At 35.4% G+C, this 144,179-nt stretch overlaps 1 long non-coding RNA gene across 1 annotated transcript; it reads left to right on the top strand.

Annotated features, from left to right (window-relative positions):
* The first annotated feature begins 21,515 nt into the window (after positions 1-21,515).
* On the top strand, positions 21,516-69,266 carry LOC146763431 (uncharacterized). Its single transcript, XR_014952150.1, has 3 exons — positions 21,516-34,321; positions 38,047-38,230; positions 40,381-69,266. It is a non-coding gene; the product is annotated as an uncharacterized LOC146763431 (long non-coding RNA).
* Positions 69,267-144,179: the final 74,913 nt, after the last annotated feature.

The raw sequence follows: 144,179 nt of genomic DNA on the forward strand, positions 1-144,179 counted from the left end.
AGTGGTAACACTGTCTTTTATTAAGATTCCCATTATAAGTTGTGGCACTCTGCAACCTATAATTTTGTTGTGTTTTAAATTATTGAGCTGACATTTCAAAAGCTGATTGTCTTTCTTAGGCCAAATTACATTATTTTTGTATATATTTTAATTTAAGTCAGAATGATTTGGATATTTCTGAAAATGAAGCTTGAGAAAAAATTGGTTTTGTTCATATTAAATAAGATAAATGTTTCCTTTGAAATTAAGTAAAAGTCATTTGAAGGAAAAGGAAAAGGTCTTTCTAGCAGGGATGTTCTTTTTGCCACCCACAGGAAAGGCTGCACAGATTTGTCTAGATTTTAAATCTGTCTGGATTTAACAGGTCAAATGGAAAAACTCAGAAAAGCCATAAATAGTTGATTTTATCTGTCCTTGGACCTGTTTGTTTAGCATTTGACAGTTTGGTCTTCGTGTCACTGTAATCTCAGGAACCTTGGTGCTGGCAGATCCTCTGTCCAGGAGCTCCAGCACAATTTCTATTCAGAGAATGACCCCAGACTAAGCCCAGAGTACACGGAAGAGCTCTTACAAACTTGCACTCTGACAGACTGGTGCTAACTCTTGTATGCTCTTGCCATTTATTGGCACAACACCACTAAGCATTTCTTAGACCTGAAAACTTTTTTACCACTTTTTTTTTATAGAGGTCAAGATGCTTACATATTACATTGTACTTGCATCCTCATCTGGATTTCTACATTGGAAGAGCCAATGATTCATAAATTTGCTGTCTTTTTCTCCCTTTTTTTATAACTCATTTTTTTTTTTAACCTTTTTTTTACAAGACTGTTCTCCTTGTACAAGACTCTTCACCATGTAAGTACATTTATGTGTGGACAGTACTCTTTCCTCTTGCATCTATACTCCGTAGGGCCTTCTTTGACTTTTTATCCAGAATACCTGTGTATGATCATACCTACATGAATGTCTTAGCAGGAATACTGAGCCTACCACCACAACCACAGACAGAGAACCTGCCCATCCTGTGTAGTCTGATTTATCTGCCCCTGGCTCTCTCTCAGGCTCTTCTCCAAGGAGTATAAAGGAAAATGCCAGGCAGAAGAGGGAGGGAGGAATAAGATTGCATAAATGAATAAGTACAAGCAACAATAGCATTGGGAAGGAGAATTGGGTTCAACAGCCAGAAAACAGAAAATTGGACTAATCAAGCATGAGACTGAATGCCTGAGGGAAACCAAACTACATGAGGTTTGCAGTGAAGAATGAGACTGGAGTCTGGTGAGTGGATGATTGCATCCAAAAGCTGGTGAAGAGACAACATATAGAATGGTCTGACAAGAAAAATAGCATGAATCAAGGAAGCAGTGGAGAAAATGGTATCTGGTTTGCTGAAAAAGAATGACAAGGAAAGAATGATTAGACAGCTTTCTGAGGCAAAGAATAAAACTGCTGCATGATACAGCAGGCTGGAAATAGGATTGCTTAGAAAACTTTGGTAGAATGCAAGGGATCAAGTATTGTGGGAACTGACTGTAAAACCAGTCTGTGAAAAGGAGGTTGTAGGGTCAGTAATACAAAAGAGATTTTGTTGTTGCTTTTGTTTTAGTAGTTTCAAAAGGTTCAAGGAAACAGCAAATGAGCCATGTTGGGTCTAAGGGCAAAGAGGAAAACAGCAAGGAACAAGAAACCAGGATGCTTGGCAATATGATGCTTGGAGGGGGCCAAAAATATGACTCATGGCTGGAGTGAACAGAAGCTCCTGCTAGAGTCCAGGATGGACCGTTGATTTGAATTCCAAATTTCTCCTATTAGGAAATTTCTTCTTCTATCTACTAGTAGAAGCACTTGTGTGGGTGACATTTACACTTATTTCTTGTGTACAGAGCCTAAAAACCTGCAACTGCTATGTTTTAGTTACTCCTTTAGCTCCAGACCACAATCTATGCTTAGGACACATGGGGAGGCACTGTGATGTCCGGAGAGGGAGTGTCTCTGTTTTCAGGTTGCAGCTGAAAGGAAGTCACAAAGTCACATATACACACACAAAGCATATACATGGATACATATCTACATAAAAGAAAGAAATCAAACCCAAAACTTATGATATTCAGAAGTTACAAAATTCCAAGATAAAATTGCTAGGGTAATATTAATTCAGCCTACTTAAACGTAAGCACTATGAAACAGTCTTTAGTGATGTGATCATTTCCCCAAGAATCCTCATGCATTTAGTCCATAAGAGGTATATTCAGAGAGTGAATCAAGTCTTATTAGTAAGAGTTTGCTTGTAACTAAAATGAAACATCAAACAGGATAGTGAGGATTTCCGGATTCAGATCTTTGAATATGGTTCTGAGGAATTTGATTTCTTCTCTCATTCTTCCCAATCTATGTGATGCTAAGCAAGTCATGCGACTCAAAACTTTTATGGGTTCATCACTAATTGTATGTTCTTGTGTTCTACATATTCAGCATGAGACATATGGATCTATGAGAAATTCTCTACAGTCAGAACTACAACCAAACTTATGGGAACCTGAACTTGAAAAACATGAAGATCAGCTTCTTGGGAAAATTGAATAAGTGTTACAAGCTGGCACCTTAAATTACTGTGGATGTTCTGCCTTTGAACCCTTTTCCTCTATCCTGTCTTGCATTTGCAAATTGGAGGTTAAAATGGTCTTGGTTAATAGGGGTATTGTAGAAGCAATTTTAGGAATGTTTGTGAAATGATCAAGTACTAATCTCTAGTATTGAGCAGCATAAGAAATATTCACTTTAAAATTATTATTCTGCCTACATGTACGATAAGTGTTCTTCAAAGTCGATAAAACCTGAACCATTGGTCTTTTGCACTCCTAACTACACTTGGTTAACCCAGATCACAGTTTTAGACATTTTCCCAAATGAGTAACCATCTTCTTTCATTTGCATTAAGCAATAAAATGCCCTTAAAAATAAGAGCACATAATAATGTAATTACAATTAATGTCTTAATGTAAATATACAAAAACATTGAATTAGAGTTGAGTAGGTAATCTTAAAGGTGTTTATTCTAAACTCGGAGCAATAAATGCTTCAGTCTTAATAAAAGTCTAACAGCATTTCATGTACATTTAGGCATAGAAGAAGTATTTATAAGAGATGAGTGTTTGTGTCTCATATAACCATAATACCTGTTTTTTTCACTAGTCTTTTTGTCATGCTTCCTCACTGCTTCTCTTTCCATCATTTTGCCAATGAATTAGGGGAATTCAGTAATGATTTAGCTGAGCTTTGAAAATTTAATCCAATTTTATCTTAAAATAAAATAGAGTGTCTGAACCAGTAGGTCTGAGTACATGTGAAATGAGGTAAAGCAAGCTTATGAATCCACAACTGAAGTACAGTTTTCAAACATGTTTTCAGTATGTGGGACTTAGTGTAGTACACTTCTGAATTGTTTGTTTTTCCAGCCTCTAGTCCTTAAAGAGGGTACATTATATGTGGCAGTAACCACAGAGGAAGGTCTGCTGCCAAGAAAACATATTACTACAGTTCAGTAATGTAGCCTAATTGTTTTCCCTCTGGTCAAGTTACCCAGAAATACTTGCTTTTCTATAGCTCTGCAGCAGCAGTTAGTTAGATTAAATGACCTGCCTGCAAGAGAATTAGAGACATTTTCCAAGGTTCTATTACTGAAAAAGGCTTCCTTCTTTCACAAATTATGCATCTTTCCTGAGCAGGTTATTTTTACAAATGGACATTTCTACAGTGAACAATCATTTTATGGTGAAAAATGTTCCTTCCTTGTGGATGCATTACATACCATACATACTGTGAAATCATTTGCAAGTTACTAAGGGAATAAAACTACAATGAGCAAAAAGCAAAAATTAACTACATCAATGAGCAAAAAGCAAAAATTAACTACAATGTGTAGGACTAGCATCTTCTAATTTCTTACCCAGATTTACAGGAGGAGGAATGAATGGACAAAGATTGGCCAGTGTTCCTGGGTATAGTAATCAGCTTCCTTCCTTACCAGGAGACTGGATCTAAAGCCATGATAGGTCGAAGATTAGAGGAACTAAATCCTTTCCCCTTTTACAGTATGTTTGCTGTGCTGCCTTAAGGCTCAGTGCTGGGGTTTCACTCAGCATGGGACTTTGCTTTTATGGCACAATCCAGAGCCTTAGAAAGTGTGTGAAGATATTCTCAGCACTCTCAGAGCTAAGTGAGACAAATTAGCTTATCAGTCTCTGGGGGAAAGCTGAAGATTGTTTCTTTACTTATCTCTAAATAACCTACTATTAAGCTAAATTTGATAGAGGAAAATTCTGTCATCTGAGAAAAAAATTATAAAGCCCATGAATCAAATAAAATTTTCTGTAATTGGTCTATGAGCTGAAAAGGGCTGTTCTTCAGTAGTGTAATTTAGACCCTGCTTTGCTCATTCTATATATAGAAACTGATCTATTGATCTGATCTGTTACAGTAATTGAAAAAGCTAGCAAAATAGACTGAAGAGAAAGTATTCTGTGAGGTAGAGATAATAGAAATAATTTAAATATTTTATATTGATTTAAAAGGACTGCAATTAAGTCTTTCTGGTAATTAGTAATTTCTTTTTTCTACCAGGATAAATACATTGTGCCTCAGCATAGTTACTTACACAGCAGAGTACAATGGAAAATTGGCTAACAGTCTACTGTTGGCCTTTCCTAAGTTGTAAAATGAAATATAACTTAAAAGCAATTTGGGGTTACACAGAGATTCTTTTGGGAGGAGTGTGCAACTTGACTGGTCCTATGAGCTGCACAGGAAATTCTTCATGGGTCTCAGTCACAAGAGGTGGATCCACAACCAAGAGGAATGGAACCTCCAGAAATAGTTCACGTAAGAGATTAGAGCAGCTCTGCAAGGCCCTGGTTGCTTTATTTCCAGGCGTTACAGAGTCGTCTCTCCTGCCTCTTTCCAGACTCTCACAGCTTCCTGCACCACTTCTGTTATATTATGGGGTGTAAGAGAAGCACTTTGTCTTAGAGCTATAGACTGTCTTGGGAATCACTACTTATCTAAAGGATATGAATAAGCTACCAGAAGAGAACTACGATACAATGGAGTTATACTGAACTTGCACTTATAAAATGTGCACTTCATGGCTCATCTTCAAGCCTTTGTAGTTTCTCTTTATTCAGTAATTTTCCTTTCAAGGAACCTTGTGAAAACCCCTGAGAAAACTAAAATAGTAATGTATTTTCAGGGAAAAAAAATTATTTACAACAGGAAAATTATTATTTACTCCCTTTTTGAGTATATACACATACAACTTTTTCAGCAGCTTTTGTAACTTGGTTATGCCCATTTTCAATACACTGCATAAAAAGCCCCATGGTATCATCTTGATTTTCCTAATTATATATGTAGACTGGATCAGTCAAAACAAAGCTTCTAGAAACACTACAGTCCAGAGTTTTTCTGATGTAATAGAAAAACAGCAAAAGCTGGAATTCACCAGGAATTTGGGACATCATGCAGTTGGGCTCTTTTTGCTATTGACAAACAGCAGCCATTGGAAAGTTTTGAAGAAGATTTTTAATTATCTTTTCACTACAATGAAAGTTGTATTTTATTTTAGATGTAGCCAGAAATAATTTTACGAGTAGGTTTTTTCTGAACATAAGGGCTTTGGGATGTTGTTAGCTTCTGATAGTAATCAATGTGTTTCTGCTGGTAAATTTATTTGCTGTTATCAAGTTTTCTAAAAATTTTAAAATCTCCATTGTGGGGTTCTTGGAATACCAGGTCAGCTGAGACCCTTTATTTAGGAAAAGAAATTGCTAATAGACTACTGTTAAGAAGAAGTCAGCATGAAATTTGTCTTTTAGGTGGCCTGATTGTCATAGTCCTAATTTGCAACTTGATGCTTGAGACATAAGAAAAATTCTAGGCAAATATTTTGAGGGTTGAATGTATTACATTTTACTTTTGCAATGGAGTACAGAATAAAAGGTAGAAATGTTGCGAAAGAGTGTTGCAGCTTCAGAATTAACTATCTGAAATGTAAGAGCAATCCTGGAAGGTAAGCAATTTGAACAAAATTAGCTCTAACCCTGTCTAGAAGGCTGTCATGTCTTCCCTGTCAATCTCTTTATCAAATAATTTAAGATTTTAAACAAACAATGTAATATGAACCACAAATGACAAAGAATATTCAGGGTCTATATAAGAAAACCTCTAAAGCAATGTTGAAGAAAAAAAAAATTCTATTATTTCTGATAATTGCTGTTAGTATTTCTGATAATTGCTGTTTATTCATTAGAAGACACACTGGACAGGATTCTCCATCAACATCTGTTCCCTTTTGTCAAAGGCTTCTCATTTACCCTTATCCTAAATTCAAAATCATTGTTCTCCACTCTGCATATAGTGCCTAGATTCCTTATTGTCTTGCAGTGTTATTGCTTATACAATTTTATATAATTTCAAGGTGTATGTGAAAAGCAGAATGTTTCTATTTCTAGCACATGTATTCAAAGAAGTAAATTAAGTGCATATGTGTGCATTGTTTATTCTTATTAATAATCCAAGGATCATGGTTATCCTTGTGTAAAACCAGATAATTTTTCACTATTGTAAAGAATTCTTTTCATTTATTTTCTTCTATTTAGGAAATCTATTAAACCTACTATCACAGTAATTAGAAATGAAATTATTTCATATACTATGAAAATGCCTTTATTTTGCAGGGGCTATTCCCAATTTTCTAATAACTTACATAGTTAATACTTTTGCATGAAAAAGAACATAATTGTCCCAATCTACAGAGTGTTATCCTGCACATTTCATAAGCCAAGGCCAGAAGACATTGAGCTATAACAGGCTTTACTGCTTTTAAGGTCTTTACTGCTTTGTATATATGTACATGCTTGTGCTACTGATGTACTTGCAAGAAAATAAAGTGGATAAAACATTAGAAAAGGGCCCAAATGTCCAGTCTTCTCTACAAATTGAACAATTATTAAAACAAAAAACAACAAACCCCTTCCCTCCCCACCAGAAACAAGTCTTCTGGACAAAAAAAAAAAAAAAAACAAAAAAAAAAAAAAAAAAAAAAAACAAAAAAAAAAAACAAAACTTCTTGAACTTTTTAATAGAAACTGCTCCTAGTGCAACAACCTTCCTTCCAGCATTCAGGTGTTAACATTGAAATGAAATATTTTGTGCTTCACAGTCCTTTACCAGTGCCTGATGGCTTAAATCTTACCCGTGTTTTAATTATGGCAGCGTAATACAGTTTTTTTGCTCCAAGAGTGCAAGTCCATACTGGCATTTCTTCAAGCTGTTTTAAGTGTTAATTCCCCTGCATTGTATAGTATAATTACTTAAATGGAATTATTTAAAAGTTTTTCAAGGATTCTTCAGCTTTGATTCTCCTTTGTATGAAACAGAACCCACTCTAGGACACTATAAACTGTCATTTGAGTAATAGTTATTTTCTACTTCCTAGAGCCAAATATAATATTCTGTTCTGTATTTATTAGCTGTAAATATTATAAGAGGTTAATTTCATCATTAACTTCTCTTGGAAATTTCCTTTTGAGTGTGATCCAATTGTTCCACGTCCTTTTTTTTTGTATGTATTTTGTTCTCATTCTTCATAAAATATTATATGTTTGTCTTTCCTTTTAATCCATGCTGTAGAGAGGTGCTTTCCCATTATTATGCAGCAGATGATGCATCCACAACAATAGCAGGGAGACCGGCGTTCTGTCCCACAGGGAATGACCTGGAGGTATAAAATGCTAATTCAAAGGTCATGAAAATGGGGATCAATGAGAAGGAGCGTGACACCAGGCCTGCCCTGTGACTGTGATGACTGTCACCAGACAGAGGATTGCTGGTGCACAGGTTGTCAGCTGGGGAAGGTTCTCACCAAAGACTCTGAGCCAAGCATAGGTGAATGCTTCAGGCAGTAGATGGAACAGATTGAGTAGATGGAGCAGATGGATAGGAATTCCATTAGTAGCTGGGTTGGGTATTTCCAAGCCATGGATTTGGTCCTTCTCCCTAAGTGAGAGGATGTGGCAGCTTTCTGCCCTTACAAAACTTTATCTGTGACATTTATTCTTCGGGGCTCTCTCTATTAAGTCTGGGCCAGCACAGAAACCTCTGTGAAGGACACACACTATTACTGCAGCATGAACTTTGTTTAATTACTTGAATAGTTCAGGAAAGAAAGGGAGACAAAGACCAGTTTCTTTCAAACTTCCTCCCTTTTTGCTAGAACTAAGTTTCCTACATTCTTGTAGTCTATATTTAGCTCTGGGAGTGCTTGGAACTCCTTCTATGAACTGTTGCAGAACCAAACCAGAGAGGTGTTGCTGCTACAAGGAAGTTTTTGAATAACTGAAGTGTGCACCATTTGTGAAGTGTGATTTTCAGAAACTCCTTCTAGCAGTAAGACAGTGAAGTAGCAAGTTCTTCAAGTTGCACATACTACAACTGTAAAAGAATGCCCTAATTTTAGGTTATTAATTCTTTTTAAGACTAAACCAGAATCAATCAGCTCCCTTAATCTCTATAAGTACTTTTCCTTATAAATTATTTCAATTTTTCAAGGCTTCAGTTCACAAAGGAATAGGAATTAGCTCTGCAGACATAAGAAATTAGTCATATTGATCCTGCCAAAGGTGCTAAATTATTAATAATCAGCCCTCCCTACACAGCCAGTTTTAAACTCACAAAAAGCCCTCATGGAAATTCTGGTGTAACCATCTGGGCACATCTGGGCACTTTTTTATTCTTTCTGAAATCGGTTTCATGGTTTAATCTTCATTACTAATTCATGTCACTTGCCATACACATGAAGGAACACATAAAAATACATTTTACCTGTTTTGCTTTCATATTTTTGGGAGGCAACTAGCATTGTTAAATGCACTAAAGTTCCACCAAAGAGAAACAGATAAAAAAGAAGAGAGAGAGTCAATATTCTTTAATGACATTCCAGCTGTCTTAGTTCTCAGAGCCTTGTTTGCAAACAGCCATGTCAGCACTCCAAGTGAAATAAACTTTATTGGCCTGAAGTGCCAATAGTGAATGACTGTATTACAATTGCTGATATGCATGCTCTGGTGCCAGAGACTGCTTAGACAGAATGAATATTGTTGTTATAAATTACTCCTCAGAGTAGAGGAAAAAAAACTAAACACTTCTGCTTCGTTCTCAGACAAGTGGCTGCACTGACGGATATGTCTGTTAGATTTGCATTCTGAATGAGCTGTTCTCTCTGTAGAGATACTGCAGCACTATTTAGAGAAGGTCTTTTGACATAAGAGTGTAGCATTTCTCCCACATGTGCATTCCCTCCCCTGTCATCATCACTCTACCCTGTGATCACAAGATCACAAGAAGGATGAAAGAGGTTATTCCTATAATGAGAGTCATATTCTATTATCTTAATTCAAAGTGAGTTGTCTTTTTCCTCTGGAAGTGTCTCATCATTTTAAAAAAGGGTATGCCAGAAGGGCAAATCTTTGATATCTTTGTACTGGACAACAATATATATATAGACAATGAACACAAGATGAAAGTGTTGCTGTGAAACATCCTGGTAGTTTCACTATCATATGGTATAAAACCATTAAAGATTAGAATAGCCCTAGTGACTCCAGCACCTATTAATATAATAAGATACTGTTAAGGAGATAAAAACCCATCTGAACAAGTTCTGAACCTTAACCTGTTATTTATGCATACTATATATTCATAACCATTTCATGAGTCCGTCTAACATGTGTATCTGAAGTAAAATTCTACAACTTTCAATTTCATGCTTTTTTTAAGCCATTTCCTATTAAATGTCCAGAAACCTCTTAACAGTTGTGTTTTACCCATTGCCAGAAGTGTACATATATGGAAGATGCATCTGCTCATGTGTTAACAGTGAGCAAGGTGGGTGTACATTATGGATCAGTCAGATTTTAGTTACTTAGTAGAACTGGAGAATATTTCAGTTGGAAGGGACCTACATTGACCAACTAGTCCAACTGCCATTACTTTTATGCTCACCAGGAATTTAGCAGGGCACTTAAAAATATTTACTATCTTTAATTATGCATTTCTTCCCCCTCTCACACAACAGCCTTACCTGCTAAATAGTGCATGGAGTTCTCTTAGGGCATAGCTACTGGCCAGCCCTTCTGAGCTGTCAAAGTCAATGTCTGATTGCTTAGATACCTTCCAGCTTCAAAACAAAGGATTGGTCCTGACCCACTGAACACTTTTTTCACAGGGTTTCATGTCATAGAGAACCATGAAAATTTAAGTTTCTAATCATCCCTGGAGTCCAGATCAAAGTGAACTCAAAATAATATCACAGGCAAATCTGATACTCAAATGTTCAGCCTTTTCATACAGATACAATGCAAGAGTCACCAAAACCTATCCATCAGTAGTGAATAGACAGATTACCCTGAACATCACATTGTTATAGACCAAGGTACCTCCTGACTAATCACCAGTGCAATTTCCTAGTGAAGTTTTAAACTAATAGACAGATCTTCAAATAAACCACCATTCTTCCACTGAAATTAGGACCACAACTTGTTGTTTATTAATAATGGTATATGGTTAAGCTTTTTTTTTTTTTCCCTACTGGAAATATAACAGGAAAAAATCTGTTAAGCTTATCCTTAGAGCTTACTGGACTTATGCTTACTTTCCCTAGTGCTATTTACAGATGCAAACTTATGCAATGGTTCTAAAATACCATAAAATTGATAGCTTCAGAACTCAGATGTGGAAATGTCAACACAGTTTGGGTTTAGCTCAAATCTAAAAGATCATTAAAGTTTATATGTGTTTAGGTTTTGTTCCTAACTTCTGGCCAAGACCTCGACTACAATGATAAAAATAGCTTGGCAGCATCATGTAAACCCAAGCCATCTGCACCAAAATTAAGCAAATTTTCTGCTTTTGCTGATTAGTATTTTTGGACCATTGCCACTCTGTATGGTTAAACTAGTCTAGTCTTGCCAGTGGGATATTTCAAACAGTGCAACAAGTGTCTGCATCATTTAAAAAGTACATTTTGAGTTCTTTTTGAGTCACATAACCTACACTTATTTTTGTTGCAGCTGAAGTACTAAACTCAAGGCCTGGATTTTCTCTCTGAAGTATCATCTGGGAACTTAAAGGAAGAGCTAGAGTAATGAAACAACGAATTGTATCCAACCTCATATGATTAATATAAAAACATAATGTTCTCTTTTTATTTAATTACGGGATTAACAAATTAAATTGGTAAATAGTTTGGGGGCTTTTTTTCTAATTAAAAACATTCCATTAAACAGCCTTAGGTCTACAAGAAGGAAGCTAAGAATGCTGCAGGTGATGTGGATTCTCCACTGATGACTTTTTTGATTATACTGATTATAGTTCTAGTGTAAAAATGTTTATAAGGCTCAGTCAAAATCATAAGACATTTTGCTAGAATCCGCAGATTAAAATATTGTGAAGGTGTTCCAAGACCCATATCCTCACAATTCTTCCAAATCCATATTTTTTATCAACTTATTTGCTTGCTTTTTTTTTGTGAGGAACATAGAGAAGTCTGCCTGCTACCATTGGGCAGGTAATTTCATGTTTCATTGCTGAAAACTACCTATAGGATTACCTCAAAGTTTATATATGTCTTTACAATATATGTAGCAGAAATTAAGTGAACTCTACCCCGTTTACCTCCTCATATTATTTCCAAGGATACACTATTTGTTATGGGCTCTAAAGAACCTGAAGTGCAATAAATTAATTAATTACAGTTGCAAATCTGCAGAAAAATTGAACAACATAGTGCATTTCATTTCCAAGCTGACTTGTTGCCAAAAAAATTTTAAAATGAAAATACAGGGCACACTTTTAAAAAGGACAGTTCAATTACAACTACAACTGCACAAAAGTGCTAAAGGGAGATCGTCAAAGTAAGTCTGTGTCTTGACCTACTTTTCTCTTTATTCTTCCAGGAATAATTCTTTGTCCCTGTTATGAAATAAATTTGAAGCTTGGGAAAAGAATTAGCATGAGAGCAATAGAGACTGAGAACTTAGGTGAGTTATAGGCTTAGTCAGAGAAGTTAGAGAGTTCTCTATGTTCTGTGCAGACCAGCTGAGCTGTAACAGAGAGGCTGTCACATATCTGGGACTGAGAGGCAGAGCTCCATCTTCAGAAGCTTTATGGCTTGGCCATTTCACTGAGGTATCTGAAATAGGGACCAAAATTAATACTAGATTTTTTCATACTGACAATTGCCAAACTCCAGCAAGTTCAGATTCCAGATCAGGCAAGTGAACAGATACAAAGTCAGGATGAAAATCCACTGAAAGAGCACCCATATCTTAGTCACTTTCTGAGTATAGCTATATAAAGGTATTGTATAATCTGCCAGTAAAATACAGAGGTGCAGCATACAGGTGAGGGAGATGTCCTGGGCATGGGGCTGGGCTTGGAGTGTGCAGTGCTGTTTCTCTGCCCATTGTTAAATTCAAAGCATTTGCTAATAGTCACCTTTATTTACAAACTCTGTCTGTATAGCATGTAACAGCAACAGTTCTCAGCAAAATGCTTAGATATACTGAAGTTAATGAAAGTATACTAAAATTTTGCAATGTAAAGAAACAGTGATTTCCCAGTTGACTGCACGGATCACTTTTTGGGATACGTATACCTTCTCCTTCTCCACATCCTGCCCTTTTGCCTCTGTTGTGTTCCTCCCATTTTGTCTCAGGCATAAGCAGATACCATAATAATAGCCTCATATTTATTCCCAGAAAGGAAAAAATAAAACAAGAGACATGAATGAAGGTTTGTCACTCACATATCCACTTTCCACTCTGGAAATGCCAGCTCCCTGGTGCTACACGCTATAGTAAGGTGCATTTAGCAAGTGGAATTCAGATGTTAAGTAACAACTATTTCCTGTCCTTTTAGAACAAGAAAAAGGCCACACAGGTTACATCCAGCCCAGTATTTTGTCACGGAAATGAAGGCAGTGTCAGATGATTACAAGAATAGATATGACACTTTTTATTCCACCAGTTACTAAGTGGGGCTTAGTAAGCCACACTAAGCCCGATGTAGTTCCTCTATATTTATTAATCTTTTGCATTTTTCTCTTATAAGGACCTAAAATATTGAGACTCATTCATGGTAGAGCTTAATCTATTTATTTGCTTGATATATTTATGAAATGAAAGTCAAAAGTTAGGAAAAAGATATGCACTTCAAAGCATAAGCACACAGGAGAAAGGCAAGAAGAGTTATTAATTTTTGTTGCTGCTGTAGCAAGGAGGATGGCTCATAGTTATTACTAACATGAACTATAATAAAGACATTTTAAAACCTGCAGAATGTATCGCCACTGCATGCTGTAACAGGCATAACAAACCTGTCCAAATTTGGCTTCATATTGCTGTGGGTGAGGTGTTAATGACCTATTGGAATTGAAGCTGATTACAGGTCTCATTAAACAAATGGGTGGAGTAAGCATTCAAATACCCTGAGTAGTAAAAACAGCTGTGTGTGCAGGAGCCAAAACACACTTCCACCTGACAAGACCATGTTGTCTAATGAAAAGCATGAAACTGAAAAATGGGTGTTGCTGTTGTGTAAATGGTGGCGTGGGCAGCAGCCCTTGCAGAGGAGCACACACGGGACAGCCGCTCAGCCACCCTGAGAGGCCCAGGGCTGTTCAAAAGTAGTGCCATGGTAATCATGTACATGGGGATGTTCCCTCAAAAAATTATCAAAGGGAAAAAAACAGCAACCGTAATTTTCTTTCATGGCAAAGGAAATAACTTTTGAAAGTCTCAGATTTTAAATGTGCGTCAATGAAATCGTGAGCAGTATCTCTTGTGCGGCTGGATTGTTTTGTGTTTTTTTTTTTTTCATCTGCTTACACTTCCACAGGATATTTTAAGTTATATTATTTGCTTATCCTCCTACATTTAGTCCTGAAAAAATATTTCAGTTCATATGTAAAATGGAGATGACAGAAAATTTGGCAAAATTCTGGAAAAATATCAGAATAACTATTGATGAAAAGTGCTTTATAAGTATGAGCTATTAATTATCACCAGTCCACCCACTTTGATAACAACCATTGTATGACAGGAAAAAAAAAATCCAACACCTTTCTGGATTAAACAAACAAGTTAAACAATAAATTGAACAACAGCAAAAAAATTTCTTAAGGTTAGCTGAAATAAATAATCAAGAATCATAAAGGATAACTTTAAAAAGCATTTATTTCTTGCATATGAATTTATTGCAGGAATGGGAATTGAAATAGTCTTATTTTCAGTGAAAGTGTAGTGACACAAAATAATGGAATTCTACATTTCATATGTTTTTCCAGCTTTGGCAGATGAAGTTGATAATGCTTTTTGAACACAACAGCATCTTCTGATAGAATTTATGCAGCTGCTATCTCCATGGGGTTTCTGAACACTGCATCATCCAGAGTACAGTAGTGCACATTTACTACAATTGGTTTGCTGGCAAGTGGATGTACATGCTCGGTAATGGTGCCATGTCAATGTAAGTAGATTATAGCACAAAAAATGCATTTAAAATTATGCCCAGTTCTTTTACAATGTTAATTCTTGAGTGCACTGTGATATCAGAAATGATCCATTTCTAGCAATAGTTCTGTGAGGAATACAGAAGCCTTTACCTGTATTCCTGTCTTACAGAGAAGTGAAAGTGGGACAAGATGTCTAAAATGAGTGTGAATTGGTATCACAGCCTCCATAATGGTCTCTCTGCATGGTTCCAGTTAACTCACCATGCTGCCCCTGCAGTTTTAATTCCTCCTAGGAATGCACTCTGTCTTGTGACACTTTCACATCAAAGTCTGCCTGAGCGACATCTGGCCTGCAGCTGGTGATTTGTGCTCTCTGTGCATTTCACACCCTGGTGAGGTAAAGCCAAGACAAAGGTGACCCACAGAGGCAGGTAGGGAATCTCTCCCCCTCCATGCAGCAGGTTTATCCACTTCTATTCAGATCCTGCAATGTGATTACAGAACCTGCTTAGAGGGTTTTGCTGCTGACTCCATCCTAATGACTAAGCTTGCCATTATTGAGACTATGCTCAGGCTTGCTATCCTTCAGCCAGAGTTCTAGAAAGAATGCAGGTAGGAGTCTTCCTCAGTCCCTCCTGAAAAAAATTTAGAAAATAAATAGCATATTCAAGAGGCCATATTTTGCATTAGTCACAGTATTTTTAGAGACCAGGTGGTGTCCTCTGCATCAGGATGCCAAAGGAGAGTTTGTCTCTGTTGCAACTAATAAGTTGAGCATCCTTCCAGGGTATAATTTTCCAATCCACAAATAAGATTCTACTTCTACAGTTGTTACCAAACCAATAGCTCACAGGGATCCTGTGAGGAATGGCAGCCGTGAAGTGTGGTTTCCTACAAAACTCTGACTTTTAGACCACCAACTTTAACAGCTGGGACAGACACCTCAGTTAGGACATTTATGAAGATTTTGCTGTATTTAATTCTAGTCTTGCACCTGAGCCTTTCCCTCAAACATGCCTATTGGCAGTTCTGATCCATTCAGCCTCCTCTAGCCATTTATCTTCATAGTGGAAAGAAAATAATTTGCCTTCAGACCTTTACCCTTCAAACTGTATCACTAACTTTACCTTCTGCCTAGGTAGGGAGAGACACACCCTGAGCATGATTGCATACACTATGTTTGTCTAGATAAAAAGGAAAATGTACTAATAAATATCTTTTTCTCTAGTCTGACTAGAGAAGGATCATTACTTGCTGAGCCTTCCCAAGAAGTTTTCAGTTGTTGTTCTGAGAAAGGAAAAGTAACGTGGAAGGGTTACACTGGTGAGAAAGGTGTGTACTTCCCTTTGGAGAAGTGCCACTGAATGGTCAATGCACACTTTCATAAAGGCAAAAAGTTCAGCTCACACACAGCCAAATTTGATTATACAGTTTAAAGCAAACATGCAAAAGCAGTGAATCAAATCCAACAAGTCAAAATAAATTAGAGTACATGTTGTCTATTGATAACAAACAACATGAATGAGTCTTTTTCCTGTGATAATCTCTTATGGGAACTTTTTTCTCTGACTGCATGCACGTCAAAGCTGTGAGAATTCTACTAAAATGCAGTGACCTGCTATGCAAACACTACACTGACTTTGCAGAGATCATTTGTTTAGCAGTTTTTTCATGAGGTGCTTTAGGACATATTAGACTTTTGCGTAGATAGGAACCATTTAAAAATCTTTTCCTGTTTCTCAATATATTGACTCAGTAATATACCTGGCAGGGATACTTGTGAGAGTATAGACATACAGACCATAACACTTGGGAAAAGCACTTTACAGAGCAGGTTTCTGTAGGAACTTAATGGATTTATGAACAACCAGTAATGTTGTGACTCTGCCTTTCTAATAATGAATCAAATGTCACCTCTTTTGGCCATAATTTAGACAGTAAAAACCACTTGGCCACATTATACATAACGACTTTCTAAAATTTACCAAGGACAAAATTAAAGGCATGAGTGCAGACATGCTAAAAATTTATCTATTATACCGTGATTAGCTTTTTTTCCTAACATTTTGTGCTTTTCATGCACTGCTGGGGACTAAGAATCCAGAGTGGTGTGATGCAATTTGATGAGAGCTGTGTTTGTAGCAGTGAATATCCAGCCACATCTGCAGCATTTCTGACTAACAGCTCTTCAGGATCTCTGACGCTATAAAAGACCTTCAGATAATTTGGCATAATTCTACTAAACAAAATCCAAACAGACAGAGGAGTTCAGAGAAGATCCAACTCAATTTTTTCCAGAAGGAAATAGAAGTGACACTCTCTTTGGTCATATATATTTTTTTTTCTCAAGAGCTTCTCATATTTTTTGACTTTGCTATTAGTTCTTAAAAGGTCATTACTAATGTACTTGTTGGAGGTTGAGGATGAGAATTTTTGTTCTTCAGATCATTGATTAAAACCTGAAAAATCAAATCTTTGCAGATTTATTTTGAAATAGGATCTCAAGTAGCTTTCCTGTTTTTTCTGTCACTCTTGACTGCTCTATTTGTCTTCTCAGTCTCATTCAGTATCCAGAGAGACTGGCCCATTCCTTAGTTAAATTCAGTGGGGCAAATTTGGGCTTTTAAATATACACACATTTCTTGAAATGCCCAGAGCTGTTTTGAGCTATTTTGCTGCATGACATCCATCAAGCCTGTAGACTTTCCATGATGTAGACCTACATTCCTCAGCTGGCTTTGCAAATATTGGTTACTGTCTATAAAGGATTCCTGCATGTGTTTGCAGTACCAAAACTTCAGCACTATAAACTGAAGTTTAATAATGGATTACATGTTTCATGCACCTCCATTGAAAACTGAGCCTGGACAATCACTGCTCTAAAATGATTTCAATTTCAGCTTTCTTAAAACAGCTTTCCTTTTTTCTTTTAAGGAATGTCTAAGTTTCTATAAAAAACCAAAACTTCACACAACAGCAATTGTACATTTTAAAATTTTCATTTAAAATAGAAAATATTAAGCATTACTAAAATGAAATATTTTTAGAGTTTGAAAACAACTGTTGAAATTCAGAAGTCTAGCACAAGATAAAATTTTCAGTCTTCACTACTCTTGTTAAAAACCTTTTGATTACTATTACAGCATCTTGTGCACACCACATGGCCCAGAGGGGACGGCTCTCAAAGGGCTGTGTGTCCCATCTCAGTGCAGCAGGTCAGCACAGAAGGTGGGGTGTTGCTTTTGGTCCTGATACTGGATAGAAAAATATCCTGGGCATAACTATGGTCCTTAGTCCAGTCCAGCAATATGAAATGAACATCTTTGAACAAGTACTTTTTAAACTATTGAGTATGAAGACTCATAAAAGATAATATTAAGTTGTTAATATGAAGTTGTATCCTTGGGTGTACATGATGCTTCAGTTTTCAAATGTCACTGAAGTAAAGTGTCTTTGTTAAGCAAAACATCAATCTTGCATGATTCATGTAGGATAGAAATTTAAAAACCCTTTTGGCAAGGGAATGAAGAGGAATTGATTTCCTACATACTACACTATGTTCTGCTAAACTGAAGAGAATTTGCCAGCAGCAGCCCTACCACCTTCCCCACAGCTTAGTCTGGGAAATTTGTCCCATGGATACCCCTAACATGGACTTTTGTAGGTAGGACTGGCAAAAAAGTTCCTGCATTTGTATCCTGAAACACCTCAACTCTTGACAGCTCACACAGAATTAGCAATTAGTGTCAGTTTTGCAACTTTTTAATAGTACTTTTTATATTCTAATAAATATAATAATCATCATCACATAATAGATATAATAATACATAATAAATATTCTCTGCTTTAGAAGAACAGTTTGAAGATCATTGAGTCACTTGTTTTGTACCCATTTTCCGCATTATCATTATGTACCTCATGCCATTCTTTATGTGTAATTAAATAATAAATGCTGTCCTAAGGAACGTGATGGGAATTTGAAAGGTTTACATCAAATATAGAGCAAACTGCAGTTAATTTTCTTGTTGCTTTCATTTACTTATGGTGAAGTTAAATTAGGATTTTTAAATTCCTCAGTAGAATCCACATAAATTTAAAGTAGATGAGAAATGGTTAAGCAATTAGAAAGGATGCCATTCTATAAGCTGTTTTTGAATTTGATTTTTTAATATTCTTTCCAATGCATATCTAATTTTTTCTTTATGTGTAATATTTTTTCTTACTTCTCTCTTCCCTGATTTTTTTTTCCTTGCAATTCAGGAAAACAGTCTCAGCAGAGGAATCAACTGGTTAAGTTGGTTATATGCTCTGTTGGATACAAATCAGCAAAAATAAGGAGCAGTCAGACATCTCAGTGGGGTGTAAGGGATGATGTGTGTTCCCTCGTTGAAATGCTGCCTTGGCTTCTGTGATGAAGTTTTTACTGGTTTTACAGTAGCCTCTGTTTTTACTGAACTGACTAAAGAGATAAAGCAAAACAAAATAGAACAAAACAAAAACAACAAAAACAAACAAACAACAACAGCAAAAAAAAACAAACCCAAAAAGATCAAATCAGAGCAGGATATTTGAGTTATTTAATGTGATTATGTGATTTCCAGTGAACAGACAAACATATTTTTTGATAGTGTGTTCAGTCTAGAGAGTGCTGGACTCTAGACTGTCTCCAAATAGATACACACATCTTGTCTGATGTAGGTCCTAGTCCAACTAGTGAAAGAACAAGTCTTTAAAAATCAGCACAACCCTAATGCACCTTTTCTAGCTTTTTAGATGGATCCATAAGCTCTCTGCACACCTGGGAGCACCAGTGCACATGGAGAAACAGGAGCAAAACTGTTAGCTATGCCATTATGACTTGATAAAAGCTTTGAAATTAGCCATTGCAAAAGATGCTTTCTAGCTTGTCTGCAATTAAAGAATTAAAAATAGTTAAAACCTGTAAAATTAGCACCTTTTTTTCCTTTCTATTTCTTTATTCTAGAATAATTATTGAAGCAATTAGCAGTGGAGACATTAAAATCTCTGTAGCAAAGCTCCAAAGTTAATTCTATGAGTAAAGTTCCCCATAACTTCCATTTTAGTCTTCTTGCAGACTCAGGAAGGCAGTGGTCTGATGAAATCTGTTTCATTCAGTCATGATTTTACTTTTTAAAAAATAATATTTTTACTCACATTTTTACTATTTTTCTTTTTTTTTAAATCTTCAGTTATGTTCCCAAATATAAGAAACATATGCAAACGGAGTGATAGGTGATGAAATACTTTCCTATAGACTAGAAATCAAAGGACATATTCATTTTTCAAAAAGAAGAAAAAAGAGAAGTGAGAGTAAAAATAGATAAGTGGAATATTTTCTGTTCTGGTTTGGGAGATAGAGGGTTTATCTGTTATACAGTCTGACAAGCAACATTGAACAGATTGTCTTATAAATTCACAGGATTGTCTTGTGAAGTTTAACATATTTTTATTTATCAAGAAAGTGATATGCTCTGGGTAGGAGGATAAGTTTTATTGTGTTGCTATAAACTGTTGAAGATCTGTTTGGTATGTTTTACCCATAGCTCTACTCCATTTTTGCTGGTGAATGGAAGTATAAGTTAAATATTTGCTTTTTATTCATTACTATTTAAAGTTAATTACATAGTAAGTTTAACAGCAATCAGATGCATAAATACATGTGAAAGCAAACCCCTCATTAGTCTTAAAAACATCAGTGTTTTAAATTTTTAGCTTACAGTTAAAATAGTCCACTGCAAGATAAAAAGTTTGCTTTCCTGTTGAATTAATCCTCCAGCAAAATAAGTCATTATAAGTGTCTCATTGCTCATTCATCTCTCCAGAGCCAGATGAACAGACATCTGTCTGAACATGATACTTTAGAAAGTAGATCATACAGTGGAAAGATTTTCCTTTTTGCAGAACAACTTCTAAAATTTAAATCAAAACTTTAAAATTCTTGCTATATATTAAAATCACAGAATGGAATCACAAAATGGCCTGAATTGGAAATTATCTTAAAGGTTATCTACTTCCCACCCCATTGCCATGAGCACAGTCATAAAATGTGGAACACTTCATGAATTTGTGTGTCATGTTAGATCAGTTTAAAATTCCATTTGAATTTTTGAATCAAAAGTCCATTCTTGCTTCATGACGCAAATTATAGTGCTGGTCTATATTCCCAGAAATCATCAATGATAGAGGAAACCAAGGCAGAGGGATAATTTTGGAAAGCAGATGAACAACATTTTCTGAAATTAAAAAAATTCACTCAGCTTATTCAAAGATGAACCAATAAAGCAAGCTGTTTATTTATCAGCAGTCACATTAGATGTTGAGACTTTGACATCCCAGCAGATAAAATTCTATTTTACAAATGCTTTATCTGAAGTAGTAAATTGTATGCTAGATGCCTGCATGTGTGTGCATGTGTACTTGAAAAACAAATTGAATTATACAGCTTCTTTAGCTCATAAATATCAGTGAAAAAGTTTTGGCTCTATAGCTAACAGGATTTGTTACTAACTTCATTGCTTCTGTTTTAACATTCAAATGCCAGGCTGATGTCTCAGTGTAATTCCTCAGAGATATCTGGTGGTATATAGAAAGAACTGTACATCATGGTATAGTATTTGATCTCTCAGAGCACAGTAATTTAGGAAAGAGGGGGTTTTGTATAGGAAACATAACAGCATGTTCTTAAAAGGTCAGATAAAGAAAATATCATTAATATAAATCTTGGGTTTACAAAGGGAAACACTGAATTAAGATTGAAATCAATCTCTGATTTCACTTCATAAAATCAGAATACATGTGATTCAAACTTGGCAGTGGTAAGAGCCCAATATCTAGCTTACAAAACCTGAAAAACCTTTTCTTCTCTGCCTCTGATCCCTTTGATTTTTTTTTTTTTTTTTTTTTTTTTTTTTTTTTTTTTTTGCAAAATGCCTTGACAGAAGGATTCCACAACATGGATGATGCTGCCCACTGAGAAGTCTCTTTTGAGCTCAGGAACAAATGATAAAACTGTAGAAAGAAAGGGCCATATTCAACTAAGCTGCTGATTTGAAGAGCAAAGCAATATAGTGAATATACAAGGAATGTGCTGTAACTTATTATATTGCTAAAGAAAATGAGAAAATGAATGCAAATCTGATCTCATGGTACATGATACTTGCAGAAGTAATGGAAGTGACATCAGGTGTTCATCTCCTGTTGAAGCTTTGTAGCTGGAGATATTCCCTTGAGAGGGCAAGGTGGTGAGAAATGCTTTGAACGGGAGCGGCATGAAAGTGCATTGAGCAAAATACACAGAAAATACACAGAAAAGGCAAACCAAAGGATAACACTTCTATCTCAGAATACTGTCAGATTTCTCTTGCACATACAATTCCCCTGCACTCTGGTATGGAAGATCTTAATATTGTCCTCGTCTGTCAAGCATGTGCCAGATGTGGTGACTTTGCATATTATATTTTACTGTGTATAGGCAAGACAGAGATGCAGATATGTGTATACAACCTGGTTTTGGTTTGGAAGACTAGTATAAGTGAAAGATTTATGGTTAGGTGTTTTTCAATATCACCAAAGTGGACAGAAAACAGTTCATAAATGAGGTTGTGGGAGTAATGAAGCAAATGGGAAAAGCAAAATAAAAATCAAATTAAAAAATGAATAAAAAAAATCTATATTCTCTTTTTGTTCTTGAGTTGGTACTTTCTTCAAAGCAGTGGTGTGTTGGGCACTGTTAATGTTTCAGAAGGTATACTAGAAATGAATAATACTGCGTGGAACCACAATGCCCAGCAGATACATGAACAGTACTGTGAAAACTGTCAAGTCCTCCACAACCTTTGCTTGTCTGCATAATGGTTAGAGGCAATGATTTTGATCTGACTTTGCAAAACACACATATATGCAATGAGCATCAGCAGAGATAGTGAATAGCTCCTAAAACAATCCTTTGCATTCTCCTGGGATAGCTGCATTCTTCAATAATAGTGATAACAGTGTCTAGCATTTGCTGTGAGAACCCGTGCCAGTAAGATCAGAGGAGTCTTCTAATTGACTTCAAATAGAATAATCTGAGCAAGAGCTTTCTGTAAACACCACAGCAGTATTTTTTAGCTCTACACTAATAGCATATCTCTAACCTCACATGTGATTTTCAGAGGGGCCAAGTTGATTCATTATTTGCCAAAAATGACAGAGATCAGAGCAATCCAGTAGTGCTGCCAAAATGGCACCACCTTGTTATTTTGTCATTAGTGCAAAGGGAAATATGAGGGGTTTGTTAGTTTTCTATTTGAATGTTATAAAGATTAAAAGGCCATGATTGCAGTAGAAAAGTTATTGTGACTGGCTCCAAATATTAGGGACAGTTAACTTTATTACAGCAAAACTATGCTGCATGCCTGGGTTTTGAGACAATATGTACTTCTGTCACCACTTATACATAGCTGCAGTGAATTTCATTTTCCCAGAGTTTAGTATGGCTAGGAATATGAAATTATGTATCTTCACTGTGGAAGTTTGTTGTTGAGAATTTTTGCCCTCATTTGCCTCTCCTACAAAAATACAGACATGTAAATAGCAAGTATTCATGCCCTAAGGAGAGAATGAAAGCATTTCAGAGATCAAGGTAAGACTGAACGTGGGAAAGAATTAGATATGGAACCTTTTACTAAGCTCCTTTGATTCCAGTTCTAGTATCAAATTAGTCATGATCATGTATTGCACAAAGAAAGTCAAACAATCTTTCCTTCTCTTTTCTTCATTTTCTACAAAGCACTAAGAAGTCATAGATCAGTACAAGGAATACACAATGTAAACAATTTTAACAGCTTGTCTTTTGCAGAGTTCATCAACTTAGAAATGTACATAGCAAAGCCCATGCTGTGCCAAAAGAAGTCTGTGTGTTTGTACCTGGCTTCAGTAAACAGTTTTTACCCAAGGTATAACATTATTAATCTGCTGTCTAATGGTACTCAACAAGCTGTGGTGTTCTCTCCTGGCTTCAAACATCTTGAAGAAACCAAGTACATTATGATCAACCTCTTGCAATGACTTCAGCATGGACAGAGAAAGTTCAGTAGAAACACACAGTTCTCTGACAGAGTCCAATTAATGCAACTGAACATAGTTACACATATGAAAAGTTTTTTAAATTTTAGAATTATTAGTTGCTTCTTATATGTTTTTACGTGTATAATGGCTTAAAAGGTGTGATTGTTGGGATGGTCGTGTGCAGGGTCAGGAGCTGAATTTTGATGATGCCTCTGGGTCCCTTCCAACTCTGGGTATTCTATGATTCTATGACCCACTTTATCAGTACTGGAAAAACATGTGCTTATTTGAATTTTAGGTGAGGAATACAAACCCTTTTTGACACCATGGTCTAGCACAACCAAAAAACAATTTTGTCCTCAGAAGGATTTTTAAATTTCAGCTGTAAATTCTAGCATCCCAAAGTGCTTCTCTGAATTTGACTCTTTTGAAATGGAAGAGAATAGATGCTTCCTTAACACAGTCATTTTTGAGTGGATTCATTGTACAGAGTATGACAAAATAAGAATTTTAGTCTACTGAAGCCAAGTTCTGTGAGTCTCATAGAACCTGTGGAGAAAGACAGATCCTTCCAGAAACAGTTGCCAAAATCCCACTCTGAGTAACTTCAATGGAGGAGGTTCTTACCTTCTGAAGACTGTAGAAGAAACACATGGAGATTAGGTTCACTGAGCTCACATTTTCTTTTAGAAACATCCCACTGATTTTCCTTCTCCTCCAGATGCCTTTCTTTTTCTGTTCTCTTAATAGAAGAATAGAATCTTATCTTTGCCATATAGTCATGGATTTGTTAGTGAGCTTTTTAAGGAAGTAAGTATATCCACCCTTGTGTGAGGAGCCAGTGAAAGAGAGGACCCTGACATCCTAGCAGCAGAGGAGCTGAAGCTGTGCTGAGATTTCCTCTGTCTTCAGCAGCTGAAAATGGATGGCACTGGAGAAATTTTGAATGTGGTCCTCCGTTGTTATTCTGGATAGCACCTCTGTTCAGGCAAGTAACCAAAAAATAGGACATATATTTCGTTGCTTCCTTTTTTTTGTACAAAATCCACTTTTTTAAAGGCATATTTTTCACAGACAAATTAAAATACATTTCCTTACCATCACAGTTTTAAATGGGAAAAATGGTCTTCAGACAGGAAACACAAGACAGTACACACTTGTACTAATTTTTACTTGAAAAGCCCATCACTATTGTATCTTCCTTCTTGTTGCTATTTTAGAAAATCATCTGTGACCTCTGCTGTGATGAAGTGGCTGTCATATTAGACACTACTTACAAAACCAGACATATTGTTTAACATTCATTCTCTTTTATTCACGTAATAGTTTGCCAGTCTAAAATTGTTTGGATACTATGGTTTATCTGCTATTTTTTTTTTAGTTTTTCTTCTAAACATCTGTTTTACTGTCTGTCCAGTCAGGATATTCAGATTCCTTGAGATGCACATTCTTTAAGTAATCTCCAGAATTGTAAATCAATAATCAGATTAGCAGCTACTAACAGAAAGCAAGGGATTTGCTCTTCCTGACTGACAGCAGTCATGCTGCTCATAATTAGGATTAGTCCTTTCAGGAGACTGAAGATTACAATGATACATGCACTACAGCATTTTTTTTCCTCCTTCAGTCTCTTTTCCAGCTCTCTAGTCCAGCTTGGACAGTACTATATGACTTATGTCTCTGCTCCCAGGATCACCCAACAAACCAAAGAGAGCATGATGTTTGCTTTTTAAATGGATAGAATTTGGCATTATGAAAGAAACTCCCAGCAGGATGGCCTCCCCTGCTGAAATATGTCAGTAGCCATCTCTCCTCATTATCCAAATGGCCTTTTTGATGAATGGCAGCAGCAGTCTTTCCTTGTTATAGCTAGTTAGCCGAATGCTCATCGCTATTGTTTTAGTATAATTATCTTCAGGGTTAGGTGGAGGCCAGACTGTTCCCCATTAATGTTACAATATTGGAGTTGATTTTTGTTCACAATTGTTAGCACCAAGGCATGAAAATAGATTGTGAATGCTGAAAAAAACAATCCATCATTTAGTCATGCAGAATGTGTAAGAACATTTTTTATTAATTCCTTTTTTTGAAGGTATTATTTTAAAAATTCTTTGAAGTGTGTAAACTTATAGCCATGTCAAATCAAATGCTACTAATCTGTTGAGCAGGAAGGAATGAATATATTTTCAGGAATGTTTGTATCTCCCTGACTTGTTTGAACTAAGCATAATCTCCTGATGTCATTGCGTTTCTGAGAAGGGGAAGAGAAAAGGAAGGAGAGGGGTACAGTTCATTAGTTAAGAAATATGAAGTGATTGTGTTACTTGAAGTTGTAACAATGGAAAGGTTTTGATAGTTTGAGACCTTATTGCAAATAAAGAGTGGGGGAAGGGGAGGGAGGAAATTTCTGTGCTAATCTCTTGATAACATATTACATGTCCCCTTACTGTAAAACCTCAGTGCACCACTTCAGAATGATGCCTGTTATATAAGCTGTTATTTGAATTATGAAACTAAGATCTGATTGCAAGTCACTCATGGGGAAATAAGCCTCATAGGGTCTATTCAAATTTTCAGAGAAGGCACGTGTTTGTGGTGCTCTTATATCCTCCTGCATTTGCTATGTAATCCTGCCAGAGCAGCCACAGAGGGGAGAGGTCCCAGGCACTGTATCCCCATGGGGAGCAAGAGGAAATGGGAGGAAAAGGGGGCATCCAAGGGGTTAGACCTGGTCATGTACGATATGTAGGGAGGTCTTTTTTTTTGTTCAGTCAGGGTTTTTTGTACAGCACAAGAATTTGAGATTTCTTTTCTAGATTCATGATTTGGGATTTCTCTAAGCTGTCCTAACAAGTGATGCAGTTTCCTCCACATGAGCAAGAGCTGTCCTCTCAGAACCCAGAGATTTAACCTGAACAGATGAAGTATTTGTATCTTTTTTTCCTCTTCTCCTTTCCACAGCCTGGCCTGCCTAAGGTTTTGGAATTACTACATCCAAGTGAGTTGTGTTGTTCTGTACTTTTTTTTATTTGGTTCAGTGGAGGAGACAGGCACACAGAATGCACACGAGTTTAAGTAGTGTTGTGAAGTACTATCTTGCTTGTGTAGAAGTGAACTGGAGAACTGGAGTTCAATTCAAAACAGAACCTGCCTGATCAGAGCAGGTGTTTCCATTGTGGGAACACTCTAGGAAGTAGGGGTATGGGAAGGCTGAGATGTCTGTATGGTGCTAGACATGAAAAGTATCGGCCAAAGAGCTGGGAATATATAAGAAATTAGTTCCAGCAACTTGCAGCACAGCCTCCACCCCCTTATTTTTTTTTTTGTGTGTGTTTTATGATTTAAATAAATATTTTTAGTTTCAGTAGGAAGCTATGCATTATTCAAATGACAGTTCTGGTACAATTTATTCAGATGCAGAAAGCACTTTAAATTGATTTTGAAACTAATAGCAGAAGAGAGGAAAAAGGTGGGTGGGAGCACAAACTATCTTACCCAATACATACACAAATAATTGTATATTTCATATCTTGATAGAATTACATTTTCTGGTCTACAAAGTGCTAAAGAACATTAGTTATTCTTGACGTTGACTTTAATTAAGCATATTTTTAGTCATAAACATGAGTAACAAGTAGTGTATTGGAGAAAGTTTTCTTATCACCATTTAAAAAAAGTGGGAAGGGAAGGGAAGGGAAGGGAAGGGAAGGGAAGGGAAGGGAAGGGAAGGGAAGGGAAGGATATGCTGCTTAATAAGTATTTAAAGTTGAATTGGAATATGGTGGGGGTATTGCCCACCTTATAGTAATGATAAATTTGTGTTGCAGTTATTGTTACCAAGGAAGAACTTTATTTAGTTCTGTCATACTTTATGCATTTTTCCCAGCCACTTATATGAGGAACAGCTTTTATATGTCAAATAAGTGAACCTGGCTCTAATCTGCAACTGATTTACTGCTCTTGCCTTCAGGGACATCATCTTAGTGGAACTAGAGGACATATAAGCTTTCACATACTTTACAGGAAGTTTTTTTGAAAATATCAGGCTTGCCAAACCCTAAGGTTGTCAGTCAAACAGAGTCACTGACTGAATAAAAACTGAGTAGTCCTTGAGGTCTGGGCCACTGTTTAACATCAGATTACAAGCTTCTCTTATTTAATAAAAATTTAAAGGGTGGCCTCAAGCTCAGAAAGCTATTGTGCACATGCCTGTCTTTAAGCATGTGTGAAGTCCTGCTGATTTGAATATGAGCACTTCCTGCAGCAGAAGGCCATGGGAAGTTGGAGAAAATATGTGCAAGATCAAATGTCATATTCTTCAGTCTTGATCTCCTCGTGAGGTCCGAGTACAGTAGCATCTTTTTTTTTTTTCCCTAAGATCTTCAGATAATTTTCCTACCACATAAAAATATACTTAACAGAAAGCAGAGTCCTGATTCAAAGGCTAGTGTTGCTTGTCACAGTTATTTGGACAGACAGATATTTTGCTGGATGGACTCCTGATGTGCATTTGTGTATAAGTGCTGTGAGCTCTCCCCAGGAGCTTCAGGCTCTGTGTGTAACAACTCAGACACTGAGTTTAGATCATTTGAAAAGCTGATGTTTTGCTAGCACAAAACATGTGTGTAAGAGATTTAAAATTAGCAATATAAGAAAAAAAAGAGACACTGGATAAAAAAAAAGTAAAATAGCTATTTAAGAAAAAAAAAATGGAGGTAAAAATAATTTTAATGTTTTTTTGAATGGATATGCAATAAAAATTCCCACTAGTGTTCTATGCCTCTTATGTCTTGCTCTGCTTTTAATGACATAAATTTCCCACACAGAACACAAATAGGAAACTGAAGGAGAAAATAAACAATGATCTACTTACTTTGAGGTTTGTGTTATTACTGTCACTATGGGGTCAGAAATCCTCCTATGTAAAACAGACTTGTTTTGTAACCACACATTTTCTAGGTACTTCATAACTACCGAAAGGTAATTCGAAAATTTGAGAATTTACATTAAGGCTGGAGGCTTAGAATATGTTTTTATTTAGAAATATAGGAAAGTAATGTTCATATTTCTAAGGGATTAAAATGGACTGTTGCAAAAGTTTGTTAATTCTTTTTCCTCTAGTTTTTCCATCTTCTAGGGTATGGGAGAAGAACTGTTTTTGTCATGACATCATAAAGGTCATGTTACAGTCATCATATTCTGGGTGCATTATTACAGCCACTTAAATATATTAAAATAACTGAATATTAAATAACTACTTTTAAAAAATCTATTTTCCTGGTATATAAGCTATTTCTAATGTTTTCTAGTATAATGAATATCTGTACTCTCCTCAAATTTTTTTTAAAATAAAATTCATATTTTCTTCTAATGTGGCCATGATTTTACTCTCAAACTGCTCATTTCAACACCCTGCATATCTGTGTAGGCAGTTGCAGTTGTATGCTTTGCCTTTGAAAGGAAAGGAAGATGAGATCAAGTTTGTGTTGTGCAACATTTGGCTGTGTATCTTTATATAAAATGACATTGTACAACTTTTAATGCAGTATCTCAGACACTAAGTGGTTTGGTCTCCTTATTTTCTCTCTAGAACAGAATTTGATGCCTGGCTTTCTCCCAAAACTAAGAGCATTATAATGTGGGAACTCAACCTGCTAAACTTGAGAGGGAATGCATAATTGTTGTAGGTGTTCACATACCAGAGCATTTATATTTACTCCTGTTTGTTTCTAGCAACCCTTGCCTCAGCAAATTTGGCAAATCTCTCCATTCAGCCCACATCTCTATTGTTTACAGACTAATTGTGGAATTCAGCATTTGCACATAGAGCACTACTGTGGTGTCTTAGGAATGTCTCCTTCAGTGAGAACAGAGATTGTTATTCTTTGCCTGGAATATAATTTACTGAGAAAATCCCGTTTGACTTCATCTGGAATCACTACAGAGCTGTGAAGAAAGTGTAATAACACACAGAAAGTAAAACTGCTGTCAGTGCCAGTCTGTGAAGAAGTGCTTCCTGAAAAATTATTCTATCTTAAGGTCAGTAGCACTTAAAAGTATCAGGAAGTTCCATGACTTTGAAAAAGAAATAATTTTTGCCTGGAGTTCTTGGTTGGTGTGAATCAAGCTTAATTGTGCACATGATGTTACTGATAAAGAGATCTTACAGTTAAATAAAATAACTCTTACAGTAGAGTTTTTGATCAGTGTTTTATTGTACGTAATTGGCATTTGGGAATATTTTCATCAAGCTGTCAGTGATAATTTCCCAGTAATTCTTTATAGAAGGCCTCATATATTAAATGCATGCTTAAACTACATCTTTGGAGCCTGCACCTAGAAATAAAATTCAGCCTATACTTTTAGCAATTCAGTACTTTTTAAAGGCTTTCTTTATTTGTTTCTTTATTTGTTTGTTCTATTTTCCTGAAATCTTCCTCCAATGTAGTGCAAATGGAACCCTAGAAAAAGCACAAAACATGACCCCAGTATCCTGTGCAGACCCCTTATACAACCAAATGTACACCAGTTGTACTCACACTTAAATCCACAGAAGAGAAAGATCCACACTCATGAACTTTTTTGCATGACCATGGACCAAATTTCAATGTATTTGGCTTATTCAAATCACATTAACAGGAAATGCAGACCAAAAAATGCAAAGAATGAAGGCAGTTGCAGCCTTATCTAAAATCTCTTACACATAGGTAGTCTATTCACTGTCTGAAACTCCTGGGAATCAGAACAAAAGTTAAAGGAAGTAGCATTAAAATAGGGCTGCAAAGTTGGAAATTATAAATAGCTTTGGGCCCTCTTAAAGCTTCCAGTATGTGAAGAATATGTGCACCTTAACACCACCTTTGTATAGCCTATTTTCAGTAAAAGGTAGAAGAATGTCTCCAGGTAAATTTCCTTATATAACATATGGATTTTAAATAATTTTTTACTGAGTTTCTCTTTGCAGGATGAGGTTATGAGTATTTGCTTAGGAGCTGTGTATGAAAACTGGTTCTCAAATGTCTATAGTTGGAAAGAATGTTGCATAACATAAAAAAAAATTATCCAGTACTCTGTAGTTTTGGTGGGGTAAGACTACTATATTCACATTTAAAAGAGAAACTCCTACACAATATTTCTACTTAAGGCTTGTCATCTTGTACATGTGATATCATGTAATTTCTTTTGAAGCCTGTTACTAATTTAATAACATCATGAGAGAGTGAAATTTCACCATAAAATAACTCTCAATATTCATCAAATTTCAACACTTGTGTCCAAGTCTCTAAGAAACTTTATATACAGTATAGGTTTACATAAAGGTTTAAACATACCCGTGTTAAAGAGTCTTAGCCAATTTGAACTATCTGAAATCTTGTTATAAGCAGTTAGTACAAGGAACTGCTCAAAGGAGGGAGTGGACATAATAGAAACAACAAAAAAAAAAGAATAAGTGATACTGTTTGCTTTCCCTAAAAATAACATGAACATACCATGGTAAACAAATACAAAACCCCAGAAGACTAAATTAGGCAAAAAATCTTGCAGAAAATATAAGATGGTTTTTGAAGCTTCAGTCATAACAAATATGTTCATATAATCAACTAAAATTCTTGTTGATCTTAGTTTTGTTGCCCCCCCAGTTCCACAAATTATTTTCCAGCATACTTCCAGGTCTTTGCTCTGTACCCCCTCCTCACTCTGTTAGCTAGGTGACTTGCTGGAGGAGGATATCAAACTCCTACAGATGCTATAAAACATAATATCCTTAATCCCTGGGGTTTCCAGTCCCCTCTGCTCCTGACCTTTTCTTTTTTGTTTTGTCTCTGACTTAATCTTCTGCCTGTGACCCCATTTCCCTTCTGATATCTTCTTCTGAAACTTCCACATCTTTTTCTTGTTCTGTTCCCATCACTCAACTTTCTGCACAAATGATTTTACTGCATTACCCTTTCTCCATCAGCCTTCAGTACCCTACCTGTATCTGAATAGCCTTCCTTTTCTTTTGATCATATCTAGTCTTTCTTAATTTGAGTCTAACACTTTTTACTGTGATTCTCTAGATAAGGAGGGCAAAACACCAAAAGGAGAGAGGAAATTAAATCTCAGAAGAAGCACCAACAGGTTGGCTCTACAGATTGGTTGCTGTCAGTCCTCACCATATTCATTTTAGTCCTTCATGCACGTAGACTGTTGTGAGAGTTAGTAGAAAGAAGATGCTGATGTTGTATGAGGTGAGACTTTCAAGAGATGCAAACTTCAGTGCTTTTTACTCTCTCTTGGAGATGTCAAAAGTATAAAGTGACTGTCTCCCACATGTGAGATCATTGCTTCTTTCTCTGCAAATAAAGAGGTATTGATGGGTTTTTAGCAATCATTCAATATGGTAGCAACAAAAAATGATTTTACATTGTCTTCCTTTTGCATGAATTCCACAGCTGGCTCTCCCAAACTAAGCCTCATTTCTTTATTGCCTAGAAGAAACTGGTAACACTTTCTTGAATGATGTGAGAAATCACTGGAAAGTTTTGGTAAAATTTCCCATCATTGAAATGTTTGGCATAAACCAGTTAAATCTGGGCAAGGTTATAAACAACTGAAAATGTGTCTTCATAAAAGGAAGGCTCAAGCTCATACTTAATACAATATGACAATCCAACACATGGTATTGTTCTATAGTGAGACTTATAAGCCAAATTTTAAGAGCTATAGTTTGAATGAGAAGATGGAGGAGAATATGAAGGAAGTCCCCCTCATAAACCTGCACAGACTGTAGGCAGAATATCAATGTTCTTACCTTGAGAACCTCAGGTGTAGGAACCTGTGTGGCCTTAGGAGAGAGGGCTTAAAAGCCTACCTGCTCAATTCTTTAGTGCCAATATATCAGCAAACTATTTCTATCCATATCCAACTATTTCAATTCATACCCATATCGAATAAAAAGATTTTGAAAATTAGAGGATTTCTGATGAAATAAGAACGAGATGCATTAGTACCACTGGTTTCTTTTTCACTTGTCTGAAGTCTTATCTGGACACTAATCTAATTCTCTTTTTTTGAATGGTTAGTTACACATTTGCATATTTTTAAGAATTTTAAAATTATTTTCTTATTTCCTTTATTTAAACCACTTGCTTCAAAATTGTCTTTTTAAGATTTTGTTTTCTCTTTGTGGTCATTAGTGGCATGTACATAAATTTGGCTGTGAGAGTGTTGTCAGTATATACAGGACACAGAGGGCTTGAGGCTGTTCCTTTAATAGTCTCAGCAAAAATCCATAGTGTCAAGTGATTCATAAGATTTGTGTGATCAATAATTTGTCATCACAAAACCAATAGCCATTTTCTCCATTGCAGTATTTCCCAGAAAACACAGCAGAGACATCTGCACTTAATGCAATTTTATATGAGGAATGTATATAGAAGGCTCATTGAGGCCTAAATTTTTAAAAATGTAAATAATTTTTGTAGCACCAAAAATGAAGGTAAGATGAAGAAGAATTTTTTTGATTTTGCTGTTATTTAATTACTTTTCATACAAATCCATAGCTGAATTCTAGAGCATCTTGAAGCCTGTTCTTGAAGCTGTACATAAACTACTAGGGAAGTGTCCTTGATTTTCAATGCTTTATGAAGTTTAAGAGCACTGCATTTCTATTACAAAGTTCTTAATGGAATTTTGATGATATTGTAAGCCTTCTGAGTGGTCTCTAATATTTGAAGTCACATCACTAGGGTTAATATTAGACACAGCTTTATCATTTTCCGTAAAATATTCACTATTTATTATGAAAACAGCATTCTGTATTCTTGTGCATCTAAACCATGCCTACACACTTTACAGATTTATCAATAATCTATACAATTTTACCATTAAAATGGTCAGGCTCAGTTTAAGTTACAATTAAAAATATTATTAATTCTAGTGGAAAATTAGAGTTTTGAAGGTTTGTCCTTCTTGAACCTTCATCATGGCAATTAAGTGACATCTAAGTAACATAGCCTCATTAATCTGCAATAAAAGTAATGTACTCTTTTGATATATCTTTAAAAATAGAATGGCTTGGGTTGAAAGAGACTTTAAAGTTCATCTAGTCCAACCCTCCTGCCATGGGCATTGATATCTTCACAAAGACCAGGTGGCTCAAAGTTGCATCTGATGTGGCCTTGAACATCCAAATTTGCCAAGATCAGGTATGAAAGTTCTTCAGAGTGGCATTATTTCTTTTAACCAATGGAATACAGCCCTTAGCGTAACTAAGAGGCACAGAGAGTTTATCTTCATGGCATATGAAGTCCAGAGTGCAGTGGGGAGTGGGGAAAGACACGTATGGGAGGAGTCTCTTTGTGAGACTGAAAGCCAGAGATGTTTGTGAAAGTAGTTCCAAGGGTTTTGGCAACAGGGAGAAATTCCACTGGCTTGGACTGGCTTACTTAGCAGAGTGAAGAAATATTTTGGGAGGACCCATATGATAAACTATCTAATTTACCTTTGATCTTGAAAGCTACATTTGTCTGTTTTTTCATTTCTCCATCTATTGTTTTCAGCTCCCACTGGTTTTGACAGGTCTACGATTACACATGTAAGCTCCTAAGGGCCTGGAACATGCTTGCCTGTGTGTTTCTCAGAAGCCATTCTGAGCACTACACATAAATAATGCATTTGTGCAGTCTGCACACTGAGAAAGTAAGTTCTCTCTTTTTCAGAAGAGAATCATTAAAGACATATGCACATGCATACTAAATTGTCTTCTTTAAGAAATATGAGAAGACCCCTTTTATGTGGGGTGGACTCCGAGTCACCTCAGCTGTCAGTAAATAGAATTCTGGCTGAAGCACCAAGCAGCCAGTGCTCAGCCCATGTGCTTCTGCTTTGAAATTAGGCCTTTGCAACACTGGGCAGCTGCTGCTTGTCAAAAGTATGAACAAAACATAGTCAATTAGGAACAGAAACTATACAAACAATTTTAAAAATTAGCATGAAAACCAAGCATGCACTATGACTCACATGCTTTAACCTATCCAAGCTGGATGCAGAAGCTCATAAGAGACAGTAAAAGACGTAATAATAATAATAATAATAATAATAATAATAATAATAATAACAACAATAACAGGAAAAACATTCAGAAAGCAGATTTCTTTGCCTTCATTGTCTTAAAACATTTTGCTGCAACATGTTATTGGCTAGAATAGGAATGCTAGAAACTACTCCAGGTGTCCAAAACATTGCAAAGGAAGAAATGAATTATACCTTTAATTTCTGTTTCTCCTGATGACCAGAAAACCAGACAATTCCTCTTTCTTTGCCCCATAAAGCAACCTTTGAACACAGAATACTCTTGTATATTTTACAAGGTTTTAATATAGATTGTAAAACAGAAGGAGGCTTACTTTCCATATGCACTGAGAGAACATCTTTGGACCCCCTGTATGTAAAGGTATTCCAAAAAACTGTGTGAAATAGCAAAAGTGTATTTGATCCTTTCATAGCCTATTTATATTATTTTGCAATTTATTAAAGACAGGAGTAAAGAGTCAAAACACTTATACCCCACAGATGCTCAGTGTGCTGTGGTAGATGTTTTAGAGACACGACAGTATGTATGTCTTCTCCCAGACATCATGGTTGAAGAGCTACTTCTACTTACCCTGGCCTTTGAACCACCTCCCACAGGAATTTCATTGAGTGGAAAAGCACAACATTAGACCTATTCTTTTCAGGTTCCTCAAGTGCCAGAAGGCAGCTTTGTCTGCAGATACATTGAAGATGACCTCAAAGGCATTTCATGTCGTGATCCAGGGTTGGATTGCTCTGGCAGGGTAAATTCCATATACCTTGTAGGTCAGTTGACATGAACATACATCTCCTTTCTTTATATCATTCTAGTGAACAATATATACTAAAAAAAGGGCTTATTTAATTAAAGTAAATACGTTTATACTGTCAAATTGTACAATCTAGTTTAGATCAATTAAAATTCCATGTCCAAATAGGAAGTGTTCAGAGATTTAAAAAGACAGCAATTTGATTCATAAAGCGGTTTCAACTTCAAAATGTCAAGGGGAATTAGTGAAGCTGTAAAGGAACAGCAGTTGTAAACTTGATTCTTTACATTGTTCATTTACCCAAGTAAACAAAATAAATATAATGTACAAATGCATAGTACACAGACTATGTGTTTGAAAAACAAAAATAAGTTACTAGAAGAAAATACTTAAAAAATATGTCAGAACAGTAGTAATCCTTGATTTGATTTTATTTTAAGCAGGGCAGTTCTATATGTAGCTGTTAAAGAACCATTTTCTCATAGTGAGTATAAAGTGTAAAAGTCATCATCTTTGTTGGGTGAAAGGAGACATATAAAAATGCACACTGCATTGTCTAACTTCAAGTAAGGCAATGAGATTAAAATGAGAATGCTAATTACAAAGTCATTCTAAGTAGCAGCTAAAACTTAGGCTGCTTACGATTAGCAAATCAGTTGTTCAGTGTTCATGCATATCCCTGACAAAAAAAAAAAAACCACAATTTTACCAAAATTTAAAGAAACAAAGACAAAGATTGTTGCAGTTTATTGGCACTCTAACAGATGATGCCAAAAAGAAGAAATTGTAAATTGGGGCAGTATTTAAAAAGTAATGAATGAAGAAGAAACAAGTTAAATGCAAACTCTCAGGAAGTCAGGCTGAAATTATTTTGACAAGCAATTTGTTTAACTAAAAATAACAACCCCTTTTTGAAATGAGATGTTGAGAAGCTTTCCTATGAATGGAAGTCAAACTGGAGCTTTCCTGCTCATTAAAAACATGTCCGAGACTATAAAATGAAAGAATGATTAGGAAACAAGTATTCACCATTTCCCATTCAGTATTAAGTGCATCAGAAATACCGTGATGCTGAAAATTTAATACAATTAAAATAATTCTTTCCATCCAATTCATAATGAAATGACGAATTTTCTTGCCTCAGGATAAGGTAAAAATAAGGTGATAAGGTGAAATATATAGGAGGATTCAGAAAAAAAAAATAAACAAATTCATGGTAAGAGGTCCACTGGTGTCAGCTAAAGATGACGGTCTGCAGGAAATCACCAACTTAAGAAGCTCTTAAACCATTGCTGTCTGGAGTATAGAAGGAATAGACTCATTCTGTGTACTTGTGCTATTCTGGATGTTTTTCTTCAGTATCCATTATTAGACTTATAGATACAAGACCCTATACTAAACAGCCCTTCAGGTTTGAGTTTGCACTACTTTTCTTGAGGTCTTAAGTTGAAAAGATACAACATGGAGTAAAATACAAATATCTTTCTGAATTGCTGTGATAAAATTTGTTCTTTTTGTGAAACAAAAAGACCAAAACTGCAAGATGCAGATTATATTTATATAGCTGAAAAAGAGCACTGCAAATTGTTACTTCCACAGAATATAGACACATTATAATGAGAGATGAAATTTAATCTAAAACATTAATGTGGTTTTCTAACTTTCCTAGCATTTTGCATGTGGTGAGACATTGGTCTCCTAGTTGATAATTAACTGTTTTGAAAACTGAGTAAAGAGAATTTGTTTTGTAAATTTAATTCCTAGGAAGGCTCTTAGATGCTGAAATGTATGCAGAGGTTTTCATTAAAATCCTTCTCATTTGTTTTTATAGGCATTATTCTTACTGCTTATATTGGTCTCATGTATTTTAGAACTTGTTTAGGACTGAGAATGTCTTTGGCATTTTGTGAACCAGAAATGTCAGTTCTCAGAAAGGAAATTAAAGGTGACATCACTGGCATGGTAGGAGGATTGGTCTAAGTATGAAGCATTTGAATATACTTTACCTAAATCTTGGAGTACTGTGTTGAAATAACTTCTTGTTTTGCACAAGCTTATATTACATCAAACCATCCAGCTAAGACAGCAGAGTGGTAGGTACATACAACACATGCTTTTTCTTAAGTACTTACTAAAGCCCAGCATTTAAAGTAAGAACAGCTGTTGAAGACAACCCAGCGGAAACCTTGCTAGTGTTTAGCTACATTGCATGTTCAACTAGTACAATATTAGTTGTTAGTAGGGCCAGGAAATTTGTCTTCCTGGGTGTCCCCTATCAAACAGATCAATAAGGCAGGATTATAACTTGATAAAAAATAATAGTGATAGGTGGTTCTATCTATTGTATATCACAGAGGCCAAGATATTGCAGAGAATCCTCGTCATCATCATCCTCATCATCACAATCATCTAGAAAGAGTTAATTATCTGTATTTTGCAAGAAATCTCACAGTTATGGCTCTCATAAATAAGTATATGCTCTTATTTTCCACAAACTCTCAGGACTTCCAGTGTTTTTGAAGAAAGTACTTCACATCACACACAGATAATATTTAAATTATGTCTTTTTAATTTGTCATTTAGAATGAAGAAGATTGATGGAATCAAAACCGAACAGAGATGCCCTCCCAGTAATGTAGAATCTTGCTGCTTTTGGGCAAATAACACCACTATAATGTCTTCAGTAGCAGTCAGAATAGATAAGAGTAGTTCTATACTTTTTTGTATAATGGTTATACAGAACTGCATCATCTTATCTGAGGTCCAGGTAAGTGCAAAAAATGCAGAAGATATTATATCTAGGTGGCATTAGAAGGGCCATGGACAATTTAATTTTTTGTTCTACTCTGGTACAGGACCTACCTTTATAAAAAAACTTTATTAGCAAACACTGTGCTGATTTACAACATCCTGTATCTTCTAGTTTAAAGGACATAAACTGTCTGAAATAAAAATTGTCTTTCAGCCTAAGACTTTCACTTTGGGTTATAATAATAATAATTTTTTATTATTATTATAGGCATAACAAATGTAACTGTTGAGCTGTTTAAGGTTTATAAAAACAAGTTAATGTGTTCATGTCTTTGAGTACTTATAGTAATATAATGGCTATTACAATATGTGTAAAAGGAAAAGAGGAAGAACATGTTAATGCAATGTTTTTTTTAAGTTTTATTTTTAACAGAAACTACTGGTTATTACATTACTTTTATACATTATATTAGTACAATTTGCTGAAATGAAAAATACATAAAATCAAGCACTTACTGAAAAACAGATATTCAAAGCAAATTTATTTTCCTCATAAGGTTGTGGATCTTAATAAAGAGAATATTTGCAGTGCAATCCAAATATATAATTCTTCAGGACATTTACTCATGTCAAAATTTGTGGTTAAAGGGAAGGAAAACACTCATTTACAAAAATTTGTGCTTTAAGCATGAGAATGAATTTGCTGCACCAGTTTTCTATTCTGATGCACAAGGATTCTTAAGAAAATGGGTTTAACCATCATACTGTGCTCTTATCTGCCAGAGAAGTTTCCTTCAATATGACATTTAAAAGGCAAACATTAAAGTGTGTGATTTTTAACTTCAGACAGCATTTGCTAAACTATATTTTTTCTCTAAATATTAGTAAATCCAAGCTGTAAATAGGCTTAAACCTTTTGATACTTAAAGGTGAACTGGAATTTACTTTAGATGACTGGGTTTGATGAATGGATAGCTTACACATGCACTATTATATTTTTTTTCTGTTCAAATAAATTAGAACACTTTTAGAGATAACTTTAAAGGTCACCTGCTAATTATCTATGCTGAACATCCTCAAATGATGTGACATATTGCAGAGTGAAGCACAACCAAGAATGGTGCTGGAATCAGTGAACTTTATAATCAAAGGGATGGCAAATGGTAAATGTTTACCTGGAAAAAATGAGCAATATTGGCTACTGAGGTCAAAAATTATCTTCTGCTCTGCAAAGAGGAGTGCTTTTTATGCACCATATTATTGTTTAACCTTATTCATTCATTATTTTTTTCCTTTTTAAATTTTTTTTTTCTGGATAGATATATGACTAGCATGAACAGCATCACTCACAGTTCTGAGCCAAATGAATGTGTGTAGGGACAGTCACTCAGCAATGTCAGTATACTATAGATTTGACATGCCTATAAACCTATTTTTCTTCCTCTGGGACTCTGAATTCAAAACTCTCAGCTTCTCTTTGTTTCTTGATGTTTTTTTCTGAGATTGCTTAGAAGACAAACCAAACTTTTATTTTTACTTCTACTTTGAACTCCTGGACAAGATTTAAATTAAGTGATTTGCAGAAATATGTGTAGAAATCTAGAAATCCCATAGTGACATCCTGCAGCCAAAATATATGAGTAATGTGGGAAGTTTGGCTACCTGTGAAGTCCTGGGGTTTAGGGACAATTTGGAGTATTACAGAACTAAAGAAATATTGTAAATATTCTTTTGCATACAGTTTTGAAAAAATAAACATTTTCCAGAGCTCAATTTAAGATTTGGTAGCTGAGCACCAAAAAGAAAGCACTCACAATTTCTAAAAATCTAGGCTTATGAACCTTAGCTTATCCAGTTAAATATGGATTTAATTTCAAGGCCTATTTTACACTTTCTTTCTCTCAGCATAATTTCAAACTTTCTCATTCAATAGCTGTACTCCTTTTATGTCATATCACTTTACCATTTTCCTCTCATGTCCTGACTGAAGTAAAATGACATTTATTTCCTGATAAAAGTAAGCTCTTTATTCAGTCATCTGCATAATTGTGTAGAAACTTATGGTCTTTTGAGGGTGAATCATAGGAAATAAATCTGTATGCATAACTTCCTGTGAAAAAAAAGGTAGATGTAAATTGCACTAATGAGACTTAACCTTATTTTCAGGGACAGTTCAGAGCTTAATTTTTAGGAGCAAGGATCTGAGGCAAGAGGCAGACCATGGGCACCACAGTGTCTCACTGGATGGGGGCTATGCCTCTGCAGAGTGGTGACCACTCTGCACTAGAGCACGAAGCTCCACATCTGCACCCAGACTTGCAGGACCAACCCCTGGATTCAGAATGGTAGATGTGTTGCATCCCTGTCTTGCTCTCATGCTGTGCACAACGGGAGGCTAAAATTTGTACACGCACCAGTTCTATATATACAAAGGACAAAGAGAAGTACTCAAATTTTCCTATAGAAACAATCTGAAGAACTTGCTCATAATAGAGGCTATAAGGTTTCAAGAATTAGCTGCATGATCTGGTTCTTCAAAGACTTAGAGGAGTATAAATTGGAAGTGCAGTGTGAAGCTGTAAGGCATCTCAAGTGAGCCATGATGTATATGGATTAGCTCTATGTGTCTTAGTCTGGAATGTGAACCACATCTTAAATTTAGACAGTTCTCATGTCACAAAATATATTTTGTTCTATGGCTAAAATCTGTAGGTCCTATATTACTTTCTTGGTACAATTTATGGGAATGTCATTTGTTTACCAGAATGTTAGCAAAAGGGAGAGATAAAAGCTGTCCAATATGATTTTAACTTAAAATATGGAGATATGTTTGGAAGGGTCAAGTCTTTCTTTTCATGCTGATGATATTTTTATGTAATTAATCTTGTTGTGTTGACATTTCTTCCTAAAGCCATATTTCCAGTTTTGCTTTTGTTCATGTTGTAGAAATTCCATTCATTATCTGAGAGACTCCAAGATAAAGTACAAAGAAACTCATATTATTGGACATTTTTCTTAGCATTTTAAGGCAAATCTGGCATAGTTCTCTTTGATTCTCTTTTGTCACTGAGGATTTCAAAATCTAAAGTTTATCTACATGAAATTTTTATATAAACCAGAAATGTGCTACTTTGTGGAAAAATAATCACATTAAAATCTATTACTACCATGTGCATGTGTCATCTTTCTAAACTTGTGCTGTTTGATGAGTGGTATTTATATTGCATTCGTACAGGGTAATGCAAGAAGCTCCCTAAATCCCTTGGATTATGAGTGTGGTATCAAAACTATCTACCTAAATCTATCTGCTTATTCAGATTGAGAAACATAATTCTGAAATCTAGTGACAAAATCATTAATATCTTCCTAGCAGCTAATAGACACTAAGCTCCTCTTACACACTCATTTGTTCCCCAATTTTCAGAAACAATAGCAGAAGTAAAATCTGAAAGAATATGCTCTTTTTGGCATTATTGTACATTTAAATTCCTGACAGAATAATTTAAAATATCTTTGTATATTAAAGAAAAAATTGATTAATATCTTTAGGACCAAAGGTTACACTACAATATCAGAGGTCACTAAGATATCAGACTTGGCAGAATTAAATATCATAATTTCTTAAAATAGGAAAATAATCAAAATAACTAAGCTCTCTTGAATAAAAAAAAAATGGCATTATTACTCCTGTCTAATTAGGGTGCATTTCACAGCTATTTTTTTCTTATTTTGCAGCCTCAATAGTGTGATTGCAAATTAAAGTTCTGTCCTAAATTTGTTTCTGTTGTTCCTGTTCTGTCAGTTTTTATAGCCTAGTTCTCTATTGAAAACATGCATAGATGCATGAAGGCAGCTTTAAGTCCTCCCTTTTTTTTTATGTTAAATTAGTCTGAAGGAATTTCAATGCAACCACTAGCCACCTCCATACAACACATGGTATAATTGAAGAACATTGTCTACTCCATTATGCAGCTACTTCAATGGAGTTAGAGACCACCTCCTGGCCCAAATAATAAACCACCTCCATCTATATAATAAACTGTGCTCACCCAGACACAGCAGAACTATGAGTATTTAGCTGTCCAAATAAAATTTAGGCAGCTGATGCCGCTTTCTTCAGAGCAGTGGATATGTGGAAGGTGTTTTCCCACAGGAACCCAGAATCACCAATATGGCTTGTGCTCGTATTTTAACCCAATGTTTATCTTAGTGTCCATATACACACATGAAGCATTGAGTTTCAGATGATGCTCAAGACTGTGAGGGGTCCACTGCATCCCCTCCAACTAAGGCCACAAGGTAGTTTTCTGGATGACAGTCAGTAAAGAACTAATCTCCAAAGAGCCATGTGTCCTATATCCAATCTCCCTAGCAAAGATCTGGGTCAGCGATCAACCCATTGCTTTTCAAGATGATTTCTTTCCAGTAAGTTTTCTGAGGAGAGGCACAGAGTGCTTTCCCTTTGGGTAAGAGATCTTTTAATGGCCATTGGTATAGGTCCCATTAATGGGATTGTCCTAGCAACAGATCAAAGATATACTAGTATTTCCCTTTATCCCCACACCAGAAATAAATGAAATTTTATTTATGCTAATAATCAAATTAAAAGGAAAAGTCCTCAAAATCTATTTTACCTACAGTTCCTCTTTCCCTAATTTTTTGGCACACTTTTGCAGATCAGTTTGTAAGCAGTGTCATATTTAGAAAACCTGAACAAAACTTGCAACACACTTGTCTGGGACAGATTACTGAGTACAGACAGTCACTGGTGCAATAGAAGCTGAAAAAGCTTCTATGAGTGGGAGTTGTAGCACTGTACCTTATCTGCTTCTCATGAATAATACCTGCAGCCATTCACTTTTAAAGAAATTATATAACAAAAAATTCTAATAAAACCTGCTAAGTGCTTTTTGAGTCACTGGGATATTTTTAGTTTCATGTGATTGAGCATATGCTGAAATAATTTAGTGTGGCATCAAATGAGTTAATACTGTTATATTCCACTGGTAGGTGACTTTACAAATCTTGAAACTCACAGAAGTTATTCAATCAGTTCTGGGGTCTTTACTGAATATGCCGAGTACCAAATCAGGATGACCAGTAACAATCTGTTAATCTAATGGTTAGATTATTTTGTAGGTGAGAAAACAGGCTATTTTTATTGAAAAGATCAACTGAGTAGGGGAACATGATCTCAGATATAATATTTTTCTTTCTTCAAATGAGTTTACCAGTGCTACTACTCATGTGGAAACTGAAGGAGTTGAAATGTTCACTTTCCTTCTTATGCAGATTTTTACTCCTGAGTCAAATGGAAAACTTTATTTAAAATTATCATGAGGGAAAATCTCACAGACACTGGCCAAATCTTCTTAGGTTTCACATTGCTCCAAGTCCTTGCCAGCTGATTTGGAATTTAAATTCTGATTTCTGGCCTGATGGCACAATGAACTGCCACAGGACCTGCTGAATGGCTCCAAATAGAATCTTTGACTTTTTTTTTTTTTTACACTATTTAAAGACTGAAAATCTACAGCTCTTTGCAACTGTTTTATTCCCACTCCCAACAATCTCCAGGCATTTTGCTTGTCAAACAATCCAACACTGAATGTGCTGGTTTTGTTTGACCTATATTACAATGTAAAGCTACTTGGTTCTTTAATTCACTGCCAAATAAAGCTGTTATCTCTGGATAAAGGGAACTAGGCCAAATGGTGATAAAGTCTCAGGGATGAAATGAGATTAAACCAGTTCTATCTCACCTTGCTATTTGCTAATTATATATGTGCTGGTCAGCAGAGCTCACTGTCTGTCTAATCATATGTCCAAAGGTCAATTAAAAGGGGTTAATGCCCACAAATTAATAACCATTGGAAAGTATTAATTGGCATAGGGGTTATACCTGTCCTTTTCTTTCTATTAGTCTTTTCAAGACATTTTTGGGGCATGATACATAATATATAAAATTACAATGTCCTTTTAAAACACAAGAGGATTTATACATATTTTTTCTTTAAAATTCAAAATCACTTGGCAAACTCAATTTTAATGCAGAACTACAGTTGGGTCAAATAAGTATCTCTCATTTCTTTTGTAATTAACACTTGGCAATATTGTTAAGGAAAGTATGACTCAGAGAGCTGTAGTCATGTTAGCACCAGAAACCTCTCTAGGGCACCAAACAATGCTGAGAGGCTTTCATGGAAGCCCTTTTAGAACAGTGGCTCACTTTACATCTTTGCTGTCACTGCATGTGCAAGCACAGGTCCCTCTGTAAAATGGTTCACTTATAACTAATCCCAGTAGGCAAGTTTGTTTGGCTTGCTGAGGGGCAGAGAAGGGGACAGCAGGGGTTTATCAACTTCTGGCCTGCTCTGCTTGAAAATACAGATGACAGAAAAAGCTGCAGAAGGGGCAGCGGCGCAACCAGGAGAGACGCTGCTCCTTTCAAACCTCCTCAGTGTATCCAGTCAAACTCCAGGCGGCCCCTCCTGGATCCTTTTCCCTCTTGGGCCCAGCTGTTCATTCATAGCCATCAAGGCATCTGGCAAGATCAGGTCCTCTTGCTGTCCTGCCCAAGCAGCACCTCATGAGGCAGCATCTGGTGCTCAGCAGGTGAGATGAGGTTTTGCAGCCTCACAGATGCTCTGCTATGAAACACACACCTTGCCAGCCTCCCATCCTCCCATTTCAAAGGAGGGAGAAAAACAAAAAATGATGGGAAGAGGCCTATACACAGAGACCAGAAGTAAAGGAAAGAGAGGTGAGAAGTCAGGAAATAAACCAGGAATGAAGGAGGGCAAGAGAGAAAAGCAATGTAGACAGAAGGGAAGGGCTGACAGAGAGATACCTCTGTGTGCCATGTTCTATAGCTGAAACAAGTGCAAGAACAAAAATGCAGGGGAAAATAGTATCAAAGCATTAAAACTGACAAGTTAGAGCACATCTGTTCTTTTGAATTTCAAACAGTTCACAGGTTAAAGGCAAAGAGTGGGATATACAGGTTCAAAATAAAAGCATACACAATATCTGAAACATAGCTGAAGAAATGCCAGTTTCAGGAAGTGCAATTTCTTTGAGACAGGACACATTCAAAATAAGTTGTCATCAAAGCAACAAACATTAGCAGATGTCTAGACATCTTTATGAAAAGAGAGACTGATGGTACAGCATGACACAGTAGGGACACAAGATTGTATTTAGAAGTGGACTGTCTTTTTAATAAAGAATAGTTCCCTGCATCTTTTTAGGAGCAGCTTGACATTCTTCTGAAACTTTAGCTACTGAACATTCATAAATTGCTCTTTCGAATTACTCTTTCGAGATTGTTTAGTCAAAACTGCTGATCAGTAATTTGAGTTCTTCTAACAGACATTTCCACTTGTTCACAAATCTTCAGGATAAGGGAAGAGAGCATCTTGTTTCAATCAAAATGTATTATCTGTTTTACCTGTATTACCTTGCTTGCCTGAAGATCTGTTACTGAATATTCTTAGTAAATGGCATTGTATTGAATGGGAAGAAGCAAATAATAGTATGGAAAGGAATCAATTTTAAGTATCGCAGTAGTTAATATCTTTGTTAATGAACTGGAAAAAGGGATTAATGTCATGTTAATGAAACTCACAAATGAGTATCTTTTGATCTGTTTCAGATATATATATATTAAAATAATGGGGTGGATCTCATGGAAACGTAAACTAAAAAGAAAAAAAATGCCTGAATTTCCAGTTCAGGAAATTATGTTTCATCACAGAGGAAAAATGAGTTTGCATCTATACACATGTATAGATTGTGTGTATACATAAAATGAGAGAGCAACATGAAGGAATAATTCTGAAAACCCATAAAAGTGTGAAAAGTTAATTAAAAGTGGAAAGTTAATTAACTCTGCTTTGAAAGAGAGCAGCACATAAAACCATGGAGTTTTAGGCTTCCTACTATTTCTTGAAGGATCTTAATTAGCCCTCATCCCATAATACAGTGTTATCTCAAAATCTCAAGAACATTCAAACATATTTTATCTCTGCGAGGAAAATGCTTTTAAGATAGTTATTTGAATATACTATTATTTTTTCTCTTATAGACAGGCAACCTATGGATACAGAAATATTAGTAACTAGAGCCAATAGAGGACTTTCCTAGTAGTTACTGTGTTAAAAAACATACAGTTTGACTTGAAATATAATGAATTAATGCAAGGCACCATCTCTGCTCCCTACCCTGTCTCTCTTCTGGTCCCCACTAATTTAGTGGTGGGAACATTTTCACTGCCAAAGAAACTGAACTTCAATCACCCCTGTGTAGACACTACTTCTTAGCTGAGTGCTTTAACAAGTACTAAAAACAAATCTTTGCCATAACTGCAGGAGGGAGTTCAAACTTACTAGCCAAAAAAAAGAAAGGACAGAGGAAAAAGAGAACAAAGAAGGGTTTTGGGTTTGACTATAGGTAATACAATATGTAAAATGTATTTGATTCCAGAAAAAATGTGTCAATTACCTAAGTTTTGAAATAAAATATAGTTTGAAATTAATAGCAATATTTACAGCTGCTTAACCTCTTTAATCAAGAAGGTTTAGGAAAAGAACCATGTCCCAAAACTGCAAATGCAGCACTGACCTAAAACTGTGTAATTCTAATGGTTAAGGTTCCTGAGATCTTAATGACCTCCCTCTTTTTTTTGCACAAAGCACAGTAAAGGTCTGCCGTAAGGACCTAATTGGCATTTGGCCTTAAAGGATTTGCCTAAAATTACAGAGGATATATGTTTTTTTTTCAGAGAGAAAAATTCCAGATCTTTTGATGCCCAGACTACCATTTAAACCATTATGCCATCCTTTCCTGACAAAAATGATCACATCTAAATCAACGAGCTAATATTGCTTTGATATGCAACTGCTTGGAACATACACCCAAACCATTACAATTAGTTCTGCCTCTCTACTGGTGGGGGATATTGACAAATCTGAAGGAAATGGCAAAAAAGTCACACAATTGATAAAAAAGATAGAGGGAATGGTACATGGGTGAAAGACTGAAAAAGCTAGATAAAATGTTTAGCATGTTTAAATAATAATTAAGGTAAAACATGGAAAGAGTCTATTCATATTTAAATTATGTAAAACCCACGACAACATAGAGGTTATTTAACATAAAGAAACAATGAAAAATGGGCTTGAATTTACGTAAAAACTGCAAGCAAATTTCTGGAAGGTTACAGTATTGAGTTCAGTACATATCAGAACTCCTGTGCTGTAAATCACAGGTTTTAAGTCCCTGGTACCTATCAGAGTGTGAAACTGACTCTTGAGAGAGAGTTGGGGATTATATGTCTCTCTCTAACACTTAAATTTTGACCGGACATGTTACTGAAGTATTTAATGCACTGCACTGGTATAGATTTGGACTAGTCTTGTGCTATTTGCATGTCTGTTACCTGCAACTGAGCAAGAGCTTTCAAGGTTTCTGCCATCACTGACTAAAAAAAAATGTTGATGCTATAATAGAGCATAAGCAACATAGTTTCCTGAGATGGAGCCAGTAATGCTTTAATGAACTTTCTTTGTCCCATTAAATGCTTGTTCATCATGTGGAAAGAGTTTAATCCTTGTAAGTAACTAATAATCCTATAAATAAAACTGATAAATAAAAAAAAAAAATCCACATTACCTGTCAGAAAGAGTAGAAAACTAGATTAATCTCTTTCCTATTTTCATATTTTTGATGCTGTTTTCATCAGGCAAAATCTCTCTCAGCCTATTAGAAAGAAAATGTGCTCACTTTCCAGATCAAGACCTTGATATTTTATATTTCATCTGCTGTCTCAATCCTTCTCTTATGAGGGTGGCATATTTACAGTAAGATTTCCTTCCCTAGAGGAACCAGAAAATCTGTGTAGTCTTTCCCAAATCAACAGCATCCAAGAACACAAAATCTGCTGAGAAAAAGCAAATTAAAATTTGCTAAGGACCAATTCCTGAAGAGTGTGGACTCTCATTAGAATAACAGAATCATAGATTATCCTGATTTTGAAGTGACATAAGATCAAGTCCAAATCCTGATTCCACACAAAAAACATAGAGGTAAAAATATATATCAAAGAATATTGTACACGCATATACTGAACACCAAAATACTTTGGGCTGGGAACTCTTACTTGGGCAGATTGTCCCCAAGTGATCCACCTACTCAGGAAATTGCCTATTCCTAATATCCAGTGTGAATAAATGTATCTTCGTGATACAGCTTTTTAAGCCATTCCCTCACATGCCTCAATGAACACCAGAGAAGAAAAGATCAGCACTTCGTTCTCTACTCACCTTCATTCTAAAGTTTTGGACAGCAATGAGGTCACATCTCAGTTTCTTTTTTTCTAAGGTGAACAAACTAAATATCCTAAACCACCCCTCCTGAGTCTTATCCTCTAGTACTTTAATGATCTTTGTTGTTCTCCAGTGGACATATTCTAATATTTCTATATCCTTCTTACATTGTGGGTCTCAAAACAGCAACCAGGACACAAGGCTGCACCAATGCCATATTGGGGGAAAATCACTCCTTTCCACTGCTTAGCTACAATGTATTTCACGCACTCCAGGATATAATCGGACCTTTTGTCTGCCAGAGTATATTGTTGACTCATTTTGAGTTTTCCATCAACCAAAACCCCTGTATTCCTTTCTGCACTCCTGCCCTTGTCCCCCCATTCTACGCTTATATCCAGGATCACATTTTTCCAGGCGCAGAGTCTGGCATGCATAAACTTCATGTTGTTGGTGCCTGCCCAAGGCTCTAGTCTATCAAGATCTCTCCTGAACAGCTTATCCAAATTTTGAACTTTTGGCAAACTTAGTGCACACTCAACTACTTTGTTCAGGTCATTGATAAAATTATTGAAGAGAATAAAAGGGCCCCTAAAATTGAGTCATGTGGAATCCCACTAATATCTGTCTACTAGCCAGATATTACTCCATTTACTACAAACTCTTTTAGCCAGTTGTTCACTCATTGCAGTGCATATATGTCTACCTGTGTGCTGGATATTTTGTCTCGGAGGATACTGTGAGAGACAGCGTCAAAATCTTTGTTAAAATGAAAAAAACCCAACATTCAACAACACATCCACTATCTTGCCTCCATCCAGGTGGAAAGTAACTTTGTCATAATAGGATACTCAGTAAGGCATGACTTTCCCTCCATATATCCACGTCAACTCTGACAGATGACTGCATTGTCTTTTATGAGTTTTTCAATACCTCACAGAATAATTGTCTCTGTAATTATACCAGGCACCAAAGTAAGACTGGTAGGCCCATAATTGCTAGGATCTTCTATTGCCCTTTTTGAAGTACAAAAAACATTTACTAGCTTCCAGTTGACTGGGATATCTGCAGTTCTCCAATACCATTGATAAATAACTGAGAAAGGTCACACAGTATCCTCACCCAACTCTCTTACTACTCTGGGATTAATCTCATCAGACTCCATAGGCTGACCTTAAAATCTTATAATAGGGCTAGCTACATAAACAGATTTTCTGAATTATCTTATTTTTACCAGTCATTAAAACATTTCTTAAATAATTTTTTTGCTTTTAAAACTACTTTATGATGTGTAATTTTAAATCAAAATATATTCAAAGCCTGTATAATGCAGCTTTGGTTTTATTTCAAGGTTATACACTGGAGTCAAATGTGCCAACCCAAGCATATTAAAACATCAATTGATTATACAGACAAGTTTCTTACTGTGCTTCTGTTGTTATTGCCTTGGCAATGACATTGACAAAATTAAACTTCTTCTTCATCACCACATAAAAGAGGTAAATGACCTGGGAAAATAAGCTGTAGCTTATTACTCATCATTATTAATAATTGAAATGCTTCCTTAGATCCATTCAATGCATACAGTAAGAAAGTAAGAATGTTTGTGACAAGTTTTACTGTAGAATGAAGCAAAAGTATCATATGTAACTGGTCACATAAACTGGTTTCATATGAAGGTGCTAAATTGCGTTTTGTAGGTGTGGAATTCCCTAACTGTTTTCAGGAATCACAGATAAATGACTTGATTATTCTGGTGGTTGCTATTTGTTTCACAATTGTTTTTAGAATCCTTGCTCATGTCAGGTTGCTGTGGTCCTGGGTTATAATCAATATAATGTATGATTCTGTTTTGTTATGTTCCTCTTGCTATAATTTAACTCTTATTCTACCATCTTCAGTGAGCTCCTTAAACAAATATACTGTTTATTGACAAAAAAAATAAATAATTAATTTTATTTAGTGATCTCTTACATGCCTAAGACTACAGAGGTGACACGGAGATAGTGAAGCAGATATTTGGCCATCACCTTTACCTGTCTGTCTTGGGAACACTTCTGTACTTGAAGACATTCAGTTATTGGTCTTGACACAGCTTATACTTTGCAGCATTTTTTTTCTTTGTGGTTTTATATAGTATAAGAAATAATAAATCTATCTATCTATCTATCTATCTATCTATCTATCTATCTATCTATCTATCATCTATCCCCTTTGTCTCTCTCCCTTATCACCCATAAACACATCAAAGAGTGGTTAAAAGGAAAGTAAAACTGCAATAACTGACAGTAGGTTCTAGGACAAGCTGAAGTGACTGATGGTAAGAACCTTTACTAGATGGTATCTAACCCTGTATATCTTACACGTCATTGAGTTTCACAGGTAGGTTCTGGCTGGTCTATCTGCAAAACCTTTCCAGGTCAGTCTGCCAAGAAGGTCCACGAGATCTCCCTTTTTCTCTAGCCTTTCAAAGTTCTCTATCAACCTTATCATTTTAATCTACATTTTAATCTTTGTGGAAGGCTCCTGAGCAGTTAGTTTTAGAAAGTGAGAGCCCATGTTTCCATAGGAGACTAGTAATTTAATTCCCATATCTTTTAAACTAAGCACTTAATTTTCAGAATTTATTATATGATTATACCAAAGGGTTTCTTGGGGCAGGATTTGGTCTTGTAATTAAGATATATTAACTTAATAAAGAGAATATACAAGTAGGATTTAATTGTCAGATTCAGGTGAAATAAATTATTTTGTAGTAACATTTTAGTTTCCTGGTTTGCCATAAGATGCAAAAAAATTCCATTTTGTTCTATGTGAATAATTTCATAATCTATTTTTAACCTAACAGAAAACTATATTATTTTCACATTACTATGTCTGCCTTGCCTGCAGTGTTTAAAATTTTATAAATATCTGAAGGGAAATTCTACTGTAACAAGAGAAATTCTATCCCAGTATAAACAAAATCCATTTTATGTGCATTAATAAATGTAAGTAGACAACAAAATTGGTGAGTTTCCATTATTTTCAGTGGGGTAAAGTTAGAAAAGAACTTCAAGACAAATAAACATATTTAAGTCTTGTGTCTTAGAATTCAGTTATGCCAACCTGAGGCTCCATGAGATTATAGAGTGTTCTTGAACATGTCCATAAACCTAAGATTAGGGTTTCTAGACACTTAGAAAATTAAACACAGCCTTTTGAAAGTTCATGATAGTGCTTGGTTTGATTAAAAATTTTCAGGTACCTTTTGGGATACTGTCAGAGGATACTAAGCCCAGATTCCTGACCAGAATGTTTCTGTAAATATTTTTTCTGCTTTTTATCTTGAAGTACAAGCAAAATAATATAATTTTAAAAAGATGGAGATGAATTATCTGCTAAATTAAGATGACTCAATTTTTTATTTTTTTATTCTTTAGGTATTTCTTACCAAAGAGTAGAACTTTTAACAGTTATCAAAGGATTTAATTTGTGTTGTATTATCAAAATGTCTGCTACATTAAATTAGTACTGAATTTAACCCAAGGTTTATCAAATTTTTTGCTTGTTTCAGTTCTGATTAGTTTTCTGGGTGGCAATAAATTTCTGATTTTCCTTATTTCTAGTTTGAATGCCAGTCTGTAACAATTTTTTTCTATTGTTACAGGTCAATAATTTTTGAACAGCTCATCATGAGATATACTATCATGTCTACTTATGCTCATTTGCCTAGACTGATACATTTGAACTTATTATCATAATAATTAGGCATTTCAGATATGCCTTAATGTTTGGATGTGAATTGCTGACTACTCAATTTCTTGTATGTAGTGATGTCATGCTCATTATCTTAAAGCTATAATGAACTTTCAGAGCACAGGCACATTTTTTTAGAAAACAAAGCTATGTCCTAAGTACTAAAAAGATGCAGCTTATTCAAATATATCCTTAAGGAAATACCTGTCTCTATCCTCCTCACTACTAAAAAGCCTCCAAAATCCAAACAATACAAATCCTTTTAAATGGTAACTGACTTAAATAAATTTTACAAAGTAGTAGGAATCTTGAAGACAACATGATGCTTCCAAATATTTAAAAAAATAGACAGGTGAGAAAAGGAAAGACAGAGTCTGTGGATTTCTTCCTACAGAGGAAAAGGGTGAGTCCTCCATTTGTTACTTATGGCAGAATATGAGGGTGGAAGACAAACAGGAAAACATCTCCAGTCAGATCACTGCCAACTGGAAGACACAAATCAGTAGTAAACTAGGCTGTATTTTTATGTACTCCAGATGATTTATTCCTCTTATAGGTTTAGCTGGACAAATCTCATTTCTTTTTCTTTTCTTTCGAAGGGTTTATGGTTAGATGAGAACCTCTAGGCTGAAAGACATTAAATTCCCTGTTATTCAGCTCAGCTATGGCTTCAGAATTTTAAGTCTCTACTGCTTTTGGCACCTGTGCCAAAAGCCATGATGGGTTATCTGGAATTGCCTCAAATATCACTTCATGGTGTTACATGGTGTGATCATTCAGGGGGTGTCTCTTATCAGTATGTTTTACATAGAAACCTTCCATTTGGATAGTTACATGTTGAGGCAAGACAAACCCTTAACATAGACCTTCACAGAGTCTGGATGGAAAGGGTTAACCAAGAGGACAAAACATTCATATTGTCCACCAATTTTATCCTGAAATGGCTGCACTGCAAGCAGAGAAAAGCTTATCTTTTTCTCTCTGGCCTAGTAGTAGGTATTTGAGAATTCAATGCCGAATTTGAAATAAGTTCTTGTCATGCTGAAAGCATGAATTAGCAAATCAAATATAGTTCATCAATGATATTTAAGCCAGTATTGTGCCAATTAAAACAAACTTATTTTTCTTTTATTATTTTCATACTGATGCTCTGCAGTTATGCATTTGGAAGGATAAATTTATCTTGAGATGCCAATTTTTTGGCATCACTCTGTTAATGAACAGAGCTGTATTGGAGGTATTCTTAAGCTGTACTGAAGCTTCTTCTTCTTTTTTGAATTTGTCAGAACTAAATAACTATGAAATAACAAATTCTCTAGTTAGACTGTGTTAAAGAACTGCTTGTTTCTATAATGATGAACTAAATCTACTTTGTAAACTCATTTTCATATTAAAAAATAGTCTCTATACTCTTTCCAGGTCACAAATTATTTGTGACTGAGAGAAAAAACACTGAGGTACACTTAGAGGGGAAAACAAAAAAGCAGTAGAAAGTCTGGGGGCACAGTGGCCAAGGAAGTGCATTTAAGTGCTTGCAAGATTGGTTTCAGTTTCTACTGTATGCTATGGCCAAAATAAAGGAAGTTGGGAATACCAGAAGTGACTGTACCTATATAAGCATATAGAACTTGGAGTGTCCCTACTGATCTGAGTGCCTCAAGATTTAAGACATTGCCAGATCAACACGTTCAGAGAGGAGAAAATTTCAGACAAATTAACAACAGAAGGGACTCATGAGTGAAGCTCTGAAATCTGATCCTGTTGGTTTGTCAAGTCACAACAGCAATGAAACTCTTATGTCAACCCTAAATATTTAGCCACACTTAAAACCTCTTCATAGTCTCAGAAGAAAGCTGAAGAATTTCTTGAATAAAGACATGTAAGAGAAATGCAAAGTTCTTGTAAGAAGCTAATTTACAAGTCTAGTAGCATATTCCATAGAGTGATATCTCTTCAGTTTTGAAGACAGTAGCTTGACATCTTCTGCTTCATGAATTTGCCCAATTGTTGTGATGGTGGTCTTGAGACACCATCTTCTATGACTCCTAGTTACCTGGGAAATTTATTCAGTCTACTTCCTCTGTCATTACCCTGTAGTTTTAAGATTGATTTATTCCATTTCCTCACTTAAATTATTATTAAGACAATTTAGCTGATATTAAATGCTTTTATCAAAGTCTTTTCACCACAAATTTTTTGTGCAGGACAGAGTGAAGAGGGCGGTCAAACTAAAAAAGGAAAAACAGGCAAACATAAAAAGCATTCTTTAACTGGGCAAGTCATTGACATCTCTAATAGCTTATTCCACCTATTGGCATCCATAGTAAATTAAAGCTTCCGGAAGCCTGGTCAAAATTGCTAATTAATGTAATTATAGACTACTTTTAATTTAAATTAGCCATTAAGGAATTTTTGTTTTGTTTCAGTTCATTGATAAATTGGGAAGCTTCAATGGTTTTCAAAGGTGTTATGCTGGCTCTGTGAAGGTCAGTAGCATAGGAACATTTATGGCACCTTTCCCCTGTACATGATTCATCTAGGCTGGCAAAATTGTTCTGTGGCCTGCCACTATGAGTGACACTTGGCAACCAAGACAAATTCTGGTATACCACAGATTCCAGGGCTTAATAAAGGAAGGCGACAGTATGAACAAATATCTCATATTTTCCATCAATTGTCTTCTGCCAGTTATTCAGAATTGCTAAACTATGAGCAGCAGGTGGGAAAGCATAACAAAATCCTTTGAAATGGTTTTTAATATGGTTTATGAAATAGCTATTAAAACAAATCATAATGCAGATTTTTCAAAATGGAGAGAAGAAGTTAAAATCACTACGATTAATTAGATGAGGCTATAAACCTCAGAAAAACAAACCAGTCACTTCCTGAGAGGAGGAACACACTATTTGTTTGCATTAAACTTGACAATAATGTCAAGAGTTTCTGATCTTCTGAAACTCCATCATATTCCCTTAGGGTAGCTTTCACAATCACCACTTGCATCAGTACTGGCTTTGTGAGGCTTCTCAGTGAGTCAAAGTGGCAGAAAGCTGACTGCAGATAAATTAATCTCTCTTTTTTACCTGAGTCAGAGAGCTGATCTGACAAGTGCAGGATCTCAGGAAGGGAGGAGGAACACTATTTGTAGCCACAGCCCAGTTTTATAGCTCCTTAATACAGTGATGGAACCACACCTTTGCAGTATATTTTCTTTCCTCTCTCCCATCTTCTTCCATGGGTGGCCACCCATAGGACCTTGTCAGTTTTAACTTTTAATCCTCTTATAAGAATAAGATATTTGTATATCCTATTTCTCACCATCTGTAAACATAGACTCTAGATCAGGTGTCTATAAATTCTGTCTCTTTTAAAAGCAATTGTGTCAGCATTAAGACAAAATCTATAATCAATTTCCATGACCAATTAAAGTTAATCTAGGTGGTTCTATCAGACTACAGGGAAAAAAAGCAACACTGTTTTGCACAAATGAATTTCAAAGTGATGCTTACTGTAATTGCAAAGAAAATGCATGGAAGAGTTTTGAAAATATATGCCAAAGTTCTTCACTCTGCTCCACCTTACCGTTTTCTCAACTGAGGACTGCACTTTTCTGACTTAGCAATCAGCTCCCATGGTACCATCTCTCTCCATTCCTTAGTATGGCTAATTATTTAAGTGGTGTATCCTTAAGGAGGGGTTGGAAAGATGCCTGTGACTAACAGGATGAGATCACACAATGAAGAACATATCTTCATCTTTTTCATCAAAGTAAATGGTACAAAGAGGGGGTCGGACCTTCTTTCTTACTAAAAGGAAGACTAGAGAAGGATGACATTGCTGGTATCCAGATGTTCTAGAGGATGTGTGCTGTGGTGGGGAGTAGAGAAGTTTATAATTGATTTTTCAGTTAAGTGGGTTCCAAGGTTTATTACATACAAGGTGTAAGGTCCACATAGCACTGACAGTAGACTTTGGTGATATCCACAGACATAGTTAGGATGCAGCTTTAGGAAATATAGAGCAGATATCTTCATTTCTCCTTTCAACAGTCCACTATTCTTATTTGCTTATATGGTCTCTGGAGTTAAACAATGAGGGGCTTTATCATGAAAACAGCAAAAAACAAATTGAAATTCGTCTTCTTACACGCTGGAATTAAAGTGTATAGTGCTGTGTGGAGTCAAATTGGTTAAGCAAAAAAAGAAATAAAAACAGGAAAGAAAGTGAAAAGAGAAGAGGAGCGGGACTTTTTCACAGTGATTGGCTTAGCTGTCTTGTGCAACTTTGCTCTTAAGAATTATTATAGAAAGTATTTCCTTCCTTGGCAAGGTTATTTTAAGAAATCATTCTACATTGCCAGGGAAAACTCCACACAGCTATATACTGACCTGGATGACATGGGGTGATTTTAATTGGGTTTTGTACTTTCTTTGATAGGTGTTTTAAAGTCAAGAGCAATTTAGTGATTTTGACCCATAAACATCCATACCAATACAAGTTTTACTGTGTCAAACTTTGTCAAAAAGTTGTCATGGTTTAACCACAATCAACAATGAAATATCATGCAGCCTCTCACTCTCTCCTTCTGTCCTCCCCAGTCAAAAAGAGAACTGATGGGGGAAGAAAGTAAATTTATGGCTTGAGATAACAAAAGTTTTAAAATCAAATTTAAAAATATATGCTAATAATGCTAATAATAGTAATAATAATAATAATAGTAATAATAATAATTGCAATGAAAAAGAGAGAGAATGGAATAAAACCTGAGAGCAAGGAGTGATGTACAATATGATTGCTCCTGCAGTTTATGTACTGAGCATGGTGCTCTGTGGTGTGGAACACCCCTTTGGCCATGCTCCCTTCCAGCTTCCTGTGCAACTCCCCACCAGCAGGGCATGGGACACTGAATCACCTTGACTTATTATCAGCACTACTCAGCAACTGCCTAAACATCAATGTGGTATCAACATTATCCTAATACTGAATCCAAAACACAGCTCTGTACCAGCTATTGAGAAGAAAACAAGCTCTATCCCAGCTGAATTCAGGACAGTTATTCTATGCTAGACTGTCCTGGTGTCAGAGAGAGCAGGGAAGGGCTTTACCAGGGAAGAAACTGATTGCATAAGTATGCCACTAAGTACATCTAAGGAACTAAATGCTGTTAAATTGTCCTGAATGAACCTCGCTCCCTCAAGAAATATTACAATGTCCATTGGTGTGCTAAAATTATGTTAAAAGTCTCCTTTACTTTAGTCATGTTCCTTTGCTTATTCCTTCTATTTGCAACATTCCTTTGCTGTACCAATATTCCACTTTGTCAGCAGGGAATATTTTAAAGATCTTTGCAAATGCCACTTCTTTATACACTCATTTAAGCTCACTGGACTGACCAACCACTTCTGTAAAACCCAAGTCACAGAGAACAATACAGGAAAGCTTCCTGATGTTACTTGGCCTGCAAAACAAAACAAAACAAAAAAAAAGAATGCTTTTGCACTTTTTTGCCTTTTAGATTTGTCTTTCCTATAAAACACGTATCTTTTCTTACACATATAAATACACAAAAACTCCACCATCCTATGATGGGCTTGAAATTATTTTTCCTGAATAATCACCTGTTTTTAAGGACTCTTCTTACTGATCCTTTCTCCCATGAGGACAACTGCTGACCTTAATCTGTCCTGTGCATATTCTGCTCTTTGTTAACCATTTGGGAAAAAACCCACCTATTGGACTTGCTTGCAGTGTTCATGAAAGGAGTTTGTTCTCTTAACTCTGATCTAAAAGAATCCTTCCTTTTAATGTTTGATAACCTGGAAATGCAGCGTACCGAGAAGGGATAGATGTAACTATTTTACTTACTCTAGTCTAAGTAGTTAGCTCTTAAATTCAGTTATTCAGATTGAAAGGTGTACAAATCCTGTGAAAAGCAATGGTTTACATTTACATTTTTTATTGGTGAAAACCAAACATGCAAGCTTCAGAAGATCAACCTCCTACTGTCACATTGGAAACTGTGGGTTTTTATAAAAACTATCAACTAAGTGTAAGATTTGAAAATATTTTAGTACAAATTTAAAGAATAATTGCTCATCTGTAATGTTGTTTCCAATTATATCTACTTAATAAATTACTAAGTAGTAAATCTTCTAGTCTTTAGTCATAACAATAATGCCAACCTATTAAAACATCAATTTTCCATAAAAAAAGCTCCACTCTACAGATGTAGCTCCAGCAATTAAATCTGTTAATGCTTCAACTTCTAATATAAAAAATTGCCTTGCAAATATCAGTGTACAAACATTAAAACTAAAGTGGTAGAGATCGGTGTCTGTGGTAATAAATGCATAATGAATTCCAAACTTATACATAAATTATCAGGAAGGAAATGAAAGCACAGACGGTATATATGTTGCAACAGCAAATAACAGGTCAGTTCCACATCAGGGGAAGACCTGGAAATAAGGTAATTCTAATATGAATTCCTTGGTTTTCAAAGAAAGGAAAAGCAGGCCAGACCGCAAACATCCTAACAGGTATTTCTGTGTCAATCAGACTCAGACTAAGGTACACAGGAATAGCAAAGTCTGGAACCCAATATTCTTCTCTATAGCTACAGATAAAGGTATGGAAGTGCTTGATGGAAACATGACTTTTTGAACTTTCTCCTCTGGAAGAATCTGGAAAATTAATTCCTTTTTTTTAATCAGGGTGCTTGATTTAGCAGAGACCTGGTTATGTTGTATGTTTAAATGAATTATAAAATTAATGACTTTGCATTCATTTCCTATTTACAGGAATAATTATGGAGTCCAAACACTTTCATGTCCCCAAAATATTAAATAAATTGGAATAAAGGACTACATATATTAGCACAATTAAGGTCTCTAATTTGTTATTGATTAGATTTTGTTATTTTGAAATATCTTGATACTTTTTCTTTGGTTACAGATTTTTTTAATCAAGACTAAATCTAAAAGAAGAGTACTTATACCATTATAAACTAAATCACATTGCATAAGCTTACAGACAGCACTTAGCATAATTACAAGATAACTCACATAACTTGTTAAGATATTCAGTAATAGTTGCAGGGTTTTTTATTTCCTCTCTGCTACAAGACCATGAAATGAAACAGACTGAAACCAAAATATGACACATCATCACTTAAAAAGACCTTCCATTTTATTAAATGCCTTGCATGTATATGTCTGCTAAAAGTGAGAGACATGGGAGTAATTAAGAAAAAAGGGAACTTTGGAAATCTGAAAACAGAACTTAAACTCCAAGGAAATGGATAATGTTGGAGTGCTTCAGTTACTGAAAAAAGAGAATTCTATTTGTAGTTCTCTTGCTTGGTATGAGGAGACTGAGAGAGGCAGCTTCCTATCCTGTATCCTGAATCACTTCCACAGTTTGCATCAGTGGCTCAGACAAATGGCAAGATGTAGACATGCTAAAGAGCTGTGCTTTATAGGTATGTGATAGTCGTGTGAACACACATATTTTAGTCAAAACAAACCATTTTAAAGATACATATGGAGGCTACATATGCCACATAAGGAGTCCCACAAGTAACATGTACTGCATTTCTTTAATAATATTTAGGTTGGAATTAAAAGTGATAAAACAGTAGTAGACAAATCTCTGGTATGGCAGAAGAGCTGGGACTATAATCAGACTTTAGAGAAATTAGAAAAAAAAGGTAAGAAGATACTCTGAAATCTTCAGCCCACTGAAGCCTGTGATTGAGGAAATTACACTGAAGTTAATGTAAGGAAAAAGTCAATCAAAATGCACGTCTGCATGGGACATTGCAGGCAGACAGATTTCATGCAACCCCTGAGCCAGCAGGACCTGGGCAGTGTGACATCAATCCAAAAATCACGTGTCTGTTTTACTGCAGCCACATAAGCAGGTATTTCTGGTTCTTCTCAGGGTATATTATTTCAGGACAAGCAATATGTTGATGCTGTGATGGCCTTTGTCACACTGTTTTTCAACTACCCACAATTTACCAAACAGACACAGATAAAGGCTAGTCAGATTATTTTTTCCCAGAGTAAAAATCATACCAGACAAAGCAAAACCGCAGGAGAATGTTTATCTGGGACTCAGTTTTGGTGCATCAGAGTGGTAGTCTCACATAAAAAAGTATGCAAGACTTTAAGGTGAAGAGTGCTTTTAGTCTAACTGGTGTGATCAGGTATTTGAAATGCAGTTATCTCTTCTGTAGACAAAACATCTGATTCTGAATAGTAAGAACTACAACTATGAATAGCAATTAAGTACATGACTCTTTTCACTGAACATAAATTTTAAAAAAACAAACAAAAAACACAAACAAACAAAAAAAAACCAAAACAAAACAAACCCCAAAAAAACCCAAAAAATCCTTGCTTTTACCAGTGCTCAAAATAATGGGGTTCAGTCTTGAGTCCAGAGCAGAAAGCTCTGTTTGGCTAAGGGCAGAGTAGGACAAAGATTTTTATTCTGGTGTTTCTTTAAAAGTGTATTTGTCATTTTTTGTTAGTTTGGGATTTCTTCCTTGTTTTTGTTTGTTTGTATGTTTTGACTGAGCTATAGGGTCTTTTCAAGTATTTATATACATTTCACTTTTTATAGCTGTCCTTCCATGTTTTAATATTTCACACATGGTTCTAGGAGTTTGCAGCATAAAGAAATGAAAATATTTTATTTTAACAAATTCACTGGATTAATTACTGAAAATGAAAAATTTACCTTATCTGCCTTCTCTTTCCCTTGATCTATGTCACATTAGATATTGAAGAGAATGGTTACTAGAAATGCAGCAGATGCTAGAGCTTCTGGGATCTTATTTTGGAAGTGCATATTTTCTAAGCAGTCACACAAGCTTAGAAAGAGAGGAAATTGGACTGAAAAATACAATATGTGTGCAGAAAGCTGGACAGAATATGATAGGCAGAGGAAAATAAAGGAGAGAATACACATCTAAACGTCCTGCCATCCATCTTAAAGTAAATACTTAATAGACCTATATCAAATCATTACATAAACCTAGACTGTATGCAAATCTGCTTCAGTGCAATTAATATGAATCATCTAGCTGAGTAATAAAAGAAAGTTATTAATCATTTACTCCCTGCTTTCAGCCTTTAGTGTCTGCAAATGTTGCTATCTTCAGCTGGAATCCTCAACTAAACACAGCTGTTGAGAAGCCAAACATTGCTCAGGAGGTTACTTTCAGCAAGTGATCTGTCATTGCCTGATATATATTCCTTTATAAGAAAATCTGCTACCAGATGTGTCTGTATTTATGTCAAGCTCTCCCTCCTGATGACTGTACAGATGTTTGCTATGAAGTGGGCAGCTCCTGGGCTCCTTCCTCTCTTTCACACACAGCTTGTGGTAAAAGAGGCCTGTGCTGAATGTAACCCATTACATCACTTATTCCTTTAAAAATTCTGAGATATCAATCTGAATTCTTTTTACATGCAACAATATACACTACATAGGCCTTGAAAGAACCCTGTGAACTTGTTGTACCTGTATCTCACAGCATGGGAAAAGGGAAGACCAGTAGAATACTGTTTGAAACAAAAGTCATTCACTCTTTCAAAAGACAGTTTATTAATTCATCTTGTTTTCCTGCTCTTAACTACATAATTATGTACCTCAGCTACAAAAAAACACTTTTTACTTCCCAAAGATTGAGGAGTCAGAGAACACAAAAAGGTGCAGTGTTGCCTGACACTCCCGTATGCATCTCCTAAAGTAATCCAAGGCAAGATAATGCTCTACAAAATGCTCCCCAGATAAAGCCACGTGAACCACAGAAGGAGACTTAAGTTTGACTTTCCTTGTGATTTTCAAAGTCTCCCTCATGGACAAGCTGGGGAAGAATAGCTATCCCTACCTGAAGCAAAGAACTGTAAAAACAGGATTAATATTTTATTCATGTTATTAATGGACTTTTGGATGAAAAAACTCATAGCTTTTAATGTTCCCTCCATCTGATACCTGAGACATCTAGTTCACTGCTAACAAACATTGTGCACACAGGTTTTTCAGCGGCAACTTCAAGCTTTCCAGATGAATTGTCAACTGAAACTATGTAATCTCACCACAGTGAAAAACTAGTCTGGTTTTACCTGTTTTGGCAAAGCAATCTTAACCAGTCATAGACTTACTTCTGAGGGAGGATAACAGTGTTAAAGGAAAGAAGATGTAAGCATAAGTGGCTACTGCTTTCATTTCTACATCACAGTCATGTTACACTGCTTTCTGCTTCTTTCTCAGATCACATCATCTGGCCTTGTCTGAACTTCTACAGGGCAGTTTTTCAGCCTATGCATAATGGCAAAAACTAACACTAAGGAGGAGTCTAATGATTGTGTTATTTTGCTGTCAATTGTTTCATGCTCAGTCTGGCAAAGTCAACAGTAGTTAAAGACCCTCTCCTGGGAACTAGGAAATAAGTGCTTTAGTTCCCCAGAAAGAAAAAAATTCTCTCTCCTGTATCCTTAAACCATAAGTTATTGTGTGAGTGAGGTCACATTTCCTTCCCCTGAGCTTTGAATAAAAGCAAAGGGTTTCAAGATATTTGGACTCTGTCCATAGAGGAATTCATAATTATATCCTAAGAACAGGGTCCTCAAAATGAGTAAGCATGGCGAGCCTCGTCTGTGGATCCTAAATGTGAAATATATAAAAAACTGGTTAGATCTGATAAAAATTAATTAATTCTGGAAAAATGTGGAGGGTGGCTAGTTATTTAGGGGGTACAGTGATGACAGATAGGATATTTATGGATTTTCTCTACCTAAAGGTATTGAGAGACAATTTCATTACAGCATCAATAAACTTAAATACCTCAATTATATGAACTTGTCCCTTGGTCCCTTCATGGAAATTCTTTTAAATTCTTTTCAATATAACTCAGAAGCAGATTTTTATAAATGTTGGCATATGGCTGTTAAGGGTTGTTTTTTTCAATTTAGCTGTGCAAGCACTATTTGATGAACAATGTATTAGCCAGGTTTTGTCCATATTTGTCAAATAAATTATTCAACAAATAATTTTCATTATATTTGATCAGCTATAACAGCCTTTCTGACTCTTCTGCAAGCTAGATACCTTTTAAACAAATAAGTATGCTTGCCTCCAGAGACTCCAGGAGTCAAACAGCTGGTTTCTATCACCATGGTAAAAGCCTTGAGGGTGATTCTGGATGAATACCATTATTCTTTTCTGATATAGGGTGGTGTGTAAAAAGAACCAGAGAAAATTTTTGTAATTTAGGTACACAAGAATGTTAGGAAGAGTTCTAGGTTGGCCTTTGTTGGAAAAGAGAGAAGATCCTGAATCCTGGTTTAATATGAAGCAGGTAGGTGACACTAAGATGTCTCATTTCTTAAAATTGATTAGTTGTGAGAGGTGGCAGGTGGACCTGAAAAATCAGGCATCAGAAACTGAGTCTGCAGGACAGTCAGTTCATCAAGGCAGGTGATACGACCTGCAGAAATAAGGAAATAAACTCTTTAAGGTACCCATAATTATTTTTTTTTAACAAGAAACATAAGACTTTGATAAAGACCCATGAAACCTTTTTTAATGATGCATCTTCAATCATAACAATCTGATTCACTATGCTGTTACTGGATAAATGGAATAAACTGGATAAATGGATAAATGGAAAAAATATGTAACTGTGATTCCTAAACATTGATATTCAGATATTTAATGGCATTTCCAGACTGCTATTGTTGCATATAAATATTCACTTGCATAAAGAAGCACATTTTCTATCACAGCAATCTCAGGGAAGCAGCTGGCTTCAAATGGGAATATCATCATTATCTTCAAGTCCTGAAGGAGACATTGTTGTAATAATAATGGCTTACAATTGTTTTACCTAACTTGCAATTAAATAATCTTTTCTTAATAGAAAATTTGGATTAACAGAGGAAAATCAGTTGAAGGATTCACACTCAATTCTTCATGGTTATCATCAGCCTCAGGGTTGTACCTTACACTAAAGGTAAATTTATAATTTTTAATGAAAGATTCAAGTGTGTTACAGGTGTATATGTTATGTGGCATGGATGATTATGAACACCACATATTAAAATGTATTATATACACTTGTTTATTACAAATGATAAAGTTATTTGTCAAATTCTGTAGTCATATCTTTAAAATAATAATTTATTAACTGCATGCTAAATTCATATTAGATATTTATCTCTTATTTAGAAATTTCTTTTTAAAACAAAATTTATGCCCAGTCACTGGCTGGGCAAATGTCATGTGAAAATACACAACCTCACTGTATTTTACTGATTCATTCTTAGAAAAATGGATTTGTTTGTGATTAATAAATTATAGCTATCATTTAAATTATATGTGTTCCATTTTGCTGCAAAATTTGTACTGATAGGTAGAACACTGCTAGGCAGAAGATCTGGCTGTGATTATTCTCTACTTAAGTGCTTCTTTATGCACTGCTAGACTAATTACAAAAGCTTCCACTGTGAAGGGAAGGAACAAACACTTACATGTTAGCTGAAACAGTGTGAGTTGCAATCTCACTGAATCCTTTTGGATAAAGCAAAGACAGTTAGATTAATGAGAAATGCATATACCTTCCTACAGTGAATAATGAAAAGGACAGAGCATTCTGAAGGAATCAGTTTCTAGATAGGTCTTTTCCCAAAACAATATGGTGAGATAATAGGTTTGGGGTATATGTGCCTGCATTCATATATAGATAGATGTGGAGCACCGTGTAATTGTAGCTGTCAATTCTTCAATTCAAGAGTAAGAGTATGCTATTCATGACAAAAAGCTGGGAGATACTTAAAAACAAGTGAATTTTAGAAAAACAGATGAACTTTAGAATAAGAAAAGCAGTAATCCTTCTCTCCAACTTGTTCAAGTCATTCTGAATGGCTGCACAGCAATAAAGCCAGCTCTCAGAAATCTCTGACTCAGGAGACCAGGGTAAAGGAATGTTGAAATAAGGATTTTGCCCTGTTCTATGAGGATTGGATTAGAGAATATCTGAGCAAACTTGACATCCAGCAGTCCATGGGCCCTAATACATCCAGGAATGCTAAGAGAGTTGGTGGACACCATAGCAAGGTCACTCCCAGTGGTATTTGAATGGTTGTGGCGATTAGCAGAGGTGACTGGAAGAAAGCAAATCTCACATCACCACACAGACTCAGGAAGTGTGGACTGGGCGAGTGGACAGTGAGATGGATTGAGAACTGGTTGACCAGCAGATCCCAGAGGGCTGTAATCAGTGGCACAGGGTCTGGTAGGAGGCCTGTCACTGGTGGTGTCCCCCCAACACTCAGTACTGGGCACACTATTAAGTTATTCCTCAATAGCTTGGATGAATGCTTAGAGTGCCTCCTCAGCAAGTTTGCCTCAAACACAAAGATGGGAGGTTTGCCTGGCTTCTGAGAGACCCACAGACTGGTCTGCACATAGAACTTAGAGAAGTATACAGTAAATTCCTGGCTACATTTTAAATACATTTTAATACTATCTGTTTCATAATCTTCTTCCTGCTCCTCTGCAGAGAACATTAACTTCAAATGGACTAGGGGTCCTTTAAACAATTAAAAATCGAAGGCCCTTTGTCGTATCATTCATTCATGACCAATTAATCTGATTAAACCTGCCACTGAAGTTGGTATTAATTTGAATTTCAACTGGAATATTAATTTTGGCTGTCAGTAGAACTCTCCTAGTGGCTCCAACTTGATTATTGTGTAGTAGATTCCTTTTTTTTTTCACTTCTTATAGGACATCAAAATTGCATACATGTACAAAATTTAATACTAAATAGAGTAGAAATACCTAAAAATTGTTATTGATTAAAAAAAATAACTGAAAAGGCACATCAGTAAAACATGACCTCTGTTAAGAAAAGCAATTGTCCCCTAGAGGATTTTGTGTGTACTGAATTCAGAACTTTATCCTGTAGTAGAATTCAGTGTTTACCTATGGTACATAAAGCTTCAAATCTAATAGGTGTATATATTCTATGTTACGAAGAGGAAGAAAGGAAAGCACCTTGAAGAGATTCTAGAGAGAGAAAAGTCAATATTTTTTCAGTATAATCTGCAAGTGACACATAATTTAACCCACATTTTAAAGCAATAAAAATAATTGTGTCATGCTCACTGTGATTTTTAGATAAAATAATCCTGAAGCATTTCACAAAGATATAGATTAGATGTTCATTACGTAAATGTACTTCCTCATTAATCTGTTCTTTGTTCACTCAAAGTGGCACACCGTTTCAATGTCATACAACTCCTGATTTTGAATAAATAATTCAACAATGAGATACGCTTGTCCACACGCATGAAAAAGGGCAACAAATTGGAAAGAAATGTCAGTAAATTGACAATTAGCTTACTCTGATTACATAAATAAGGAAAGGGAAACCAACATTTCCAAAGGGTGTTAATATTTAACTTGTTACAATCACACATAAAACCTCAATAATGCAGAAAAAATGGTCCCTATAATGACAGAAAATAAAACACTATCTTTATTACATCATAATATCAGCATTATTATTGGTTTTAATAATAAGAAAAGGAGGCAATTAGCTTGTGTATATATGAAGCACGTACACTGAAACATTGCAATGAGAAAAAGTAATATTATTCTTTGTTACATCAGATTAATTTTGTTTAAAATTTTGTCTCAGGGGTTGATATCAGGAAATTCTGAGAAAAAGAAAATAACCAATGTAATAGACACTTGTAGAAAGCCCTATCCAAAGGGCACATTTTTATACAACTGTTGCTCCAGTAGTGGTTACATTAGTCAATGGGGGAATAAATGTATTCTATTTATTTTGTTTGAAGGTGTTTTAGATAGTAAAACATTTTCCTTCATCTCCCTAGTTATGATATTTAAAATTTAGAAGCATCTTTGCATTGTACAAAATGTTTTTCTTCATCTGAAACCATGTGTAACCTTTGAGAAAATGCATAAGCATTTTTTTAGTTTCACAGGTTTTATTGGCTCTTCCACAGAAACTGTCACTTTGCTTCTTGTCTTCCTATCTATTACAGAAGAAATATTTCCTGGAAACCAGATAATTATTTTTCAATAGAGATTTTTGAAAACGAAAAGGAGAAGACCATGGTGTTTCAGATTGCTTTATTCAACAATTGCTTGTTTGATTAGATTTAATGGATAAATTTGGGATTATTTTTCCAGGGCTACAGAGTAAATGAAAAACTGAAATAGACTTTTCAACTGTATATTATGTTCCCACAATACATAAAACTATACTAGCTGTTGATAAATTAAACAGTAGCATATTAAAAAATAAAAAGCCAAGAAAAATAAAAAGTTGAAAATATGTAGTAGAAGTAATAATAGGACAAGACAATTTTTGATTATTTTGATTATGAAACCCTGAAGGAACCCCTTAGTTAATATTTAGATATTTACAATAAGAATATATATTTGCACACATGTTTTGTATTATTTTAAATTATCTTATTACTGTCATTTTAAATACAACTGAATGAGGAAAGAGATTTAGTTGAGTAGCACTAAACATTTTATGTTTCACTTAAGCATTTATTAGGCTACTGCTAATTAGACTGGAGGTTTTCAACTATAACAGTACATGTTCCACTTTATTATACAATTAGGGATGCAATATGAATATTTCATGCTTTCATTAGCTTTGTTGTACACAGAAAGGGTTGCTTCTCCTACAGACATTAAAACCAAAAGATTACAAAGGCCCAACAGGGAAAAATCCAGTTTATATTTGTATTAGTGCAGGTTGAAGACAGGTTGAAGAAAATGCTGGGAATTAAGCAAATTTTATTTCATGCCAATGTTTCAGTAGGTTGAATGCATGTAAACATAAAGAAGGGGAGATATTAGAAGGAAGATTAAGAGAAACAAGCAATGCAGATATAAGTTATGGTGGAGGAAAACAGGGAATCTTCAATATAGAGGTTTTTTTGCCAGCCCCAAAATTTTGTTTCTTTGCAAATATCAGGTCACAGGAAGGCAGAATTGAAGGCATTTACTTCAAGAGGGTAGATGGCCTTGGCCTCTGATGGTGTTGTAAGTCAAATTATCTGATAGCTTAGGGAGGAAGTAGCTATCAAGAAAACAAACACCACATGAAATTTACATTTGCCACTGCATACTCAAAAAAAAGTCAAATTTAACAGTCATGGAAGGAAGGAAAAATGTTTGTAGGAAACTGAAAAAATGCAACAGTGATTCTGTTCACCTTTTAAATTTTATGTGCAAAACAAATAATTAAAGGAAATATTTTTGAATATTGATAAATGTCTGGGCTTCAGATCATACCTGTGGTCTAAAACTGCCACAGGTTCTGGAATTAACATACCTAAGATGCAGTGAAACAAACTGTAGGAGTCATTATACCTGTATTTTCATGAAACAGCTGAACTATTAAAAGCCAGCAGGCACTCACCTCCCATATTCTCCATCCTTTGACTCCCTCCTCATCCTCTGCTGCACTGCTTCAGTCTCTGCTTTCAGTCACATTTTCTTTCAGCCAGCTTCTACTCTTACATGGTTACTTTTGCCAGTTCATATCTCCCTGCCTGTTTCTCAGTTATAGCTTGAAGTGTGATCAGGTGAGCTTCATGTTAGCAGCAGAAGCTTGCATAGGGGTAGAAAGGGAAGGAGGGCTTCCTTTTTCTCCTAGTTATGAACTTGCTTTTGGGAACAGCTGCTTTCTGAATTCTTAGCCTTGCAGATACCACTGTTTTGACATTGTCTGAAATTGAAGCTTCATTGTTGCTGATTGCCAGTTGTGGTCACTGATGGTGTTTCAATGTTCTTTTGACTGATTCTTCAAAACAGCTTTCACAGCTTGCCTAGAGAATGCACAAAATGCTTGCTGACAGTGACCACCCTAAAGCCAGACTGGAAGGATGTGGAGAGCTGTTAGTATGCCATGAGTTAGCCAAGAGATGGCCAGCAGGGAGCCTGCAGGATTACTGGCAGAAAGGCTGGGGGTGTAAGGAACAACACTACCATGTGTACTTGGTTTGGAGGCTGAGCTTTCCAATCAGTACATCCAAACAATCTGAGTTGGAGAGAAATCTGCATTTCCTTTCACACTCACATGTGAACAGGACAGAAATCCAAAATGCCATTACAATTGTCTAGAATAAGTAGAAAAAAATTCCCATCCCTCAAAGTCTTTCTAGTTTTAATTTAGGGTAAAAAATTCCATAAGTGCTGTGATACATATTTCCCTACTCATTTTGGACTCTGTAACTGTGCTTTTTCCATAGGTTGTTTTCCCCAATGACCTCGTCACTTTTTCCTAGTGAAGTTTTTGTATCTTTACTAAATATCCAGTCATGAACTCTGTGATAAAAATATCCACTAATTTTATTCTTCCCTCCTAATAGACAAGCTGGTCTCACCTTCAGCTGAGTTCAAAAGACAGATGTCTTCCAGGGGAATGGGGAGGAGTGGTATGGCAGAGGAAGAAACAGGGAGGATACTCTTTCTTTTGGGGACAGGCGAAAAAATTCCTGTCTCTGAGCATTTCTCAAGATTTCTCAAGACTGCTGTTTATAAAAGAACCGGAATAAATGAGACAGAAAATGAAAAAGGAGAAAGAGGCTGGTAACAAAATTATCTTTTTAATTTATGTATCTAATGGGCTTGTTTCTGTAATTTAGCTCTTCTTTAGAAAGTAATTAAAATATCCTCTTTGCTATACACATAAAATAATTCCTCAAAACTTTCTTCCCTTTCATTCCTTAAGGAAACATTCTTGGGTGTTGAAGAAAGGAGAATTCCCAAAGCAGCTTTCAGCTACAATCATTGTAAGCATTGCTTACAAGCAATGCTGCCTGTAAGGTGGAGGCTGACATACGTGTGACAGAGATTGTCATCCAGTGATTTCAACAATGATGGTGGCAAGATTTAAAGAGGGGAAAGTCCAGGTTCTCTGTACTTTCCCCGTCTTTTGTGTATGAATTATGCTGATCAGGTTTCCATAGAATACTTAGGTAATCTCTTATTTTGTATTTGTTTTAGATATGGTTTTAAAATGATCCAAAATTACAGACAAATGAAGTACTTTAATGCTTTCTCAAATGGAGACACAAGACAAAGTCTGTAAAGGTCAGGCAAGCCAGAAAATTAAGGACCCAGCCATTCCAAAAGGTTTTTTCCTGAGTTTTAAAGAACAAAGTCCTGGAATTTCAACTCAAATACCAACCCATATTTTGAATGATGTATTATTTCATCTAGTTTATTTATTGAAGGTTATTATGCTTTGTGTTAAACAACAAGAATTGTTTTGGTTGTTTATTTGCAATAAACATTATTGAATATTCTGTGAGCATTAAGAAGGAAAGAAAATATTAATCTCTTAATCATTCTTCAAGTCTTTATTCTCTTTTTATGCATCTCTAAATATTGAGATGCTACTGAAATACACTGTGACTTGCTATCTATATACATAAATTCTAATAAAGTACACATTTAATTAGAACAATGGAAAGAGGGGGTTGATGCAGATTCTTCAAAGACTGTTACCAGGGGTAATTGATCTCTCATGCTCACTTTCCATTAGAACATTCAAGTAAATGATTTTTCATATATGGGCCTGTATAAAATCTCTTCTTAACATTCTAGTAGAAATAGTCTGAAGCAGATGTAATCTGTCTTTTATCAGTCAGATAAGATGTCCCCAATCTGTCATATTAAATCATCTCATTTATATATTGTCATCAGAGAAGGTGCTTTTCACATGTTTGGAGCTGTTGTAAGCTGCTCACCAATACTACCACCTTTTGACAGAAGGGTGGGATAAAATGCAACACCCAGACATATATGTTTAAAATCTTACCCAAAGACAAAATGTAAAATAGGAGATAGTGCTTTCATGGAGAGATTGTAATAACCACGAGCCCTGGTTGCATTATGGGTATCTGCTGTTGAGCCAGTCTGTTCAGAAATTCATCCCTGTTTCTGTGGCAGTGCCCCCTCTTTACAGGTGAGCTGTTGTGATTTCAGAAATCACAGGAGAGCCACCAGCCAGGCAGGAGCTGCCTTCTGTCTCTTTGGTGTCCCCACGTCATGTTGGGTGGCAGTGCCCAGGCAGTGGCTGTGGGCTCTGGGGTGGAGGTCAGAGATTCCAGCCAGATCCAACACCCTCACCACAGGGTACAGTGGAGCCCCTCAACCCAAGGTGGCAGTGCCTCTGTAAAAGAAAAAAGTGCAGGATGGCTATGAGCAGTTTAAAGCAAAATAATTTTGAACCAGCAACTGAAAGAAAAATGGGAAAGATAGTGAATGATAAAAACTTTGGATTATTTCAATACATTATTTTAATTCTCATAGTATGATTTTTTCTGTGTAAATGATTTTCTTATTTTCTTTTTATTAGTGTTGCTCATGTATATTGGTTTCCAGATAGAATAAATGGTTTCACAATTAACAGAAATACACTTGAAGTTAATGCAGCAGCATTTCAAAAGCTGTCCTATAGGTAATACAGTCTATTATGTTCTACCAGCAGCAGAACTGCCAGATTTGTACACTTAAATTTGACAAGCAATGAAAATGTTTGGGCTACTGCTAAAATTGACCCTGGCTTAGGCACACAGCAGAAGTGAGTTGTCCTGTGACTGTATTGATGTTCCTTCTGTCATATAGCAGCATAATCAGCATGGCAGTGGTAGATATATGTCTAATGTACAGAGTGTAGCTGAGATTATTATAATAGCTTTGTTTTCTCTCTGGCAGTGTTGTCTCAGTAATATCTGCTTCAGCTGCCTTGGAAAGAAAGAAGATAAAACTGCTTTAGCATTTTCATAAGTCTGAATCCTTCCCATGTCATGCAGTGGATCCAGTTTTCTGACTGAACAACAACCACTTCTTCACTGGAGCTACACTTATGTGACCAAGTGGTGAAAACATAAAAATGAAGCAACCATGCATCTTAAATATTATTCTCACAGTTGCGTTCCTCCTCTGAAGTGAGTTCTTGCTCATGGTCATCAGGCATCAGCCAGATTTTCATCAGATATGTAAACAACATTTGTGGGAAATATCTCTTGAGTCTGTACCCATTACTAGAGCATTCAGACCAGACTCAAAATGTTTTCCTGGCTGCACTTACACTGCTTTTTAAGTTTTGCATTCAGATAATTGGATGTACATCTAATCTCAGGGGAAGAAAATTTGGTTCTTGCCTTTTAGTCCAGATTTCAGTTTGCTTTTACTTGACTTGTAGACTGAACTGAGATACAACATGACACATTGTTTGCCTTCTTTTTCCTATCCTCTGCCAATTCAGCTCTGTGGAGATTTCATGGGTGGTAAAAGTTAGCTCTGAGTACCTTCCCAAACACCCAGAAAGATCTTGGTCAGGGCATCTGGAGAATGGTAAGGCCACATGCAGAAATGAGGCAGTAGTTTCGTATACTGGTCACTCACAAAGTTTGTGGTCTTTTATGCAGTCGAGACAACCATGTCTTTGAATCTAGTCTATGAGAGAAAATGAAGAATTCAAGTACTCTAATAAGATATGTGAATCATATAAAAACCTGCTCTTTTCTGTATACATGTATAGTTTAGTTTAGTTGATATGGTGGAGGGTGTTTGGTCAGAGGTCAGATTCAATGACTTTGGAGGTCTTTTCCTACCTTAAAGATTCTGTTTTTCTCTGTTCTAGATGAGTTGATAAAAACACAAGTTGTGCCTCGCCTTATGGACAAATATTCTGAAGGACACACAACTGTTCATGATTTCTTTCCATTTCTCTGTTATTCTTATGTCTTATAGTGTGTGACTCTTACTGCTTGTAAAGTTTAAAGTGTGGCACCATTCATTATTGTAGTAGCCACAAAGAACTAAGTTCCATTTTTTTTCCCAGAGCATCTATCCAGTTGACCTTTTAGGGAACAAAATAAAAGATATATTTATATAACATATATAAAACATAAAGCAATATCTAGAAACTTTATTCTCTAAATCCTCAGGCAGGGGTAGCTGCAATGATGAGAGGCTGGGACTGCTCCATCCAGGCCACAAGTTCAAGCCTCTGCAGAGCAGAGAGGAGTGAGGGGAAAAAAAATGTGAGAAACATGCCCGGGAACACCAAGGTCAGAAAAGCAAGAGAAAGAAGAGATGCTACATGTGCATCCCCTGCAGCCAGTGAAGGACCCCATATCTAAGCAGGAGGATACTGCCTGCAGGAACTGCAGTCCATGGAGAGGACTCATGTGAGAAGAAAGGAGTAGCAGAGATGAAATGGTATAGATTTTCAATAGCAAGTCATAACTATTATGGATTACCAGGTGTAATGGTTTTAACCTGAAAGAGGGTAGGTTTATATTAGTTAGGAAGAAATTCTCCACTGTGATAGTGGTGAGGCACTGGAACAGGTTGCCAAGAGAAATTGTGGATGACCCATCTCTGGAAGTATCCAAGGCCAGGTTGGATGGGGCTTTGAGAATCCTCATTTAGTAGAAAGTGTCCCTGCCCATGGCAGAGATGTTGGACCTAGAGGATTTTTAAGGTCCCTTTCAACCCAAGCCATTCTATGATCCTATGATTCTGTGACCATAAACTGCTATTCTCTACCTGTCCTGCACCACTCAGGGCGGAGGAGATAGAGCAGTTGAGGAATGGACTGAAGTTGATCTTGGGCAAAAGGGAGATGGTGGGAGAAAGGTAGTTTAGTGTCTTTGTTTTCACACTATCCACCTGTTATTAATTGGTAATAAAAAAAAAAAAAAAATCAATTTTCCACAACTTCTAAATCTATGCAACGGATAGTAGTTCCAGTGGGAGAGGACAGTAAGACCTTTAAGCAGCTGCAAGGAAGAAATAGCTGACAACCTTTGTCGGGTGTAAATGTGAAATGTACATTCAGTGTACTTGTTTTATCTTTTGTTCTAACATCTGTGACTTAGTCTATATGCCACCAGCAATTACTTGTAGAATTCTGGTAAAGAAAATAAAATGTGATTACAAGTAGGAAAGCAAATATGATGAGTTATCATGGCCATTATAGAACAAGAATACTGATTTGGCACTTTACAAATTGCTTAACTACACTGCAAATGCAATCAATCAGCTTTATTTGTGTAATATATTAACTCCTTTTCAATATTTTTTGAATCTTCTAACATAATATGTCCTTTATTATATCAATTCCATTGTGTACTCTTTTTTGGGTGTGTCTGGCTCTCACTCTCTCTCAAAGCCTTGTTTCTATGAGAGCTCTCATATCAAAAATGTTGCCCCAAGCTGTTACCACTTCATAGTTCATCTGGCAGGAAATGGAACTTCAGATGGAAGAGAGAAGATAGGTTTTCATTAATGCCTTTCAAAACTGAGTAACAAAACTTTTTATTCTGTACTAATTTTCAGCGTAATTAAACTGGGGCAAAGAGTGAGAATATTTGGACAGCTATTTTCAAAATGCCTCTGCATTGTTGCAAGGATGTCTTACAGTAGTTACTCTATGTTTAATAGCACGTGCAGTAACCTTTCCTCCTCCTGTGTTTATTTTCACTCTTTAATTGCCTCTATCTACTGCTCCAAATGTCAGGTTTAAAACTGAAGATGGTTATTATTAAGGTAGAAATTAAAATAATAAGTGAGAGGTATTTCTATGTTGATATATAATGCACTAGAGGAATGTAGGAAAAAGATTGAGTTCCAGATGGATAATTTCTCTGAGTAAAGCATGCTTGTAGTCACCTGAAGTGTGGATTTTTCAATTAAAAGGATTTTTTTAATATGTTAGTAATATTATAGTTCATGCATCAATGGTATTTTCTTTTTATTTACTTTTTCATCAGTTGGATTTGTTATCAACTTCAGTAAAACTGATGTCTCTGCAAAAATTGTCTTCTGTAACACATTCTCTCCCTGATTTTTTTTTTTTTTTTTTTTTTTTGTGTAACCCAGATCTCGGCTTGTGGTGGTGTTTTCTTACAAATGCACCTTTCTAAGTGGAATTGGCTTTGATACATCATGAGTAAACATAAGATTATAAACATTTAATCAAATGGAAGGTTGTGTTTACACTCTTGATTTCTGTCACCTCTATGAGCTGAAACTGGGAAATCCAGAGGTAAAAGAAAATGGGCTATTGAAACTATGAAGACAGTTTGTTATTCTTCATTAGACTTAAGTTTTGTTGTTCAACATGCACAATATTGACCAATATTGAAATCATAAATCTGTAATCAACTTCAGTAAATTCAATAGGAGTTCAGGACGTAGATTTCCCTTTCTGCTTGTGCAGTTGCAGTCCTTTTGGTACCATTTGTGTTGTCCTAGATCAAAAGAAAAATCTATGTGACATTTGGTATCATCAGAGTTCTCAGACAAAAATATTCCATCCACAACAACCTTGGCATATCACCATTATTCACAGAGCATATTGCTAAAAGTAAATCAGCAAGGAAACCCAATGACATGAAAAAAGTTAAAAACAGCAAAGAAACAAAAGTCCCAATTAGATTGTGCCAACTTTCATTAGGTAAGTAAATTAGGGATTTAATGATTGAAAATAATGAATTATCAGAGCAGATTGTAATTTTCAGTATCTTGTGGATGAAGCCCTCTTGCACAGAAATAAGCACAGAACATACCATATGGCCAATACCTTTCTTCATGTGGAAAAGGAGTCTGACCAACAACCTACCCAAAGGAACATGGAGACATTCCTGGTTTAGTAGCTTAATCTCAGCATCTATTTACTACTGCTTGCCATTTCACTTTCCCCTCATGTGTACTATATTTCAAATAAGAAAAAATAATAATGACAAAACCGATGTTCTCTGGATACAATCTCTGCATGCTCTGGAGACTCTCATGCTCTTGTTTTTGCACAGCTGCAGTAGCCCAACCCTGACAAGATATCAGTGACTTACTTGCTACACTAGATCTCTATTAATGCAGGAGTTTTTTCTTCAGACTACAGCTTTATCCAAGCCTGTCAAATGCTTATAGCAGTACTTAAATATATCTCTAACTTTAATGAAAGTAGATATATAAACTGAAAAAATAAAAACTATGCACCCATTTGTCTCCCTCATGTTTTTTCACTCAGTGGCTCTAGCAGTGGAAGCACATGTAGGCTTCATGAGAATTTCTTACATATTTCATCCAAACAAAAACCACATGTAAATGTTTATAAATTCATTCTTAGACTTGCCTTTGATTTGATCTGAATCTGAAATGTAGGCAAGTACAGAAGTGGAACTTATAGCAGATATGTTTTTCATTCTGAAAATGCTAAGAATAATAACTTCATATAAAAGGTATATTCATTTTCAGGTTTTAAATTATAATTGCTTTAAAATAGGAATTCTAGATAAAAGTAGGTCCTGACAGAAGGAACTTTCAGATGAAATTTACTTTTATTTGGACATGTATCATAGCAATAATTTGCTAAAGGATCTGATCGACCTAAACAAAATATTTTGTTGGCTAAGAGGATAAAAGAGGATCCAGCACTTCTCCACATGTGTGTCTCTATAGCTTCATTGACTAGCAGAATTGCAGGGGATCTTTTGAAGCCCTCAGAAACTTCTTCCAGGCTGCAAGGCCTAAAAATCTGTTGTTCTGTCACTAAAGAAGGTGGGAGAGAAAGGGCGATCAGCAAACAAGGAGCAAGAAAAAGAATAATACAAAAGCATATTAGTAGAAATAAGTTAAAGAGAATTCTGAAGATGTAGGTTGATATAAGGATAATAATCTATAAGTTCCAAGGGTAGAATGGTGAAACAGACTTTCAAGTTCAAAGTGGCTGTCCTGTAATTCTTTGTTATTCCTTGTGGGGTAGTGGGGTGACACCTTTGGAGTCCCTTTTCTTTTGGCTATCTGTGGGAGGAGAATCTTTTCCAAAGATACAGGTGATAATATGTCCCTGTTTTTTCCAGATGTTTTCCTCTTTGTATTTATCATTTTTTTTTTAATTTCCTGAAGACTTCTAAAATTATCCTTTGCTACTCAGCTCTGTCTGAAGTCAAAACCTTTGTTTTACTGTATAAAAAAAGAAGGAAGTCAATGGCCTCTATTCTCCATTGGAGCAATGTTGCCTGTGAGTTTAAGTAATACAATACCTCACATTGAAGCATTTCTTGTGGAACCCATCAATCAAATTAATTCCTCTAGTTAGGATTAGTTAGGTTAGATCTGATACATGGGATGTTACAGAGCAGGAGGTTTGGGGAGATATGCTTCTCTTACCTTCATCCTTTCTTCCTAGTCTCTGTGGTACAATGTCTTTTACTGGTTAGATACAGTTTTCTATACTGCAGTATGATGCTTCAGCAAACAAAAGATTGTTAAAGGAAGAAAATTCAAAGTCTGCAGAATATGTAGGGTCCTGATATTTTGTTTATCACTACCACTTATGACCTAAATATGGTAACAGAAATAGGGTATTTCCAAAATCACAGTATATCTATGTGCAGATATGTGTCAGAAGCTTCTGACACATTTCAGACTTCAAAAATAATTTTCAGAAGTTTTCTTTAACTATAGAGTTCTGAATTACTTTATTGACTTACTTCAGAAATCCCACTGTGGCATGGATCATCCACTGTGTCTGCAGCCTAGGAAGCTTCATGCCTCAGAAGGAATAAGCTCACCTCATCTTTATGACACAATACAGCTTTCTGCAGAGGGTCCCAGGAGCACTATGGCTATGTCAGTGCAGTGGTGTGCTGCACGAGTTCTCTTACAACAGCTAAGTAACTAGGAAGATGTTTTAGGTTGTTCTCTTGGCATGGCTATATTTCCATCTGTAGGTTAAACTCTTTCCAAGCATGGTGTTTCACAGATCCTGTCAGAAATCCAGCTGTGGTCAATGTCTTCTGTTGGCAAACTGGTGAGGCCCCTTGGTTGAGAAATCTGGAGCCCTTGTTAGGTGTTAACCATAGTTAAGTGTCCTACATGCAATCCATGCCTCATTGGTGGCTTGATCCAGTCTACTGACCCTGAATTGGAACAGGCACAAGTTTGGACTGACAGAAGTTTTCAGGTTAGAAAATGGCTCTCAGTTATACAGTTCCAGGTTCATTAAGGTACTCTGAAGATAATGGTATGTGGCCTTGATCACCAGAGATTTGCACATGCCAGCAATAGGAGGGAGGTTGATAAGAGTTCTGCCACAAGATCTCCATGCCAGAATGGAATCAGTGTTCTTTATTTGTCTTTTTTCATTAAAAAGTGAGCTTTGTTTTTGACAGTCCTTCTCCATTGCTGTTTGTTTGCAAGAAAGTATCTTCTGAAATGTTTGGTAGGAGAGTTCATGTTAGTTTAGAATGGCAAGAACACTTGATTGCTGAAAAACAGCACTTGAAAAAGGCATGATCTGTATTGAACATGGGCTTTGAGGGAATTGTGACATTTATAGGAATTAAATGAAAGAAGCAGGCAGGTAAAGTGGCTTAGCAAACTAATTTTTTACCCATAAGACACTTCAGGCAATGTGATGCTGTCAGTTTTTCACAGGATGAAGGAGAAGAGAATCTTAAGTCCTTAAAAATGGAGTGATCCCACTGTGTAAGTTTTAAGTAGGAGAAAATAAATCAGAAAAGCTATTTCAAAAGCTTCTCTTACTACAGAGGAAAATAAAGCAGTGATTAGCCCTACAATGATAGTAATCCCACTGTATATAAGAAAAGTTACTACTTTTTACTTTTCATCTTCATTTTCTGTATAGGCACAAAGGATGTCATGCTATATAATACGTGACTTTGTTGATAAACAATAGTGAATGCTTTAGACACACCCAGGTTTTCAATCTTCAATTGAGCTTTTGACATTTGTACTCCTCCAATTTGTTCAGTCTGGTGTTAACAAACACAGTTGGGATGACAACGTACTGTAGGCAAATCATTAGCTTCAGATCACATGCAAAGGTTTTGTTTGCAAATAAGCACATAAAGTTTCCAGTGAATAAAGTTCTGCATCACTTAGTTTCCCTCCAGGAAGCTGGCAAGGCACAGACAGAGATATGGGAACAAAGTCTCATTTGTAAACATTTGTGTCTGTTGCTATTTACGGTAGAGTAAAATAACCATAATGGGTTTAAGAATAGACCACACCTAGGTACTGCACAGTATATTTGTACAGCAATAAAAATCTGTTTGCCCTAAGACAGAACTCTGGGTTTTATCTGAAAATTCAGATAAAAACCTAAAAACCTGTGAAAAAGTTGTGAGATTTTCTGTATGGTTTGGTTTGGACTATGTAATTCAATGATCCTATTACACCAGATGTATAATGGATGCATTCTGGGGGGCCAAATGCCTTTTGGAAGTTCCCAAACCATCTAGCAGTTTCTACACAGATTGGATTCTTGTGCTGATGGCTTCCCAGAAGTAATTTAAGATTTGGGATGATGCTATCTTGAGCCCTGGTACAGATTAATGGATCTTCATCTGATTTTGTTCCCCACCCTAGGAGGTATTTATTGAGCCAGGCTCTAAATGCATACATTCCTTTCACCAAGCTATTTCACAGTCCAGTAATTTGAACTCCTCTTTCCATGACTTCTGACCAACTTCAGGCAATGATCTGAATAAGAATGATTGTTTATTAAGACTTCATATTGTTGCTCCAGAACAATGCTTCACTGTCACAGGAAGAAAGATGTTAAATGTTAATCCATTTTTTTCTCAGCTATTTTTTAGTTGTGAGAATAACTACAGGACAAGGGAAAAAGTTTCTAAGGAAGAAGAAAAATCTGATTTTAAGAAAAATGTTTTCAGAACTCCATTTCTGGAACAAATTTCAGTTCTGAGATGGTGTCAGGTTTTGCAGAAAAATCCACATCATATTACACTGCTTCTAATTGCTGGATAGGAAAATAGCCACTCACCATTTTGGCCCCTATCCATTTTTTTCTTTCATGTAACACAATTACTGAATTGTAGCAATGAATATTTAAGGGCTAGGTGTAGCATTCCAATGAGATTTACAGCTATAGAGATATTTGACTAGGTTTGCAAACCTGATTTGGGATACTATTCAAATGAATCAGAATTCAGAATCATGGAAATTATTCTAAAGACCTCATGCAAACAACATTTTCTATGAAACATGCAATATTTTCTAGCTTAAGTCTATGGTAGAAATACTACAAACACAGCATTTTGTTTTCTTTTAGGTTTATATTTCTTCCTCCACTCCCAGCTGGATATGTTCATATTAAAATAATAGGGTGAATCTCCACTGTGACACTGGTTGTAGTTAGATAAGTCATGGTGTTTGGAATTTGTTTTTACCAGGAGGAAGAATAATTCAGTACACTGTGACTGTACTGAAAAATGCCTCAACAGGCTTTTTCCCACAGTATCTCTTCCAGATACTGACTCTTCCTTCCTCTCCCTGTAGCTGCTGTTATATCTCTTATATGCAGGGTGGATCTCACCTGTTCCAGCAAGTCAGCAACCTTCATCATCTCCCTAATAGGCTGCAACTATCACAAATATGCAATCAAATATTCCTGTGTTTTTTTAACTACCAGACAAAGAATGGGCTTCACTGGAGGCACAAATTAGGTCAGAATTCTGTGTAGGGATTTTTTATATTATCAAATCCTAACTCAGCAGTAGATAGAGTAACACAAATTCAGAATGACTACTTTTTTCAGATGAATCTAGCAGATGTTCTTAATTTGGGCACAATCCCCACATCAGTGGAGTTATTTTGTGCCTCAGGTTCTGTGGGACAGTAGCACTTGGCTTTCTGTAACAGCCTGAAGTGCCATCATAAAAAGGAAATGTAAACTCCACAAACATCCATTGCTTGCAAGACTGGCCCTTCCTAAACCTGGCTTGACTGTGAAGCTCATCCAGATGCCCAGGGCTCTGTGACAACCCCTGTAAAGTCAGAGTATCTTTCAGGACTGAGATATGGGTATGTTCCATCCTTCTACATGCCTTAGTTTTCTGTAGATATTTGGATTAATGGGCAGGAAGAAAACTCTAGTGAGTTCCATTGGGTTCTCTAGCCCATTCTTTGCAGGGAGCCAAGGAGCAGTTTAGCTGCAAACAGAAAATTCAAAAAAACCCTGCACCATTAAATGCTGAGGGTCATCAGCTAAGTCATAATATTTCTTTTTTTTGCTAAAAAGAATGGTCTCTAGGACACCATTTTACCACCCTAATGTCATATTGTTATTGACATAACAGCTCTTGCTTCTAAATGTTTGAACTTGATAAAGGCATATGAGGAATAAAACCCATTTTAGTTGTTCACAAATTATTAACTTAAAATTATATGGGTAATTAAAAAAATGTATTTTTAAAAATTCTTCCAGAATTCATAGTTTGATCAAATCTACTAGGTAGGGAAGCTTGGCTAACTCTATTCTGAAGTCAATGGACATTTTTGTTATCATTTCTAATTGAAGGCCTGCTGCAGGTGGCTTGAATGAATTCAGAGAGGTTTGGAATATACATTTCCTGGTTGTATCATTAATATTTGTACACTTTTTTTCTTATATCGTTCAATAGAAATATTATATATTTTGACTGGATTGATGATAAATTGCACCCTGTTTAATTTTATATAGGAAAGTATATAGAATCAGTGAGAAATATTAGCTCTACTCAATGACACCTACCAATAATCTGCTCTTACCAGGATCACAGTCCAGTCACCCAATGTGATTGCTGTTTTCATTGTTTTATAGACAATTATTTGGGGAATTTCTTTCAGAACTAAATAGAATCTACAAGAGCAAGAGTGGGCTGCTAAAGTCAGGCACATTCATATGTACCTGGTAAAATTCAAATGTTCTTTAGATGGCTGGAGGTTCATGACGACCTTCTGTGTAAGGATCAGACTATTGATGTCTGCAAAGTGTTGCTTGGTTTATCCTAGGTCTCAAAATATCCAGTGTAAAAGAGGAGCCAATGTCTGTAGGAAGCTCATCTCTATAATAATACATGTCAACAAGAAAGCACATGTGTATGCACACATACACAGAGACAAGGGGGTTCAATTTCAGCTTGTCTGGGATATTTTCATACTCTGTAATAAAAGTTGAAGTTTCAAAGTTCTTCCGCACTTTTTTGTTCAAATGGCAGATGGTTTGAGAGGAACAGTCTATAAATGAATTGGTGCTGACCAACATTGGGCACCACTTATTTACTTTCTGTTTATAAACCTTGATGGTTTTTTCCATGCATTCTGCTTCATGAAGATGGTCACTAAGTACAAGTGTTCCTTTAAATCAGCAGTGATTGTGGTTTGGCTCTTCTTAACAATGTAAGTTTATAGCTTGGTTGAAGACATTCCAGACTCCACTGCCTAGTTCTTTTCTCCCTTTTTTTTTTCTTTTCCTTTTGTGTCTTTGTGTATCTTTATATAATTGATGTTGATTTTGAGCATCTGTCTTCAGAAACAGCACACAACAAAAGAAAACAAAGAAGAAAAGTCAGGGTTTGTGTGGATTCTTAAATTCAGCATACAAAAATGAGCAAAAATACATCACGCTGTAAAGGAAGATTCTGCAACCAGTTGATATGATGCTCACCTTCTGGTCTCTATATGATAAATTTCAACAACTAAGTCTACAAAACAATAAAAGCAGAGAAGAATGGTATTCCTGAATATACATTCAGCTCTTCAAATTTCAGTTCTTGCCTCTCTTGCTGACATCACAATCTCACATCTAAATCAATTTTCCTATGTCTGGCCATAATCATCCCTAAATCATCCTAGTCAGAATAGGTGACCTAACAGGACAGCAATGTTCTGTGAGGTGCCTGTACATGTTCTAGAATAATTCTTAACAGCAGGAAGAGAAGTTGCAATTTTCTAGCTATTGTTTAGATCTTTGTTGATGAAGAGCAGAAAATGTGCATGCTGAGGGAAGTCAACCTAACCACTGTCTAGAAAGGCAAGGATTCAGAAGTGTTCAGTGGAGCAACCAATAATATTTGTGAAGATTAAAATGGATTTTTATGATCACTCTTGCCACTTCTGCTTTTTTTAGAATACAAATACAGTGATTTTTTCTGAGTATCACAGATGAATGGAAGCAAACTCAAGCTCTGAGAATTGGGTCATTATCACTTTTATCAGTGTCCCACTTGTAGCTGATGCTAGGGATATAGCTGGTTTCCAGGGTGTTTACATGGCTTGGGAAAGGAGAAGTGTTCAAGGTAGCAGGCTCAGATTCTCCAAATCCAGATGAGATGTCATCAGCACAATGCTGTCAGTAAGTTAGAGGATTCCAGTTTAGAGAAGGTATTTTCAAGCTAGAAAAAGATTTTTGATCCAATTTGCCATTTTAGTTAAACCTCATTTAATGTGAACCTCCATATTGTCTATCGAGTACATGCTCTGCTTCTCAGAAGGCAGACAAGAGAAAACAAGACAAACCCATTTTGTCTTTCATCTGATTATCCTACTTCAACTTCTTAATTGGAGAAAAATTATCTTGGTTTTAAATTACCCTCTCTCAGTGGAAAGGGCTATTGGGTAGTTATTTCATGGACTGCTGTACATCAAATTTACCTTTTCCAACTCTGAGTGTTTATGGGATGATGGCTTTGAGTTCAAACCAGACTTACTGCTCCACACACTTAAAATGCAGTTAGTTGCTGTGTATTTATCCAGTAGCAAATGCAAGGACTTGTGTTAGTTTTTAGCTTTTATGATTCTTGTCTCATCTGCCCTTTTTTACTAATGACTCCTGCAACAAAGCAACCACTGATACTGGGCAGCAAAACATTGCAACCACAGTTGTCTAATTTGAATACCTCTGCAAACATACAGACATGGAAGCAAGTAAACAAGTTAACAAGAGTATCATCTGACCCAGAGTCACTGTTTACATGTACACTCAGCCTCTGGCAAACACAAGGTAGCACAAGACATGCCAGTTCATTTCTTTGAGTACTTTAAATGAAGTTCCAAGATCTGTCTGAACCTCTTAGAAGAAAACTTTGTGAGAGCCATCTGAACATGCTAAAGTGCACTTTGTTCAGTTGTTGATATTAAGAAGTACTAACTGCTAGCTAAAATACCAGGTTTTAGGTACATAGCATTTTGTGGCATTCCTAATGCTGACTCAAGTAGCTGTTGTTGTTATGTCTGTGGTCAATTGGTTACTTAAAAGTGGGAACCATAAAATTCAGGACTCTAACACAGCTGCTTACACTTAACCTACGGTGAAGTGAGAGTCTTAATCCTCCAGCTACAAAGATGTCCCTAAGCTTGAGGTGCAGGAAAATGTCTCTCTCCACTTAATATTCATGAATTTGAAATTTTTGTAATTTTTTTTCATTGAGTTAGGAATGAAAGGCAGCCCTTTATCACCACACTTGTTCAGACAAAGGAGAAGTTCACTCAGCCTATGCCATGCAGTGCAGTGGATCTGGGGAATGGGAATGGGGAAAAGCTGTAGCTGAAGCCATCACAACTATGTTAAGCATGTTTCAGGGGTTTACTTTGGCTTGTCTGTTACCTGGCCCTGGCTGCTAAATACCCATTAGTGGCAGAAAAGTGATAGGTATGCTCCTGAGGATCTATGTACAATTTAGTTTCATCTGAAAAAAACCCATATCGTGTTCATTAGGAGACTTTCACAATGTGAGCAAAAGTACGGTGCAGGTGATTTAAGAGGTTCATTTTAAGTGCACACCCCTGACCTTAGTTCAAAACTAAGGCAGGTAACCCCAGTACCTCAGTGATTAGACAACTGGCTTTGGAGGCTCATACTAAGTTTTAGGTAAACTTTGAGAAAAACCATGCCATCCAGAATCTATTTTCTAGTGGGTTAATTCACTGGGGTTCAATACACTGATGAATATTTTCCAGTCTCTTTCCAGTTCATCAGAATTTCTTTTCCCCAAGTGTTTCTATTTAACTGGCATTTGGTTAACAAATGGGCTTTCGAACCCCAGGAATATATGTTTCCCTTTTGATAAAAACTGGACATGCTACTCAGTAGTTCAGCTGAGGCCCGAGAGTGCCCTTGTTGTTGATCATGCCTTGGAACTATATATACATTTCTACATGGAGAACTTTTCATGATTCCTCAGATTTCATTGCACAGGGCTGTGCCAGAGATTGCTACCTTGTGCATATTCCCCAAGTTAGAACAAAATTACTGTTTACAGTTGCAGAGAGTATTTCATAAACCAGCCAGTGTATTTGTGAACACTGACTTTTCTGTCTCCAGCGGGTTTCAGAGGAACAGGGATTGCACTGTGTTTCCGAGCCGTGTCACAAAGAGCAGAGCACCTCTGCTGGGACTCTTGGACTAGACTATCGCCGGCTGTTATGGTGGAACTTTTCTTTGCTCACACAATTATCAGTGAAAGGTCAAAGGCACTTCAGCAGCTACAGTATTTGTGCTTTAACTCCTAAAAGCATAGACTGCCAACTGCAATCTTCTACGAACTAAAGCCCTCATCATTTGACCTCTGTCTCTTCTTTATTTCTCCCCATCTCTTATGTGTCTTACAGGAGGAGATGGACAGGATCAAAGTCTGGGAAAGCTCTTGGCTGGCTAGAGTCTAAAAAATAACATTAGTCACCAGATTGTCTTTATCATTACCTACAATTATCTGTATCATTACCTACAAGAAAGGCTAACCAAACAAAAAGCAATAAATGTAATCTGGAAGTATTTTATGTAAACTATGGAGGTTTTTTAGTTTGTTTTTTATTTTCTCCCTTGAAAGGTTGCCACTTTCAAGCATCTCCAAACATAAGCTTTCTGTAAACAAAATACAGTATTTTTTCCAACATTTTTGTACTACAGGTTTTACCAGCTCTGCACTTCTCATTTCATTTAAAATTCAGGCGCCAACCATGTTGTATTTTGATTTTTCTTCTGACCATTTTTAGGAAAGAATAAAAAGAAAGATGATAACAAAGAATAACAGATATAGTAAAATGAAATGTTTAATAGTTCAGTATCTGCAAATATTTTTTTGTGAAACTTGTAATGTATTTTTCCACTCTACTAAAAAATTAGTACTCTAGTAAGCTGATACGATTAAGAGTGAAATCATCTATGTAACAGTATTTATGACTGTATTTAAGAAGGTTTATTTTATTTTTATTGTTGTGAAACTGACAGGAAATTAGCTGCAAGCCTGTCCCTGTGAATGAATGATCATGTGCATACAGACTGAAGCACCTTGTTTGGTGGTGTATGGCTAAATGAAATTTTAACTGAAACAATGAATTATCTAAGATGAAGGTCTTGGTTTCCTAAAGGGCTGACTTGAGTGGAGTTCTTCAGTCGTGAATAGGAGAGTTGCATGTATACATATGTAGTTAAAAGAGGAGTTCTTGGCAATTTAGCACTCATCATGTTGTTTTGCAGACGAACATTGGATATGCTAGACATAAACATATGTTGAAAAATGTCAGTATGCAGTCCAAAGTTAAAATATGCAGCTCTTAATTTCTTGACAAAACTCTGCAGTGTATAGAAAGGAAAGTGAGGCTCCCACCATGATCCTGATATTCTGTGAATAAGAACATGTTAATTTATGGAAAGTGTAAAAAAATGTACTCTTTGTGGATGAATCTGTGGTAGCATGACACATGAAGGAATATGTTCAAAAATTCCTCAAAGGACAGTTATCAAGAGTGTTTTAATAGTGATTTCTAGAAAAATTAAGTATAGGTCTCAGCTTCAATCCTGAGGCCTCCCCACTACTAAAGAAAGGGGATATATGACATCCAGTCTAAAATCTTCTCAGGTTTTTTGTTCTTCCCAGGCTATTAGTTGAGATACATAATTTCTCATGCTGAGAAGTTGTAAATTAATCTTTTTCAGGTACTGACTCCATTCTGTCCCCTCATTTTCACTGGCATGAACGAGGCTGTGCACAGACTCTGTGGTGCACTGCTCCCTGTGATGTTAGTAGCTGGCACACTGCACTGCACCATGATGTCTTGAGGTTTGTGCTTTTAAGAAGTATTATGAAAGGAGTGATTCTTTTACTCACAGTATAATTAACACATGAAATCTGAAATAAGTTACCATGAAGACTAGCATTTCCCCTCCAAAATGTCAACACTTATTCAGGAAAAAAAATTAAACACTTCATAAGGCGAAGCAGAAAAATAGTGGTTGAAGTGGCACTGTTACAGATACTATTTATCTAGATGTTTTGGGGTACAGCTTAAACTACTGGAATCAGGAAAGAATTTTCTCCCTATGCACAGAACCATCCTAGTAAACACATTCAGGGAACACATCTTTCCTTGAAGCATCTGGGGTTTAATATTAGGAGGATACAGAACTAGAGAGAGCATCCAGGCCCAACATGTGGTGACTGGCAGCTGTAGTTTTCCACCAGATGTCTATACGTTGTTGTGATATGACTGGCTAGGTTCTGTTACAACTCATAACCTATGAACACCTTACGAAAAAACATGGAAGAATGGAAGAATTCTAACAAATGGGTTAGAAATATTTCTGTTCACTTACCTCCTGCACTTGGCCAGACACAGTGACAAATCTTTCCACCTCTGACAGGTGTCATTGCAATAAGTGCCAATAAAAATTATGTTAAGTTTGGCTGAATGCAAGTTCAGTCTGAATTCCCTCAGCTCTTCAGATTTTGACAACACTATCAGTTCATAACAGACCACCTGTTTGTTTTGTACTGCCTGCCAAAACATATAAGTGGTAATGAGGAAAGGAGATGGTGCTTTTAATGTGTGTATATTTATATAATATACATAAATTCATACACAGCTAATGTACACATTTCTTTCCACGGAAGCAGATAGAAGATAAACAGCTTGATTACAAGGTGATGCTGTTTTGTTTTTCTCCCTTAGTTACTGTAATGAGTTTATTTAGCATCAGGGTTCAATGTGGGATAGGGAAAAATGTTATCAATCCTTTCATGAAAAAAATGTAAAGAATGTCAGTATCTGTTCTGATTTCAAACTCACAACTGTAGAATTGTAGATGTAGACTGTAGACATAATGGAATGCTCCACAGATTATATATCCTGAAGTCAGTGGAGATGTGCTATTTACAGCAGCTGTGTTATTTTCACTACACATCAATTATATGCAAACGAGCATGCACATGGCATCTTCATGAAAATAACAGCAGAGAACAAGGTCCTTTTCTCTCAAAACATTAAAAAAATACTAAATATTTCAGACTATCCAAATATCACACAATGGCCTGAATGAGCCACATGTCTTCCAACTTCTTTTTCTTTTTTCTGTCTTTCCTATATGGCACTGCTCCTGATGAGGACCTAGCCTGATCCTTGACTTGGAAAACAGGCAAAGAGAGACAAGACCAAAATTTGTCTTAACAAAAGGTACCAATATTTTGTCCCAACGTAAAGTACCAAACCTCTGAATTTTTAGAAGTTCTGAGCAACTCTAGCATCTGAATTTTCATGAGAATTTGAAATTATGAAGACTATTGATTGGAATAAGTCAATTAAAAATACGGGAAAATAACAGAAAGGAAAAAAAAAAAGGCAAGTGAATGACAGGTGAAGGAAGGTAACTTATTCCAGCTTGCTACTTCCATCTGAAGTGCAACACTTCAGCTATCTAGAAATATCTTTTTTTAGAACATAACAGTAAACACCACAATTTTAAATTCTGAAAATTTTGAATTTTAACTGGAAATTTCCACCTAGTTTTGAAATTTGTGTTAAAATTGATGTGTCAAAGGGCATCTATAAGTGTCAGGTAACACATAGAATCAAATTCATAGAGCAATGCTGTCTCTTCCACAATAGAATCCCAGCTATTCTGAAAAATGTCTGTGATTGAAAGGATGTGTTTTTAATCAGAATTGGAAGAAACATCTGAGACATATAGAAAGTTGAAAAACTTCTGAAAAGACTGAGTGTCTTTGTCAAGGTTATCAAAAGGCAGAAAGGAAACATCTGATCATCACCACCTCCAATGAATATTCACATTTGTTCTATAAATTTTCCTGTCATGTAAAGATAGTTTTCCACCTTTCTCAAGACTTTGATTCTGTGTGTCCTGAAGCTTTTATAAACATTTCTGCCCAGAAATTTGAAATTCTAGTATAAGCAGAGCTATGTATAGCCTCACACTATTAGCATTTACCGGTGTTCAGACCCTATATCATAATTATTTCATGCATTAATGGGATGTACACCTTTAAACCATGTGCTGTAAATATAATTTAAAAGGAGGTGAGACTTCAGACTTTTGATAATTTTCAGATGTTTTCTTCCTTTCCTGAAATTAATTTATTTTCTTGTCAGCCTTTATGCATTCTTTTCAGGAATTAAATAAAATAAATAAATAAATAAAATAATAAAATTAAAATGCACTTGCAAAATAGACTGGATTTAAAAGCTAATCTTATCAGGTTTTGAAGTAAATTAGCTTCTTGTGCTCCAGAATTTAGTCCAAAAATGTTTATTAAGGAGGAGCTTCTCTGCAGCAGCTATTTCTGAATTAATCCATAAATTTGCAGAAAAGCCTAAAGACAGAGAAAGCACCTCTGTATCTAAAACAATACAGATAGGGCCAGAAGAAAATGATGTTGAACATTTGCTCTGCTGAGAATGGGAGGACAGCCCTGAGTGCTTCCATTCTGTCCTGCAGTATGCAATGCAGACACATTCCCAACATGACCTTGGACTAATCTTTCATTGTATGTCAATGTCTCATCTTTAGAAACAGAACTATTGTGTTGATAGAGTTCATTAGTGAATGTGAGATGGTCAGATGGCATTGTGATGAGGTAATAGAACATGGATTATGCCTATGTGTAAGCATTCACTCATGCAAAAACAGGAATTGGGAATGATTTCATCCACATCAGAATAGCCAGAGAGAGAACCAGAACAAGGTATTTTTTACTGCACTCCGGCAGAGGCTAAATTTTGTAAAGCTACATGGATTAATGCAATACTCCTGACTTTATTTGGAGTAAATTCAAAGGTACCACAAGCCTCCAGTCCCAGGGTTAAAAGGGTGGAAAATGAACTAAACTGGTAATGAATCATGAAATCTCCTCTCTCACCTCATATCATAAAGGATAAGCAGTCCTCTGTAATGAATAAGACAGTTTTGAAAGAAACACTAGATTAAAAATATGTGTCAAAACAGATAGTAGGTTAGAAGTTCTATGGACAAACCCAATCTTGTTTATAATACAATAGGCAAAGAAAATGTTGAACTCCAAGGTCTGTGTTGCTTTGTGTTGCTGGCAAGAAAAAAGATTCAAAATCAAATGCTAATCATGCTAGCATTTATTTTGTTCCTTAAAAAAATTATGTTTGATCCTACAAAACTGAAGCAAAATGCTAAAATATGGCGATAGAAACCAGATTATTGTAGAAAAATATATTTCAGGAGCCATGATTTACCCTTGGAACTGGATATCATGACTATTAAGAAAAGAGAATGAATTTCTGCAGTGTATATGTGCCTTGGCGGACATTATTATATAGTGAGACGTTTTGAAGAAATATTTGTTTAGTCCCCTAAAATATAATGATTTTGGCTGGAATACAAGGTGAATGCCATTGGATGCAAATAGTAATGTTCTTCTTTTCTGGAAGAAAAGCGATAGTCTACAAGTTTTACAACAGATTTATAATTATTATGAATCTCTAAAACACATTTTTGGCTTTTAAGACAAAGTTTTCAGATATTTGAGGTCCACTGACACACTATCTTCCACATCAATGTACTATTTATAGTAGTTTTGAAAATATTGTTAACACATTTGTGTGCAAAGCACTAAGCCTGATGGGTCTTTGGTAGCAAGTGGAGAATTTCCTTGAGGTTTAATTATTGGTGGAGTAACACTTTATCTTGTTCATGGAAGCACCTGGTAACACAACCTGTGTCAGGTTTCACATGGCACTATGCTCTCAGTCTGTGTTCCTGGAAGTTACTAAGCTGTGCCTGTTCCATGATTTTTTCATACCAACTACCAAGTGTGTTTTTGGTATCCAGGCACATGGCTTCATAAAAATTTTGTTGATGGGTATTTATAAACTGAAATGTCTGAAATGTGAATATCATGAAAATATTGAGAAAAATGTTGTGAATTTTTTATAAGAAAGGGGTAAAAAATAAAAAGCAAACGACTTGGAATGTGATAACATATCATATCCTGTTAAAAAACTCTGAAAATTTCTTTTATCTTGTTGAGGATTCATACATATATATATATAAAAATATATGTTATCTTCAAAAACACAATAATGGATTTCAAAATGCCACATACTGTACACACTGTGTTCTATATGTTACAGCAATAGTGTTAACAGCGCTCAAGGTATTTAATTGGAAGTTTATAGGACAAATTCCAAGAGCATGGTTCAATATTTACTATTTCCAATGAAATGGCTTGGAAAATGCTGAGTAATGCACATACTCAATGCAAATAGGTGTCCCTAAGAATTAGTGCATCCCACTTACTGCGCAGAGCCAGAGAAGTAATGCTGGAACAAAGAATCAGGCAGCCACAGCCCCAAGCATCTGTGCTTGGCATACAACCAGCAATGACGTGGTATGTATTCATATCCAGAGGAAGAGACAAAGATAAAGAACAAGAGGATAGGAAGAAAGAATTACCTTTCTGTAGGAAGAGCACTCAAAAATTCACTTTAACTCCTTTGTTAATTAAAAACTGTGGTCAATCAATGTAATTAAAAGACTCTACTTGTCAAAGAATTTTGAAACAATGGGTGAATGAAAATAACTTCTGTGAGATTTTTCTTGTTTAATAAAAAGTAAATAAAAATATGTTTGGTTTCTTACCCTCAGCTCCCAAATTTATTTTGATAAATGAAAATATTTTACATGCAAAATTTTACAGGTAAAAGCAAATTGCAGTAATTAATTTATAAGTAAAGTGGAGGAATCAATAAGATGTATAAAACGACTGCTTAAAATCTCTGTCCATCAACCAGGTCCTGCCATGAATTAGTTAATACTAGTTATTCTGATCAAGAGCACTTCCCTTGAGATACCTGACATTTTCAAGATTACTCTTCTCTCTAATGGGCAAAGCTGAAGACATCCATTGGGAATGTGAGATTTGACATTTCAGGGGAAAGGAATGTGAGTCAAAATGCTTTTGGAGGAATTTCTGAAAATATGGTTATTTCACATTTTCCTTTCTTGTGATGCAAGTAGTGTTTTTTTAAGCTCAATCTTTTTTTTTATGGCCCAACAAATTTGAAGGTAGCTTAAGGAATAGGGCACAAAGCTGCTAGGAACCCTGTTTGTTAGTGTTTCATGCTAAATTGCAGTAATGCATAGGAACAGCAGTAGATTTTGCATAGACCAAGGATTATTCACAACAATTTTGAAGGTAAGTGAGGTAAGACATTATAACCATGAACTGTACTTTTTCATCAGAATAAAAGTCCAGAAAACAGGACTCTGGTCCACAAGATTTACTAGTGAAACAGTTTAAATTTCTCTAGTGCTAAAGGATTATGGATTTTCTTTATAGAAGTATTTCCTTGAGCAGTCATCATGAAAGCATATGAACACTGAAAACATACTAATGATTTGGGCCTTATGTTGGGTAGCACAAGGGTTGGCTGCTGCACACACAGTGTATAAATCCCAGCTTGTTAATGTGTATAGCAGGGAAAAAAGGGACAAGACTGTTTTCCATATGTCTCTTCAGACTTCAGTAATCTCATGATGTTGTTTCTTGCAACTTTGCTGTGCAAGACACGTTACAACATTCTGCTGATACAGTCCTAAAGCTTAATGGACATCAGAGTCAAAGTCTACCAGGAAGCCTGCCACTGTCAAAACCAAGTGTCCTGCTCTTACAAGTTCTAGTCCAAGAGTTTGGCTGCCCTTTCTTTTACCACATCTACCAAAATCATGCTAGTCTTCCTCTTTGTTGCAGATTGACAGGGAGAGAGCTAGCTGAGACATGTTAAATCTCCTTTTTTCTGGCAATTGATGTTTTCCAGAAATGTGTTTACCTTCCCTATATATCATAATAATATATCAAAATTAAATTGTCTATGGGCAGGTCATGCTTAGTTTTGTACCAGTCCATCTGTGGTCCATGCACAGAGAGAGGAGTGCTAAACAGAACAGATGTCATTGGAAATATGTCTGTAAATATGCATATGTTACATGTGCTTTCATCAGAAGACTGAGTTATAAAATGTCTCTGACTTTTCTAGTATCACTTAATTCTGTTTCAATGTGGATCATGATGTCCTTGATTGGCTGTGTTCAGAGCAAAATCTTCAAAAGCTTCATCTGTCTGTTTAATGAAGTAAATTTATTCAAAAAATCTTTTTCCCATCTTTCTGTCCTGATCATTAGGACAATAACTCTTAGACCTTTCTCATCTAAAGCTGCAAGGGCCACAGAGGAGGGAAACACATACTTGTTTTTCATCTCTTTGCAGCAATCATTACTGCAAAATTTACTGCAAATAGTAATAAATAAAGCATTTTAAGCAGACTACTGGAAGTAAAGCTGGAATATTGAGGTTATCATGCCTAGGTGTCCTTACACATGCAATAAAGACCTTTCTTAAAGTCTCTCTGGGGAATTCCCTTTCTAGAGAGCACTTGAGGAGATTTAAGCAACTAAGTGTCTAAATTTAGGCTTATATCTCACTAAAGAAATAATTAATCCTACATCTTTATTCCATATTGTGTGGAGCTTGATGCAGAGACCTGTATTCTGGGTTTGGTTTTCCTGTTGCATATCATCACCGTTCTTGTCATTGCTGGGGCTAGGTGGGGACTGGAACAGAGTCTTGCTTGTTAAGTACTTTTAACTAACAAGAAACTACCTGGGCAGTACAATGCTTTCAAGTGGTTTTGGAATAATTGGCTATTCATAATCAACATAAATATGATTTATGAATTTGAGAAAAATCAAATATATCTCTAGCATATTCTGGAGCCACAAGGTCTTTCTTTAAGACAGAAACTGCATTTCTTTTCTCCTTCTGTAATTATGTCAAAATAAATATCTTGAGGGACATGACAGGGAACAACCTTTTTACAATGCCTTTAGTTAGAACATAAAGCTAGGTGCTAAGCACCTATCATTGATTTATTCAAATATCAATTACATCAGTTACTTCTGCTTGGAAAACCAGCCACTAAAAGATGCATTAAAAATTAGAATTATAGTTTAAGTGGGTTTTTTTTACGTCCTGGAAGTTTTAGTCTGCTTTTTTCCTATTGCTTACATTCTACTTGTTTTTATTGTAGAAAATATATTAAAATGCATATGACTCCTCATTAATACCAAATTACGAGAATAGGTCCCAAGTAAATAATTCTGATAAATTATAAATTCTGATAAAATATAAATTATCAGGAAGAGATGCACCTACCTCTCTTAAGACATCCAGGGTCTGATTCATTCACCTGAAGAAACAGCCCATGACTCTTTAAGCTGTCCCTGGAGATCCAGTAAGTTCAGTTCCAGATAAGACATGGGAGGCACAAGGCACTCAACACTTCTGGAGACTGTCATACAGGGTTCAGCTTACAGATCAAGGTACTTAAATATTTATGTCTACTTTAGAGATTTAACAGTGTCATTATAGTCTAGACTTTCTTTATAGGCAATAGAAATTTATGAAATTGATGCAGCTATTGAAAACTAGTTTAGTTGATTTAAACATCAGTTCAGTAAATTTGTTTTTACTGAAGAGTACTTCAAATGGCTCTATGGATGCCTCTGTATCAACTAAACTCCACTGCCTGAATATGAGTTTAGACGTCATTAGACCCAAGAGAGGGTCGCCTAGTTCTGAGTTCCTCTAGGATACCTTCTCTGGCCTGTGGCTGCCACTGCAGAAGATCATGGACTTGTAGGTCCTTTATCAAAATTATTAACACATGAATGTCTCATAAACCTTTGGGCATCTCAGATTACACTTCAGAGACTACATTTAGAAAATTGAAAAAACTCCATCATATCTGCAGTCTCAAACATCATAGTCATATAAAAGTGTGTGTCTGAACATCTTTTTCTGAGATTTTAAGGAGTTCCTCTGAGTCTGGGGTAAGGAAATGTAGCTTCTTATCAGGAAATGGGCAGTTAAAATTAATAGCAATTTTTAAACTATACAGACACACACATACATAAACTTCTACCCTCAAGGAAAAAACGTCAGCAGCTAGGCATTGACTATCTCATAAACATAAGAAATCATGGTTCTAGAATGCTTAGACACTTCTTTCCATCAGCAATATCATGACTGTATAAAATTTTATCATTTTGTCTTCTTTAGCAGATATAATTGTTGCAATAATAATATCCATTAATGATTATATTATTGCAGCACTCTACTCCTCTCATTGAAGCATAGTACAAAGAAGTTCTGGATTTGCTGAGACCAAACTGGCTCAGCATACTATGGTGCACAAGATAATCACATATCAGAGGGACAATTTATGTCTCTATATGAAATACTGGTGCTTTGGAAACAGGAGGCACAAAACCTCTGAATTCCACATAATCTCACTTTTCCTCACTCTCTCCTAAATCATTTCCTCAGTAATTAGCTGTATGCAAATGTACAGAGCCCCTCTGAATCTTTCTATTTCCTGACATATAATCATGGCATGGGGGCTGAATAACTTTTTCTTTTAAATAGATGATTCATAGAGAGCCTTTCAGCAGGTGGCAGAAACCCTTGCTTTCCATTTGGCTGATCAACAACTGGAGAGACAAATACAGAAGTGCTCAGAAAATTTGTGATGAAGAATCCTGTTTGACAATTTAACAACAGGTCTGATCATTTTATTGACTTTGTCAGCAAAATTATGAATTAATTGACCAAAATAAAATGTGTTAGTTGAGTATTAGATAGCAGACTGCATACTGCTAAGTTGCCACATGTAGTCTACTTTTTATACCATTAATTCACTGATGTCAAGCTGGACAAGATTGTCAATTTTTCAGAAAATGTGTTTCATTTTTCTAATATTTTTTATTTGTCCTTATGAGAAACCTGTTCTAACACAAGAAAAAAAAAATCCTTGTGTTTTCCCAGTACAGTTGTATGCAAATGTTTTCTGCTGAATGAATGTTCCTCCTTATTTTCTACAGTTTCACATCAGTGCCTGTCATCATGCAAATTTATTCTCAATGGGATTACTCGGAACTATGTTGGTGAGAGCTGTATTTGTTCATTAATTTAGGTCTCATTAACCACAAATAACTCAACAAGGATAAGAACAGATTATTGTCACTGTCCAATGTATATTCATAGTTTATTATGTAAATATAATTGCATATTAGTGAAATTCAATACTGGGCTGCTGATATAACCTAAAATTCAAGGTCTATGTGAGGAACATTATATAAAATTAATACAGAAGTCTCTTAGACTTGAATGTGCTGTGTTCAAAATGATAATGAATAAAGAAAAATATATAATACATGTAAATTCTAGTCTGTATTTTGAAATAAGGTAGTCATCTAACCTCAATTACACTGTGTCTGGCTAATAATAAAATACTTCAAAACTTTTTCATCACTTAATAAAGGTATCTGCCAGTGTTCTAGGAGCAGATTAAGAAATTCTTGACACTGGTATATGTAATTTGTTTCAGGCTATTTCAGAAAATAACTGGATTGATTATGATCAGTAAAAGGTGATACATGATCTTTAAAATATACTGCCTTGGAACCTATTGATTATTTACTTAGGTCAACTTAAGTAATTTTGCTTATGCGAGTGCTCAATTTATCTGACTAAACAGTGCAAAAACTAGCAAATTTAAATATTTATAAGACAATATATTGTGCCACACTTGTCATGAGTACCAAACATTGGAATTTAAACACTGACGTTTTGCCTCCATGAGTTGATTCTAAATTCAGGCTGAAATTTGCAAAACACTAAATCAAACTTAACTTTCAATTGTAACCAACTACCAGTTCAACTCTTTCCATGTTCCACAGTTTCCCCCCACAGATGCAAATAATATTTTTTAAAATATGGCAGAAGTTTTATTAACATACTCAACCAACTTGAGCTGACCTCAAGCATATAATTACAAAGATAATTGGGATAAGGCTCATTATTGGGCAATACTATCTTCCTAAGGCACTCCCAAATTATTTCGCTCCCTGTCTTTCCCCACCTTCTGTTGGTAGGTACTTGTTCCTGCTTGTGTATCCAAGCTTGTCCCTCCCTGGGCTTTGCCAGCTTAGTTCCCCAGGAAAGAAGGAGGCAGAGACATTGCAACAGACCCTGGACAGGGGAAAAATGTTCTAATTTTGCTCTTGAAAAGTAAGGATGATAAAGAAAGCAAAATAACTCGTGAGGGAGGGAGCAACCTGCAGATCGAAAAGGTAGAAGTTTTTTTCTAAGGTAAAATGTATAGAGCTTAGGCTGAAATTTTCAAAAATTAAAGCCCTGATCAAAAAGTTTTGGAAAATAAAACTGAAAAATTTATGCTCTTCCCTCTGCTTTCTGGAGGAGTTCTTCGGAAGGGATGCCCCACTTTCTCTGAGAGACTGATTTAACATTGAAGAATTTGCCTTGATGTTACCTCACACCCATACACCTGAGAGACACGTAGGAAATATTTTAACCTAGGTCTTTCACAGGACTCATTTTTACTTCAATATCGGATAACCTTTTTTGGAACATGAAAGCATGATCACTTTTTTTCTTATTTAAACAAGACAATTCCTTGGAACTATAAACAGGGAGTGAGAAAATTTCTCTTGGCATACATACTCATGCTCTTTGCAAGAAATATTTATTCATTCACTGTTAGCAAATAAATGTAAAATTATGTCTTTCCTGCTAAAGCATTTGCTACATACCTGTGCAGTTGCATAATTTCAGTGGAAGCAGTCTGAACAATGTCAAGAACATACACAGGGATTCCTTCCAGAAGTAGGTCTCTTTACAATTTCAAATTGTTTCTGGTGTGTGCCAGAAGTACTGTGAGCAGGAAAGAAGTGATTGAAGACACTCTGGAAACAACAGAAATAAAGGCCTACATATGTACAGCTGGTTTACAGTGTATAATATGAATTCTTAGGGGAGAAAAGCCATTAAGACTTTCCCTTTTGAAGCATTCCTATAATTCCTAGAGGAATTATAATATTAATTTTGCTTTTAAACACACTCATAGCTTCACGCTGCACATAACTGGTGATGACTAATGTCACAATACTTCTGTGTGTGTGATTGCTCTTTTGCAATACCCTGAAAAATCCTAGGCCAGTGTAGTTTGGATAGTGAGAGCTATGAAATATTTGAGTGGTATTGTCAAAGTAACCTCACTAGGTTCCTAAGAACTCTGGAAAATTGTCTGGAATGCAAAAGCCAAACTTGCTTCCTTTAATGGCCTCAAATGCCCTTTGGCAACCTCCTTGCTATGAGACGGTACTTTAATGGTATAGAGATAGCTCAGGCTGACACCAATACCTTTCAAATAACGCTGAGATAATGTTGAATGGGGTTCTTTTCAAAGCTGTGAAAACAAAACAGCATGTCTTGCTTCATAAGTAATGTAACTAATTATTACTACTCAGGACTTTTCACACTCATCAGCTTTTATATGTGATGTAAACTGAAGAAGAATTCAAACCTGGCTTCTTGAATTAATGGCTTTACATTCCCTCTGAGCATAAAGTTTTGAATTGAAAATCAGCAGATTTTGACAATAATTGGGGTAAAAATATACTTTCTTCTATTCCATACTGTAGTTGCATCTACAGTGTGATTATAGAGCTCATCACAACTATTATACTATGTACTATTCTGTTCAGATAGCACTCACAGTCTAGGTTGGAATACAGGGTTTTTTTTGTAAGAGAAATATACATAACACTAGGGAGGGATTTGCGGTGCAATCGTCAGGCTGCAGTAAGGGTGAGTTGTTTGAACAGTTGAATATCAACTGTTACCTGCACTGTCTTAAATCATGCAACCACCATTATACAGGAGCAAAGAGGCTAAAATTCAAATGGGAATCGACTTGTCAAAGCTTTCTTCATTTCCAGTGGATGACACAGTTCAATCTTTGGTTTGTTTTGTCATGAGTGGATTTTAATTGCTGATGTAATCACTTTTCTTAATGTATAACTTATCACAATGACTCTAATGCTTTTATGATAGCCATCATAATCGCTGGAGATATCTTCAGAAGTCATTCACATTCCTCTGAGCTGGAAGAATTCCAGAGTTTGCATTGTTTTGCCATGAAAATAGCTATTAAAAAGTGTTATCTGCTGAAAACATTTCCTTCTCTGTTTGAACTTTAAAATTGTTATCTGATTAGCACGCTGTAAATTGCAGAAGTAAATTTGACGCAACATGCATAGCACTCTGATCTTTAGTGGTCATTAGAATTACAAATGCACACAGTGCTGGCTCCTGACCCCGCTGCCACCTGAGAAACAGGTACTTGCTATTCTGCTGTGCTGATCCCCTACACTGCTAGGAACCAGGCTGACACATATGAGGAAAGGCTTTAAGTGCCAGGCCTGTGGCTCAAAAACAGCTGTTTTTTCATGAAAACTCATCAGTGTTAAAAATAAGTGAAGCAGCTTGCTTGTTGAATTTGCCTCACCAGTAGGAACCCTATCAATTGAGATTGTCTTGTGCTAAGCTTGTAAATATCTCTCAATGAGCTTAGAAAGAGTGAATGATCTGGCTAAGAGATCTGTAGCTGCCTTAGCTATATATTTCACAACCCAATTCTCAGTCTGTCCCTCAACTTTGCAGGAAGGTTTAAATGATCTTTGCATTCCAGCTGCTTCAGCTTAATAATTATGTCAAAGTGCTGACTTTAATTTTTCACTTACCTTTTAAGCTTTCACCATGTTGTGTTACTGAAGAGGCTTCACACAATGGCTGTCCATAGCTTTGTTACCTATGCCTTTTCAAAAGGATCTCTCCAGACAAGGTCACAAAATCCTTTACTGGGAAGGACCTACAAGATATCAGACATTTCAAAAAATATTAACTTTTGGATTACTAAGTCCATGTGCTTTCTATAAACTGCATTACCTTCAGGCTGCATCAATAAAGTAGCTATGCATACAAAATTTTGTCTATGCAGAGAAACTGCCATGGCAAAATAATTAATACAGTTTTTCTTTCTTACATATCTCATTCTTTCTGCTTTACTACCCTCAGCTTGTGTAAACCAAAAAGCCCTAATTCTCTAAAGACTTTGCAGTCTTATGCAATGTGAGAGATTTGGATGTTCAAGCAGCAGATTACAATAATCTGGGAGTGAGCAAACAGGAAAATATATTGACGAGTCATCTTGATGTAGCTATTTATGTCAATAAAAGTTTTGACATTGGGAAGGGAGAAAAAAACATTTAACAAGCACAGAATTTACATATAAAAGTGGTTCTGGGATAATTTCTTTGACCAAAATACTGAATTATATATAAAACCTAAAAAGGGAAAATACTATTAAAAGGGAAGTATTCAAATGTCAAGAAAAGTGGAGAGCTAAGATTGAAGTCTTAATGCATTTTCTGGTACATTAAAGCTCAATTAAGTGATCATATAAATTTTCTCCTCATGGGGACTCTGCCTCTGTAAGTGCAAGGAGAGATTGTTTTTTTTTCTAAATGAGAAATTATTTCACAATTTGTTTTATTGTTCTCTGGGTGGCCAAATATCCTACTTCTTGCACATTATTCAAACATTGCAAAAAGGCAGAATATTAATTTTCTTGTGAGTTTTCAATAATATTTATCACTATCATATATGAATATTTCACAGTTTGGGGAATTAATCTTGGAAATGTTTCAACAGAAGGAGGAGAATGATTTTATTTGTAGTGCATAAATTCATTGGTTTGCATATCACAAGGTTAAATAAGGGTCAAATAATTTTACTGATTTAGGGTGTCACAATGAAAAGTCTTGGTATTGTTTTTTTAAGATAAATTAACACTGTTAAGTACTCTAAAATGTCAACATACAGTTCAGTGTAACACAGGTGGGAGGTGCTAATATTATTTATAAAAATCAGTGACAAGGATAATATGGTGGACACTGGAAAAATGGAAAGTATCAAATTAGCTTTAGTCTGTTACAGGCTTGTACAGCATTGGATTTATTGGAGTCTTGGATTCCCTAGGAGTCTCCTAATTCAATTCAAGACTGGCATAGATCATCAACTTATATTTTTCTTTATTTAGTAAACAATGAGCAAAGCAGCTTATTCAATGAACAAGGTTCCAGATCCCTTGGTGGTACAATCTTCAACCCTGAGTCACCTCCCCAGCCATCTTGAGCACTGGATGAGGCTGAAAAATAATGACTGTAATATCATTAAATACTGTCAACACCTGCATAGGCACAAAAGAAATTAATTCAAATTGACCAGAAAAATATAATTTAGTGTTTCTCAATCTTAGTTTACAATCTTTTGAAATGCCATTATTATACTTGGCTATGTTTTGAAATGGCAGTGTAATACTGCAGGTTAGGAAAAAAAGCCAGACATCCTAAAGCACCTTCTACCCAACAAAACTTCTGTTTGGTGACCAAATATTGATGGTGACTTTAATCCTCTGTATATATGAAAAAAAATGCATTTTTGAATCTAACTGCTACCATATGAGGAAGAATATTTAATAGATACAGAAAGTTTCAGCAGAAACTGTCCTCTTGGCTTCCATTACTGGATACAGACATTTAGTGTTTGACTCCTCTGTCCTGTTCTTTCCAGTCTATTCTGTTCTAAGATCCAGTTTTAATTTCTTTCTTTCACTTTATTCTCCAGTGACACAAACTCATTGAGTGTGAACTTGTCAATGAGAAAAAAAATAGGGGTTCTAAAATTCAAATTAATTCAATAATATATTAATTCAGAAAAAATATTTGGCCTGTTTTATATTTTCCTTTCTATTATGTGGCCCCAGCCATATGTCTTGATATCTTTATTCACCTGACCTGCAGTTTTTAAAACTTTGTGTGTTCCCTACATTCTTTATGTTTTCTCTAGATTTCCTTGCTTCATTCTGTCATGCATATAACATTTACACTGCCTGGATGAGAAATCAGATTCCAGTTCTCATTGCATTTTCCTTGGCTTTTTTATTACTTTTATGGATGCATTGAAGCATTCAATAGTATTTCCTATTTGCAAACTTCCTTCAATGGATTTAAGAACAATTATATGAATATTTTTCATATAACTCTAGATATTGTCCTAACCCTAATGGATACATTGGACAGTACACATTAACTTAAATATATGAGAATTCAAAAAATTATAATAAAAATAATACTAATTTAAAAGGAATGTTTTGAAAGCACAAGCATGATTTATGGCCATAACATTATGTTTCCAGGCTCACTGAAGTGCATAAAATTTGGAATGTTATCAAGTGTTATACTGACAATGAATGCTCCATGGCCATTCAGATTGCACACTGGCACATTCTGTAGAATAACTATATTTTTCACTAAAAAGATATTTTCAAAGGAAAATAATTCCCTGTCCAACATAGGTGTAGGGTTAAACAGATAGAAAAACAATCTCTCCCCCATACCCTTCCATCTCGTTTTCCCTACTGTGGGTAACACACCCCTGTTCTGTCTTGTCAGGTGAGGCTACTGAAAGAAGACTAAAGCTGAACTTCTAAGACAGATGTTTTTTTCTAGTCCTTGCTCTTTCATTACATGTGAATTAAAAAAAAGTGCAAGATCTGACATGTAAGAAAAAAAATTAAGATGTGACTCAAGACCTTGCTAATAATCATTGAGCCAAATTTTGAACTTCCAGGAAGCACAGAAAATTCCTGGAACATTATATCAGGGAGTTCCCCTGATTTTCAAAGACTCTTCTTCCTTGTTATAAGCAACATCAGAAGTGAAAAGTTATGAAACTACTCTGGAAAATGTCTCAATACTTTCGATCACAGCAGAAGCAGGAAATTTTTCCAGACATCTCATCAAAGAGGAACAGATAACTATCAAGGCTCACTAAATCATTTGAAGTCCATCCAATACTACTTTAAATTAAAGATTTTCGTCTATTACTTCCTAAAGCCAAGTGATGTCTTTTGAGAGGACAGGGAATCAACTGCCTGAGATCTAATTTCATCTCTTTGATGTAATGTTGAGAAAGCTTTTCTGCAGGATAAAGGCAATATCTTCATTACAGAAATATTGTTATCTAGAGGAGAATGCCTACAGCTGATGTTCAGTTTCTCCATTTGTGTACCCACATTGAAAAACAAAGCAAGTTATGATATTTATTTTATTTCTAAAGCATTAAATGTCATTTCTGCATGCAAATGCTCTTCTGAACAATCAGATGGCCTTCTATGATGAAGTGACTGGAACAGTTGACAGGGGAAGCCTGCATGATGTCATCTACCTGGACTTCTGTGGGCCTTTGATGGTCCCACACAACTTCCTTCTCTCCACACTGAGAGACATGGATTATGAAGGGTGGACATATATGTGGTGGATAAGGAATTGGCTGGAGGGACACAGTGAGTTTATGTCAATGATGGTCTGTCCAGTGACGAGTGGTGTCACTCAGAAGTTTTGATTGGAACTAGGGCCGTTTCATACCTTTTTCAATGACAGACATGAGATCAAGAGCCCGCTCAGAAAGTTTGCAGATGACACAGAGCTGAGCAGTGCAATTGACACAACAGAATGTAGGCATGACACCCAGGGGGACTAGCACAATTTTAAGAAGTGGGTTCATGAGAATCTCACAAAGTTGAACAAGTCTAAGGGCTTTTCTTCTTTATCAGATTTAGAACAATTAAGCACGATTTCTTGGATTTCCTGTATATTTTGATCTAGGAAATTCTGAGCAGAATTTTGGCTGTACAAGTCTTGACATACTAGTCTTGAACCCATGATGCACAGGACTAGTGATATGTGTTTTTAAACACATACACTGATAGGCATTCTAGATCAAATGAAATGAGGCTGTTGAACACAGGAAATATCAAGTCCTTTGCTTTTGTACACTGAAGATCAAATTAGAGATAGTTGCTAAATCAATGCATGCGTGCAGAATCTATTTGCTGAGAATTTTCTTCTGGCCAGACTTCTGCCTAACCAAAACCCTAAATTTTCTCCTTATAGCACAAAATAAATTTTGAGGAGCAGAAGAAAATATATTTGGGTAAAAGTGGATTAAAGAAATCCTGCCTACGAGTTCTTCCCCAGAAACTTATTGTACTATTAGTGGTTTGGAGAGTGACAAAAATTTATACAGGAAGCATTTCAGTTTAAACTACTTGTGGTCTTATTCTGGTAGAGTGGCATAAAGGAGCATCTTACCATGCGGTCAGAGAGCATGACTCCATGACAGAAAAGTTCTAGGGGAATTTGGAGCCCTAAGATATCATGGCAAATAGTGGCTGACGAAAGAATGCAGTTTGTCTGTGTGGTGTAGCTTTAAAATCATAAATGTGTTTTATGTAGAGAAGAATGCATAAATTCATCCTGATCTTTTGAATTAATTTGTGCCATTAGCAGAGAGTCAGACCTGCTCCTACAAAAGGATGGTGATGAGGGACTGGGAATAGTTGCTGCATAACTGTGACTGAGCAGTGTTTTAACATCAATGCTGCAAACATTGAGCCAGATGTATTCAAGCCTGTGGCTTGATGACACATACCCTTTTCACAACAATCGGTGGATTTGTGGTAACAATCAAAAGGCATTTAAAATGCTTGGAATGTGGTTTAGAAACCCGCCTTGGCATCTCGCTTTTCATGTCTTAGCATAAATGCCTCAACTGCTTTTATTGTTCTGCAACTGCTCATTTATTTTGAAAGAAGCTTGGCCTGCAGTATTTGCATTCAACAATACTTGAAACAAAACATTAAAGTATTTTTTAATTATGCCAGTGAAATATTTCGTATGAATAATGCCAACATCTGGGTCAGACCTTTTGGTTTTGAGTAAGAGTTTATTCCAGGCTTGCTAACTGAGAAGTTATTTTTTTAGAGAAAGTTTCTGATAAACTGCCAGTTTAGAAATATATAACAGAATAGGAATGTCTTTCCATTTGTGTTGTAGTTGTACCACATTCTTTATGTTTTTCTGAGTTTTTGCCCTTATGACTCTATCATAACAAATTACTGCAGAACGGATGAAATGGCACAGAACTACTTTCAATAAAATCAAGAGAAGAACAATGTTAATGTAAAACATATTTAGGAAGAAATTACTTCATTTAGGTGGAACAAGATAGAAACAGACTTATAGATCCATTGATAGATGAGGTATTATGTTTAAAGATAGATCAATTGATTGATTACTCATTAGATCAGTAGGTCAGTAGACAGAAGGATGGAAAATCTGCCTGTTATTGAACAGCTTGTTTAATTTTAAAAATCAAGTACAACATTTTTAGCTTTAAAGAAGCAGCCAATAAGCTTTCTCTCTTTTGGGTTGCAGTTTATCTAGATGTTAGTTAGAAAGAAATCAGTATAAGGATTGGTGAACCATATCAAGATGAAAGAATAATTTGCTTGACCCCAGAGGGAAGGAAAATTGGTTAAATAGCTAAATTTCATCAAACTTTTGTGGATAATCTCTCCTCTATCACAAGAAAAACATAAACCAGTTTTCATGTCTGAGCATTTGAATTCTGATATACAGGTTTGAGATCATCTGCTTTTATGAACTTATTAGCCAGTGAAACTCATCTGCTTTTGAATCAGAGGACAGGTGTGGGAAGAACCTCTTTTGTTAATCATACTGAGATGTGAAGTCAACCCAATTGGCTTTGGGGTAATGTAGCCAGTGAAATGGAAGAGCCATAGAAGTTTCTGCCACCTAGTGCCAGCTCTGCCTCTCTTGTAAGGGAAAATCTGCTCACATAGCAGGTATTTTATAACCCAGAATAATAAGGAAAATCAAGCCAACTGCCAGTTCAGGTTTACTATACTAGGCTTCAAAATACAAAATTCAGCTCTTGCCACATGTTCAGTCAGTCTCTTTTATAAAGGTGAGAGCTTCTCATGAGAAGATGAAGAGCTATGAGTGGATCCAATTGCAATTCCAGGAATTATATTTGTGGCTTAAGAAGCTCTAACAACTCACACTCTCAAATTTTTACTGATTTTATTTCTTTAGTTGTTGTGATCAGATTCAACCAGAGTCAAGGAAATATATGACACCTTTTCATATTCATATAATTTCTTGGCTTCTCAGGAGAACTTGTGTCAGAATTATTGTTATTACAATTACTGTTACTAATCTGAGAGTATTTTTTGATATACTATAAAGAATTCTACACTGACTGTATCTCTCCTAAAGTCTGCAAGGTGGTTGGAACACATCCCAACAACTTCAGCAAACTCCAAAGACTGTGCAATCTCCAATTTCTATGTAATTCTTTAAAATATAAGAATATGCCTAATATTTTTTTCCCTCATCACATTATTCACACAGAGGAACTGAGTTTGCCTAATTTTTCACAACAGGCACTGTCTCAAACCATTTTGACTCAGTAACTCATTCTTTTGGTTTGTTCTGTGCCCAGCTCATAGGAGTTTTTGTTCACTGTGGGAAACAGTAGAACCAGTAGCTTTAAAAGTTTCCTCTTTTCATAATATTTACATTTGTTTTCCCTTAGGGAGAAAATTTCATTCTAAAAGATTCTTAATCTCTCTCATGTGATGCAATGGCTGTGATTCTGTGCAGGAGATAATTTTTGAACAATAAACTGTTGGACCAGTTTCTGAGTCTGTGAACTGCACTGACTATGATTTTACCTAAATAATTTATTTCAACTATCCCCTCAAATCTTAAAAGTTATTATGAAATCTTGCCATGAAGGATATGACCTTTAATAGTAACAACCAGGAAAAATAACACCAAAACAAGTGTTCCTTTATTTTTTTTATTATGTCAGAAATATGGATTATTTGAGAAATATACACTATCATGGTATTGCTGCACCCATTGTTTCAGTATGCTCATGCTAAGAATAGAAAAGGAGAAAATTCTTCTTCTGTGCTATCCCTATTTAGCACATTTTTGGGGCATGAGCTTGGCTCCAAGCACCTCTTAAGGGCACTATTGCACACAGTGGAGGGAATGATCTGTAAAAATCTCACACTGATGGAAAATTCCACACAGACTAAATTGAGTTTCTTTGTAAGTGAAGTTATTAATATGAAAGCCTGAAACACGTTTTAGAGTCAAGATATAACAAATGTGATATAAAATGTTTATGTGTGTCACCTGGAAACCAAATTAGAAACATTTTTAACTTTGTTTGAAATAGTTCTGAATAGTTCTTTAATTATCTAAAATATCAGAAGACAAATTACAAGAGAAGTAACTTTGAAACAGTAAAGTGTTAATTCCTTTGTTTAACATACCTACATACATGCTAAAATCACAAAGCATCATATAACACAAAACATCTATACAGTTTCCAGATAGACAAATTAAGAATCCAATCAAAATATATATTTTATTCCTTCTAGTACATTCTAATTTTTAGACAAAATTTTCGACAAAATTTTTACTGTTTTCTTAAGAGGAGATGTGATGTGAGAGCCTTCAGTTTACTTTTCTCTTTCTGAGGGACTTTACTTTTTAAGAGTGGTCTGCAGATCATTTTAGTTGGTTTGATGCCTTACAGTTGGCTCAGACTTCTTTTCTCATAGTGTAGAAAGAAGTGTGAGGCAAAAAAAAAACAACCCTTTTCTTTTTAGTCAGCTGGTCGACACTGCCAAATGCTTTTATTTCAAGGAAAAAACCCTTCTTCAGTGAAGAATTGGGATCCTTGCTCTTGCTTTTCCTCTGAGAATATTTTGATTTTCTCATAATCAGTTCAAAGCCGACTCTTACACTGCACAGAAATTAACTGAATTTGAATGTCTCTAAATGCTCTGTGATTTTGATTGTACTTTGTGTGGTATCTTCAGAGCACTGGGTTTAATGTGTTGCTGTGATTAGTACCAGACCAAAGGACTCACATACCAAAGCTGGCTACAAACTGGAATAACCTTTTTCTAGTTTTTGGCACTGGCCTTTTTCAGGGAAATCATCAGTGTAGATGTGTGCTTAGTAACTGTAGTTTTGCCAAAGCTTTTCTGTTTTCTTCCTCTGAGGCCAGCTTAGACTATTTTATCACAAATACAGTGGAAAATGGTAGCTACCAATGATTTATCTTCCACATATGGTTTAATATCTATTTTGTGACTCAAAATACCTAATTTTTTTAACCAGACTGCATTCATTTATAGGAAAAATATCACTCATGATGACAAGATTATCAAACTTATGCATTAATGCAGTTTTCCTGACTAATTAAAACATCCAATTTCAAGAATATATTCTAAGAAACTGGATCTAAACACTGCAGCACTTCATAGGAGTTGGACCACGGCTGCCTCATCAAAAATCATATCCTTCTTTTATTTCTAATTTATAGATCCTATCTCTTAAATTAAAGTGTGTATTTAGATAAATTTTCCTTGAAAATACTCTCTGGAGATCTAAGGGACCCTTGAGAATGGCTCTGACTAAAGTTTTAGGTAACACTGTTCTGGCTATGACTTTATAGGGAAAGATTTAGCTCAAACTTACTCAAGCTTTGTAAGGAAAGTTTAAAATCAATTGCATCAACATAACAATTAGATTCTCCTGATATTTCTCCAAATGATGAAAAAGGAAGAGAAAAAAAATGTAGTATTCCAACAAGCAGTGTGAAATTACACTTTGACTTGATCTTAGGCAGAGAAGTGCAACAATTCACATGATATAAAATCCCTGGTAAACTATGACTAATAGCAATCTGCATAATGGTTGATGTGGCTTTCTTTTCTGCCTCATCTTTGATTAGCACAAACACGCTCTCTACTGCTGCCGGAAATGACTCATTTATTGTTTACTGTCCCTTGCCAAAGATCTAGCTAGATTTTGGCTAATTATTAATTTTATGTAGGTATTCTGGAATCATAACTTCATCACACAGAGATCACAACTCAAAGTTTTTCAAGTTGCTGCATAAAGTTCATAAATGGAGAAACTTAGAAGTTGAAAACACACTTCTTGATGTAATAGTCTACTGTATGCATTTCATTCTAAATATTTTATATTTACCAGAATTGTTTTCTATTTCTAGAAACTGCTGTCATGGTATCAGTTCAAAACACACTTCAAAGTTAAAAATAAGTTTACAAATGCTGAATATCAAAAGAAGAGAGATATTATGTACTTTCTGATTAAAAGACTGAAAATTACACACAGAACGTTTAACCTATTATTTTATTTCTGATTAAGTCAAAGGGTCTCTCTTTGTGGCAAGATTGCAGAATTGTCATATTTCAGCGTTAACTGTTGGAAGTCTAACATCTTGCTAAGATTTTTAAAAGAAACCTTCTAAACCATATGCCTTTTATCAACTGAATATTGCTTCTAAGCACTGTGAAATCCTAATATACAACTACATCATGTGTAGTTTCCACCCCCAGTATCTCCATATGAATTGTCAGAACTAGAGCACTTACAGTAAAAGGATACTAAATATCAAGATTTATTCAAGAGTGTGGGCACAGTGCAATGGCCACAAAGTACTGCATACTGACTGTTGTGTGAAAAATGTAGCATCATACCATCATGTAGGTCAAGCAGAAGCATTGTACAACTGGTTTGTCATGCTAACATGACAGGACAACACCTTAAGCAACCTTGCACTATTGTCTTCCCTGACTAACAGGCATTCACTTATCATTTTGCAACACCTGGTATGTCCTACTATCATTTGATTTAAAGTGAGGATTTGAGGCTCACACAGTTTCTGCAGCCCCCATAATTCTTAATGAAAATATTTGAGCGCCATAAAACAATCTAGGAGTCTCAGGTTTAGCTAGAGGGGAACTCACAAAGCCAAAAAACAGGGGATGTCAGTGTTCACCTCAATAGCCTGAATATGGAGCTTAAGTTCATTAATCTTCAACAGAAAAGACTGAACTGAGACATGAATTAATCAGTCTTCAGCTGTAGATATTCTTGTAGACTAACCAGTTCAGAGGGACAAGGAGACCACATACAGGCTGTTCAGTAAGCTTGAAGTACAGCAACAGGAAAAAAATCACTTCAAGCTTTTTTCTTTCTCTTTAGGGATAATTGATAATTTTGACTGTTAAAAGCATATTGTCCTAGTCTTTCTGATCTGATCATTCTTTAAAAATACAAAAAAAGGTCTTATGTGATCAGCTACTAGTTTCTAACCCAGACAGCTGTTTCTTGCAGGAAAGAGGTTAGTTTCTTCAAACACCTCTCATATACAAATTACTTGGTATCCAGTGCAATGCAAATAAGGAAATCACTATTAGAGGTGGGTTCATGAAAGAACAACTGCTTCAGATCCAACTTCCAGCAAGTGCTAAATGAAAAAACTTTCTATTGTGGACCTAGCATAGCCATTGTAGGTACATGAATTTCAGTGCAGGTTGAAGTATTGGTGAGGCCCTCAGAAAGTTTAAAAGTTATACAGAGAAGAGAGTGTGGGTATCCTATGCAGTCAAAACCCATATTAAAGATATGGGACTTTGGTTTTCTTCTTGTTTGGTTCTGCACATTTTGGAGTTTGTCTTACTCTTCACATCCTCTTTTGGGTTAATATCCACCTTTGTACTGTGAATTAGACAAAGTGAACACAGATGTGAAAACTGATAAAATCTGGTAGGAACAAATAGATGAAAAAAAAACCTAGTAAATATCACACCAGAAAAAATTCAAACAAATAATTTACAGAAAAAGGGGAAAGGAAACCTAGAAATTATGTTTCTCTTACATTAGTCTACGTATTTCTTTTCAAAATGATTTTAAAACAAAATTTGTGGTTTTACATTATCTCCATCTTATTATAAATGTTTTTCAACTAGGTCTACAATACCTCTGGAAGATCTAAGAAATTTCAATAATCGAGGAAAAGCCGTTAATGTGTATGGACTTACCAAAAATATCACCTACTTGCTACAGTTATTTGTATTCTAAGCAACTGAAAGTTAAGTGTTTTAAGGGTTCTTAATTACCCTCTTTTAAGTGCTAGCTGTTGGTAACATACCAGTGATAGACTTTAAAAGGGCTTTCAATGCTTACTTTCCATTCTTTTTGAAATGCAAATATTTAAAGAAGGCTTTAATTCCAAGATATTTCATGCATTGGAAAACATAAATGTTGAGAAATAGGTATCAAGGCATGGTTTGAAGGGCTGTCAGGCTCTTAGCTGTGCACAAAGAAATTAGGGAATTAATTTTATCTAATAATCCACTCTATATGAGTGGATTGAAATTAAAAGGATAACTTGATAAAATCTTCACTTAAAAATGACTGGATCCTCCTCAAACAAAAACACATGCTAAGCAATAGCATTTCTCCTTGGCACTTCAGATGTTGTTTGTTTATTTAATATATCGATGTTTTGGTATTTCTTTTTCACTGAAATCTTGAATTCATAAAATTTTAATTCTTGAATATGTTATCAAATCCAAGTGTTCTCCTACTTCTTTGAGTAAGGCAGATTTAACTATCACTTTCTATCAGGCATTGTTTACTATGTAGCCAAACACTTTCCTAAAATCACAGATTGCCTTATGTATTTATTTTAAGCAACTGTTCAGGTTAGATAAAAATAACACAGCGTCATTACTTTATAATCTTTTTTTCTTCTCTGTTATACCATGTCAGATCTCTGTGATGGATTCATGTGGTTCTATCCTCTTTACAAAATGTTCTGTGGTTGCTGCCACAGAGAACAGCAAAAGAGATGATGGACATGTTTCTCTGAAATTCAAATAAGAGAGATTCAGCACTATTGATACAAGAGCTGTTTTTAGCTGTAAATAAAGGCAAATAAGCCATTCAAGTACCTGGAAGGGAGCAAGAAATGTGGATTCTATATGGAACGGGACTAAAACCACGAACTTCTGCCCTATTCAAGTGTGCTTAAATTTAGTGAAAGCACAGAAAATTATTTATTTTTTATATGACATCATAAGCAAATCTTGTGAGCATTACAAAGTGTTTCATCCTTTGTGAATCGACTTTGAACTGTGTCTAAGACTCAGAATATGGAATTAGTTTGGATTGTAGTGTCTTTTCTATTTTTTATTTATGATTCACAGGTGATTGGCCAAGTAAAATCATCCTAAGATCAGGTCATTGTAGCAAAGTATATCAGAATTAAAGGTCCCCCCAAGAGACTTTACACATCCTATAAAATTCAAAGGGGATATCCACAGTTCCTGGACATTTACCTTTTTTTCAGACTAGCTGCTGGCATGTAAATTTCTTTGTTTGTTATTACTTTATCTAAAATATATCCTGAGAACAGCATGTCATTTACAGAGATGTTTTTGTCTTTTAATTACTGAAGTGTTTTTAGGTAAGCAAAAAAAAAATAAGGTTTCTTATTTGCATGCAAATCTTTGACTTTCCCTAGCTTAAAAGTCACTTTTTTATTACTGCTTTCTTTTTAATAAAAAATCTTCTTTGTGTGCCTATTACATTTGGAGTTTTAACCTCACACACATCAGTGAATTCAGATTCTCCCTAAAGAAGCTAACTCATGAGGTTCTGTGATAAATCTATTTGTTTACATTTTTGTGTATGTACCTTTACCTTTTAATCTCCTCTTTTGGTTTGATATTTATCTGAGTTCTTCTCTATTCTTTGCCATCATATAGGAGCCTGTGGTATTGACTTTATAGAGTGATTTTCTCTATATTGACTTTGACTAAGACCCGTATTGCTTGCTTGATAAGTTTAATTTAATTTCCCAAAACTTAGATAGTAGACTCTTGGTCTCTAAAAGGAGATGTCAGACAGCTTAAGTTATTTGCTTCAATTTGTCCCTATTTTTGCTTGTTTTTTCATGTTTGATTTTGTTTTTTTTTCCCCCATCATTTGTGGTTAAGGTTGATTACTTTTGTTCATATGCTTGTAGTTGTTTGTTTGTTTTTTGGTTTTGGTTTTGGTTTTGGTTTTTTTTAGGGGTTTTTTGAGGGGGGAAGGGAGTTTCTATTTTCTATTCTCCTGAATGTCAGGTCTTTTTGATTGGTTATTTACTGGCAGGAAATGGATACAATTGAATATTTTCAAAAAATAACTACTTCCCTCAAATTTCTGCAAATTTTCAAGATATACTTCAGACAATATTTTAGCTTTGCTTTGGTTTTGGTTTTCATTGGGAGAATACAAGGATGTCACAGTTTTTAGTCATCTAATGAGAGAGTGAACCACAAAACTTTCTCACATGTTCTTGGCAAAAGCAGGGCTGGGCAGAGGTTTCAAACCAGTTCTTGCGACCACAATTTAATAACCAGACTAACTTAGCTTTACTTTAAGGTATCCAAAAAGATCTAGCTGGACCTTGCATTGCCTTTTTTTATACACTATCAATAGAAGAAATAAAGTTCCTCACTGATTTTGAGTGAAAGATTAGATTGAAGTGGGCCCTAATTCTGGATTTTAGTTTCACTTAATCACCTTTCAAAATTAAGGCTCTGAAGTAAATGGGTTTAAAGTTCATGTTTAAATTATTTCCTGGAAGTATTTAATTTAAAGAGAACATGTTATACAAAGAAAAAGAAAAAGGAATCTAATTTCTCATTCTACTAAGCAAAAGTCAATATAGTCTACGTGAATTAAGATGATTTGCAAAATTAAGACTAGATATGCCATGCAAGACAATAATTATCTCATTCTCTAGTACCTGGTCATACAGTAATTTAAACTATCAAAGTCAGCTTTGTTTCTTTGTTATTAATTGAAAATTATAGCCATTAATTAATTTCAATATATCAAATGTGAAATGAAAGCAGTACTTTGGAAGAGTATTTTCTGTGTAATATAAAGTAGGTTGTAATTAAAGCTAGATGAATTCTTTTTTAAAAATTCCCTTATTTTTTATATATGAGCACATTGTGAGTTTAATCAATATCAGTAGGGTAAAATCAAGCAGTTTAAACTGCTAATTTAGGATAACAGAATATGAACTGCTGCAATTCTGAAATGCTCAGTCATTCATTCCTAATTGTTTAGAATTCTTCTGAAGCATTTCATTGTTTTCAGCATAAAACAACTGAACTTGAAGGACAAAATGGAAAATAACACTCTAAGACACACTTTCTATTTATCTGAAAGCATAAGGGACTTGAAGATTTGAGGCAGAAATATTATAAATCATGCTTAGTAGATGGCAATCATCTCTCTGTTATCTAGGGAGGTAGAACACAATTTTCAAAATTAGTGCAAATATTGCTACGACAGGGTCCTGCCAGGCTCTAGTCAGAACACCATCCCTTCCTGCAGCATTGTGCTAAGAAGTTCTCACTGGAGAGGCTTGTCCATTTGGAAAGGTTTTTCCATTTGTCAGGTTTCTGGCAGATGCCCTTCAAGAGCAAACATTTTTTTGAGCCGTGTCTTCAAGTTTTTTTTTTCATCTATGCTTGAACTCCAGTATTTCTGGAAATATGAAGATTCATCCCTTATGTGTGGAGCTATCTTAAATAGAGCTATTAAATCTACATCACAGAGTCAAATTAGCTTCATGATTCTGTGATTCTGACACTATATTAACAACTGTACCAAACCTAAGATAACTTTCACAGGACAAGCTCCACTGTCTCACTGTCTTAATTGAATTATCTGTCTACCAATAGGGTAATAAACTTATTGACAAAAAATTACATTCAAGGGTGTGTGCTGCATGATTTGTTGCATGGTTTCCTCAGATGCCCCACATTTAAAAAAAACCTCATTTTAAAATAACTTTTGCATTAATTTTTTTCACAGAAATAATGTTTCTGTGTGACAGGAGAAAAGCAGCCAGGAGTTGAATATGCAAGCTGATTAGAGATCATTTCAGCTATTACATTCAGAACTGCATAAATATGTAGAGTAACTATAAAAAAGCTGGCTCACTGGCAGAAAATTTCTTATAATGCACTACTCTGCCAAATAATTTGTGATTTTTCATGGCATTGTTTAGGGTTCAAAATATCAGGAGTCACAGATTACAAAAATAAGCACATTACTCAGAACAGATTCTTCTTAATCTGTTAGCGTGAGAGGAAAGAACTTATTATGAGTAGTTCTTTCAGAACAGTCTCTAAACCCAGGGTCTGATTTGGTCTGGTTTAATACTGTCTTCAATTTTTTTTTTTCCAGAACTCTGAAATGTCCTTCAGCTGAAACATTCTGAGTTTCCATGTTGTGTTGCATTTTGAATTGTTGAGATTTCCGCCTCACTGGTCATTGCATTTCAGTAGCACTATGTATTGTACATTTAGCTGCAAAACTATCTGAAATAGATTAAGGGAATAGTGCTATATAATGGAGATAATATTATTACCATTATTTCTGGAAAATCACTGCAATCCTCACTTAAAATATTTTAGCCAGATCAATCGTTTTCTGATCCATGTGATCACATGAAAACATGATTTGCAAAAAGCATAGTTTTTCCACAACAGACAGCTGCTCTATTTTTCCCCTGTAATCAGAGGCCCCTCTGATAAATAATCTCATTTAAATTGTTTTCTAGGATTAGGATTTTTGCAGCAGAGAAAATGACACATTTCATTAGGAATCTTGTTACCGTCTGGATATTTAGCCTTTTTCACAAGATGAGAGAAAAGAATATTGTTATGCTAGAGCCAAATAAGAATAAGGCTTTCTATCTCTTCTGTTCTTGTAGCAAATTGTCTTACACATTTGTGATAAAAGTTAGTACTTCCTTTGGTATCTGTCAGGACAATTAATATCATCATTTCCTGGGCATGGTCCATTGTGTGTCCTCTACACAGGTGTATGGGATACATAGAGATTTCTATCACAGCATGATTTTTTAATAAATTTTAACTTCTTTAGAGAATGTGTGGCTTTAGTTGAAGATGTTATGAATATAGAGAAAAGCAATTTTAATGGGAAAGACACACAGAGAGAATAAGAATTTAAGCTGGCATGTTTTCTATCTCCTCTCTTCCATCAAGCCAAAATTCTGCACTTGCTCTCTGTGCTTGTTATTGTAATTTTTCCAGCTAAACAGAAATAGAAGCATCATAAATTCACCCATAAGCAGTTTTTCTGATAGTTCAACCTTGTTTTATAGATCAAAACATTTTGATTAAAATCAGGGAAAAATATTCCAATTTAAGTATTCAACTGACCTAAATCTCCAAACTCTTGAAGTTTCTCCAACTTACAAAAAAATTCAAAATTGTGTCGACTATAACAACAGAATCAAGGATACCCATTTTGTTTCAGATGCAATTGATTTCCAGGCAGTAACAAAGATCTTTTCAGAGACTAAGATGAGTACGATATTGATTTGTAGATCTTTAAATTTTTTTACACATTTCTTTTAGAGAGTGAAATTAAATATTTCATATTCATGTACTTGTTCCTTGGTGAAAACAGTATGTTATAAATTAGCAGCTGGGCTTGGTGATAGAAACACAGTAACTATTGTAAATGGGTATTTCTCTAAGCTTTGCCTAAGAGCAGTCTGAAGACAGATTAAGCAATATGTATTTACAGAATTTTTGGGTATTTTTAATCTCTGAAAAATCTTAGTGTGGACGTTTATTTATTCTAGTAGCCCATTTTTAACATCTCCTATACTCTTGAGTTAACAATTTAAGGCAGAACAAACAACATATCTCTTAATGGTCAATGAAGTACTAATTTCTTTCACTGTTGATTTTTATAAGTTTTTACATCACATTTCTTCAACTGGCCACCTTAAAATCATTGTACTCAATGAAAATGCTTCCAAATGTCTTTAACACAGGGAGATTCTGCTGTCACAGAAGAGCCTAAACAGCTGGGCAAGAGTGAGGTGGAGTCTATATATGTCCAGTCTGACATTAAGTACCCAGGCACATCTGATAGCAATATGTCTTAGTGCTCAAAGAGTCTAAAAAGAAAAAAAAGGAGCCATGAAGCTGTTCTTTTTTTCTGGTTCTGCACTCACTGCCCTTCCTGCACCATGACAAGACATAATGTATAATTTGACAAGTTTTAGTGCACCATTAACGCGAGCTGAGCTTGTCCATCTCCAGTTTGCCACATTTAGGCTTTGTTAAAAAGTAATAATCAGGTTTCAGACATAGTAAAAAATAGGATGACTTACTCTGTGTCTGATGCTTCATACATAGGTTTACTCCCTGATAATTACTCCTTTTTTTGTTTTTTGCCTGAGTAATATTATTTCAATAAAATTATCTGACACTATAATTTTTCCTTTCAAGATATGCTATTTTTTTATTCAGAAATTGGGGTTTCTGTAGTCCAAATAATTGAAGTAGTTTGAAAGTACTTAGTCCCCACAAATCACCACCTTTGGCCAAGAGCCAAAGATGTATTTTGAATGTAATTTCCTGATTTACTGTGATACAACATGTTGATTCAATTTCAAAAGTTTAAAAACACACTGGACTTGGTTATCACTACGTACTACCTGACACAGAACTGCTCAAGTAAAAATTTTATTAACTATGTCATAATTTTCCATGAACATGACAAAGAAACTTATCACAGTGACTAAATGGGTTGAAGTGATACCTTAAGGCTGTTTCAAAATTAGGTGGGGTATTTTTGATATTTTTAGATCACATCTTCATTCATTCCACCTCCAAAAATGAGAAATTTTGTTTAATACTGTCCCAAGAGATAAGAGATCAAGGCAGCATTTCTTTAAGATCAATATCAGAAATATATTAAAGTCACTAAAAATGTCTCAGCTAGAGGGAAAATATTAAATGACAGGACTGCTAGTTTGCTCTTGGAAGGCAACTGTGGAGTTGCATCTCATTGCTACCCAAGAAGAAAGACATGAAAGGTTTTCTTCTTAATTATCAGCCAAAGAAGAAATTCTCCCCTGGCAGAAAGAGATCTGGAAAAGAAAGGAGAAAATTACATTTATAGAGCTGTGGGGCAAAAGACTAGTAATATTATAATTTTATGAAAATAATCTATGCTCCAGTATATTCTCCTTTTTTATGTAATGTAAGAGAATACATTCAAGAACAACAGGTGACAATAATGCAAGACTGACCAAAAAAATCTAATAAAATAGAAAAGTAGTTTGAACTCTTTGAGGGTTTTGGTTTGCATTACCTAAGAATTGAATTTTGCATTACTTAGAAATATTGTTTTCAGCTGAAATCATCATTTTCTTAGGGGAATGAGGAAAGAAACCTTCCACAATACTTCATTTCTGCATTGATAGTTACCAGTATCTCCTTAGGACTGTCTTCTCATTTTATCTTTCCTTACAGCCAGTCTTATCAAAGAGTTTCATTTCTAAAGAGACCTTGTTGCCATGTGGCTCTCAGGAAAGGAAAATTATTGTGCAGTAAAGAAATGGAACATGAAAATAAGGAAAATATGAAGGATTCTATTTTCACTTTCACCCAGCATTACTATGGCTTGACATTTGACTGAAAACATGAAACATCCTTCTAGGCAGACATTTTTATAATTTCTGTAAGAAAAGATTCAGGAAAATGCATTTTCTAACTTATCTTGAAAAATATTAGCAACTTTAATTCAGTGATGATTTTAATGAATAGTAGCATCATAGAATATTTAGGCTGTAATATACCCATGGAGATAATCTACTCCTACCCCTCACTCAAAATCTACTAGATCAGTTCAGTCATGGTCTTGTCCAGGCAGGGTCTGGATATCTGCATAGAAGACTTCCCAGCCTCTCTGGCAATCTGTTCCTACGTTTGACCATCAGCATCACGCTGACATTAGTAAGAACCTTTAATGTTGCAAGAGTTCTTACAGTAATATTTCACCTGAGCATTTCTTCACATGTGTATGCACATATGTTTCTATGCATATGTATCTGTCAAATTTGCATTTGCAAATTCTAATTACCATGTTTTTTCCTATATTTATTAGTCATAAAAAGATGAATAATTTCCTGCTGACATGAAGCATGTTTCATTTATGAAAGTATTGGGCTGAAAGTAAGAAAACAAGACATCGTAGTGATTTATAGCTAATACACACTTTAGTGTTTTTGACTGTGTTTGATGGCAGTGCACAAAATAGGATTCTCAGTACTGTTTTAGTTTCATTTTTAGCTTTATAGACACGTGATATATCTGTGATTTTTCAAATAGCCTGAGGCTTAAAATAGATTAACACTTTACCAATGGTTCCATTTCCTAGAAAGTTTATTTTCTTTTAACTGGGTTTGAAGGCTACAAAAGGCTCAAGGGCTTGCAACATCTTCAGTATATCAGAAGGCATACTCTTTTTTGGAGTAGAGAAAATTATACCATCAATTTAAACACACTTAATTTCAATGTATGACAGCAAATATTAGAATGCCAACAGTTTATTATAATATTGTCAATACTGAATTTATTTTGCATTAACTGAGTGCTCTCCCCTTCACCTTGATAAATTTTTATAATGATTTAAAAAACACTTAAAAGCAGTAGTCAAAATCACTCAGTTTGTTACTACTGGTTCTATCTTTGTTTCCAGCTGCCAGGACTGTCAGTGTGGATCTAACCTGTATACTGTTAAATGACTGACTACAAAACTGAGACATACTATGAAACAGTGAGAAATTGGCCTGGATTTGACCTGGGAAACATGCTAAGAAAAATAATTTTTAGTAAGATAAGTAAGGCTGCTTGATCTTATTCAAGCATACTCATCTAAACATTAATTCACACTGTTAAAGACAGATTCAAAGACTGTATGGTGACAGGTTCAAACCAAGAATCTCATAATTGCACCATAATGTAGTGCTGTTATACCCAGAGCAAATATTTCCTATTCTCTCTCTCAAGCTACTGTGAAGAAAATTATTAGACATTCTGGAGACCAGAAGAAGAGCGCTGAAGAGAGGGTGACTATGTATCTGAGTTTTCACTTAAGTAAAAAACATCCACATCTTTCTGGGCTTCTCCTTTGCTTCATCCAATGGAAAATTATCGTAAAATACATAAGTAGCCCTTCAAAGAAAAATTAAATACCCTAAGCCTTCCTGTTAAGACACTGTTTTGAGACTAAATTATAAATCCTTCCATGAGCAAGAACAATTTTATCCAGTACATAGTCAAGAAACATTAAACATACAGATGTATGTCTTAGAAAGTTCTTGAACCATGGAGTCTTTTAGGGCAATGTCGTTGTATCTTTGACCTCTTATTACAGTCTCTACTGTTGGTCTCTGTAACAACTTTATATGATATTTACTCTCAGCTTTGCCCCACAATCAGTGGATTGTGGGACAAAAGACACACCTCTGTCTCCAGGTCTTATTGTCTTTATCCTCCCTAAAAATAAAATCCTTCTTGGTACATTATGTGTAAGGAGTAAGGGTTCCAAATATGTGATTGTGGATTTCAGTAATTGACAGTGAGTTCACCAGGTTCAAAATAAAGCAAAACTACATACCAACCATTCTTTTGTAGAAAAGGATGTACCTTTGGGAAAAGAAAGAAGGCATATATCAAACTAGTTCAGCAGCAATTGGGCTAAGAAGTGGGGGAGGAGCCTACAAAATGGTTAATTCAGACTTAGATTCCACAAGAGAAAAGCATTTTCAATCTTTTTATGGAAACAGGCCAAGAAATAGCTAATCCAAAATTGTGTAGTAAGCTTTTGGACTGCTACTACTGTATAATTCATGCTCAACCCATGGTACTGCTCCCTGATATACTTAACATCTTATTTTACTTCTCATTGCCCTGCTTTGACTTTGTTAGTAATATATTTTCTTTCTATCTCTAAGGTGAGTCTCTTCTGCCCTCAATGGTATTTAGTGAGCGATCTCTCTTCCAGTTCTTATTTCAACTCAAGAACCCTTTAGTTAGATTTTGTCTCTTAGGTCCAACTGCAGCAGAGGAGTTAGCAAGAGGCTTTTGTGGGTCAAACCATGACAACAATATCAGAATTCAATATTGCTGTGATAGTGATGAATATGTAATCCTTGTAATCAGGTCCAAATTTGTGTTCAAAATCGTGGTGGATATAGAGATACTGTAATGATATAAATGATACATTTTTGTCTTTATTGTATTATGAAATAATCCTTGACCATGCCTATAAAAACTCTCAGCATGCAATTGAACAACATATTTTTTATATGAAGGTCCATGGTACAAATATTCCTACCAACTCCAGAAAAGTTGTTATTTCTTTTACTTGTAGTAGGATATTCTGGAGTCAGATAATGGCTGTACATCCAAATAAACTTTTTAGAATTACTGAAGAATGCTCTACAAAAGGCATACTGTTAATTTTATATATAGGCACAATAGTATGCATGCTGAGCTGCTGTCATTCCAAAAATGGTGCCATGGTGTAATTTAGAAAGGAAATAGAAATATTTTACACTATTATTGAGTGAACTGAACTGAACTGAAACAATGACAGCCAAGTCTTATTTCTCCTGGTCTTAGTTCTCCTAGAACTGTCTAAAAATCTGTGACTGAATTCTGCTTCTTTAGGCAAAATGTTCCATCCCTGGAATAGCACATACAATCTATACCCTATCCATTAAAATAATAATGGGAACATGCTAGACTACTGCATAGATAATATTCATATTTTTTCAGCATAATGTTTCTGCCTGACATCATGAAATTTAAATTGGAGCTGAAGACGTATACTAAAGGGAAATTTAATTTCCATTATCATTCTCATTACCACATCGTTTGATTGAAATTCTTAAGGAAATGAAGAGAAGGAAAACATTTAGGTTGACCAGTGGGTGGTGGGAGGGTTAATCCAACAACCCCCAAACTAATAAATAGTCATTACTGTAAAGAGGAAGAATAATGGCAAATGAAATAAATGTGTTGTATTTTGGAAATGTGACTTGAAATCTCTTGCAAAAGGCAAATTAAAATCATGTGAAAAACTGCAGTCTATAAGTACCGGGAATAATCTTTTAGATTTTGGGAAAATCATGCCTCTGACTTCAGCATCACTGAGTAATGTGCAAGTTTCTCACAGTTTTCAGAATGAACTTGTTTCAAATATGCCAGGTAATCAGAATAATTCATTTTAGGACAGACCTTCCCCATGGTCCAACCTCAGACTTTCCAGACAGGTTCGTCTATTTCCCATAATCATCCTTTGGCTTTGGAGAATGAGAAACAGAAAGTAATTTGTTTGAGCATGAAGCCTGAAAACAAGGAGCTTAATAGTACCTTAAATTTTGAATACCAACAGGTGGCACACAATTGAGTACATGTCTGTATGGGATTGAATGCAGACTGAACTTTTGAAATCTAAAGTGGAAATCTGCTACCTTCTGGATGCCACTACCAGCTGGTCATAAATTTTGGTAACACAAAACAAGAGAAATACCTCCTCAATTCCAATATTAATTAAAGATATAAGATGAATTCACGAGTTAGGGAGAAGACCACATACTGTGCTTCAGTGCATACACTATTTAGGAGGGAAAAATGAACTGAGAGAAGGTATTGAATGCCAAAAAAAGGAGGCTTTCTGAGAAGTTGCCACAGAAAATAAAAGAGGGCCTAAAAAATGAAAAGTGAGGAAACTGACAGGAAGAAACATCTTGCAGGTCAGAGAGTATTCTGGAAATGTGATATCTGCTGGGAAATGCCCAGGGACCCTTGCAGGTAGCATGAGGGACTGGTAGCTACAAGCAGCTGCACAGCACGAAGGGGCACAGCTTTCTGACCAACCTTCCAGGGCCAGCAAAGAAGTGGAGACCCAGTGAGCATAGCACAGTAGGGCAGCAAACAAACAGGATAGATGCACTAATCTTGATGGTTCTAAAATAATACCCAGTACTAAGCTCCACTATGGGTTGTTGCTTACTCTGTCTCACTTACTCTTAGCCGGGCAAGGAGGTTTAACCTGGGTACTAGTAGAGAGAGAAAAAGGATAAGAGCCTTTGCTATCTGTTAATCCTAAAGCAGCACTGATTTCCTGAAATGCATGGAAGCAACAGTGATAAGGAGTCAGGAGGGTTCTGCTTTAAGATTTCTGTTTTTTTAGCCATATATAAAAGGTGTGGTAAAGGAATATTACAAGGGTTATAAAACTGAGTAGACAGATGTCAACACATCAGAACTAAGATTGCTGATGCAATCTGAATTTACCTTCCCCACTATGAATATTACATTATGTTAGCTGCCCAGCTCAGTATTTCAATCATCACATACCATAGAGGCACTGGAAGCTGTTCACCATAAAGGGCTAGGCAAAGGGCAGATTGTTAGGTATTGTTAGGAAAAGAAAACTGTCTCATATTTATAGGAGCTGAATACTGTTCCAGAGAAATGCATTTACTATCACAGTCAAAAAGATGTTGTTCAATGATTTTCAAGTGACTTAAACCAAACTTAGGTTAACCATTTGGTGTCCTCAGTTATAGTAAAATTTAGTGTGAGATATATTTGAATAGATAGAGCTAACATACAAAGCTTTAGCCTACAAATAAAGAATCCACTGTTGTCTTAAGCTGGCCATGCAATAGAAATTCTGGACTTGAATCCCTTTACATATCAGAACTCCATCTCTGATGGGAATGACATCATCCTGTGTATCACAGGGTGCTGAGAAGGCTTATGTGGTATATTCCTACATGATAGTGAAATCAGAAAAGAAAAGTCTGTGAGGAAATTAATAGGCCTCAGTAGGGATCTAGATTGTTAGTGTCTAGTAAATAACAAATGGGACCACACATGCTGAACAATGAAACAAAACCAGTATTGAGCAGCTGCTCATTAAGCAAGCATTGTCCACTTTGTACTGTGAATGAAACAGGGGTTCCCTGAAAAAAAATCATTGAATTAAAATTACATCACAATTTGTACAAATCAGAAACCTTCACAAAAATCTACTGAATGGATATTTCCCAGGTAACCCTCTTCAAGCATATCCTTGCCTTCAGATGCATGATTTTGCAGTTTTAATAATGCAATGCAACACTGGGTTTTTCATTTGTTGATAATGAGTTTCTATATATTTCTGTGTTGTGTGTAAACAAAAGTTGATAGATGAATAGGGTATTAAATACAAAGAAATACCCATCTGGTGAAGTTCCAGTCCCTGTCTTTTCCTCCAGTCTCATTTTCCACAAAAGCTGAGCTCACTTCACCTTGCTTATTCTGTACTTTGTAATGTGTGAACTTCAATTCAGTGAAAAATATAAAATGAAGGCTGGGATATGGGCATAAGTTTATTTGTGATCTCTCCATTTCTACCATAAAATTGACATCACAGAGATGAATGAATCAAAGAGTGTCTGCTGCAGCTCCAAATAAATCCACCATATTCCTGCTGAATACTGTAAAAGCATATTGGTTTGTGCACTTATTTTTTACATTTTAAATTATGCATTATGTACTTCATTTGTATATGTCAGTGCTGATTAGATTTCTTATTAAATATGTGTGCAAAAACCTACTTGCTTCAGTTTCAAAAGCCTTTTTTCTTCCAAGCAGACCATGACACATGGTACTGATTGTCATTATAAAACAAACCCTTGAATGCTTTATAAGTCTTTCCATGTCATTGTTTTGCATCTTAGATTTTTCCTCTTAGCAATATAATAATTCTGTGAGACTTATAACAGCTCATAGTTGTAACATTTCGATTTCTGAAGTTGTGTGCCAAGATACAGTATTAAAAATTTAAAATATTTTACTTTTTGTCATATAGTTAGTATGAAGGCAGAGGCCATGGCAAACTAATAGAATACAATCAAAGTAAACAGAAGATACTTCTTTCTGTCATAAGTCAAACCTTTTATGCAACTGAGTTTAATGCAATTACATCTGTGTAAACAGACTTGTACTTAAATAGTTAAATGTGTTTGTTTTGGGTAAAATAGAAAGAAAAACCATGAAATCTGCTTTGCCTGGTATAACCTCTTTCTCTCATGTAATTTCCATTTGCTCTTAACAGCTTTGTTAGTTTATATAAAGTAGTTGTAAAAACTCTCCAAACTAGACATAACTCTCTTCCTGTGAGTTGATTTTAAACTGTCTGATTGTCATGGCAGGTCAGCATTAGGTTTTTATTTAAGTGTATGTAATTAAAAAGCTTTGTGAGTCAACTTTTCAAAAATTTCTAAACATATAAACTTGGCAGAAGCAAAGACATGCCGCCTGATACTTAAGTAAGAAGTCAAGCAAGGATAGAATATTTTTTTTTAATCAAGGAATCTTCATGTAAACAGATTGATGTTCTTCAGTCACTTCCCAAGGCTTGCTTGGTTTGTTTAGTGTCAGGAAAGGTCAAATGGTAAAACTCAAATATTAAGATTTTCTTCTTTTTTTTCTGACTGAGGGGTTTGTAAGTCTTACGCATGATTTCTAGAGGACTGTATCAAACCTGCCATCATTCAGCTGACACTGGGCAGGCTTGATATTTCTGCTACTCCGTGATATTTACTGAAATTTATCTGAGAAGGTTCTGCCCGTCTGTTTGTGTACATCTCATGACATGCATGAGCTGAGCTAAGTGCTCAGGTTTGTGTTTGACTTCTCTGGTTCATTCTTCAACTACATTTGCTAAGATAGGAGGCACAAGCATTACCTCAGCTGAGCTGTCACTTGGGCACACACTGTTGAATCCTCAATGAACTTTAAATATAACAATAAACAAGAAACCTTTCAAATATAATTTGCCATAAATGTATGTGTTAATGCAATGAGCTATAATTGAAACATGAAAGGACATGTAGATACCTGGCAATTACAGAAAAGTGAAATAGCTTATTTATAGTACTTGTATGTGATTGATAGCATAAATCCACTTCCTGAAATGATTTTTTTAAAACTCTTCTGCTTTCCAACAGACATTTCTACCTGGATCTTCAGCATTAGTCATCTGAGGATAAGATGCCTTCATATACTGGAAGTGCTAATCTTTTCCCTCCATGGAATCTGGTATAAAAGTAAAACAAAAAAGATGAAATACTATCCTCTATCCAATTAAAAAAAAAAAAAGAAGGAAAAAAGTAGTCAAATAAAAGGAGGCACAAGACTGTTACTTAACAGAAACAGCCTAGTGAGACATTATAATAATTCCATTTCTAAATCCTAGAATTTTAGGGAAGAGGAACTCTTTGATGCCTTTTAGGTGAAGGAACAAATTCTAGAAAATGAATATAGGCTGACAGAGGAAATGAATTCAAAGTCTTCTATTCACTCCTGTTTTGCGACTGGGAGTTTCTGCTGTGAAGAACTGTGCCTCAGCAACATCAAGAGCAGGGATCCAGCCATGGTCACTAACTTGTTTGTTTTTCCACAGACTTTTAGTCCTTTGTTCAAGTTCAGGGGTTAATATTAATTTCTTAAATAAATACCTGTATTAGACAGGCATCTTGAACCTATTGTTGACATTATTACTAAGTGGAGTTACTTCTCAAAGGTAATTGTTATATTACCCACTTTACAGAGGAGGAAATAATGACATAGACAATGTTCCTGAAAGAATCCATGTAGGAGGAAAATTGGAATATCTCTCCCATAATGACTTTTGAAGATGAGTTTTGTCATTGGTCCTTCCCCGGATGCATATCCTCATTCCCATCAGATAATTTTGCAGCCCACAGCACAGTGGATTGCAGATCAGCAGGCACTTCTCCGGTGATTGTTTCTATAGCAAGATTATTTTCTTCATAATTTATTAATTATTTCACTTTTAATTATAGACTAGGCTTTCCCTAACTCAAGAATGACAGAATCTGGGTCCGAGTCCCTATCAGGTATATTTCCTTCCACTTACTGAAGAGAAAGAAAGATACTTTGGATAAGGAAGTAAATTTGTGGGGCCCTGAAAAACTTGATTAACACCAGGTTTTTTTCCTTTGCACCACTTCCTCCATCTCAGAGAGTATTTTTGCTAAACATTTCTATTGTTATGTGTCATATAATCAGTTTAAAAATTATATTTAGTATAAAACCCAGTTTCTGTGATGCATTTTAAAATATGAACAACTCATCCTCATAATTTTCCCTCCTTTTTTTAACTGAATACAAAATGGCATCTGTCATGAAAACATTATTATTTGGAGAGCAGCACTTGTCTTTCCTACAACCAGTAAAATTTTGACTTTTTGGATGACATCTTCTACAGAGAGCCTGAGACAAACAAAATCCTTACCACATCATAACAAACAACTGACAATCAGAGCAAAGCATGTAAATCTAAAAAAATATGCCATTTACAATATCATATACATTTGTTATGTCCTATCATCTACAGGAAGACTTCCTCTACCCTATTCATTGTGACCATGTCCAGAGTAAGATATTTGTCAAACACACTTCTAAAGTCCATATTGGGCTTTTAAAGGTTTGTACAAAAATAAATATTTTAAATCTCAGAAGGGCTTGATTTTTAGTATGGTTCTTTCACCTCCAGCACTCAATGACAGATGTTTTCATCTGAATTATGAATTATTATGCCCAGTTGATTTTGAGTTTGTCAAAATGAACCCCAAAAAATCTCACTTTCTCCATCCAAGTCACATTTTAACCATAGAAATCATATTGAAGATTACATCTTCAGTTTTTGTTAGAAACATCTATGTACTTTATGAAGGGAATAAAAACTGAGATATAAACATGTTGCATCTAGAAAAGAAGATTGAGTTAGCATTTCAAGGGGTGTAGAAATGTGAGCCATAGAGGCCAGTGCTAATAGAGCATCTCTCCATATGTGTCACCTGCTAAATCTGTGCTGGCAGATTTCACCTCAGTTGTCTTGTGAGTGAGTGCAGCCCTGAGTGAATGCTAACTCTTCATGGTGTCTTCTGGTCTGTCCTAATCCTTTGTAGCACACAGTAGCTTTCTGATTCTAATTACCAGATTTTGGATCTGGCATATTTCTCGGGTTTTTCTTCTGCTTGATCGCACCAGCACTTCCCCATGTGAACAAAGTACACAGTAGGTGATGATTATAATAGCTGATTAAAATAAGTAAATAGATTGGAGAACATTAAAGTTTTATGCATCCTTGCCATCTGTTTTCTCTTCACACTGTACATATTAATATACATATTGTATACAATTGGTTTTGTTTCCTCTTCAGTAGCAACAGGCATTGTGATATATCATCAGTGGCTTGAATAAGTCACAAAAATGACTGCCATGATCACTTTAGATAGTTACATGTCTGATATTCTGTTTCCTTTTTTTATGATTCTGGAATTAAACTTATCACAATTTATTTGAATATAAAATTTTGACAGGAAAACAGAAGCAAAACACCAGTTACCTTTTCCAACGCTGAGAACAACTTGTTAATATTCAAAATAGACCCACTCATGTAAGGACTTACTCCATTTACTGGTGTAAAATTGCTAATGACTGAATCATGACAGTTCTCATTTTACCCTTGATTTTGCATGACTTCTAACTATTGTAAGTTAGACTTACAAGAGATTAAGACAGATTTTCTGTACAGTTTTAAGAATTGCAAATGAACAGCACACATAAGCTAGATGGTGATATCATTATGCTGAAGAGTAGCTTACTTATAAACCCATCATGATGAAAGCATTATCCAGCCTCAGGAAAGAAGCACTACCTACTTTGAATGAAAGAAATGCAATTAGAAACTTTATTAAGGGGCTGCATCAGAGGAAAAAAAATAAACCATCTTCTATGATAATTCAGATCTCTTTCATAATTATCTGGCAATGCTGGATTTCAATCAATTTTTAAAAATCCAAGCATACAAACTGCAAGAACAAAAACATTATTAGGGTGACCAATTTGCAGATATACTAGTTACCAAGATGGTAGAATGGCCAAAGGCCAACAGCATCTCAATATTTGTATTGTAATTAAGGTCTACAAACTTGGGTGGCTTTTTTCCACAATGACTTTCAATCACAGAATCAAAGAATAGCAGATTGGAAGAGATCTCAAGTATCATCTGGTCCAACCATTCTTGGTAAAACTGATCTAACAAAGATGGTTCAGCACCTTATCCAGATGAATTTTAAAACTGTTTTGTGTTGAGGAATCTACCACTTCTCTGGGGAGATTGGTCCAATTACTGACTGTTCTCATTGTGAAAAATTTTCTTCTTGCACCTAAATTAAATCTCCCCAGGAATAATTTATACCCTCTGGTATTTGTCATGGGACTCCTTGTAAAAGGAGTACTTCCATCTTCTTTGTAGATACACTTTAAATACTGGAACGTGGTGATAAGGTCTTCCCTAAGCCTTCTCTTCACAAGGCTGAACAAACACAGTTCTCTCAGCCTTTACTAATTTTTCAGCATTTAATTCCAGTCATTACAGCAGAGGGATTTTGTAAATTAGAGAAAGGAAATATATATATCTATTTAGTCTCTGAAATAACTGCCTCTGAAATAACATGAGTTTTCTTGGAAGTTGTTTTCTAGGGAATTTCCTACAATAATTTCATGAGCCTATCATAACCTTTTTACCAACACAGTGATAATAATATTTTCCCAGATGGTATTATAAATACAGTTCAGCTTGCATTATTAGGTTTTCAGTATATAATTAATAAAATAAATTAAATTCATCCTTCCGTATTGGCCTTGTCATTAGAAAGAACCAGGGATTGAGCACCTATCATACCATACCTAATTTTAGCAATTGGTCTTGGTAGGGAGTGCACATGGAGTATCACTAGTGCCAAAAGTGTAAAATTACCCTTTTCTTGAAGATTGATGTCATATCAACAACTGTCTTTCAGGTTCAAAAATTTGAATTCCTTAAAGAGTTAAATATAAATCATAAAAAAGTGGACAGGATGAAAATATGTGATTTTTCCTTTAATAGCAAGAAGTACCAGTCTCAGGTCTTGATTAAGAAATTTCTCAATCTCACTGTTTGTTAGTTTCACACATGACCATAAAAATGAAACAGGGTGTAGCCTTTTATCTGCATATATTATTTGAAAACAAAAAATATAATTACTGCTCTTTTATGAACTCTGGAATGTTAAAAAAACTCAATAAAATAATATTGTTTTTATAATGTGTGATTTTTTTTTTGTAACATATTTGAAGATTTAATTGGAATAATGTATCCCATTTGAGCAATTAATCAGGTTAATAACTTTAGCATGAATTTATTATCTAGATATTTATAAGGTCTCATTTTCAATCTACTTGAAAGAAAATTAGTCTAATCATAGCTCATCTTTTAGGAGCCACCAGGCCACTTTCATATATGAATTAATACTAATATTTTTTTAGATCATTACTATACTTTCTTGATACAGATTACTTCTACACTGACAAGCTATTCATTCAGCTTCAGTTTATGGACTTCTTGAAGATCTGAAAAACAGTCATCACAAAAGATTATGACAAAGCTGACAATCATCTTTTGTTAAAAATATACCTGAGATTTTAATTCTGGAAAGATCTGAACTGTACTTGTGGTCTTATTCTGAAACTACAAGGCAAAGATTCACAACTTTTGATTGATATGAGAGATAGAAGAAAACACCGAATACTCTGTGAGAGTTAATTGGGCAGTTATCATCCTGATAATGAGGTGCACTTCCTGTATGCTGAGGGAGGAACAGCCAACACCTGCCTGCATTTACCTAGGTACAGAAATCTGTGCAATGTGCTGTTGCACAGTTGCAAGGCAGCTGTCTCTCATGCAATAGGTGTGCCCCATTTTCTGGAGGGAGAACAATACTTCCTGTCCCTGAGTCTCATTAGTCGCACTGAGCCTTTAGCACAGGCTGTGTCCACAGTGTAGTGTTCATCTCAAAATAAATTGCCAGTGTCCATCCTGAGGATGGCATTTTCCCTAAAATGCTGCTTAGCGTGCTCCAAGTGAGGCTGAATCAGGCACTAAATGAATATCTGAAAATAAACCAGTTCAAGAAGATAGCCCACAGCATCTAAAAAACTGGGCATCTTTTCTACTTTGCAGTCATTTATGACTCTACTCATTTTCTTTCAAATGAAAAGAATCCACAGACATTGTAATTACTTCCTCTTTCTTCACCTTTCTTGTGGGTAGGGAGGCAACAGAGACTAGTTCAGTTATTAAAAGTCTGTATTTTTACAGATGTTTCATCTAAATAGCATTCCCCATTTGCTACATTGTGTTTGATTTTGGATACACATACAAACACAGACACACACAAACACACACACACACACACACACACACACACACACACACACAGACACGCAGACACACACACAGACACACACACACACACACACACACACAGACACACACACACACACACACATACACACACACACACACACACACACACACATACACACACACACACACACACACACACCAGTTTTATGTTTGTGATCTGCTGCTCCGAGAGGGAAGCAGATTGTGATTAGGTGGGGATGGTAGAGTATGGGGGTTCTGTTTGCCTGTTTGGCTTTACCCATGGGGCAATAATCCACTGCTGCTGTAACATGGGCACAACAGTGACTGAGATGTGATAGAATACAAGTGACCTGTTCCCAGTCAGATACAGCTTTGCTGTCTGTACTACAGATTATTAACTCTCCTATTTTTACTCAATCCTGTTTGCTAACTCATTAAGCCAGAGACAGGTAACAGAAATTATTTTTTTCCTTTTTAAATTTCTGGCTATGAGCTCACCATTTAGTGACTCAGGATTGTACAAATGAACAAATACTGACCCTGAGTTTAAGTGACCTCTTTATTCAGACCTTGAAGCTTTGTGAAACTGCTTGCAACATGAGACTTGAAATAACCTTGAGTAACTGCAACAACAACAACAAACTGCTGTCTCTGAACTTAAGTACCCAAAGAAGCATAAGAGGCAAAACTTATTAGCAAGCCAGGAAGAAAGCATACATAAAAGTCCAACATCACTAAAGCAGTTCTATTATCTTCTTGTGATCTCTAAATATTACAAATGAACAGAAATATGCCAGTTCTAGGAATCACACACTATAATATGAAAAACAGCTTCTCTGCTTCAATTGCTATTTTAAAATTAAAGGACAACGAAGACAAGAAAAAAATAAAGATCAAAACTTAAAGTGAAATTTCTTTTTGGCTAAATGTTATGTCAGCCCTTCTCTGATTTAATTGTAGTTAGTTTTCCCATTCAGATCTTGCATTTTAAAAATCCTGTGGTCAAGTCAGTATTTGTATCCTTGTATAGTCAAATTAACAGAGTATTTTTTTCTCATGTTGTTAAATCCCTCTGGAATTTTTTGTTGCAGAAACTAACTCATAGGAAAGAGTGCCCAGAAAAATCCCCTATGAGATAAGGCTGAATTGTCACTTTTAGGTCTATATTTGTTACCACTCATATAGACTTTTTGAAAAATACAACATACAGAATGCTGCACGCTTGCCACCTTGACTACTGGGAAATTAATTTGTGTGTTGTTTGTCTGAACTACATCTGAAGTGCTGCAGGTCCCAGTGAACACTTGCATAGTTAGATTTTTGTGGGGTTTCCCTCCTCTTGTTCTCTTTTGAGGTGGCAAAAGAGCTCTGGAATCCAAAGTCAATTAACAGGTTATCAAGGCAATTCTTCCTGCATGAAGCAAATATTTTTTCAAGAAATATCAAATTCTGATTTAAAAAAAGTTACTTCAATAAAAGCTAGAAAGTCAAAGGACCTGGTGATAACACTTGTCTTTCTCCTTTCTCTACTGAAACTCAGACCATCAGCAATAATCATTTTTAACACTGGCAGTCTCCTGAGGAGAGACTTTCTCTCAACATTTGCATGCCTTCTTTCCTGTAGCACTTTGAAGGTCATTACTCATTGAACAAGGAAACAAACACTCATGCTGTCATCCCAAAGCAGTCCCAATAGTGCATGATCCTTAACCTTCCCACTGTTCTGTACTTTCAGCTGAAGCTCTTTTGATGTTATGACAAATGAATAATCTGACATACCTGTCAGTTGTTATTACACTTTCTGTTCTTTGGTATGTGAATTTATCTTTATTTCCATTTGCTAAATTCAGACAGAGTGTGCTCCAAGAACAAACTACTGGTCAACTGGAATAAAAATTAATATAATCTATTCTTCTCTTTCTGAAAAAAACTATGGAATGGCCTTGAAATGAAGTTAATTTCATGAGAAACATCCCCAGGTCATTTTTCTTGCATCATATAAAATTTACCTCGCAGTCACCTCATGCTCTCACTCCTGTTCTCACAATCCTGAAACATGTTAAAATACAAACTAAACTAAGACTTAAGGTTATTTATAGATATCCTATTTGCAGACTACACAAGGGCACTAATCCAACGCTTAAGATTCTACCCTAATCTTGTACATGGAAAAACAAAATCAAAAGGCCCAAGAATGCTTTCTCCTCTAATTCAACTGAAGTGTTAGTAGCTATTTTAATTTTAAACTTGATCATAAATTACATGTATAGCATCTTCAGCATAAATTTGTAATTTTGAATACTCTATTCCTTGTGATAAGTATTGTTGTCATAAAAATTTATAACTGGATAAACAGTATTTCTTAAGGTATACCAGGGTCATGTGTAAGAAACCTTGGAGTAAGTAACTAATCCAATCAATGCTCTCAAACAGATGACCTTAGGTGACTGAAACTCATCTTGTTTTAGCAGCCCAGTAAAGAAGGACCCATACACTAAATCAAAACAAGTAAAATTGGGTCACTGATTCACTTCCTCTTATATCTAGATAAACTCTTCCTTCTGGGACTCTGTGGCACTGCCAGCCTGAACTTTGTACTCTATGGAGGAGCTGCTGTAAGCCATTCCTCACCTATGCTATTGGTTTCATTTTTGTGGGTAAAATCCACAACACACTGAAAACCAGGAAGAATATATGACCTCTGAACATCAACTGTGTCAAAGATGCTTCCTGCATCCTGCTCTGATCCCTGCAGCCAGCCTTGTGCCCGTATCCTACGCAGCTGGCACGTCTGGTAAAACCTGCAGATGCTAAAAGTTCAGCTCTGCAAAGATCCATTCACTAGCTATTTAAATGTGACTTAGAGCCCAGCTATCTCAAGTCTTATGTTGTTTTTCCTGTTCTGGCTGTCAGTTGCTGGAGCTTCTAAGCTTATAGGCAGCTTCTTTTAAGAACCTGTGTGTGTCTGACCAGACTAATCTGGGGATCTTTTGCCTGTGTACTCCATTCTTCAGGATCTTAATCTAATTAGTTCTACTTATTTTTTTAACTATTTCGTCACATATACATATGTGTATAGTGTGAATATCTTGATATCCTTTTTTTTTCAGTTGAAGCCATTGAATTTTTGATGTAAAAAAACCCTTTAATGATAAAAGTGATTGTTACTTACAATTGTAAAGCTGATATCTCCTTCTAATTCTCTCCTAAAATCTCTAAATTCAGAACGTAAAATAATGTAATTTTAAAATCTACATTTTGCACATAGGTGTGTATCATTTATGCAGTTAGCTCATGCCTTTTCTTTAATAAATATGTTTAAAATTTTACTATGAAGAACAAGTATTCCTATACCATATTTTCAAATCAAGAGTAATTTTCAAGTTTTTGAATTCTGCTGTGCTTGCTGCAATTTGGTTTTTTTTAATGTTGGCACTTCTGGGCAGCAGGAAATGTATTAAATTAATTTTCTTTGGAGTTATGATTAGGAAGGATTAAAGAATACTGGAACATTTCAGGAGTAGATAAACAAGTAAATTGTCATTCTAATTTTCAAGGAAGCCAGTATATTTTTTTTCCTGGGATTTTAGTGGAGGTTGACTAATTTTTAAACTGAAAAACAGAGAATTATCATTGCAATCTGCAAACAAGTGAAGCTGTAACAGAAAACAGCTCCCAGGCTACTGAATTTCTTCATACATCAAAAAATCCGGCCAGTGTTTTTCCAGTAAATTGAAGAATCTCATTACCCCTCTTCATGTATTCAGCACAAATTACTAAGTTACTAAATTACTAAATGTCCGCAGATGAATGTATCACTACCTTTGACTAGCAAGCAACAGAATTAATATATGGAAAGCATTGTCTGTTTCATAACTTCTATATATATTTAAGTTTTTAAAAATTCCAACCTTCCTGGCAGATAGGGCTTCCCCAGGGTAAGTTGCAAATGCCAGTGAAAGATGAATTCTAAGTATTTACGTAGCCCATATAGGAAAATATCACCCTCTAACATCCTCAGGATTTTTGTTAGGGTAAGATTATACCTGAGATCAATATAAAAATGCCCTATTTTCCCTACTTTTAGAAAATGCCTGATTACTACAAACAAACCAAAAATGCTGGCAGTTGACAATAATCCATCAAAGTTATCATGCTTTCCTGAATAAAAGCATTCCTTGTGCGCTAAAATAAGGCACCATCTGTAACAAACAGGCACCTTTTAAAGTGGTGGATAGGACTAAGTAAATGAAGTAATAAAGCAGAAATATGTTGGGAAAGACATTTTTAAAGAGGTGTCTCAAAACTACAATATGGATTTTCATTCAAAATTAAAAAACAGTTTTCTGTACCAGGTAGAACATGGGACAGATTCTAAAAACAGCAACAAGTGAGAAGACAAAGAGGCAAGAAGAAAGAGTTCTGTAGTCATGTATCACTTCCTTTTATGGTCTACAAACTAATCTTAGCAAGCTTTGATGAGTACCAAGCTGTACTTACACTTAAAAACCTCACATAAACTTTTTATATGTGGCCCCATGGCCCCAGCCTTAGGAATTTTAACTTGTTTTCCTACTGACATCATCACAATGTTTATCTAAAAATTATTCATAATTTCTTCACAAAGTATTGTGCCAAAAATTTAAACAATTCTGTGAAAATATACTTGAAATGTTTCAAAATAAGTTATAATTAAGAGCTTATTTTCTAATGTAATATAAACTAACACCTATTACATGCAAATTCTTTAATTCCACCTAATGATCTTTGTTCTCTGGCGTGGTGCCTGTTTTCATTCTTATATCATGCTATCTAAGGGCTATCTAAGTGAAATATTGCATCACATCATGAAGCTTTCTGAAAATTCACTGATAGTGATAGATTAAAACAAAACCAGAAGAAGCTTAAAAAGTAAATAGATCATGGTAATGACAATCTGTAAACTAATTAAGGTCTAACTATACTATTCAATTATGAAATTAAATAGTAGGGTGGGTAAAATATATACTTTATTTATGGATTGATAAACTGACTAGTTTAGCATTGTAATGACTATATTGGTGAAGATTATTCCTTACTGAGTTTTCAATATGCATAATTCATAAGAAGTAGGGCATGTAATTCATAGGAACTAGGGCAAATATATTGGGTGTTGAAACTGCTGTCTTCCCTGGATGCTCTCCACTGGTTTGCAAACCCGCTGCTCAAAGAGCTTCCCCTATGGTCGCTTTCTCAGTAGGTGGCTTAATTAAACTTCAACGCAGAGCACTGGCTTGTTGGGATCAGACTACATGTTTGGCTTTTCCCAGAAGCTGTGGTAATTCCTGAAATGTCGAAACAGATTGTTTCAAGCAGGTCATAAAAACATAACTTGTCAGTTCCTCTAATGCTCCAGCTGCTGTTCCCAACTTTCTGCCCACCCTGAAGACAGACAATTGTATTTTGGCTATTGTGCTAGCAGAGATGTATTCCTTGCCCAGCCTTAAGAACCACTGGATGCAATGCAGGTTATTTATATGTGGACGAAGGATACTTTCCGTAATAGCTCTGAGTAATAGCTTAAAGACTTTAATGTAAACTTCAGTTCCTTTTAAGGCTGCCTACACTATCAAGTTTACACACTATCATGTTGAACTGAGGGACATCTCGGTAACTGTTTCAATGCCTTCAAACTGTTGAGTGTAAATACACTTAATTAAATTACTCCTTTAGAATATAATGTCAACATTATATTTTTATATAATTTTCATAAAGTGTTCAGTGAACAATTTCATTCTGCATTGGAGGCAAGATGAAAAATTGTCTCTGGTTTTAATTGTTTTATAGTTATGCTTATTCACAATTTCACTTTAAAATTCTGACTGTTGACTTGAGTTCTTACAAAAATTTTTTCTGTTTTACATAAACACAAAAATATATAGGTATCACTAAATTCCTTGTAAATATCTTTTACATATGCTCTGCATAGTACAAAATTTGCCTATTGGACTTTCGCAGAGAGAAAGGAGAAGAACTTACACAAAACCAGTTTTCATTTTCATTTTTCTGATTATCCATGCCACCCTTTCAGTCCACAGTTACAATGAAGCCACAAGTGACAAATTAACTTGATTTTTAAAAATGTGTATCTCAGAGATAAAATTGTGACACCTTCTGATTTCACTTTCATTCTTTTAAAATAAGAAAAAAAAAAAAGAGAACCAAAAATTAAGTCAAAACTTCCTGCTGTTTTACTTGTCAAAACCTTGCCTAGTTTGTACACAAGATTTCATATCCACAGTGAATGGTGAAATCTCCCCACATAAAGCTACTTATTTTCTGCAATATCTTCACTGGTTAGTTTTCCCAGTACCCAGAAAAAATCCCCCATGACAGAAGGGTTGGAACTTTAAGGTCCTTTCCAACAAAAACCATTTTATGATGCTGTGATTCTATGAGATCTCAGTTGAGAGTGGTTCTATTTTAAATAACCTGAGTCACACTCTGGAGAGCCCCAGACATCTACACAGGCATTAAAAGAAATATCACCTCTATCACCTGGAATAATGGGCCTACACCATACCAGGTATGAACTAAGAATTAAGGAATGAAGACAATAATGCCTTGAGTCTTTGTTTTGTCCCTTTATTGTTGTTGTTTTGTTTTTTTTCCTGCACTAGATGTAGCCATTTGGCTAGTTCAAGTAATGGAATAAGGTGTCTGAACTTGAAAATTATGAATGCTCCCCATATATTTCTGTTATTCTTTTGAAAGATTTTATTATTACATACTCTGCTTTATCTTTGGTAAGAAATTGCTTCCACTTATCAACATTTCTAAAATGTCCAAAACATCCAGACAAGACAGATGTGCTATGAATAGTGGATAGATATTCATCTGTACTAATAATTCAGCCTAGAAAGGTCCAAAAATCTAGTAACAAAAATGTCACCCTTGGAAAAATATACTTAGTAGCAATCCAGCACAAAGTTTTGATGGTATTCAATGCACTGTGGTTATACACAAAAACCTATACCAAAGAAAACCTACCTTGAGAAAAGTCCCTCTGTAGTGGAATATGCATGCAAAACCTCAGTAGCCAAAGAGTTAGGAAGGACCTGGAGAAATTCTCTAAAATTTCTGTATCTTCTGATAAATTTGCTGTTTATAATGTCTATTCCCCAAAATTATTTTATTATTGTGGTCCTCTAAAAACCTATCTGTTGCAATTTCACTGATGATCTAATTTTAACATTAACAAAAAAAAAACAAAACAAACAAAAAAAAAAAACCAAAAACAAAACAAAAAACTCAAAAAACCTTAAACCTTTTAAAGTTTAAACAGAGTCATACATTTTCACCAACCTCTGCTGAGAAGATTAGTTTCCATTTTTCTGTCAAGGGAGTAAAAGACTAGAACTAAACATCTCTTAGAGAATTGTGGCAGCCTGTTAAGGGGAAAAAACAGTCATAGAAAAGAATCTGATATTTATTCATCCAGAGACTGAGATTTATTGTGGGGTCCAAGACAATTTGCCTCAGCAGTATCTGATTCTGCCCACATGCTAAAAAGAAGTGTAGGGAACTCCTGCCTTTCCATTACATCCCAGCAACTCTTCAGACCAGTGGCAGAAGTGCTAGAGAAAGCTGTGCAATGGTGAGATATGGTGACTCCATACCCAGGCACATCAGACTACGCTATCAAGTATTAACATCCAATCCAATAGTAAAGTACACTCAGACATGAACATTCAACATGTAACTGAATTTGGATTAAAAACTGTTTTTAATATCCTTACTGAGTTATCAGCAGCTGACTAAGAATTACAGATATAGGTAGAGAGAACTTGCTTCCTCAGATTCTGTTTGTATGAAATCTGAAACTGATATTAGGTTGGAAATAAAAAGAAAGTCATCCTGTGCATGAGGGCATTTTTCTCATTTGTCAAAATGTGGTTAAAGATGAAAACAGAGTACATATGCAATTCTGTTAAAGAGAATCACTTTGCTACTGCTCTCAGATATTGTGTCCAGGGACTAAAATACTGGCTAAGCTCAGACAAAACACTGGGAGGGAAAAGGTCTCAGATAGTCAGGACACTAACAGTAGTATGCTTGGCTGCTGAGAATGAGTAGGCAAGAGGCCAACAAATTTCCTAGAAAACTGACACCTTTTATTTCAGGAAATCTTGTTTGACAGAAACAGACACATTTTGAAAAGGCCTCAAAAGGGTATTCTGGATACATAATTAGAACTATTTTAATAAATGAAATTTATAAATTTTGGTGCGATATGATGAATCCTGTCTTTAAAAGAAATCACAATGAATACACAGCTTGACTCAAAGAAAGACCATTTTGATTATGTGCCACTCAATGCAGTTACAAACCACAGGTGAGGAGACATCACTGGAAGGTTTTTCCTCCCCATAACATGCTCTCTCAAAAATACTTTTTGCATTGGCTCATGTTACTGGAGCCCAAAGGGAACTTTCACCTTCATACCAATCCCCATGGCGAAAACTTCTTATTCTGATGATTACATTGGCAAGTGGTGAAAATAGCGAGTAAAACAAGCAACAAAATACCTAAGAACACCTGATCTGACTGCAGCTGTCATTCCCAATAGCAAAGTTTAGAAATAACATGGGAGAGGTCAATATTTACTGCTGGATGCTCTGGTCTCTCCATAAGCATTAGTGATACAAGGCCTGTCAGCTCACTTTTACACTGCTGCAGTTTTCTGTTATGCACCCTGGCTCGTAAGGAAGAAAAAAAGAATTTTTTCTGGAAATTCTGGAAGCCAGGAAGAAGACTACTGGAAAATCAAAATCTGGACTACATTTTATGACCTTTCACTTCAATTTTTTTTCTTTTTCCCAGAAACTTTGAGAATTTCAGCCTGTGGGATAAGTTGTGCCAAGATTTTGTCTTTCATAAATGAAACCAAGTCTTAGACAAAGATGACGTGGATCTTGCACGGATGAAAGATTGTGGCACCTGCTAGCACAATAAATGTCTGTTTCTGGTTTAGCAACCCATCCTTGTCCTCAGTCCCAGGAAGGATAAGGGAATGAGTCCAGTGATTTTTGTGTTTTACCAAAGGGCAGCTGTTTCCTTTTAGAAATTTCAAGCTAGGTTTAGTCAACTAAAAGGGAGAGGACATTAAATAGGCCACTTCCTGTACAGTAGACTAAATTAAAGACTAGAAAAACAGAAGCAGATATTAGTGTCTGAGACCAGTAATTAAAAGCAGTAAAACAAAGAAGTCTTGGCTCACATTCTTTCATAATAACATGAAGAAAATCAGATGAGAGGTTGAGTGTTTGGCATAGTCAAGATATAAGGCAATTAGTACTCTGCTGCATGACAATGAAAGATAAAATCCCTCTTACTCTAAGGACTTGCACATGTCATATATACACTTGAGGGCTGTTTAGTTTTTCTTATTGTGTTCATGGTGTTTGAATACAGCTTCATACAAAATGAGGTGCAGTCTAAACAATTTAGTAACACACACTTAACAGTAATTACAATACAATTACTGTGTTCATTCAAAACATATTTAGATTATTAAATTACTCTTCCTCTCAGCTTATCCAGAAATCATGTTTCCATTTAGTCAAAATGCAAGAAATACAAATATTTTGAAAATTAATCTTCACAGTGACCAGTACAGCAAAATCCATCTGTATCTCTCATTTTGAATAATTCTTGTTATAAAAACAACAACAAAATGCATTTCTGTTATTATCATTGTATTCCTTAGCAATCCCATCAAACAATGTAGTTGGTGCAGGGCTACCAGGGCTAACATTTGTTTAAAAACTTTGAGATAACTATAGTTAATGCCATAGTTTTTCTGATCCATGATCTTATTGTGCTATTTTTCTTTCTTTCCTTTTTTCTTTTTTTTTTTTAGAATGAATTAAATTTTGTGTAAATATTGAATAATATCTCATCTACAAGACAAAACTACTTCCAGTTGTGCCAAGGAAGGTTTAGATTGGGTATTAGGAAAAACTTTTTCACTGAAAGGGTGGTGAAACATTGAAAGAGGCTGCCCAGGGACGCAATTGAATCACCATCCCTGGAGGTATTTTATGGATATGTAGATGTGGCACTTAAGATGGACTTGGCAGGGGTGAGTTAACAGTTGAACTTGATGGTCTGAAAAATCTTTTCCAATCTTTTCTTTAAAATATTAAAAAACAGAGGAAACAAACAAAAAAAGCTGATGCATTTAATTTGTTAAAGTTTTTTTGTGTGTCCTTGAAATATAAATTGTATTCTAAAGAAAAGAGAAAACTGAGTGATACAGTTGTTATTCTGGTTCAGACCTTCAGTTCTCCAGAATTTTCACTTGCCAAGTATGATGGAAACTAAACAGTCTTCTTTAGTTATTTTCCTTGGACCTAATACTGTTTGAAAAGAGTCCCAGAAGTAAAAAGAGTAGTCCAAGACATGTTTACAAGAAGTGAAAAACTTAAAGAGATCAGTATGTAAGAACAATGGAGTGATTTTCATTACTTTTACTTAATCTCATTTTATAAGGCTTTTTTTTTTGTTATTGTACATGCATCACCAAGAGAACATTCTTGTAGAAAATTTACATGAGAACAGCTTGTCTAAATAACTAATAAATAGGTATCCATTTCCCAAAATAAGCATAGAATAAAAAAACACCCAAGTCTTTCTCTGTAATGAATGTTACTGAATTTTTTTCTTTGTAGCATCTATTACATTAGATAAATAACAGAAAAAAGAATTATGCAATATTAAACAATGAAAAAAAATAAAACAAGTGAAAAGATTAAATAAATCCTTTTTTTTTGTTTTGTTTTGTTAAATACCAAAAAGACCACTAAGAAATTATGATTACATGCTGTAAGATACTTTTGGCAAAATTGACAAAGTTTCAAAGTCTTCAATCCCTGTACAATCATCTCTTTTGTAAAAAGAATCATAGAATCATGGAAACAGAATGTGCTGAGTTGGAAGGGATCCACAAGGATCATCAAGTCTAATTCCTGGCTCAGCACAGCACTATGCCTAAGAGTGGCACCATGTTCTTACAAAATATGTATGCTCTATCAGGATTATAAAGTTTTAAAGGTGTGTTTAAAATAACAATGCCCAAACTTATCACAAAGTCTTTTATAGTCCTAAAAGTATTTTGGGTTCCTTGCCAAGAATGCTGAGAAGAAGCAAAAGATTATTTGTTTTTCTTGTAGGATTGGTGGGTTGTAGTTTAGTTTCAGTCTGGGTTTTTCCTTTTTTTTTTTTTTTTTTTTGCTTTCTTTTTGACAGTGGAGAAAAATTTGCAAATAAGTGGTGTCTTTTGCAGAGAGGGATGCATATTTCTAGAAGTCTTCCTCCTTTTAAGCATCCCTTAGACAGTTATACCTTCTTTTTGAAAGTTTGTCTCTCTGCTGGCAGTAAGAGTTTGTATAAAAGCTTAATTTTTTTAGAGATCTTAGGCTATGTCTGTGGCATTTCCTAAGAAGCAAAATGACTATAAAAAGAGATATTTAGAAAATAAAAGGCACCCTACTCACATCAGTTGTTTTTTATTCTGAGAGCTTACAATGCCCAAAGGCACAACATTGCATTGTGGAGGTCCAGAGAGATGTTGGAGACACTAAAAGAGGCCAGACTCACAGTAAGAAATAAGACAGTGTGAGATTAGACATTCTATGGCCAACTGCACCGGAGTGATGGGCTCGTCTCACCACTAAGCTGCATTTCTGCCAAGCCAAATGACCCCTGGTGGAATCCTGCCTATGTTTGTGAGCAGGTTCAGTTATCTAGTTATCTATCTCTTTCTACCTTGTCTGAGAATCACTATTCTTAAAATGAGTCAAAATAGCAGATATTTAGTTGTGTCAGGGGACTCAGGCAAATATGCCACCACAGCAGTTGTAGAATATCAGCTGAGATGTGGCCCCCAATGCCACATATTTATATCTCTAAGGAATGGATTTTTCAATAAAGGAGAGGAAGGCATTTTCTGTTTTCTCTGAAAAAGATGAGGGGTTGTGTTATCTGATGCAGTTTGTCCCCTTTTACTGTTAATGTCATATTATGTATTCTCGATTCTTAAAACTAGAGAATAGCAATTTTTACAGCTACTATAGCTATAAATAAGAAAAAAATACATGGCGTATTTTGCAACTTTCTCACAAATAGCCAATAAATTACTGCCCACCATCAGTCGCAGCAGTCATCTATTTATCCAAACCTATTGACTCTCATACAAAGAAGTTCTAGTAAGACACATTATCTTAGTACTTAAGCATACAGTAGGATAGATTTCTATTGTCTGCTGGCTTCATAAACCATCTTTCCATTGCAATAAAGAAAAAGTCCATGGTCAATGATAAAAAAAAAAAAAAAAGACAAGTGCAATACTGACATCTTTTTCATGTAGAATATGGAATTTGTCTATCTCAGTGGCTGTTGGGATGTAACCATGTACTCTTGATGGTATTCAAAATTACCAATAACATATCAAAATAATGAAATAATAATCAAAATCATAACTAAAATCATAATCATAATGGTTTAACAAATAATAATTATTTTGTAATTCCATTACAAGAAACTTCAGCTAGGTACCTCTGAAAATGGTGCCATGGGTGCCCTGCCTCAGTGGCTTTACTCAGCCTTAGGTAAGTATAATTCTCAGATCACATGGAGGGCAAAAAAGAAGAAACTACCTTAATTATTAAGTCAGTCTGGAGTCCTTTTATTTAGAAATACCAAGTTTGTTGAGCATAATATCAGTAGTTTATTGGAAAGTTATGTCTTTCTCAGGCACC

Source organism: Lonchura striata, chromosome 1A (genome assembly GCF_050655825.1).
Source record: "Lonchura striata isolate lonStrDom1 chromosome 1A, ASM5065582v1, whole genome shotgun sequence".
NCBI lineage: Eukaryota > Metazoa > Chordata > Aves > Passeriformes > Estrildidae > Lonchura > Lonchura striata.